Source organism: Melanerpes formicivorus, unplaced genomic scaffold (genome assembly GCF_026170545.1).
Source record: "Melanerpes formicivorus ecotype bairdi unplaced genomic scaffold, bMelFor1.0.p_v2 SCAF_41, whole genome shotgun sequence".
NCBI lineage: Eukaryota > Metazoa > Chordata > Aves > Piciformes > Picidae > Melanerpes > Melanerpes formicivorus.
Window position 1 is genome coordinate 415,043 of NW_027142393.1, and position 142,075 is coordinate 557,117.

The 142,075-nt window shown below is 48.6% G+C and overlaps 3 protein-coding genes across 7 annotated transcripts in view; 1 reads left to right on the plus strand and 2 right to left on the minus strand.

Moving 5' to 3' along the window:
- Positions 1-15,992: 15,992 nt before the first annotated feature.
- On the plus strand, positions 15,993-33,942 carry MMADHC (metabolism of cobalamin associated D). 2 transcript variants are annotated; one of them, XM_068158678.1, is made up of 8 exons: positions 16,007-16,022; positions 16,227-16,276; positions 20,979-21,123; positions 21,388-21,605; positions 22,526-22,631; positions 24,030-24,160; positions 27,384-27,470; positions 31,034-33,942. In XM_068158678.1, exons 2-8 carry the CDS (start codon positions 16,268-16,270, stop codon positions 31,226-31,228), a joined length of 891 nt encoding a protein of 296 aa, XP_068014779.1. In that variant the 5' UTR covers positions 16,007-16,022; positions 16,227-16,267; the 3' UTR covers positions 31,229-33,942. The 2 variants fall into 2 exon arrangements, with proteins under 2 accessions (XP_068014778.1, XP_068014779.1); XM_068158677.1 differs by having other exon boundaries at positions 15,993-16,276.
- Positions 33,943-42,428: 8,486 nt separating this feature from the next.
- LYPD6 (LY6/PLAUR domain containing 6) lies at positions 42,429-85,917 on the minus strand. Of its 2 annotated transcripts, none has more exons than XM_068158676.1 (5): positions 85,846-85,917; positions 50,383-50,542; positions 49,198-49,296; positions 45,041-45,171; positions 42,429-42,752 (listed from the first exon to the last, which is right to left on the minus strand). In XM_068158676.1, the coding sequence occupies exons 2-5, from the start codon at positions 50,498-50,500 to the stop codon at positions 42,570-42,572; spliced, it is 531 nt and encodes a 176-aa protein (XP_068014777.1). In that variant the 5' UTR covers positions 50,501-50,542; positions 85,846-85,917; the 3' UTR covers positions 42,429-42,569. The 2 variants fall into 2 exon arrangements, with proteins under 2 accessions (XP_068014777.1, XP_068014776.1); XM_068158675.1 differs by lacking the exon at positions 85,846-85,917 and adding an exon at positions 79,717-79,859.
- Positions 85,918-121,068: 35,151 nt separating this feature from the next.
- The window catches only part of LYPD6B (LY6/PLAUR domain containing 6B), an 84,590-nt gene continuing 63,583 nt past the window's right edge, over positions 121,069-142,075 (minus strand). For all 3 annotated transcript variants that reach the window (XM_068158679.1, XM_068158681.1, XM_068158680.1), the window contains 5 exons: positions 133,682-133,771; positions 130,906-131,059; positions 128,196-128,294; positions 126,689-126,819; positions 121,069-125,419 (listed from right to left, as the gene is read on the minus strand). In XM_068158679.1, coding sequence (XP_068014780.1) covers positions 125,255-125,419; positions 126,689-126,819; positions 128,196-128,294; positions 130,906-131,020 — 510 coding nt within the window. In that variant the 5' untranslated portion in view covers positions 131,021-131,059; positions 133,682-133,771 and the 3' untranslated portion in view covers positions 121,069-125,254. The remainder of the gene's footprint in view (positions 125,420-126,688; positions 126,820-128,195; positions 128,295-130,905; positions 131,060-133,681; positions 133,772-142,075) is intronic.

Consider the following 142,075-nt stretch of genomic DNA (forward strand, 5'->3'; position numbering starts at 1 on the left):
ATAGCTCAGATGGTTTTTCACCATAGTTGGTGATGAGCAGCTTTGGAACTGTTGGAGGGTGATGAATAAAGATGGGAGTTTGAGTATTCAGGTTCACAGAGACACTGTTGATGAGGCCTTTTGTAAGACACCCCAGCCAGTGATTTATGCTCACTGTCAAGTGGAAGCTAAAGATAGCATCTGGAAGACAGCAGAAGAAGTTGGGTCTGCTGTGTGGGGCTTCCATAAAACTATAGGTTGAAGCAAACAGTAAGCACTTTGCTTGTCTCAGAGTGCACCTACAGGGAACTTCTGCACTGTGGGCATCACAGAGCACTGGAGCAGGCTGCCCAGAGAGGTTGTGGAGTCTCCTTCTCTGAAGGCTTTCAAGCCCCACTTGGATGTGTTCCTGTGTGACCTGTGCGGGATTCTATGCTCCTGCTCTGGCAGGGGGGTTGGACTCAATGTTCTCCAGAGCTCCCTTCCAACCTCTAACATCCTGTGATCCTGTGAGGGTTGGAACAAAGATTAATTCAGCTCAATGGATGCTTCAGCCAAAGCTCTGGCTGTTGGAATTGTGGATTGACAGTAGCCTTAGCCTGATTGGGAAGTAGGTGGAGATGAAACTGAAGATTCAGCATGGAATCAGTAATCATAGAATCATAGAATTGTCAGGGTTGGAAGGGACCTCAAGGACCATCCAGTTCCAACCCCCCTGCCATGGGCAGGGACACCTCACACTACAGCAGGTTGCTCAGAGCCACTATGCTCTATGGAGCAGCAGATTGTGACTGGAGCATCTCTGTGAGGAGGAAAGGCTGAGAGCCCTGGGGCTGTTGAGACTGGAGAAGAGCAGCCCCAGAGGGGATCTGAGCAATGCTAGGCAAGAACTAAAATGACCTGTGTGGAACAAGAGGCTGGGGCCAGACTCTTGTCAGTGGTGCCCAGGGACAAGACAAGGGGCAACGGGCACAAAGTGGAAGCCAGGAGGTTGCATCTGAAGACAAAGAGAAACTTGTATGGTGTGAGGGTGCTGGAGGCCTGGAGCAGGCTGCCCGGAGAGGTTGTGGAGTCTCCTTGTGTGGAGAGCTTCCAACCCCACCTGGCCATTGTGCTGCTGGGCAAGCTGCTGTGGGTGCCCCTGGCATAGCAGGGGGGTTGGACTGGATGATCTCCAGAGGTTCCCTTCCAACCCCCAGCATGCTGGCATTCTGTGATCTGTAAATGATCCCTTCAAAAGCAGCACTGCAGCTTGCACCCACTAGCCCCATTTCTTCTGGGAAATATTTATCCAGGAGGAAAAGAGGATCAACTGATCAGTTACACCATGTTTTCTTTTTGTTGCTGCTTTTGGGTTGGGGTTTTTTTTCCCTCCCTTTCCAAGTCAGTACTTTTAAAGACACTGACAAATAAAAATGCAAGCCAAGCTGTGCTAAGCAAGCTCTCAGCTGTTCCTTGCAGGCTTAGGTTTGAAAGGCAGCATGTGAATCCACAGCATTTTATGGATTCAGCCTATGAGCAGGGCATTCCAACTAACTTCAGCCTCCCTTTGATCATCTTACATCTCTCATCTGTTCATATCATAACTTTTGAAAGAAGATGTCTGCTGTTTCCTTCTGAAGTTCATGTCAGAAAGCAAAGAGCCCTGGGTTTTTTTTCTCTCAGTCAGCTTGGGAAAGGAGAATGTTGACACATGCAAAACGGAGCTCCCAGTCATTTGTTTTAGTCATTGGAACATGAGGGGAGGAATTTGTCAGTGACAAGTTAGGAGGTTGTTGCTTGTGATGCCTAAGCTGGGAGAAGAGAGGATTAAAAGAAGATTTTAACACATCCAAGTGCTGGGTTCTACACATTGGCCACAACAACCCCAGGCAGTGCTACAGGCTGGGGGCAGAGCGGCTGGAGAGCAGCCAGGCAGAAAGGGACCTGGGGGTGCTGCTGGACAGCAGCTGAACATGAGCCAGCAGTGTGCCCAGGTGGCCAAGAAGGCCAGTGACATCCTGGCCTGCATCAGGAACAGTGTGGCCAGCAGGAGCAGGGAGGTCATTGTGCCCTGTGCTCAGCACTGGTTAGGCCACACCTTGAGTCCTGTGTCCAGTTTTGGGCTTCTCAGTTTAGGAAAGATGTTGAGTTGCTGGAAGGTGTCCAGAGAAGGGCAACAAAGCTGGGGAGGGGTCTGGAGCACAGCCCTGGGAGGAGAGGCTGAGGGAGCTGGGCTTGCTTAGCCTGGAGAAGAGGAGGCTCTGGAGAGACCTAATAGCAGCCTGCCAGTACCTGAAGGGGGCTACAAGAAGGATGGAGAGAGACTGTTTACAAAGGCCTGCAGTGATGAGGACGACAGGCAATGGCTTCAAACAGGAGCAGAGCAGATTTAGGTTGGGAATTGGGAACAAGGTCTTTACTATGAGGGTGGTGGAACACTGGAACATGTTGCCCAGGGAGGTGGTTGAGGCCCCATCCCTGGAGATATTCAAGGTGAGACTTGATGAGGCCGTGGGCAGCCTGATCTAGGTGAGGATATCCCTGCTGACTGTGGGGAGGTTGGACTGGGTGCCCTTTGGAGGTCCCTTCCAACCCAGACCATTCTGTGATTCTGTGATGCTGTGATTCTATGATTCTGTGATTCTATGACTCTGTGACTCTGTGATTCTGTGACTCTGTGACTATGATTCTATGACTATGATTCTATGACTGTGATTCTATGACTGTGATTCTATGACTGTGATTCTATGATTCTATGACTCTGATTCTATGACTCTATGATTCTGTGACTCTATGACCCTGCGATTCTATGGCTCTGTGATTCTATGACTGATTCTATGACTCTATGATTCTGTGACTCTATGACTCTGTGATTCTATGACTCTGTGATTCTATGACTCTGATTCTATAACTCTATGATTCTATGACTGTGAATCTATGACTCTATGATTCTATGACTGTGATTCTATGACTTGTGATTCTGTGACTGATTCTATGACTCTGATTCTATGACTATGATCCTGTGACTCAATGATTCTATGACTCTATGATTCTATGACTCTGATTCTGTGATTCTGTGACTCTGTGATTCTATGACTGTGATTCTATGTCTCTGTGATTGTATGTCTCTGTGGTTCTATGATTCTATGACTGTGATTCTGTGACTCTGTGATTCTGTGACTCTATGATTCTATGACTCTATGATTCTATGACTGTTTGATTCTATGTCTCTGTAATTCTATGACTCTTTGATTCTATGTTTCTATGACTCTGTGATGCTATGATTCTACAATCCTGTGATTCTCTGATTTGCTCCTAATAGGTGCTAGGTGTTCAAGAGGGGATTGGACGTGGCACTCGCTGCCATGGTCTAGGGGGCATGAGGTCTTGGGCGACAGGTTGGACTTGATGATCTTTGCGGTCTTTTCCAACCTTGTTGATTCTATGATTCTATTCTATTCTAATCCCCAGGACAAAGGAGGGCAGAACTGTAAGCATCACCATGACTGATTTCCTCAAGCTTCCAGCCAGGAGGTTTGGTGAAGCTCTGTAAACTGTCCCAGAAAGGGCCATCAGCTGCCCTAACCTACATGTCCTAAGAGAGCCTTTATCACAACCCCTTTATCACACCCACCCCACCCCTCCTCCAAGTGGGGAGGTTGGTGAGGGCTGCTTTAACACACAGCCAGGTGCTGCCTTCTTTCATTCCCTGCCAGCCAGGAACAGAGTCTCATAACTCATGGGCAACACACCATGCCATAAACCTTTTCATTTTTGGTGAGACATACTTCATAACCACGAGGGCTCAAATGTATGACCCCCCCATAAGTTTAAGAAACAATAAATGAGGAATCTAGAGGAGTAAGTGCCCTATTAGATGTGGCCCCCTGTCCAAGCAGGGATTTAGACTTCTCAGAGTGGCTAACACAACACTTGCCAGACGGGAAAAGAGCTCCCCAAATGGAAACACCCAATAAAAAGATGGATTTTGATACACTGCTGATGGGAACCTCTCTCCTTACCTGCTGCCTAGCACATCTGGCATGCAGACCCAGAGCCAAAGGTCTGGAAGACCACATTTCAGAGCAGATGCATGGCTGAGGAACGCCACAGCCAAGAGCCTGAACTCAGAGCACACCTGCTGAGTCTCTTCTCTTTCCTACTGTACTCAGCACTGGTTAGGTGACACCTTGAGTACTGTGTCCAGTTCTGGGGCCCTCTGTTATAGAAAAACTTTAAGAAGGACATTGAGACACTTGAACATGCCCAGAGAAGGGCAACAAAGCTGAGGAGGGGTCTGGAGCACAGCCCTGGGAGGAGAGGCTGAGGGAGCTGGGGTTGCTTAGCCTGGAGAAGAGGAGGCTCAGGGGAGACCTTCTTGCTCTCTACAACTCCCTGAAGGGAGGTTGTAGCCAGATGGGGCTTGGTCTCTTCCCCCAGGCAAGCAGCAACTGAACAAGAGGACACAGTCTCAAGCTGTGCCAGGGGAAGTTTAAGATGGAAGTGAGGAGAAAGTTCTTCACAGAGAGATTGGTCATTGGAATGTGCTGTCCATGGAGGTGGTGGAGTCCCTGTCCCTGGAGGTGTTCAAAAAAGGCTTGGATGTGGCACTTGGAGCCATGGTTTAATTGTCAGGAGGTGTTAGGTATTAGGTGATAGGTTGGACTTGATCTCTGAGGTCCTTTCCAACCTGGTTGATTCTGTGATCAAGGAGGAGAGATCCATCTCCTCCTTCTTTCATATCTCTCCATCCAAGACTTAGAGTCTTGGTCAATCTGAACAGCAACACTCAGATGTAGTCCTAATGAGCTGTGAGAGTGATCTGCCATCAGAATGTGCTGCCCAGGGGGGTAGTGGAGTCACTGTCCCCGGAGATCTTCAAGAAGAGACTGGATGAGGCACTTAGTGCCATGGTCTAGTTGATAGGATAGGACTGGATGCTACGTTGGACTGATGATCTTGGAGGTCTCTTCCAACTCGGTTGATTCTATGATTCTATGAATGCAAAACAGTCCCTGTTCAAGTCTAATGAGCAGGTTTAGACTGGATCTTAGGAAGAAGTTCTTCAGGAGGAGGGTGGTGCCATGCTGGAACAGTTTGCCCAGGGAGGTTGTGGATACCTCCTCCCTGGGGGTGTTCAAGGCCAGGTTGGATGAGGTCTTGAGCAGCTGAGTCTAGTTGAGAGGTGACCCTGCCCATGGCAAGGAGTTTGGAGTAGATGATCTCTAAGGTCCCTTCCAACCTAAGCCATGCTATGAATGTACAACAAATTCAGGCCACACTGAGGTTAGCCCAGACTACTTCTGGCCTCCAACCTTAGTGAGAGACTCAGCCCTGAATTTCTGATACCTGAAAGATGTGGATCAGCAATAATGGGAGCAGCAGGACTAGGTTAGTGTTGGTCCCCATGTACTTGGCACTGCCAATGTCACACCCAGAATCCTGGGTTCACTTTTGGGTCCTTCACTCCAAGAAGGACATTGAGGTGCTGGAGTGGGTTCAGAGAAGGGCAACAAAGCTGGTGTGGGTCTCACTCTCTACCATTCCCTGAAAGGAGGTTGGAGCCAGGTGGGGTTTGGCCTTTTCTCCTGAAGAGCAAGTGACAGGACAACAGGAGATGGCCTCAGGTTGCTCCAGGGGAGGTTTAGGTTGGACATGAGGAACAATTTGTTCCCCCCAAAAGGTTGTGCAGGACAGGGAGAGGCTTCCCAGGGAAATGGTGGAGACCCCATCCCTGGAGATACTGAAAAGCTGTGGAGATGTGGTGCTGATGAAGATGATTTAGTGGTGACCTGGCAGTGCTGGGTTAATGGTTGGGCTCGATAAGATCCTTTCCAACCAAAACAATTCTGTGACTCTGTGATTCTGAGTTCCCTATTTGCTCTCAAAACAAGGCAGATTCAGAGCAGGACCAACATCTCCCACCCATAAAGGTAAATATCTCCTGAAACAGGCACACTGCAGACATTCCTATTCCATTTCTAGGCAGCCTGACCACGCTGGCATCCCTGAGGGGCTGGTAGAGGCAAAAGCTGGAAAGAAAGGAGACAGGAATCCCCTCACTTCCCCCATGGGAGTGGGAAGGGCTGATGACAGGAGCAGCTCATGCTGCCACCTCAGGAAATAAATGCCTGTTTAATTCCTATCAGGCAAATTATAAAGCTTTTAAAGCTCAACCTCCCCCTCTTCAGCCCAATGCTAAAAGCTACAATGAGAATTGAGGTGAATTACTGTCAGCATTACAGCTTCAGATCATACAATCACAGAGCCCCAGCGTGCTGGGGGTTGGAAGGCACCTGTGGGGATCATCCACTCCAACCCCCCCTGCTACACCAGGGGTACCCACAGCAGCTTGCCCAGCAGCACAATGGCCAGGGGGGGTTGGAAGCTCTCCAGAGAAGGAGACCCCACAACCTCCCTGGGCAGCCTGCTCCAGGGTCCTGGCACCCCCACAGCAAAGAATTTTCTCCTCATCTTCAGATGGAACCTCCTGGGTTCCTCTTTGTGCCCACTGCCCCTAGACCTGTCCCTGGGCACCACTGACAAGAGTCTGGCCCCAGCCTCTTGCCCCCCACAGGTCCTTTAGCTCTTGCTGAGCATTGCTCAGATCCCCTCTGGGGCTGCTCTTCTCCAGGCTCCACAGCCCCAGATCTCTCAGCCTTTCCTCCTCTCAGAGATGCTCCAGGGCCCCTGTTGGACTCTCTCCAGTTGATCCTTGCCTCTCTTGAACTGGGAAGCCCAGAACTGGACATGATACTCCTCACTAGAGCAGAGTGGGAGGAGAAGAACATCACTTGACCTGATGGCCACATTCTTCTTAATGTACCCCAGGACACCATTGCCCTTCTTGGCCACAAGGGCACATTACTGGCTCATGGAGAACTTGCTGTCCACCAGCACCCCCATGTCCTTCTCCACAGAGCTGCTTTCCAGTAGGTCAACCCCTCACCTGTACTGGTGCAAGAGGTTATTCCTCCTTAGGTGCAGGAATCATAGAATCAACCAGGTTGGAAAAGACCTTTGAGATCATCAAGTCCAACCTATTACCTAATATCTAACACCTCCTGACAACTAAACCATGGCACCAAGTGCCACATCCAAGCCTTTTTTGTGAGCACCTCCAGGGATGGTGACTCCACCACCTCCCTGGGCAGCACATTCCAATGACCAATCTCTCTATGAAGAACTTCTTCCTAATATCCAGCCTAAACCTCCCCTGGCACAGCTTGAGACTGTGTCCTCTTGTTCTGGTGCTGCTTGCCTTGGAGAAGAGACCAACTCCCACCTGGCTACAGCCTCCCTTCAGGGAGTTGGAGAGAGCAAGAAGGTCTCCCCTGAGCCTCCTCTTCTCCAGGCTAAGCAACCCCAGCTCCCTCAGCCTCTCCTCACAGGGCTGTGCTCCAGACCCCTCCCCAGCTTTGTTGCCCTTCTCTGGACACCTTCCAGCAACTCAACATCTTTCCTAACCTGAGGAGCCCAGAACCTTTTCTTTGGTGAAAAGGTAAACTGGTAGTTTACAGAGGGAGGGGAAGTGATGCTGGTCAAGGATTTCCAGCAGAGCTCCCCACGCTCCAGCAGAGTCAGTCCCAGGCAGTCATTGAGGAAATGCTCATTTCCTCCCCTGCCCATTTGGATGTTCCTTCAAACAGGCAGGCGAGCTGGACGAGACACAGAGCAACTCCCCGAGATAAAGGAGGAAATCCCTTTCAGGTTCACAGAAAGAGATCCAGGAGGGGGATGTCTTCACCAAAGAGAAAAAGAAATCATGCTAGGACTTATCTCACTTTCTAAAAAGCCTCTTTCCCCAGTGGCAGCAAACAAATCTCTCCAGGCTTGTATCTGGAAATGCCAGAAGAAAGAGATTGTTCGTATAAACACACGCATTTCCAGGGGAAGTTTACTCTTCCTATAGCCAGAGGATGTTTACTTTTCTAGGACAAAAAAGAAAGAAAAAGAGCATGTTAAATCCTTTCTCCCCTTCCACTTCATCACCATTTCCCTGGCACTTAGGAGCAGACATTCCTCCTTTCAAACACAAGGTTTAGCAGGTCAGCCGAAGGAGGAGCCCGCGGTTGTATATGCAAGGAAAAATAAATAGGGGGAATGAAAGGAATAAACAGACTCTGAGGTAGAGCTCAGAAATGAGCTCCCCAGGCAGGGCAGTTGACATGGGCAGGCAATGTGAGGGCTGAAGACTGTCAACTCAAAGAGCACAAGGTTAGGGCTGAGCGCTCCGGGTCAGAGCCACAGCACTCCTAAGTGTGGCGGGGACCACAGGCTGAGATCCTCCTCCCTCCTTCTGCCATTACTCAGCAAGAACTTTTGAACCACAGGGAATCACAGAATTGGTATGGTTGGAAAAGGCCTCTCAGATCATCAAGCTGAACCATCAACCCACCACCACCATGGCCATTAAACCATATATGGAACACAAGCTTGGACATGCTTGGAACACAAGCCCTATGAGGAGAGACTGAGGGAGCTGGGGTTGCTTAGCCTGGAGAGGAGGAGACTCAGGGGTGACCTTATTGCTGTCTACAACTACCTGAAGGGAGGTTGTAGACAGGCAGAGGTTGGTCTCTTCTCCCAGGCAACCAGCACCAGAACAAGAGGACACAGTCTCAAGCTGCGTCAGGGGAGGTTTAGGCTGGAGGTTAGGAGGAAGTTCTACACAGAGAGAGTGATTGCCCATTGGAATGGGCCACCCAGGGAGGTGGTGGAGTCATCATCAATGGAGATGTTCAGGAGGAGACTTGATAGGGTGCTTGGTTGCATGGTTTAGTTGCTTAGGTGGTGTTGGATGATAGGTTGGACATGATGATTTTGAAGGTCTCTTCCAACCTGGTCTATTCTATTCCATTCTATTCTATTCTATTCTATTCTATTCTATTCTATTCTATTCTATTCTATGTCCCAACGAGCCATGGCCACAGGTTTCTTGAACACCTCCAGGGACGGTGACTCCACCACCCCCCGCCAGCCTGTTCCAATGCCTGACCATGCTTTGGAGTTTATTATGAACCACCTTCAAATCCAGCTGCTTTCCACTTGCCATTCAGTGAATTTTCTTTGTGCTTTGGTCCTGGGAATGGTTAAATTTAGGAGGAGCCAGATTAAGAGGTTTTAACACCTGCAGGGACAGTGACTCCACCACCTCCCCGGGCAGCCTGTTCCATTGCCTGACCACTCCTTCAGTAAAGAGATCTTTCCTACCATCCAGCGTGACCAGCATGCCATGAAAGTCAGCTGGCTTCTGGAGTGCTCAGTTACTGATTTGCTGGGAGCAAGTTTTAGAGATCAAGAATCAATGCCAATGATTTTTAACTCCAGTTTAACCAAGTCCTAATGAAGTTTAATGGATGCCATTAGGTAAATTGCAAGCCCCAGTGCTCTCCATCACGGTGCAGAAATGGAGATGCCTTAAAAGTGTGCTTTAAGGTTTCTTCTCTAAGTACAATGAGAATAGAGCACATCTCCTTATTTTTATGACCACTTAAGAGGCTTCTGCAGTGCTGAGATACAAACCTACAAACAAAAACCCACTGCCCTCCTAATCAGGTCCAATTCCACTGCCTTGAGATCGATCACACCTGGGTGATCTGGGCTATGCAAGCAGCAAAGAGACCCCTCAAAGATGAAAGTCTGGCTTTGGGGAACTCTAGTGGTTATGGAAGAGTTCCAAAAGCTTCTATTTGGCTTAAAAAACAGAATTGTCACTTTTCAGCTAATGGCTAAAGATGGAGACAAAGAGGTTTTGAGTAAGGTCTTGCTCCTGCAAGGTGAAGAGGACAGGAGGACAGCACTGGTGAGGCCACGCTTCAAATAGTGGGTTCAGTTTCGGGCCACTCACACCAAGAAGGGCACTGAGGTGTTGCAGCAGGTCCAGAAAAGGGCCACAGAGTTGCTGAAGGCTCTGCTTACCATGGAATGGAATGGAATGGAATGGAATGGAATGGAATGGAATAGAATAGAATAGAATAGAATAGAATAGAATAGAATAGAATAGAATAGAATAGAATAGAATAGAATAGAATAGAATAGAATAGACCAGATCAGGTTGGAAGAGACCTTCAAGATCATCGAGTCCAACCTATCATCCAACACCACCTAATCAACTAACCCATGGCACCAAACACCCTATCAAGTCTCTTCCTAAACACCTCCAGTGACGGTGACTCCACCACCTCCTTGGGCAGCCCATTCCAATGGGCAATCACTCTCTCTGTGTAAAACTTCCTCAAGTTAGGCTCCAAAGCAGCTTCTCAGAGGACTTGCAGACCAAGGAACCCAGCAAGCGTGGGGAAGGTGAAGCAGAACAACCAGGCTTAGCGGTTGGTTCCTAGGCAGAGAGTGGTGGTGAGCAGAAAAGCTCCCATTCACATCCCTTTTGCCCTGAGGCTGCTGAGACTCTTCCCCACGCTCCACCCTATTCAAACTGCCAAGAGGAAGCCACTGTCACCAAAGTAAAAAAAAGAGAGAGACTGATAAGCAAAAAGAGGAACAGGAAAAGCTGGTTGTGAGCTTGAGGTTTCATGGTTGTAGCAGCAGCAGGTTCTTGGTCAGAGACTCTTCCTCCCATCTTCATGGAAAGAAGTGTCCAGTTAACTTCAGAAGAGACTTTAAACTCCGGCAGCATCCTCTGTGTGTGTCCCTTCCTCTCCCCCAAAACTGAGAAAAGTAATCTCTGGGGAAAGACTTTAATCAAAGCCAGCTGCTAATTACTTTCCTGGCACCAGGGGAGGAGGAGGAGGTTGGCATCTGAAAGATCTGGAAGATGTTCATGATTAATATTTGATAAATCTGTAATTGGATCGCTTGATTTTTTCGCGGCCTCCCTTGAAGAGAGGTAGAAACCTTATTGAAATGAACCTCTGTGAATTCAGACACACACACACCCCCCTCCCTAACTTCAGGGGCTGATAACTCCTTGATTGATTCGAGGATGTTGAAGTGCTAACCCTGGAGAGAAGATAAATTGGGATTGCCTGAGGACAAGGCAGTAGAGACTGGGTGCAATCCAGAGTGCTTGCCTATTAGAGGAAATAAATCACACCCTGTAAAGAGTTAAAGTTGAATTTCTCTAGCCCTTCATTTTTATTTGTTTTTTAAATTCTCTTTTTTAAATTTTTTCCCTCCCTGAAGTTCAGAGATTAGCCATGAATATTTAATTTAAAAGCAAATGAGAGTTAAGTGTGCTGACATTGAATGAATAAAACAGTTGAGCAGCAACAGCGAGCGAGCGCTGGCACGCCACGAGAGGAAAAGCCAACCTGTGACTTTAGAGCTGTCTGATACACTGTATTGATTAGAACAGGATATAAGAATTCTCCCTTGATCCTAATAAAATCCAGCAGAAGTTCTATTAAATGCTATAGGGTTGAATATTATTGCTGTCAGCAACAAACCCAATTTTTTGGAGGGCTTTGATTTCCAGCTATTGAGTTCTGCATTGAAACCTTTAGAACTCGTTTATGCTAATATCCCAGCAGGAAAGAAAGGGGGGGGAGAGGGAGAGAAAAATAGTTAAACTGCTCAGAAATATCTGGTTTATACCTAAAGTAAATTAAAGGCCATGTGCACATCCACTGAGGGAGCTGAAGGCTCGATCTTTTCTTTTGCCAAGAGATTAAAGTTCTCTTCCCTCAACCACCGTCGCTGCTTTGAACAGACTGCAAAGAAACAGCAAAAAAGAAGGAGAAGAAATAAGAAAGAAGCTTAATCTGAGTATTCCAACGTGGCTCATGTGCATTCCCCCTCTGCTGCAGAAGCAAAGAGTAATACAGCTCTTTTATAAGAGCTTTAAAGAAGATTTGGGGTTGGGCACCTCTCCCCTGATAGTTTTTAATTCAGCATTTCATTAGTATGCACAGCACTTTCCACCTATGCAAGCAAGGGAGGGCTTTGCCTCAAAGAACTCCTGATCTAAATTAAATCACAATATTGAGAAAAGGAGGGGAGGGGGGAAAGAAGGGGGGGGAAAAAGGGGGGGATGGGGGGAGAGGGAGAAGAGAAGGGGGGGAAAGAGAAGGGAAATAAAAGAGGAGAAAAAAAAGAGAAGGAGAAAAAAAAGAGAAGGGGGAAAAAAAGAAAGGGTGGGGGGAAGGAGAAGGGGAAAAAATAAAAGAGAAGGGGGAAAAATAGAAGATAAGGGCAAAAATAAAAGAGAAGGGGGGAAAAATGAAAGAGAAGGGGGTAAAAAATTAAAGGGGAGGGGGGGAAGAGACAACCTGAAAACAATACTGAGTCTTAAGCTAGCTACAAAGCTTTCTCCCTGCCCCTTTCCAGCATTGCCAAGATTTATGAGAAGGCAAAAAAGCAGAGGGTGAGCGCCTGTGCTAGGCAAACAAAAAAAGGCTGAACTTGAAGACAATGATAAGGAGGTTGTTCAGCTAGTGGAAGGCTGGTTTGGACTAAGAATCAGAAAACTGGGGGAAACAGCTCTGTTAGAAGAGCTGGGAAAGCTGCAGCACGGAAGCTATGGATGTGGTGGATGTGGTATGTTGGCTAAAGGGGCTGATCTGGCCAAAATTTGTAGGATCATAGAATTGTTAGGGTTGGAAGGGACCTCAAGGGTCATCTAGTTCCAAGCCCCCTGCCATGGGCAGGGACACCTCACACTACAGCAGGTTGCTCACAGCCACATCCAGCCTGGCTGCAAAAACCTCCAGGCATGAGGCTTCCACCACCTCCCTGGGCAACCTGTGCCAGTCTCTCACCACCCTCATGGGGAAGAACTTCTTCCTAACATCCAATCTCAATCTACCCATTGCTAGTTTTGTTCCATTCTCCCCAGTCCTATCGCTCCCTGACACCCTCAAAAGTCCCTCCCCAGCTTTCTTGGAGCCCCCTTCAGATACTGGAAGGCCACAATGAGGTCTCCTCAGAGCCTTCTCTTCTCCAGACTGAACAGCCCCAACTCCCTCAGTCTGTCCTCAGAGCAGAGCAGCTCCAGCCCTCTGCTCATCCTCGTGGCCCTTCTCTGGACACCTTCCAGCCCCTCCAGATCCTTCCTGTGCTAGGGGCTCCAGAACTGGACACTACTCCAGGTGGGGTCTCAGCAGAGTGGAGCAGAGGGGGAGAATCAGCTCCATCCACCTGCTGGCTCTGCTTCTCTTGCTGCAGCTCAGGCTCTGGTTGGCTTTCTGGGCTGCAAGTGCTCACTGCTGGCTCATGTTTAGTTTCTCATCCAGCAGCACCCCTAGGTCCTTTTCTTCAGGGCTACTCTCAAGCCAGACCCTGCCCAGCCTATATCAGTGCCTGGCATTGCCCCGACCCAGCTGCAGGACCTTGCACTTGGTCTTGTTGAACCTCATGAGGGTGTATTTAAATTTAAAAAAAAGGGGGGGGAAAAAAGAAAATCTACAAAGGGACTTTTTTACACAGAATCACAGAATGTTAGGGGTTGGAAGGGACCTCAAAAGATTATCCAGTCAAATCCCCCTGCCAGAGTAGGATCGCCTAGAGTAGATCTCATGGGAATGCATCCAGGTGGGGTTGGGATATCTCCAGGGCTTGTAGTGATAGGACAAGAGGGAATGAATCTGAGCTGGAACAGGGGAGATTTAAACTGGAGATTAGGAAGAAATTCTTCCCAGTGAGGGTGGTGAGACACTGGAACAGGGAGGCTGTGGATGCCCCTTCCCTGCAGGTGTTTAAGACCAGGTTACATGAGGACTTCAGCAGCCTGGTCTGGTGGGAGGTGCCCTGCCCACGGCAGGAGGGGCTGGAACTAGATGATCTTGACGGTCCCTTCCAATCCAACCCATTCTATGAATCTACAAATCTATAAAAAAAAGGAGCTAAGATGCTGCTTTCTGCACCACACTTCAGGACAGAGCAGGAGACGTGTCATGTTCACACTCCACACATGCACAGGGACAGGGATTTGGAATCAGCCTTCCTGACTCAGTGTACATGTTCAATTCACATTCTGTGGGCAAGGATCCACCCAGCAGAACAGATGGAGTCAGCAGGGCTCCACACCAAAGACATCTTTTTATCACCCCTTTCTTTTGGGGCAACACAGGCTTGCCCACAAACACAGCCTGGAGAACCTTCAGTCACAGATGAGGGGAGTGGAGTAACAGTGTGGGGGGAGTGGAGTAAAACCATGAGGAGAGTGGAGTAAGAGTGTGGGGGGAGTGGAGCAACACCATGTATCAGGGGATCACCTCGTTTTCTTCTTGGGCTTAATTAGGACCCCCCAGATGTATCAGGGGATCACCTCCTTTTCTTTTTGGGCTTAATTGGGATCCCCCCAGATCAATCAGGGGATCAGCTCCTTTTCTTCTTGGGCTTAACTGGGACCCCCCCAGATGCATCAAGGGATCAGCTCCTTTTCTTCTTGAGCTTAATTGGGATCCCCCCAGATCTATCAGGGGATCACCTCCTTTTCTTTTGGGGCTTAATTGGGATCCCCCCAGATCTATCAGGGGATCAGCTCCTTTTCTTCTTTGGCTTAACTGGGACACCCCCAGATGCATCAAGGGATCAGCTCCTTTTCTTCTTGGGCTTAACTGGGATCCCCCCAGATGTATCAGAGGAGCTCCTTTTCTTCTTGGGCTTAACTGGGACACCCCCAGATGCATCAAGGGATCACCTCCTTTTCTTCTTGAGCTTAATTGGGATCCCCCCAGATCTATCAGGGGATCAGCTCCTTTTCTTCTTGGCCTTATCTGGGATCCCCCCAGATGCATCAAGGGGATCAGCTCCTTTTCTTCTTGGGCTTAACTGGGACCCCCCCAGATGTATCAGGGGATCAGCTCCTTTTCTTCTTGGGCTTAATTGGGATCCCCCCAGATGCATCAGGGGATCACCTCCTTTTCTTCTTGGACTTAACTGGGACACCCCCAGATCTATCAGGGGATCAGCTCCTTTTTTCTTGAGCTTAATTGGGATCCCCCCAGATGCATCAAGGGATCACCTCCTTTTCTTTTTGGACTTAACTGGGACACCCCCAGATGTATCAGGGGATCACCTCCTTTTCTTCTTGAGCTTAATTGGGATCCCCCCAGATGTATCAGGGGATCAGCTCCTTTTCTTCTTGGGCTTAACTGGGATCCCCCCAGATGTATCAGGGGATCAGCTCCTTTTCTTCTTGGGCTTAATTGGGATCCCCCCAGATGTATCAAGGGATCAGCTCCTTTTCTTCTTGGGCTTAATTGGGATCCCCCCAGATGTATCAGGGGATCACCTCCTTTTCTTCTTGAGCTTAACTGGGATCCCCCCAGATGTATCAGGGGATCACCTCCTTTTCTTCTTGGGCTTAGTTGGGAACCCCCCAGCTCCCAGTTCGGCCCAAGCAGACATGGTGGGAAAACGAAGCTTTGCCACAAAGGAAAAAAATATAAGCACGACCCAAATAACGAACAAGCAAACAAGAAGGAGAAGCCTCCGGTTCACGGAAGAAGAGTTTTGTTCCTACGCCGCAGAACAACTCTTTAAGAGCCCCCCCTGAAGCGCCAGGCAGTTGGCTGGCACCAAGCTCCCCATCCCCGTCGCCTTTCCAGCCTTTCGCTGGCCCAGAAAGCTCCCCCTCCATTTTCTCCAGTAACAACACCCTCTCTTTTTATTCGTTTTCGACTTTATTGTATTCGCCGGCCCCAGCAAGCCTCAGCCGAGGGGAGGGGGAAGGGGGTTACGGTGCAAGCGCAGCCCGGTTCTCATTCCGCGACTGACTCCTGCTGCACCCCGCGGGTACTGCACCAGGCGAACCGCTGCTGACAGCACGGCTCCGAGGAGCCCCCACAGGAGTCCTTCGGCGTGCTGAGGGAAAGAGAAAGCCCAGCTCCGGCCGCAGCGTTCCCCACACCTTCCCTATGGGGCCTCTCCACCGCCCCCCGCGGCTCCGGCTGCTCCCCTCCGGGCCTTCACCGCCCCGTCCCCAGCCCCGAGCAACTGATCACAGAACGACTCCCCCCGCCTGTCTCTGTCTGCACAGGCCACAGACTTAATCGAGGTGTCGGAGGATCGACTCGTTGGGCTTGGGGGCGGGGGCGGGAGCGCCGGGAGGGGGCCGGCGGCCGGCGCCATTTTGCAGGAAGAGGCGAGCGGCGCGGAGGGTTTGTTGCTCCCGGTGTTCCCGCGTCCGTCCCGTCCCCCGCGGCCGGCAGCTTCGTGTCCGGAGCGAGCGGGCAGCGCCGCGCTGCCTTTGCGGGACCGCTGTTGGGCAAGCCGGAGGCTGCTCGGCCCCGCCGGCCGGGGTGAGGGGCGGGAGGCGAGGCTGGGCAGTGCCTCGGAGGCCAGTGCGTTCCCTTCTCTTCCAGGACAGCCAGGCCTGTAGGCGAGAGGGAGCCCAGCGTCCGCAATGGCCAGTGTGAGTAACGCGGGTCTTGCCTCCCCAGTGCTGTGGGCGCCTTCCCCTCCTCTCGGCGGGACGGGGGTGGGTGCGGGGCCGGCCCTCGCCTCGGCCCGGGAGGGAGGCAGAGCACCGCTCGGGGTGGCGGGCGGTTGGTTTCCCCTTGCAAAGCTACCTCGAAATCCTCACGCTTATAAGGAAACGCTGACAAACATCCCAGTTCTACCCAGGTTCATCTCAGTTCGCCGTGTTACTGCCATGCCCTCCACCTCAAACCCATTTCTGTGGGTGGTCGTGGGAAGAGGATCGCAGTGAGGCTGCGGCAGGGTGCGCTGTGGTTTGGTGCTTAAGGTTTGGGTTAAACCCGCACTTTCAGCCGCTTGCTTCCCGACCAAGCGATCAGAACCACCCGTTATTGATTTTCCAAGTGTTGTCACGGAGTCAGGAGTCACTCACTGCCTTCTGCCAGTTGTGTAAAGCTGAGTCTATAAATATTTGCATAAGTCAGCGCAGCCAGCGCGCCTGTAATTAACACTAACGTCTCCAGCCTGAGTGATGCTAATTATAAGGGGAGGGAGGAAAAAAAGCCCACCCAAACAGTCTTTTTCTTGTTATTATGTCAGGTGTAATTGTTTGTTTCCTCTGCAGTATCATTAGTTTCAAGGGGAAAAGGCATGCAGGTGGAATCAGCAGCCTTTGGTTGTCACAGGGACCCTTTCAACCTGGAAATGGTTTGCAATGAGGCAGCTTAAGGCTTCAGCTGTAAACACTTGGTTTAAGGCCAGGGACAAGCAGAGTCCCTCAGGGATCAGTCCTGGGACCAGGCTTGTTCAACATCTTTGTGGGTGCCATGGACAGTGGCATTGAGTGCACCCTCAGCAAGTTTGCTGATGACACCAAGCTGTGTGGTGCAGCAGACAGCTGGAGGGAAGGGAGGCCATCCAGAGGGACCTGGACAGGCTGGAGAGGTGGGCACAAGCCAACCTCAGGAGCTTCAATAGGAGCAAGGGCAGGGTCCTGCAGCTGGGTCGAGGCAATCCCAGGCACAAATGCAGGCTGGGCAGGGACTGGCTGGAAAGCAGCCCTGAGGAGAGAGACTTGGGGGTGCTGGGGGAGGAGAAGCTGAACAGGAGCTCTCAGTGTGCACTTGCAGCCCAGAAAGCAAATCAGATCCTGGGCTGCATCAGGAGAAGTGTGGCCAGCAGGGCAAGGGAGGTGATCCTCCCCCTCTGCTCAGCTCTGGGGTGACCCCACCTGGAGTACTGCCTCCAGTTCTGGAGCCCCTATTCCAAGAGGGATGTGGAGGTGCTGGAAGGTGTCCAGAGAAGGGACATGAGGATGAGCAGAGGGCTGGAGCTGCTCTGCTGTGAGGACAGACTGAAGAAGTTGGGGCTGTTCAGTCTGGAGAAGAGAAGGCTCTGAGGTGACCTCATTGTGGCTTTCCAGTATCTGAAGGGGGCTGCAGGAAGGCTGGGGAGGGACTGCTCAGGATCTCAGGTAGTGATAGGACTAGGGGGAATGGAATGAAGCTGGAGGTGGGAAGATTCAGGCTGGAGGTGAGGAGGAAGTTCTTCCCCATGAGAGTGGTGAAGCCCCGGAATGGGTTGTGCAGGGAGGTGGTTGAGGCCCCATCCCTGGAGGTGTTTAAGCCCAGGCTGGCTGAGGCTCTGGGCAGGCTGATCTAGTGTGAGGTGTCCCTGCCCATGGCAGGGGGGTTGGAACTAGCTGATCCTTGTGGTCCCTTCCAACCCTGACTGATACTATAAATCAAAACAATCAAGCATCTGATGCCAGGAGAGACTTTGTGTGTAGGAAGCTGTTGCTTGCTGATGTAGATCCTGATCTGAGCAGAGTATTAAACAATTATTGGCACTTTCTCACTGAGTTTTTGAAGCAGCCCTGCTGCATACAGCTTTAGTGTGCCCTACACATAAGTAAACTTCTCCAGGCTCCATAAAACAGCGCTTCAGGAAAACAGTTACATTTTTGTGTGTGTGTCAGTTTCTCAACATTTCTTTCCCCTCACCTGGAAAGTAAAGTTTTATGACCCACAGGCTTTGCAGTGCCTGCTTTTCTGCAGCTGTAAGCAAAGTTCTTAGCAGCTTTGTGCCAGAGGGAAGCTTTTTTTCCCCCCCAATTGTTTCTTATTGAATTCCCCTTTCACACCATAGAATAGGATAAACCAGGTTGGAAGAGACCTTCCAGATCATCATGTCCAACCCATCCAACCCAGGGCAGAGGCACTGTCAGTCTGTTTTAAATAGCATAAAATCTAGATCAAGAGGTTGCACTTTAATCATGCGTCTTTAAAACAAGAGCCAGAGCAAAGCACCAACCCAACAAGAACACCTCAGTAGCAGCTGCTTGTGTTCCTCCTTTGGCTGCTTGCTGCCACTGGGCCTCACAGTGAGTCTTTGTGGCAGGGAGCCACTGGTTCTTTGGAACCCTGTTGCTGAGCTCCTTTGCCTGCTTGGGCAGAGGGCATTGCATCATTTTTCTGTTTGCTTGTGTGGCTGAATCAGTTTCTGTTAGAATCCTCTTCAGCAGTTGGGAGCTGACAGCAAGCTCCATGGTGTGAAGCAGACTTTCTGCTGTATGCCAAGACCACAGAGTTCATGAAGGTTTAGGATAGGATAGGATAGAATGAACCAGGTTGGAAAAGACCTTTGAGATCATCAAGTCCAACCTATCACCCAACACCATCTCATCAACTAAACCATGGCACCAAGTGCCTCAGCCAGGCTCTTCCTAAACACCTCCAGGGATGGTGACTCCACCACCTCCCTGGGCAGCACATTCCAATGGCCAATCTCTCTTACTATGAAGAACTTCCTAACCTCCAGCCTAAACCTCCCCTGGCACAGCTTGAGACTGTGTCCTCTTTTCTGTTGGTGATTGCCAACCCCCAGCTGGCTGCAAGCTCCCTGTTGGTGTTTTTTGGCTGCTGTGGTGATGATGTGTTTGCAGCTACACTTGTTTGTAAACATGGGAGTGTGCTGAGCTTGCAAATGTGAAAGACACTGGGCTGCACTAACTGTTCACATGTTTAATGTTTAAACATTTGTAGAAAGGAGCTGAAATGTCCCCACCTTGAGTTGTAGACCCTAACCTGCAGTGATTATTGTAGATTCAGTGAGTGGTTTGGCTTGGAAAGGACCTTCAAAGCTCATCTAGTCCAACCTCCCTGCAGTCAGCAGGCTCATCTGCAACCAGAGCAGGTTGGTCAGAGCCCCACACAGCCTGGCCTGCAGTGGCAGCAGGGATGGGATGTCTACCACAAATCTGGGACAGTATCTCATCAGCTTCAGTGTCAAGCATTCCTTCCTTCTCTCTAGGCTGAATCTCCCTCTTTCACTTCAAACCATCACCCCTTGTCCTCTCACAGCAGGCCCTGCTCAAAAGTCTGTCCCCAGCTTGCTGATCAGCCCTTGAAGCACTGCAAGGCCACCAGAAGGTCTCCCTGCAGCCTTCTCTTCTCCAGGCTGAACAAGCCCAACCCGCTCAGCCTGGCCCCCCAGCAGAGGGAGAGATTGAAGCAAACATCTTGGATCTCAGCATTTACTTAATGAACAGCATTTGGGGAGAATTTCTGATAATCAATCCTGTGATTGAGTTGTGCCAGTCATGGCCAAAAGGGCATGCATGGGACAATGGAAACAGTCCTCCTCCAGAACTTAGTTTGGGTTGGGGAGTTCCAGTGGTGCTATTGAATCTTTCTTTTTCCTCACAAGGAGACCTTCCAGTAAGTAAGTAACCAACCCCATGCAGTGCTACAGGCTGGGGTCAGAGTGGCTGAGAGCAGCCAGGCAGAGAGGGCCCTGGGGGTACTGGTTGATGGTAGGCTGAACAGGAGCCTGCAGTGTGCCCAGGCAGCCAAGAGGGCCAATGGCATCCTGGCCTGCATCAGGAACAGTGTGGCCAGCAGGAGCAGGGAGGTCATTCTGCCCCTGTACACTGCACTAGTTAGGCCACAGCTCAAGTCCTGTGTCCAGTTCTGGGCCTCTCAGTTTAGGAAGGAGGATGAGTTGCTGGAAGGTGTCCAGAGAAGGGCAACAAAGCTGGGGAGGGGGTTTGGAGCACAGCCCTGTGAGGAGAGGCTGAGGGAGCTGGGGTTGCTTAGCCTGGAGAAGAGGAGGCTCAGGGGAGACCTTCTTGCTCTCTACAACTCCCTGAAGGGAGGTTGTAGCCAGGTGGGGGTTGGTCTCTTCTCCCAGGCAACCAGCACCAGAACAAGAGGACACAGACTCAAGCTGTGCCAGGGGAAGTTTAGGCTGGTTGTTAGGAAGTAATTCTTCCCAGCAAGAGAGATTGGCCATTGGAATGTGCTGCCCAGGGAGGTGGTGGAGTCACCATCACTGGAGGTGTTTAGGAGGAGACTTGACAGGGTGCTTGGTGCCATGGGTTAGTTGATTAGGTGGTGTTGGATGATAGGTTGGACACGATGATATGGAAAGTCTCTTCCAACCTGGTCCTGTCCTATTCCTATTCCATTCTCTGTTTTTGTGGCTTTATTTACAGTCTGGCAAGTGAGACAGCACAGCACAGCAATAATGAACTCCCTTTGAATGGGGGGCTTTAGACTGACACCCTTAAGCATGATTGAAAATGTCCATTCATGAAGCTTGAAAGTTTCCCTTGTGACTCCACAAAGCTGCACTTCAACTAATAGTGGGTTGGGGTTTTTTGCTGTGTAATACTTACTTTGTTTTTCTCTTCTCAGGTGCTCTGTAACAGAGCAAGATTGGTCACCTACCTGCCAGGGTTTTATTCCTTAGTCAAAAGAGTTGTAAACCCCAAGGCTTTTTCTACAGCAGGTTCCTCTGGCTCAGATGAGCCTCATGTTGCTGCCACACCTCCTGATTTATGTAAGAAACAGCAAATTCCTTCTCTTTGAATCCCTGTGCTGTCCCAGCTTTGCCCCCCATGTACATGGGGGGAATCCTGAAGTGTGCTTTGTATGTCAGGGCCCTGACTTGAGCCCTGTGGCTGGTTGTGATCAGCTGCAGACACTTGCATGGGAGAGGGTTTGGATTTGGTTTGGTTTCTCCTTTCTTTTTGTTTGCTTTCCTGATTTTTCTTCCTGTCCCTTTTCAGATGTGATGACTAAAGCAAGGCCTTGACTTTTGCAGGTCCCAGGACTGTCTGGCCAGATGAAGTAATGGGCCCATTTGGTCCTCAGGACCAGAGATTCCAGCTGCCTGGCAATATTGGCTTTGACTGTCACCTCAATGGCACTGCCTCTCAGAAGCAGCCCCAAGTTTCCACCAGCCTGCCTGATATATTAGCAGAGCCTTCTGCAAGTGAGAGGCATGAATTTGTCATGGCACAATTCATGAATGAATTTCAGGTAAGAGCAGGTTTTGCTCTATGTGGAACTGGTATTTCTTGTCTGAAGTGAAACATAACTGACCTTTATTCCTCACTGACAGAAAAAGAAAGGTGTTCTTGTGCTTCTGGGTGGCTTTGAAAGGGGAATTTCAACTGGGGTGAGCAAGAGATTACACACAGCCTTAGCTGAAGTGTTTTTCCTTCCAGGAGGAAGAAATGGTATAGGGGTGGGGGTTTATTGACTTAGCCAAACAGCATTTTAGGAGAGACCTAATTATGTGGGAACAGAAAACCTGAGTTGCAAAACTTGGTTGTTTACCAAGTCTCACCAAATGGGATTGGGAGTTTGTTCAGTGTTTGGTTTAATGGATCTGGGCTTCTCAGTTCAAGAAGGACACTGAGACACTTGAATGTGTCCAGAGAAGGGCAACAAAGCTGGGGAGGGGTCTGGAGCACAGCCCTGTGGGGAGAGGCTGAGGGAGCTGGGGTTGCTTAGCCTGGAGAAGAGGAGGCTCAGGGGAGACCTTCTTGCTCTCTCCAACTCCCTGAAGGGAGGTTGTAGCCAGGTGGGGGTTGGTCTCTTCTCCCAGGCAACCAGCACCAGAACAAGAGGACACAGTCTCAGGCTGTGCCAGGGGAGGTTTAGGCTGGATGTTAGGGAGAAGTTCTTCCCAGCAAGAGAGATTGGCCATTGGGATGTGCTGCCCAGGGAGGTGGTGGAGTCCCCATCCCTGGAGGTGTTTAGGAAGAGCCTGGCTGAGGCACTTGGTGCCATGGTTTAGTTGATGAGATGGTGCTGGGTGATAGGTTGGACTTGATGATCTCTGAGGTCTTTTCCAACCTGGTTAATTCTATTCTATTCTATGATGGGCTTCTGTGGTGTCCACAGTTCTTCCTGTTGTGACTAATGAGCTTGTTTTCATTCTCCCTTTTCCTCAGGGTGCTGATGCTCCACAGAAGCAGCAAATAAATAACGCTGAAAGCTACTTTGAAAATGCAAAGGTAGAGTGTGCAGTGCAAGCTTGTCCTGAGCTGCTACAGAAAGGTACAGTTTCACTTCTGTTGACAGATAAGAACTGTATCTTTGAAATATGGAAAGGGCCTACAAGAAAGCTGGGAGGGGACTTTTACAAGGGCTGGTGGTGATAGGCTCAGAGGGAATGGATTGAAGCTGGGTGAGGGCAGATTTAGTCTGAAGATGAGGGAAAAATTCTTTACAGTCAGGGTGGTGAAACACTGGAACAGGTTGCTCAGGGAGGTTGTGGATGTCCCCTCCCTGGAGGTGTTCAAGGCCAGGTTGGATGAGGCCTTGAGCAACCTGGGCTGGTGGAAGGGGTCCCTGCCTGTGGCTGGGGGATTGGAACTGGACAATGCTTGAAGTCCTTTCCATCCCAAACCATTCTGTCAATCAATGCCACAGAATGTGTAGCAGAAAAAGGTCATGTGGAGTTAAGATTTTACAGAATGCAGAGTCTGAAATGAAAACTGAAACTCCAACACCACTGACATTTAGGATAGGATAGGATAGGATAGGATAGGATAGGATAGGATAGGATAGGATAGGATAGGATAGGATAGGATAGGATAGGATAGGATAGGATAGGATAGGATAGGATAGACCAGGGTGGAAAAGACCTTTGAGATCACTAAGTCCAACCTATCACCCAACACCATCTAATCAACTAAACCATGGCACCAAGTGCCTCAGCCAGGCTCTTCCTAAACACCTCCAGTGATGGTGACTCCACCACCTCCCTGGGCAATCTCCTTGCTGAGGAGAACTTCCTCCTGACCTCCAGCCTAAACCTCCCCTGGCACAGCTTGAGACTGTGTCCTCTTGTTCTGGTGCTGCTTGCCTGGGGGAAGACACCAACCCCCACCTGGCTACAACCTCCCTTCAGGTAGTTGTAGAGAGCAAGAAGGTCTCCCCTCAGCCTCTCCTCCTCCTGCCCTTCTCTGGACACCTTCCAGCAACTCAACATCTTTCCTAAACTGAGGGGCCCAGAACTGGACACAGAATACGAGGTGTGGCCTAACCAGTGCTGAGTACAGGCTGCTGACATGACAACAGAGCAAGAGGGCACAACAGAACAAGAGGACACAGTCTCAAGCTGTGCCAAGGGAGGTTTAGGCTGGATGTTAGGAAGAAATTCTTCCCAGCAAGAGAGATTGGCCATTGGAATGTGCTGCCCAGGGAGGTGGTGGAGTCACCATCCCTGGAGGTGTTTAGGAAGAGCCTGGCTGAGGCACTTGGTGCCATGGCTTAGTTGATTGGATGGTGTTGGGTGAGAGTTTGGAGGTGATGATCTCAAAGGTCTTTTCCAACCTGGCTAATTCTATTCTAGACCCTGAAACTCACAGTTCTGAAGCAGGGTCTCAAGGTGCAAAACCACCTGTGAAGTGTCAGGACAAGCCCTCACTTGCTCCTTTTTTCTCCCCTTAGACTTCCAGTCAATGTTTCCAGAGGTGAATGCCAACTGTTTAACAGTGCTAACTGTCACCCAGAAGACCAAGCATGACATGACTGTGTGGAGTCAGGAAGTGGAGGATGAGAGAGAAATGCTGTTAGAAAATGTAAGTGGCTAACCACCATCACCACCTTCTTGTTTCTGGGTGATGCTTTGCTAACTGAGCACATTTCCATCCATCTCTAGCTCTGTGTCAGCTTTTAGAGCCTTTTGAGGCTGATCTTGTCTTCTCTTACTGGACCCAAGTGTTTTTTGTCCAGCTTTTGGGAGTCCTCTGCACAAAAGTTAGGTTCTTCAGAGTGGGGTGAGTCAAAAGTGGGCTAAAAAATGCTCCAGTAAATGATGAGAGAGACTTGTTTGTTGTGGGGTTAAGATGAGAGAATAGTTGCTGCCCTTTTGTTTGCATTTAGTACAAAGGGTTTTGTAGGATTTCCTCACTTCACTGAGGAAGCTGAGATTGCAAAGGGAGGCTGTTGGTGAGTGCATCCTACCTGTAAAAAGTGCTTGCCCTGAGGGGTTTGTTCCTGTTGTGGTCAGGGCTGGGCTGGCCACCAGAGAAGTGCCAGAGCCTCTCCATGAGGCCTTCTGCCTTCCCTAAGGGGAGAGAAAGGGAAGAAGGGAGAGAGACTGATGGGTTGGGAAAGAAACTCAACCAGCTGGTGTGGACAGAACAATGCCAGGGAAGAGAGACAGAGACACAAAGCAACATGGAACCCAAGCCTTGATGGTAATGATGGCACCATTGGCACCACTGATGCTGGGAGCAGGCACTGGACAAGTCCCAGGCTGGACTCAGCAGCAGATGGGAAATGGATTCAGGAACAGAGGGATGGAGATAGAAGGCAGAAGGGACAGAGTCCTGCTGGGACACCAGCCAGGGAAGAAGAGGCTTGGCCCTGGGCAGCCCTCAGCTTGCTCCTGAAGATGCCATCCATGGGCTGCAATCCCTTGTTGGGCACTTGAGGGTCACCTGTCCTGGCCTCTCCTCCCCACAGCTGCCACCTCTGCCTTGCTGCCCCCCAAGGTGTGGCACAAGCTGTGGCAGTGCCCTTGGTGTGCAGAGGAGCAAGTCTCAGGCAGAGCCTTTCTGCAGGCAGCTCTTGGCAGGAACTCTCCCATCAGCTTCTGCCTGCTAGAAGCAGCCCCTGGCTGTGCCACCCTGCCCTGGACTTCATCAAGTGCCTCCCTGAGCAGAGCCTGAGCTGGCAAGTCCCAGCCCTGACCAGAAGTGGTTCTGTTACAGCTCAAAGCAGGGCAGTCTGGTTAATCCTTTTAGCCTGTGTGTGACATTTGCTGCATCTTGGAGCTTCTCTCTTCTCGCGCTGTTGCCACTAGAGGGCTCTGAAAATCACTTCATTGCACACTCTCCCTTCGTTTTGGTGTGCACTCCAGCAGGTGTCAGTGTCCTCCACTGCTGCCATTCTTCAGCACCTCAGAAGTCCATCCCTGCTGGAAAGGATTTGTTAGCTTATCTTTCCCCCCTGAAACTGTTCAGTACCCAGGCTGTGCTCTTTTCACCACTGGGTAGTGAGTGTCCTACCTGTGTTTGCAGCTGGCCTGGTGATGGCCTTTCCAGCCTGGAAGGGACATATGTGGCCTGTGTCAAGGCAGACAAAACAGGAAGGAGCAGTCTGATGGCTCAGCCCTAAAGATCACACACAAATTAACATCCCCTTCATTGCAGTGTGTTCTTCTCTTTGAATTAGTTCTGGTCTGTTGGGCTTTGCCATTGTAATCTGGTCTAATTACATGTTAATTGGCATCTTTCTTCCTTGTGCACCTCCCTGTCAAGTCTAATCCAGTCATTGCAGGGGTGTTAGGATGTTGGATGTAACCTCCTGGCCTAAAGGTTACGAACAGCAAGTTCACAAGCAAATGGTCTGTTTGTTTTGCTTCAGAAATGGTTGGGAGCAGCCTTCAAAACCTACTAATTTAATGTGAGAGGCTTGTGCTGAAGTAATGAGGGTTGTGTGCAGCCCAATCTCAATTTACAGTGCTGCATCTCAAGTGCTTGTTACAACAGTGGATCAAAGATTGACTGCCTCCAATGCAGCCTTCAGGTGGCTTGCTTTCCTTTCTGACTCCATTGACACTTGAAATGGAGTCAATCATAGAATCAATAAGGTTGGAAGTCATTCTGCCCTGTGCTCAGCACTGGTTAGGCCACACCTTGAGTCCTGTGTCCAGTTCTGGGCTTCTCAGTTTAGGAAAGATGTTGAGATGCTGGAAGGTGTCCAGAGAAGGGCAACAAAGCTGGGGAGGGGTCTGGAGCACAGCCCTGTGAGGAGAGGCTGAGGGAGCTGGGGTTGCTTAGCCTGGAGAAGAGGAGGCTCAGGGGAGACCTTCTTGCTCTCTCCAACTCCCTGAAGGGAGGTTGTAGCCAGGTGGGGATTGGTCTCTTCCCCCAGGCAATCAGCACCAGAACAAGAGGACACAGTTTCAAGCTGTGCCAGGGGAGGTCCAGGCTGGATGTTAGGAAGAAGTTCTATACAGAGAGAGTGATTGCCCATTGGAATGTGCTGCCCAGGGAGGTGGTGGAGTCCCCATCCCTGGAGGTGTTTAGGAAGAGCCTGGCTGAGGCACTTGGTGCCATGGTTGAGTTGATGAGATGGTGCTGGGTGATGGGTTGGACTCAGTGATCTCAGAGGTCTTTTCCAACCTGGTTCATTCTAGTCTAGTCTATTGTAATTTTATTCTGTGTCTGTCAGATAACTTCAACTCAACCCCAAAGGTGAAAGAAAAAAACCCCAACCCTTAACTTCTCCACTTAGCTGATGTGTAAAGTTTGCTTAAAAAGGCAAGAAACAAACAGTAAAGTCTTTGAAAGTGATCCTTCAGAGGAGGAAGGGGTTTGATGCTGTGTTGCAGGACAGGGAAATCAGTGGCACATTGCTCCATTGAAAATGCTCTCTTCAGGAGCATCAGCTGCTTGTCCTCCAGTGTTACCTGACACAGCACCTACAGCTTTGCCCATGGGAGAGCTTGAAATCATCCTTCATCCTGGCCACAAATTCACTGCCAGAGAGTTGCTGTCAAAGCTGAAGTGTTCCTGGACCTCTTCAGGCTGTTAATCCATTCCTGAGTGGCACAAGGAGCCCTTTTCAGCCTCACATGGTTGGAGTAGCCCTAATGTGTGCCAGGAATTCTGATCCTTCTCATCTCATTAATGTTTTTATTGCAAGCAGGCTGGTTTTGTTTCCTTTAGTGGTAGAGGCCAAAGGAAAGCTGTGCCTGTTCCTTGTCAGGATGTGCTCTCTGGTGTGTTTCTCTCTGTAACAAAAATCTCACTCAATATCCTTCTCTCCCCTTTTTTCCCCCCTCTCTTCAAGTTCATCAATGGTGCCAAGGAGATTTGCTATGCAATTTGTTCTGAAGGCTACTGGGCTGACTTCATTGATCCATCCTCAGGACTGGCAGTAAGTTGTGTGATGTGTGGAACATGCAGTGAGCACTGCTGTGTCCCAGCCAGCAGTGCTGTGTGCAAATAACACCAACCTGGAGGGAAGGGATCCATCCAGAGGCACTTGGGCAGGCTTCAGAGGTTGGCCAAAGCCAGCCTCATGAAGTTCAAGAGGGACACATGCAAGGTCCTACACCTGGGCTAGGGCAAGCTCAAGCACTAAGAAAGGCTGGGGGAGGAGACTGGAAGAGAAGGGCTTGGGGGGTGTCAGTTAATGACAAACTCCCCATGAGCCAGCAGTGGTCACTGGCAGCCCAGCAAGTAACTGTGTGCTGGGCTGCATCCAAAGCAGGGAGAGCAGCAGGACAGGGAGGGGATTCTGCCCCTCTGCTCTGCTGAGACCTCACTTGAGTCACTGAATCCAGTTCTGAGGCCCCCAGCACAAGGACATGGAGCTGCTGGAGAAGGCTCAGAGGAGGCCATGAAGATCATAAGGGAGCTGGAGAACCTCCCCTGTGGTGGCAGGCTGAGAGAGCTGGGGCTGTTCAGTGGCTCTGGGGTGACCTTAGAGCAGCCTTGGAGTGCCTGATGGGGGCTGCAAGAAAGCTGGAAAGGGACTTTTTACAAGGGTTTGTAGTGACAGGTTGAGAGGGCATGGATTTAAGCTTGAGGAGAGCAGATTTAGACTGGAGAGTAGGAAAAAACTCTTCACAGTGAGGGTGGTGAGACCCTGGGACAGGTTGCCCAGGGAGGTTGTGGATGCCCCCTCCCTGGAGGTGTTCAAGGCCATGTCCCAGTGGAGGCCAGGGACAAGCAGAGTCCCTCAGGGATCAGTCCTGGGACCAGGCTTGTTCAATATCTGTGTGGGTGCCATGGACAGTGGCATTGAGTGCACCCTCAGCAAGTTTGCTGATGACACCAAGCTGTGTGGTGCAGCAGACAGGCTGGAGGGAAGGGAGGCCATCCAGAGGGACCTGGACAGGCTGGAGAGGTGGGCACAAGCCAAACTCAGGAGGTTCAACAAGAGCAAGGGTAGGGTCCTGCAGCTGGGTCGAGGCAATCCCAGGCAGAAATCCAGGCTGGGCAGGGACTGGCTGGAAAGCAGCCCTGAGGAGAGCGACTTGGGGGTGCTGGTGGAGGAGAAGCTCAACAGGAGCTCTCAATGTGCACTTGCAGCCCAGAAAGCCAATCAGAGCCTGGGCTGCATCAGGAGAAGTGTGGCCAGCAGGGCAAGGGAGGTGATTCTCCCCCTCTGCTCAGCTCTGCTGAGACCCCACCTGGAGTACTGCCTCCAGTTCTGGAGCCCCTATGACAAGAGGGATGTGGAGGTGCTGGAAGGTGTCCAGAGAAGGGCCAGGAGGATGAGCAGAGGGCTGGAGCACCTCTCCTGTGAGGACAGCCTGAAGGAGTTGGGGCTGTTCAGTCTGGAGAAGAGAAGGCTCCAAGGTGACCTCATTGTGGCCTTCCAGGATCTGAAGGGGGCTACAGGAAGGTTGGGGAGGGACTGCTCAGGCTCTCAGCGGGAATGGAATGAAGCTGGAGGTGGGGAGATTCAGGCTGGAGGTGAGGAGGAAGTTCTTCCCCATGAGAGTGGTGAAGCCCTGGAATGGGTTGTCCAGGGAGGTGGTTGAGGCCCCATTCCTGGAGGTGTTTAAGCCCAGGCTGGCTGAGGCTCTGGCCAGGCTGATGTAGTGTGGGGTGTCCCTGGCCATGGCAGGGGGGTTGGAACTAGATGATCCTTGTGGTCCCTTCCAACCCTGACTGATACTATGGTACTAAGGCCAGGTTGGATGAGGCCTTGAGCAGCCTGCTGTAGTGGAAGGTGTCCCTGCCAATGCCAAGGGGGTTGAAACTAGGTGATCTTCAAGATCCCTTCCAACCCAACCCATTCTATGAGCCTTTTATGGGTTAAATCCATCCTTTTTCATGTGTTCCACAAGCTGTTGCTGTAGAGTAATTTTTAGACTGGCTGAGGGTCACCATTCTCCATACTGTGTCAGTTCTCACTGCAGCTGGCACTTGGAAGAGCATGACTGAACAGTGAAGTTAATTTTAGTTAATGGTAGAAGTTTTATCCCCCAAGAGCTCTTGGGCACTGCACAATAGGCTGGTTATACAACCCTGAGGTAACTTGGGAGTCCTGACACCATGGTAGAGGGTTTTAAGCACTCTCTTTACACCCATTAATGATATCTTTGTTGCCCAGGAAAAAATGTAGAGCTTGTTCCTATCAGACAGCTTTGGCATTCATTATTGGCTTGCTGCAGCTCCCTGGAGGAGCTGACAGTTTCTTAGCAAGACATCTGTGAAGCAGAAAGAGTCTTAAAACTCAGCAGAGGGAATTGAGAAGGCTTCTGTCAGACCATGAGCAGATTCTTGTCAGAGAGCTAGCTGTCAAAGTCACATCATGTTTGAACATTGTTTAGGTTGGACATGAGGAACAATTTCTTCTCCCAAAGGGTTGTCAAAGCCTGGCCCAGGCTGCCCAGGGCAGTGATGGAGTCCTCAGCCCTGGAAGGGTTTAAAAGCTCTGTAGATGTAGTGCTGAGGGACATGATTTAGTGGTGGCCTTGGCAGTGCTGATTTAATGGTTGGACTTGATGATCTTAAAGGTCCCTTCCAACCAAAACAGCCCCATGGTTCTGTAACCAGAGCTGCTCTGCTTTGTTTCCTGTATTGATTTCAGGAATAAAACTGCACATAAAATTTCCTCCAAGTGTAGCTGGAACACCTGAGCTTAGCTTTTGTTTTCCAAAGGGGTAACTCATAGAATCACAGAAGTCAGAAGGGGCCTTAAAGATCATCAGCTTCCAAACTCCTGCCATGAGGAGGGACATCTGCTAGACCAGGTTGCTCAAAGCCTCATCCAGCCTGGTCTTAAACACTTCACACAATCACAGAATTGTCAGGGTTGAAAGGGACCTCAAGGATCATCCAGTTCCAACCCCCCTGCCATGGCCAGGGACACCTCACACTACAGCAGGTTGCTCACAGCCACATCCAGCCTGGCTGCAAACACCTCCAGGCAGGAGGCTTCCACCACCTCCCTGGGCAACCTGTGCCAGTCTCTCACCACCCTCATGGGGAACAACTTCTTCCTTGCATCCAATCTCAATCTACCCATTGCTAGTTTGGTTCCATTCCCCCCAGTCCTATCCCTCCCTGACATCCTCAAAAGTCCCTCCCCAGCTTTCCTGTAGCCCCCTTCAGATACTGGAAGGCCATAATGAGGTCTCCTCAGAGCCTTCTCCAGACTGAGCAGGCCCAGTTCTCTCATAGGAGAGGAGCTCCAGCCTTCTGATCATCCTCTTGGCCCTTCTTTGAATGTGTTCCAGCACCTCCAGATCCTTCCTGTGCTAGGGGCTCCAGAACTGGACACAGTGCTCCAGGTGGTCTCATGAGAGGGGTGTAGAGAGGGAGAATCCCCTCCCTCCACCTGCTGGCCACGCTTGATGCAGCTCACGATACAATTGGCTTTCTGGGCTGCAAGTGCACACTGACAGCTGATAATGAGCTTCTCCTCCAGTCCTTTCTGATACTCCTTGCCATGAAGATGTCTCTTCCCTTTGCCCCTCATAGTTTTTTGGCCCTTACACCAACAACACCCTCTTCGAGACGGACGAGCGCTATCGCCACTTGGGCTTCTCCATCGACGACCTCGGCTGCTGCAAAGTGATCCGGCACAACATCTGGGGCACCCACGTGGTTGTGGGAAGCATCTTCACCAATGCTGACCCTGACAGCCCCATCATGAGAAAACTGAGGGGAAACTAGGAGCCACCCAGGGGCTTGGCACGTTCTTCTGACCTCTTAAGATCCTTCTGCTCGATGGTCCTCTCCGAGCGCTGTCAGGGAACGCCGCCCCCTTGAAGCAGATAATAAAAGTAGCTGGTATTTATTTTCATCTCTGTGAGTTATGTGTTCACCACATGTGACTTAGGATATTAACTGATGACAGGCAAACAGATATGCTTTTGATGTCCCACATGGATTTTTTGAGCTGGGAGTTTCTGCCTCCCTCTTGAAGGAGTTGAAAGCTACCTGCACGTAGCCGCCTGCGCTCCTTTGTCGTTCTAAGGGTACCTTCCAAGCCACACTTCTTACCCAGTTGGTCTCACAGTGTCTGACAAAGCTCTGCTCCTAGGACTGGAAAAAAACCTCTTGATTCTCATTTGCATCAGGATTTTGGGATTTTCATCAGGAGTTTGGATTTTTGTTTTCATCAGGCTTTTGGAGTTTCATTTTCATCAAGATTTTTGGGGGGGCATTCCCCTCAGGCTTTTTGGAGTGGCCTTCCCCTCAGCCTTTTTTTGGAGTTTCCTTCCCCTCAGGCTTTTTGGAGTGGCCTTCCCCTCAGCCTTTTTTTGGAGTTTCCTTCCCCTCAGGCTTTTTGGAGTGGCCTTCCCCTCAGCCTTTTTTTGGAGTTTCCTTCCCCTCAGGCTTTTTGGAGTGGCCTTCCCCTCAGCCTTTTTTTGGAGTTTCCTTCCCCTCAGGCTTTTTGGAGTGGCCTTCCCCTCAGCCTTTTTTTGGAGTTTCCTTCCCCTCAGGCTTTTTGGAGTGGCCTTCCCCTCAGCCTTTTTTTGGAGTTTCCTTCCCCTCAGGCTTTTTGGAGTGGCCTTCCCCTCAGCCTTTTTTTGGAGTTTCCTTCCCCTCAGCCGCTTTTTGGAGTTTCCTTCCCCTCAGGCTTTTTGGAGTTTCCTTCCCCTCAGGCTTTTTGGAGTTTCCTTCCCCTCAGGCTTTTTGGAGTTTCCTTCCCCTCAGGCTTTTTGGAGTTTCCTTCCCCTCAGGCTTTTTGGAGTTTCCTTCCCCTCAGGCTTTTTGGGCTTCATTCCCTTCAGGTTTTTTGGGGTTTCCTTCCCCTCAGGCTTTTTGGAGTTTTCTTCTCTTCAAGCTTTTGGGGTTGCCTTCCCCTCAGGCTTTTTGGGGGTTCCTTCTCCTCAGGCTTTTTGGGTTTCATGGTGTTTTGGACTTTCCTTTTCCTCAGGATTTTGGAGTTTCCTTTGCCTCAGGATTTTGCATTTTCACTCTCATCAGGACTTTTTTTTTTTCCCCTGGTTTCAGAGTTTTTGCCACAGATTGGACTGTGTAAGTGGGGGGGAAAAGTGTGGAATGAGCAATGAAATTGTCCTCCCAGGATACAGACCTGGATAAAACCTGTAGAAATGAATGCTGAATTCATTTGCTGTTCTGAAATGAGACCTGTGAGCTCTCAGTGGTCTCAAGTAACACTTCAGTGTTCAATTGACTGCTCCATCCAGAGACTCAGCCAGAAAGTCTGCAGTTGCTCTAGACTCGGTCATCTCTTCCTGTTGTTTTGTCTCCATGTTGCTTGGGGTTTCATTTCCTCAGTGGTAGCTAACTCTCTTTAATTAGTTTATCTATGTCAGTGCAATTTCAGGTTGCTTGTGTCACTTTCTTAGCTCATTGGCTACAGGGATAATAGGGCAATGCTTGGGTAGCATCATTGTTTTCCTGTACTTGGGTGCAATTTAGGCTTGCCTCTGTGGAACTGCAATGCCTGAGCAAAGAGTAATTATTATCAATTATTGCAATTAGGAAAGTATTTCACCAGGGAGGGCTCTGTAAACTAGTCAGGCTCTTCAGGCATCTCCAAACCAATCAGGTCAGCTGAAGTTCCTGAAGGAAGAAGAGGGAAGGGAAAAAAATAGATGGAAGGCACCTGGAATACCCAACCCAGCAGCTGCCTCACTGCAGAGAGTGAGTAATAAACCAGATTGTAATCTTATCACAGTCACTTATCAGGGGCCAGTTGGAAAGCTCCCCACTGCAGCAGCTGTGCCAGCTCATGCTCTGAATCCCAAAGTCTTGTCTCCAGCAAAATGCAGTGCAAGCATTGTCTGGGTAATGGCTGCAGCAGCAAATGTGCTGGGAGGTTCTGGCTTCCTGTCAGGTAGCTCAGGAGCTCACATATTGTGTCTCTTTCCCCCCCACCACCACCATTAACAATTAGGGATTTCAAACCTGCTCTAGGTTTGGGTACTGTTTGTGTTCCCAGCTCAGGGCCTAAGCCAGTTACCACCAAAGTTTATGTTGGCTTTAATGGGTTTAGAACCAGATCCTTTCCCAAGTGCCTGTACCTGTCCTTGCTGATGGTTGCTGCAAGCACACAACTTTGCTGGAGCCTGGATGTGGAAGCAAGGAAGACTTTCAGTGGAGAAGTGAGTGCTGCCTACTCTGAATTCACTCTCTGAGCCAGCACTTCAGAATTCAGAGGTTACCTCCCTCACCTGCCATCACTGTCATCACTGCTGGCTCTAGCCTGTGCACATCCCAAGGCTGAAGTGTGTGGCTGTTGAAGCAGGATTTGATCATCACTTTGTCATGGAATTTGTGCTGTATTTCCAGAGCCCAAGCTCTGCTGTTCAGGAAAGCTGTATCTGTTTCCAAACAAAACAAAAGTCTGTTGGTTTGGGTTTATTTTTTTCCTTTCTCATTCTCATCAAGAGGATTAAAAAACCTTGAGAAGCTGTGATGTGTCTTTTCTGTTTGCAGAACACAAGCTGGCTCACCTGAGAAAAGCAGGTTGGTGTGTTGTGGGGCAAGAGCAGACAGGGATGTGGGGAATTCTGTGGGATAAATACTAGAAAAAAACAAATCCTGGGGAAAGGTTTTTACATTTCAATTACTTTAAAGGCTCTTGGTGCTGTCCTTTCCTCAGGTGACCTGGCTGTTTGGCCTTCCTCTGCTTCAGTTGGACTAGAAGAGAATAGGACAAGAAGAGAGAATAGGAAGGGAAGAGGAGAAAATAGGAAGGGAAGAGAATAATGGAATAAAATAGGAATGGAGCAAGCCTTTGAGATCAAGTCCAACCTATCACCCAACACCATCTAATCATCTAAACCATGGCACCAAGTGCCTCAGCCAGGCTCTTCCTAAACACCTCCAGGGATGATGACTCCACCACCTCCCTGGGCAGCACATCCCAATGGCCAATCCCTCCTTCTATGAAGAACTTCTTCCTCACCTCCAGCCTAAGCCTCCACTGGCACAGCTTGAGGCTGTGTCCTCTTGTTCAGTTGCTGCTTGCCTGGGAGAAGAGACCAACCCCCACCTGGCTACAACCTCCCTTCAGGGAGTTGTAGACAGCAATGAGCTCTCCCCTGAGCCTCCTCTTCTCCAGGCTAAGCAACCGCAGCTCCCTCAGCCTCTCCTCACAGGGCTGTGCTCCAAACCCCTCCCCAGCCTCATTGCCCTCCTCTGGACACCTTCCAGCAACTCAACATCTTCCCTAAACTGAGGGGCCCAGAACTGGACACAGTGATCATATTTTACATTAAAAATGAAGAATCATATTTTAAGTTGAAAAATAAAGCAATGGGTCCAAGAGCTCTTAGAGCATGAACAGTGGAGAGCTCTCTTCTCCCAGCAGCAGCCACCTGGCTGTTAAAAAGCCCTTTACACAAGCCCCAGGGTCAGTGGTACCTCCTGGAGGAGAGGGCCTCTTTCCTTTGCCAGCTGAGCTGCAGGCTCCTTGCCCTTTCTTGCTAATTATGGTGTCATTCACAAGGGGTGCTCTGGTTCACCAACCCTCACCAAAGCCTACCTGTAACTTTAGACACATGCAGGCAGCTGAGCTGGAAAGGTGAGACCACAGGATGGGAACTACTTTGTCACTGTAACACATAAAGCATGGTCTGAACATGAGCCAGCACTGTGCCCTGGTGGCCAAGAAGGCCAATGGCATCCTGGCCTGCATCAGGAACAGTGTGGCCAGCAGGAGCAGGGAGGTCATTCTGCCCTGTGCTCAGCACTGCTTAGGCTACACCTTGAGTCCTGTGTCCAGTTCTGGGCTCCTCAGTTTAGGAAAGATGTTGAGTTGCTGGAAGGTGTCCAGAGAAGGGCAACAAAGCTGGGGGGGGGTCTGGAGCACAGCCCTGTGAGGAGAGGCTGAGGGAGCTGGGAGTGGTTAAGCCTGGAGGAGGCTCAGGGGAGACCTTCTTGCTCTCTGCAACTCCCTGAAGGGAGGTAGTAGCCAGGTGGGGGTTGGTCTCTTCTGCCAGGCAATCAGCACCAGAACAAGAGGACACAGTCTCAAGCTGTGCCAGGAGAGGTTCAGGCTGAATGTTAGGAAGAAGTTCTTCCCAGCAAGAGAGATTGGCCATTGGGATGTGCTGCCCGAGGAGGTGGTGGAGTCCCCATCCCTGGAGGTGTTTAGGAAGAGCCTGGCTGAGGCACTTGGTGCCATGGTTTAGTTGATGAGATGGTGTTGGGTGATAGGTTGGACTCGATGATCTCTGAGGTCTTTTCCAGCCTGGTTCATTCTGTGTTCTGTTAAACATTGCCATGCATGATGATCTCTGCTCCCTATTCCAAGGTCAGGTGGAGCCTTCTGTGCCCCTCAGTTTCCATGCTGCCTGGCAGTGCCACAGGGGAGCTCCTCCCTGCACGTGGAAGTTGCCCAGGAGCTACATGTCCATATGCATGCACACACAGAGCAGCTGCTTGGTGGCAACAATGACAGCTTCTATCAGCTGCAAGAATCAGTTCTGTGCTGGCTTTTTCATGGGATCCTGCTGTCATGGGCTTCCCTTTGTTTCCCAACGAAGTAACAGCATCTGGCAGTGCTTCATAGAATCACAGAATTGTCAGGGTTGGAAGGGACCTCAAGGATCAGCCAGTTCCAACCCCCCTGCCATGGGCAGGGACACCTCACACTACAGCAGGTTGCTCACAGCCACATCCAGCCTGGCTGCAAACACCTCCAGGCAGGAGGCTTCCACCACCTCCCTGGGCACCCTGTGCCAGTCTCTCACCACCCTCATGGGGAACAACTTCTTCCTCACATCCAATCTCAATCTACCCATTGCTAGTTTTGTTCCATTCCCCCCAGTCCTATCACTCCCTGACACCCTCAAAAGTCCCTCCCCAGCTTTGTATGGAGGAGATCAGGGCACAAAGCTGGGGAGGGGGCTGGAGCACAGCCCTGTGAGGAGAGGCTGAGGGAGCTGGGCTTGCTTAGCCTGGAGAAGAGGAGGCTCAGGGGACACTTTCTTGCTCTCTACAACTCCCTGAAGGGAGGTGGGGGTTGGTCTCTTCTCCCAGGCAAGCAGCACCAGAACAAGAGGACACAGTCTCAAGCTGTGCCAGGGGAGGTTTAGGAGAAGTTCTTCCCAGAGAGGGAGAGATTGGCCATTGGAATGTGCTGCCCAGGGAGGTGGTGGAGTCACCATCCCTGGAGGTGTTTAAGAAGAGCCTGGCTGAGGCACTTGGTGCCATGGTTTAGTTGATGAGATGGTGTTGGATGATAGGTTGGACTTGATGATCTCAAAGGTCTTTTCCAACCTGGTTAATTCTGTATTCTGTATTCTGATCTTTGCCAGGGGACACACAGAGCCTTGGTGGTATGGACCAGATGTCTGGTTTAGAGGTGCAAACTTGGTTCTACCCTGTCAGGGTTTTTCTGTGCCCTGTTGATGCACAGGGTTTAACCTTAAGGCATAGACTACTTTGATACACACTCTGATATCTTCATCAGTGATCTGGAGAAGGGGATCAAGGAGCCCTCAGGATGTTTGCAGATGGCAGAGTTGATCTGCTGGAGGGTAGGAAGGCTCTAGAGTGGGTTCTGGACCATTGGGCCAAGGGCAGTGGGATGAGGTTCAACAAGGCCATTTGCTGGGTCCTGCATGTGCTCACAACAGCCCCATGAACACTCCAGGCTTGGGGCACAGTGGCTGCAAACAGCCCACTAGAGAAAGACCTGGGGGTGTTGGTTGACAACTGGCTGAATGTGAGCCAACCTCTGGAGGGCTTTAGGTTGGAGATGAGGAACAATTTCTTTGCTGGAGGAGTGGTCAGGCATTGGAACAGGCTGCCCAGGCAGTCACCATCCCTGGAGGTGCTCAAGAAACCTGTGGCCATGGTACTTTGGGACATGGCTCAGTGGCCATGGTGGTGCTGGGGTGATGGTTATAGAATCAAGGATCATCTGATTCCAATCCCCTGCCAGGGGCAGAGGCACATTCCCCTAGATCAGGTTGCCCAGAGCCACATCCAGCCTGGCCTTTAAAACTTCCAGGGATAGGGCTTTGGGCAATCTGTTCCACTGTCTCCCCACCCTTAGGGTGAAGAACTTCTTCCTAACATCTAATCCAAGTCTCCCCTTCTATAGCTTGGATTTATTCCATCCCCCTACACCTGAGTCCTGTCACTGCTTGGATGTGATGACCTCAGAGGTCCTTTCCAACTCAAACCATTCAGTGACTCTATGAGTCTGTGATTCAGTGTGGAGATGCCCTCTGGACTCACCTCAGGTTCTGTGATCACCCCCTGGGAAAGGAAATCCTGACCTCACCTGGAGAAAAGCCAAAAGCTGATGGTGGAGCTTGGAGCTCACCACCCAAACCCTCAGTCCACCTCAAAACCCAGCAGCTGCCAACTGCTCGTGGCTTGTCTCATCCATGGGCTTTACACCAGCTTCCCTTCACCTTGGCAGTGGCAACTCTTGCTTTAATTCTTCTGGGCTGTGTTGGTTTTGTCTGGCAGGCAGGCTCAGGCTGCTCTTTCAGGAGCTGCACAAACACAAAGGTCTCTACCGGCTCAGGGTCTGACAGGGGAAGGCTAACAGGATTAGGAGACTGAAATTTCATGCAGCTGGGTGTTCTGCTTCACTGAGAAAGTAATCCCTCTGCTGCCAAAAAAAACCACCACCACCACAGCAGGTTGGGCTTTTGGGAGGGGATGGTGTCTAAAAAGAGACACAGGGATAGCCTGTAGATAAGAGGAGGCTCAGGGGAGACCTTATCATAGAACCATAGAATCAATAAGGTTGGAAAAGACCTCAGAGATCATCAAGACCAACCTGTCACCCAAGCCCCCATGACTGCTAAACCATGGCACCAAGTGCCACATCCAATCCCCTCTTGAACACCTCCAGGGATGGGGACTCCACCACCTCCCTGGGCAGCACATTCCAGTGGCCAATCTCTCTTGCTGGGAAGAACTTTCTCCTTACCTCCAGCCTAAACTCCCCCTGGCACAGCTTGAGACTGTGTCCTCTTCTTCTGGTGCTGCTTGCCTGGGAGAAGAGACCAACCCCCACCTGGCTACAACCTCCCTTCAGGGAGTTGTAGAGAGCAATGAGGTCTCCCCTGAGCCTCCTCTTCTCCAGGCTTAAACACTCCCAGCTCCCTCAGCCTCTCCTCACAGGGCTGTGCTCAAGGCCTCTCCCCAGCCTCATTGCCCTTCTCTGGACACATTCAAGAGTCTCAATGTCCTTCTTAAATTGAGGGGCCCAGAACTGGACACTAATTGCCCCAAACAACCAAACCCTACCCAAACCAAAACCCAGCAGAGTTTCATGGAGAAATCTCTTCTGTGTTTCCACAGAATCACAGACTTGTTTTAGTTGGAAAAGACCTTTTAAGCTCATCAAGTCCAACCCTTGACCCAGCACTGCCAGGTCCCCCCTAAACCATGGCCATCAGCATGGCTTTGAAACCCCTCCAGGGATGGGGACTCCACCACTACCCTGGGCACCCTGGGCCAGGCCTGAGAACCCTTTTGTCCTGCTTTCCAACCTAAACCTCCCCTGGGGCAACTTGAGGCTGTTTCCTCTTGTCCTATCCTTTGTTATGTAGGAGAAGGCAGCAATCCCTACCTTGCTCCCACCTTGTTTCAGGGAGTTGTAGACAGTGAGGTCTAAGCAACCCCCATTCCCCCAGCTGCCCTTCACCACCCCTCTTCCCTAGACCCTTCCTCAGCTTTGTTGCCCTTCTCTGCACCCCCTCCAGCCCCTCAATGTCCTTCTTGGAGTGAGGGTCCCAAAACTGACCCCAGAATTCAAGGCATGGCCTCCCCAGTGCTGAGTCCAGAGGGACAATCACTGCCCTGCTCCTGCTGGCCACACTATTCCTGACACAAAGCCAGGTGCCAAACCCATCATGAGGGGCTGGCTCCTCGCTGGTGATGGCAACAGTGTGTTGGTATCAGACCCCTCAGGCACCACCTGAATCCTTAACACATTTATTTATACAAATGTACAGCATTTACAGCACTTAAAACACTTGGGCACTGAAAAGCAACACCACATACAGAGAGCCTAAAAATAAATAGGGTGCAGCTCAGCATTTCTGTGTGCTTCATGAAGAAACCCCCCCAGCAGCTCCCTGGCCACACCAGCCTGGTGGCACAGGGACAATCCCAAGCCAGCTCCCTGCTTGATCTCCACCTCTTTCAAGCTCCATGGCCATAATCATCCTACCACAGCTGGAGGTAGCAGCTCAACTGGACAGGGTCCTTCTGAAGAGCACAGCTGGGACACTGCTGGAGAGAGGGAGCAGCAAAGCATGAGGACCAGAGCCTTCTCCAGCTGCAGCAATGTCATGGGCAGAGTGAAGCTGGTGGTGAGAACATCAGGAGGGGCTCCTGGTTGCAGAGCCCTGGTGAGGACATCAGGAGGGGCTCCTGGTTGCAGAGCCCTGGTGAGGACATCAGGAGGGGCTCCTGGTTGCAGAGCCCTGGTGAGGACATCAGGAGGGGCTCCTGGTTGCAGAGCCCTGGTGAGGACATCAGGAGGGGCTCCTGGTTGCAGAGCCCTGGTGAGGACATCAGGAGGGGCTCCTGGCTGCAGAGCCCTGGTGAGGACATCAGGAGGGGCTTCTGGCTGCAGAGCCCTGGTAAGGACATCAGGAGGGGCTCCTGGTTAGGACATCAGGAGGGGCTCCTGGTTGCAGAGCCCTGGTGAGGACATCAGGAGGGGCTCCTGGTTGCAGAGCCCTGGTGAGGACATCAGGAGGGGCTCCTGGTTGCAGAGCCCTGGTGAGGACATCAGGAGGGGCACATTTCCATATGTTTAATGATAATTTATCTATTACAGGATCAACCACTTACAAAACAACATTCCACCCCCCCACCTCACCACCCCTTTTTTTCTTTCTTTTAACCTGGCCCATAGCAGCCTTGAAGGACTCTTTGAAGTGCTTCAGATCCTACTCAACACACAACGAATAAATATTGCAGCCATTGTTTCCCAGCAAAAGCAGCAGCACAGGGGCCCCAAGGCAGAGCTGTGGCTGCTAGGAGGCCACACTCCAAAGAGAGCACAGAATACAGAATCAACCAGCTTGGAAAAGACCTTTGAGATCATCAGGTCCAACCTATCACCCAGCACCATCTAATCAACTAAACCATGGCACCAAGTGCCTCAGCCAGGCTCTTCCTAAACACCTCCAGGGATGGTGACTCCACCACCTCCCTGGGCAGCACATTCCAGTGGCCAATCTTTCTTGCTGGGAAGAATTTCTTCCTAACATTCAGCCTGAACCTCACCTGGCACAGCTTGAGACTGTGTCCTCTTGTTCTGGTGCTGGTTGCCTGGGAGAAGAGACCAACCCCCACCTGGCTACAACCTCCCTTCAGGGAGTTGTAGAGAGCAAGAAGGTCTCCCCTGAGCCTCCTCTTCTCCAGGCTAAGCAACCCCAGCTCCCTCAGCCTCTCCTCACAGAGCTGTGCCCCAAACCCCTCCCCAGCTTTGTTGCCCTTCTCTGGACACCTTCCAGCGACTCAACATCTCCACACCATGGCAAGGGATGCCTCTCAACTAGACTTGGCTGCTCCAGACCATCATCGATCTCCAAGTGGAGCAATGATCCACATCCAGAGAACCTTCTACCTTAGCATCTTCAATCTCTTCACAGAATTCTTCCTGTGCTCCAGACCCCTCCCCAGCTTTGTTGTCCTTCTCTGGACACATTCAAGCAAGGAAGTTCATTAATCACAGAATGCCAGGTTGGAAGAGACCCCTTGAAGGATCATCTGGTCAGAATTGGTTCAGGATGAATTGTCAAGCTGCAGGACTGGCTTTCCATCATATGAAAACATCTAAAGCCCATGAAACTGGGAACCAGTTAGGCACCAGCACCCACCAGCTCTCCAGACCCCTTCCTCCTCCCTGCTGAGACTCAGGGACTCCATGCCCACCATTAAATAAAGTACCAGAAGTTACTCAGGCTGAATTCTCAAGCTGTAGGGCTGGGTGCCATCCTGTGAGAACAGCTACAGCCCCAAAGCAGTGGGAATCAGGTGGCCTTGTAGGTACCAGCACCTCAACATGGACACCACCAGCTCTGTAGGTACCAGCACCTCAACATGGATACCACCAGCTCTATAGGTACCAGCACCTCAACATGGACACCAGCAGCTCTGTAGGTACCAGCACCTCAACATGGACGCCAGCAGCTCTGTAGGTACCAGCACCTCAACATGGACACCACCAGCTCTGTAGGTACCAGCATCTCAACATGGACACCACAACCTCTCCAGACCCCTTCCTCCTCCCAGCTAAGGGTCAGGGGCTCCATGCCCACCTCCTGCCCTCTTCTCACACTTCAGGAGCTAGAGTTGCTCTGGTTTGATTTAAACCACAGCAATGTGCTGCCCATCACAGTGTGCAGCATTGCATCACTGACTGCTGGTGGACAACCTCAGAGGAAGCATCTGGCCTGATCCAAACTGCTGCTGCTCCTTTGACCTCATCCTTTCCAGACACTGCTGTGCTCTCCAAGAGGGGCAGGAGGTGTGGGGAGACTGCCAAGGACATTCTGAGTCTCTGTTATTCACTGTGTGCTCTCAAAGCAGGTTAAGGAGGCACCTGGGTTAGTGCTCTGCCACGTTACAAGAAGGAAGGTTCAGGTGAGTAAGTGCTACTAGCAGCTGGCTGGGGCAGAGTACTTTTAAACAACATCTCTTCAGGGAGAAAAGACAGACATTGAAGAAAAAGGGATTCACTGCTCTCCCCTGTGGATTCTGGGAATGTTTTGCATGGGTTTCTTCAAAGAACAGAAGAGAAACATGTGGCTGCTTGACCCCTTTCAACCACCTTAGCTGCTCCCAGCCAGGGATTCATTGCCCTCAGCCATGGTTTCTGGGAAGGCTTCACATGAGTTTCTTCAGCAAACAGGAGACAAAATGTGTGATGGCTTTACCCCATTCCCCACCCCACCCTCCCCTTCAGCTAGGTCTACATCCAGGCTCCCTTGTTCATCACCAACACAAAATAAGGAGGGGAAACCCCAAGCTCTCCAAGACAGCTCCAAGGCGCAGGCTCCGTGGGGCGAGGTTGAAGATTCACGCAGATGGCCTCACCCAGATGGCCTCAGCTGTCCGTGACCCAGTGCTGTGACATCAACCCCAGCCAGAGACAGGCTGTGGTCAGCAGGATGGGATGTGAGAGTCTCTGTGTTTTGTTGAGGGGGGAGAGGGTTGTGAACACGGCGTCCGTTGTGTTCCGCGGCAGGGGCAGGTTGCAGATGGTCCCTTCGCAGCAAGAGGTGCAGATCTGAAAGAGAATGCCTGCTGAGCTTCAAAAAACCCCACCACTCTCACCCAGCAAAGATGGGCTCTGACCTTAAACACCAACCTCGCTCCATAAAGATGGGCTCTAACCTTAAACACCAATCCCACTCAATAAAGATGGGCTCTAACCTTAAACCCCAATCTCACTCCATAAAGATGGGTTCTAGCCTTCAATGAACACCAATCCCACTGAATAAAGATGGGTTCTAGCCTTAAACACCAATCTCACTCCATAAAGATGGGCTCTAAACTTAAACACCAATCTCACTCAACAAAGATGGGCTCTAACCTTAAACACCACTCTCACTCCATAAAGATGGGCTCTGACCTTAAACACCAACCTCGCTCCGTAAAGATGGGCTCTAACCTTAAACACCAATCCCACTCAATAAAGATGGGCTCTAACCTTAAACCCCAATCTCACTCCATAAAGATGGGTTCTAGCCTTAAACACCAATCTCACTCCACAAAGATGGGCTTTAACCTTAAACACCAAACCCACTGAACAAAGATGGGCTCTAACCTTAAACACCACTCTCACTCCATAAAGATGGGCTCTAACCTTAAACACCACTTTCACTCCATAAAGATGGGCTCTAAACTTAAACACCAATCCCACTCAATAAAGATGGGTTCTAGCCTTAAACACCAATCTCACTCCATAAAGATGGATTCTAAACACCAATCTCACTGAATAAAGATGTGTTCTAACCTTAAACACCAATCTCTCTGAATAAAGATGGGTTCTAGCCTTAAACACCACTCTCACTCAATAAAGATGGGCTCTAACCTTAAACACCAATCTCACTCAACAAAGATGGGCTCTAACCTTAAACACCAGTCCCACTCAATAAAGATGGGCTCTAACCTTAAACCCCAATCTCACTCCATAAAGATGGGTTCTAGCCTTAAACACCAATCTCACTCCACAAAGATGGGCTTTAACCTTAAACACCAAACCCACTGAACAAAGATGGGCTCTAACCTTAAACACCACTCTCACTCCATAAAGATGGGCTCTAACCTTAAACACCACTCTCACTCCATAAAGATGGGCTCTAAACTTAAACACCAATCCCATTCAATAAAGATGGGCTCTAACCTTGAACACCATTCTCACTCAATAAAGATGGGTTCTAGCCTTCAATGAACACCAATCCCTCTGCATAAAGATGAGTTCTAGCCTTAAACCCCAATCTCACTCCATAAAGATGAGTTCTAGCCTTAAACCCCAATCTCACTCCATAAAGATGGGTTCTAGCCTTCAAAGAAAAGAAATCTCTCTGAATAAAGATGAGTTCTAGCCTTAAACACCAATCTCACTGGATAGAAATGGGTTCTAGCCTTAAAAGAACACTAATCCCACTCAACAAAGATGTGTTCTAGCCTTAAACCCCAATCTCACTCCATAAAGATGGGTTCTAGCCTTAAACATCAATCTCTCTGAATAAAGGTGGGTTCTAGCCTTCAATGAACACCAATCTCACTCAGTAAGGATGGGTTCTAGCCTTCAATGAACACCAATCCCACTCAGTAAGGATGGGTTCTAGCCTTTAACACTAATCCCACTGAATAAAGATGAGTTCTAGCCTTAAACACCAATCCCACTCAACAAAGATGGGTTCTAGCCTTCAAAGAAAATAAATTTATCTGAATAAAGATGAGTTCTAGCCTTAAACACCACTCTCACTGAATAAAGATGGGTTCTAGCCTTCAATGAACACTAATCTCACTGAATAATGATGGGTTCTAACCTTACAATACCAATCTTACTCAGCCACTTTGACTCCAGCCTGTAGCACCGCATGGGGTTGCTGTGGCCAATGTGTAGAACCCAGCACTTGGATGTTTTCAATCTCATGCCCTTGGACTCTGTCCATCTGTCCAGCCTGGCAAGGTTCCTCTGCAGAACCCTCCTACCCTCTAACAGATCCACACGTACCCCCAGCTTGGTGTCATCTGCAAACTTACTGATGATGGACTCAGTACCCTCATCCAGATCATCAATAATGATATTACACAGGCTGGGACTCAGCACTGATCCCTGGGGGACACCACTAGTGACTGGCTGGTCAGTGGCACCATTCACCACCACCCTCTGGGCTCAGCCTCCAGCCAGTTCCTAACCCAGCACAGAGTGCCGCTGTCCAAGCCAGGGGCTGACATGATGCTGTCAGAATTCTGGTGGAGGGCAGAAGGATTCTGCTCACTTTCCAGCAGAGGAAAAAGGGGGTTTTGGGTTGGGTTTGGGGGATTTTTTCACCCCCATACCTTGTATTCCTCATGCTTCACATAGGTGCAGCCCGTGGACAGGCAGTCCTCTAACGGCACGCAGCGCTTGGTCACCGACACACTCTCCCCAGTAGCTTTCATCATGTGTTGGCTGAAGCAGTACCTTGTGTCTAGGAAGACAGAAAACACATTAAATAAATAAATAAATAAATAAATAAATAAATAAATACCTTGGTGTGTCAGATCTGAGCTTGGTGCCAGCCTAAAAGCAGCAAGGATCAGGGATTTAGCAAAGGCCAAGCCAGGCTGCCAGCAGAACGTGTTGTTCATGAGGCAATAAAGCCCTCCAGACCTCTGTCATATCTCTGGCCTGCTCTTAACTTCAGAGTGATAGCCCCAGCAAGTAGACTTCACTTATCACCAGAGGCTGGAGGCTCCTGGTGTGCTGGCTTCCTTCAAACTCCCTTCAAAAGGCCTGCAGATTGCAGCTTTCCCCGGGTTTTCCAGGTTCTCCTGCTGCAAAGGGGGAAGCTCACAGTTTTACTCCAAGGGGAGCACTCTGCATGATAGCTTTGAGCTTCTCCTAGGACCTTGCCTAGATGTGGGAGAGTTTCAGTACTTAAAGGAAGCCTTGGGACAGAGGTTTTAGCAGTGCCTGCTGTGAAAGGACAGGGGTTGATGGTCCAAACTAAAAGAGGGAGATTCAGATCTAAGAAAAGGAATATACTTGACACCCTGAGGGTGGTGAGACCCTCTCCCCTCTCCCATGTTGCCCAGAGAGGTGGCAAATGCCCCATGCCTTGCCCCTGGACCTTGCCTGGAAGTGGGAGAGTTTCTGGTGGCCTTTCAGTGCTTAAAGGAAGCCTTGGGGCAGAGGTTTTAGCAGTGTCTGCTGTGAAAGGACAGGAGTTGATGGTTCAAACTAAAAGAGGGAGATTCAGACTAAAAAGGAAGACACTTGCCATCCTGAGGGTGGTGAGACCCTCTCCCATGTTGCCCAGAGAGGTGGCAAATGCCCCATGCCTTGCCCCTGGACCTTGCCTGGAAGTGGGAGAGTTTCTGGTGGCCTTCCAGTGCTTAAAGGAAGCCTTGGGGCAGAGATTTTAGCAGTGTCTGCTGTGAAAGGACAAGGGGTGATGGTTCCAACTAAAAGAGGGAGATTCAGACTAAAGAAAAGGAAGACATTTGTCACCCTGAGGGTGGTGAGACCCTCTCCCAGGTTGCTCAGAGAGGTGGCAAATGCCCCATTGCCTGGGACCATCCCAGGTCAGGTCGTTTGGGGCTCTGAGCAACCTGCTCTAGCTGCAGCTCCTGGCTTTGCTTCCTCTTCGACAGAGCCTCAAAGCCCTCTTGCCCAGCTCCCTGCTGTGCTGAAACACAGTGAGTGCTGACTCAGCAGTTACACCTCTGTGGCCACTCTTGCACTGGGTGGGTCTCTGGTCTCACCCCCAGCAGTGAGAGGCTGGGAGGAGCGGTGTCATGGGCAGAGCTGTGCTCCAGCCCCAAGGGATGTGGTGGCTGGGGCAGCTTGGGCATTGAGGTGCTGTGCCTTGGAGGGCAAGATTATCAGATCCCTCCAGGTTAGAGGAGATAAGAAGTCCTCTGGGCTGAAGAGTAATGGCAGACTTGGATTTCCAGCTCCTTCTCACAGCTGAAAGCCCACAAAGTAAACATCACAGAATGCACAGTGGGTGTTGGTGCAAGCAGGCAGGAGGGCTGGAGGCCATAACTAGCAGCTCTGGTCTGGGTGAACACAGCTGATGAGTTACAGACAGAACCATGGAATCACAGACACTAGAAGGCCACAACAGAGACTCCTCAGAGCCTTCTCTTCTCCAGACTGAACAACCCCAACTCTCTCAGTCTGTCCTCAGAGCAGAGCAGCTCCAGCCCTCTGCTCATCCTCATGGCCCTTCTCTGGACACCTTCCAGCACCTCCAGATCCTTTCTGTGCTAGGGGCTCCAGAACTGGGCATAGTGCTCCAGGTGGGGTCTCAGCAGAGTGGAGCAGAGGGGGAGAATCACCTCCCTGGCCCTGCTGGCTCTGCTTCTCTTGCTGCAGCCCAGGCTCTGGTTGGCTTTCTGGGCTGCAAGTGCTCACTGCTGGCTCATGTTGAGTTTCTCATCCACCAGCACCCCCAAGCCCTTTTCTTCTGCACCAAAGCATGGTCATTCCCTTCCCTAAACAGCTACTAGGTACAAGCTTTGGTCTCCAGACTTGGAGACCTGGGAGGTCTGATGTGCCACAGATTCTCCATAAGCCAGCAGTGTGCCCTTGTGGCCAAAAATGTTCTCCTGAGTGTGCATGAAGAAGACTGTGGGCAGCATGCTGAGGAAGGCTCTCCTCCCCTTCTACTCTGCCCTTGAGAGGGCACATCTGGCATGCTGGGTCCAGTTCCAGGCTTCCCCGTTCAAGAGGGACAGAGAACTGCTGGAGAGAGTCCAGTGGAGGCTATGAAGATGCTGAGGGTCCTGGAGCATCTCTGTGAGGAGGAAAAGCTGAGAACCCTGGGGGTGTGGAGCCTGGAGAAGAGCAGCCCCAAAGGGGATCTGAGCAATGCTCAGCAAGAGCTAAAGAACTTGTGGAGGGAAAGAAAGAATAGAATAGAATAGAATAGAATAGAATAGAATAGAATAGAATAGAATAGAATAGAATAGAATAGAATAGAATAGAACAGAACAGAACAGAACAGAACAGAACACCTTCCAGCATCTCAACATCTTTCCTAAACTGAGGAGCCCAGAACTGGACACAGGACTCAAGGTGTGGCCTAACCAGTGCAGTGTACAGGGGCAGAATGACCTCCCTGCTCCTGCTGGCCACACTGTTCTTGATGCAGGCCAGGATGCCATTGGCCTTTTTAGCCACCTGGGCACACTGCTGGCTCCTGTTCAGCCTACTATCAGCCAGTACCCCCAGGTCCCTTTCTGCCTGGCTGCTCTCCAGCCACTCTGCCCCCAGCCTGCAGCACTGCCTGGGGTTGTTGTGGCCAATGTGTAGAACCCTGCACAGAGGCTGGAGCCAGGCTCTTCTCAGCGGTGCCCAGTGACAGGACAAGGGGCAATAGGCACAAACTGGAACCCAGGAGGTTGCATCTGAAGGTGAGGAGAAACTTGTTTGGCGTGAGGGTGCTGGAGCCCTGGAGCAGGGTCAGTCATTTCTGGTGGTTGTTACCAAGAGCAGCCCCTGGACTCACACTTCCCTCTTGGCACAGTGATGTAGTGGCAGCCATCCCCTCCTGTCAAAACAAGGACTGTCCATGACTGTTGGTCTCATCTGATGCCACCAGCCTGATCCCTTTGACTGTTGTTGACGTACTGCTGATTTCAGTTCAAAGCAAAGCAATTCTGGGACAGATGAAAAGCTCTCCCACAGGCTTCAAACCCAGCTGCTGTGTCCCCACAGGGCAGGTCCCTGTCTTCCTCCTTCCAAAATAAATATTTTTGGCTGAGGATGCTTGTCCCACAACAGAGCTCCTGCGTGGATGCTGAACAGAGCTGCACCGTGGGAGTGGTGAGCCCTGGCAGCATCCTTCTGCCTGCTTTGCTTCAGGAGCAGTGTGGCCAGCAGGAGCAGGGAGGTCATTCTGCCCTGTGCTCAGCACTGGTTAGGCCACACCTTGAGTCCTGTGCCCAGCTCTGGGCCCCTCAGTTTAGGAAGGACATTGAGATGCTGGAAGATGCCCCAAGAAGGGCTGTTGGATTCTGCCCATCTATCCAGCCTGTCAAGGTCCCTCTGCAGAGCTCTTCAGGCTCCAGTGGGAATTCTGAGCCCAAAATACAACAAAAATATATTAAATACCTCAATGGCAGCTGAAAAGAGGCAGCCTGGGCTCGTGCCACAGGGGAGGGCAAGTGAACAAAGCAACTGGTCCTGCCTCAGCAGTAAGGGAAACACAACCCTTAAATCCATGTCAGCCTGATTTAATTTCCAGCTGAGCCAGAGGAGGATGGGGAGGAGATGAAAGACCTAAACTTCATCCATCCAGAGAGACAGAAAAGCTTAAAGGATTACTCCTATCACTTACACATCTCTCTTGGCCAGGAGGCTTACAAGGGGGAGAGCAGCAACCACCAGCATCCCGAGGAGGCTGCCTGGGAATGATGGGAGCTCAGTGCCGTCCCATGGGGAGGGCAGGGAGGGGTCCTTGGTGAGGTGGGGGTCAGGTTAAACACTAAAGCTTGCAGCTGGTTACCTCTTGGGCAATAGACATCCGGCGCCCATCGGTTGCACTCGTAGTTATCCGCTGCCTTCTCGCAGGTGAAGCACTTGAACCCGTGAGGATACGGCGTGGCTGCAAAGGAAGAGGCAGGCTGCAGGTGAGGCAAGGCAGATAATCCTGTCCTGCCCTGCCTTTGGGAGGCACACAGAGGCTTTTGTTCCCCTCAGGCACGGCTTGCCACGAGGATACCTGTCGGCTTTGGCAGGTTGGTCCTGAGGCGTAAAAAACCTCCTCTCGGCAGCAGCGGGAGCAGGGAAGGGGAAGGGGTTGTGCCCTTCTCTCGGCATACCCTGAGTGTGCTGGGCTCAGGGTTGAGGCCCCTCACTACAAGAAGGACTGGAGAGGCGACAGAGGAGGGCAACAAAGCTGGGGAAGGGTCTAGGGAGACAGCCTTGTGAGGAGCAGCTGAGGGCAGTGGGGGGTGGTTAGTGTGGAGAAAAGGAGGCTGAGGGGAGACCTCACTGCTCTGAAAGGAAGTGGAGTGAGGTGGGGATTGGCATCTTCTCCCTAGTATCAGGTGATAGGATGAGAGGAAATGGCTTGAAACTGTGCCAGGGGAGGTTTAGTTCAGAGATTAGGAACAACTTCTTTGCTGACAGAGTGGTCAGGCACTGGAACAGGCTGCCCAGGGAGGTGGTGGAGTCACCACCCCTGAAGGTGATCCAGAAACCTGTGGCCGTGGCACTTGGGGACATGGTTTGATGGCCATGGTGGTGTTGGGTTGACAGCTGGACTCCAGGATCTTACAGCTCTTTTCCAACCAGAGCAGTTATCTAATTCAGTGTGGGGCATGAACAGATGGACCTCAGAGCCTTCTCTTCTCCAGACTGAAATCTCCAGCCCCAAATCCCTCAGTCTGTCCTCATAGCGGAGCAGCTCCAGCCCTCTGCTCATCCTTGTGGCCCTTCTCTGGACACCTTCCAGCACCTCCAGATCCTTCCTGTGCTAGGGGCTCCAGAACTGGACACAGTGCTCCAGGTGGGGTCTCACCAACATCCTATTTTCACACCCACTTGGTGTGGTGAGTTCCTGAGTTTACCTTTGCTCAGCTCCCACCTCCCCCTGCTGCTCCTGCTGGCGTCACACAGGTCTCTCCCTCATCCTTACCCCCACGCCACGGCCGCCCCTGGCTTTGCAGCCTGTGTGGAGGTGGCTTACTGGAAGGGTGGAGGTAGACAATGTCCTTCACACTGAAGTCCCTGGGCTGCACGGCTGGCAGGCAGCTGGTCAGCAGGCTCAGCAGCAGCACTGGTGCCAGCGTGGGCTGCGAGGCCATCACCGGGCCAGGACCTCCTCATGCGGCGGCCGAAGAACTCACCTGGGTGAGAGCAGAGAACAAGGGAGAGCAGAGTGAACCCTGAGGAGCTTGGCCACCAGCAGCCCAACAGGATCACAGGATGCTAGGGGTCAGAAGGGACCTCTGGAGATCACAGTGTCACAGTACATTTGTTGCCATTTGTTTCGAATGGTGAGAAATCCTCTGGATTTTGCAGCCTCTGCTCAGCTGCACCCTGGCATAGGACAAGGGGCAATGGAGAGAAAGAGAAGGGCAACAAAGCCCTGTGAGGAGAGGCTGAGGGAGCTGGGGTTGCTTAGCCTGGAGAAGAGGAGGCTCAGGGCAGACCTTGCTCTCTGCAAGTCCCTGAAGGGAGGTTGTAGCCAGGTGGGGGTTGGTCTCTTCTCCCAGGCAACCAGCACCACAACAAGAGGACACAGTCTCAAGTTGTGCCAGGGGAAGTTCAGGGTGGAGGTGAGGAAGAAATTCTTCCCAGCAAGAGAGATTGGCCATTGGGATGTGCTGCCCAGGGAGGTGGTGGAGTCACCATCCCTGGAGGTGTTTAGGAAGAGCCTGGCTGAGGCACTTGGTGCCATGGTTTAGTTGATGAGATGGTGTTGGGTGATAGGTTGGACTTGATGATCTCAAAGGTCTTTTCCAACCTAGTTCATTCTATTCTATTCTACTCTACTCTACTCTACTCTACTCTACTCTACTCTACTCTACTCTACTCTACTCTACTCTACTCTACACAACTCTACGCTACTCTGTGCTACTCTACTCTACTCTGTTCTGTTCTGTTCTACCTATGAAGACCATCAAGTGGCTATCACATTTCCCTCACCCCTTGGTGAGGCTGTTGACAAATGATGCAGCATATTTGTCCCACATGAAGGGCATGAAAGTTAAGCAGAAACAAAACTACCCACTGTGGTACCACTCATGTACCCATCCCCAAACCAGTAGCTTCCAAGAGTATCCCAATCCTTCACCCTGCAGGAGCAGACCACACTAACACAGGGTGAATTACAATGCTTGCATTACTGTACCCCAGTTCCTTAAAAATGGAAATGTGTCTTAAAACCCAAGCAGGACAGGAAAGCACCAAGAGCTGCAACACCTCCCCTACAAGGACAGGCTGAGGGAGCTGGGGTGGTTCAGTCTGCAGAAGAGAAGGCTCCCAGGTGACCTCATTGCAGCCTTCCAGTATCTGAAGGGGGCCTACAGGAAGGCTGGGAAGGGACTGCTCAGGATCTCAGGCAGTGATAGGACTAGGGGGAATGGAATGAAGCTGGAGGTGGGGAGATTGAGGCTGGAGGTGAGGAGGAAGTTCTTCCCCATGAGAGTGGTGAAGCCCTGGAATGGGTTGTCCAGGGAGGTGGTTGAGGCCCCATCCCTGGAGGTGTTTAAGCCCAGGCTGGATGAGGCTCTGGCCAGGCTGATCTAGTGTGGGGTGTCCCTGGCCATGGCAGGGGGGTTGGAACTAGATGATCCTTGTGGTCCCTTCCAACCCTGACTGATACTATGACACTAAGGCTTTGGAGAGACCTAACAGTGACCTTCCAGTACCTGAAAGGGGCTACAAGAAGGCTGCAGAGGGACTGTTTCCAAAGGCCTGGAGTGATAGGATGAGAGGCAATGGTTTGAAATTAGAGAAGAGGAAATTTAGACTGGATGCTAGAGACAAGTTCTTTACCATGAGGGTGGTGGAACACTGGAACAGGTTGCTCAGGGAGGTGGTTGAGGGCCCATCCCTGGAGATATTTAAGGTGAGACTCAACAAGGCTCTGGGCAGCCTGATCTAGTGGAGGATGTCCCTGCTGACTGCAAGGGGGGTTGGACTGGATGACCTTTGGAGGTCCCTTCCAACACAGACCACTCTATGACACACAGCTGAACCAGGCAGGAGCCACTGGTTTCCCCTGGCTGCTGGCATCCATCCAGAGCACACAAGGATGGAGGTTTTGTTTTCCACCCAAACTGACCAAGAGATCTGCAATCCCCAGGTATTTCCTCAGTGACTTTGAAAGTGTGGGTGTTATTATTTAATAAATCAAATTTCATGGCTTTCGTTGTGTTTTGGGGTGGGGTTGGGTTGGGTTTGGTTTGGTTTGGTTTGATTTGCAGGAAAGATGTTCCAGGGGTGGGGGATGTAACCTTCCACCTCTGGTTCCAAATGTTTTGCTTGCATCACAGTGGCCACCAGCAGATTGTCCTTATCCTTGGCTCTTATCTGAAAACAGCCTGTTGCAAAATCCATGCAAATAATGAGGGGAAACAGATAACACAAAGCACATTGAAGTTGTTGCTTTAACCTTAGGAAGGGGGAAATGCACAATTTCCATTGGGTTGGCTGCAGAGATATCTCTCAGCCAGGGGCTGATAGATCAGATTAGAAAGAGAAAGGAAATAAAGAAAAGCTCTCCCAACCATGTAGAAGGTGAAAGAAATGGGAGCTCTGTGGGCCCTGGAGGCTTGGATCAGGAATAGTGTGGCCAGCAGGAGCAGGGAAGTCATTCTGCCCTATACTCAGCGCTGGTTAAGCCACACCTTGAGTCCTGTGTCCAGTTCTGGGCTCCTCAGTTTAGGAAAGATGTTGAGTTGCTGGAAGGTGTCCAGAGAAGGGCAACAAAGCTGGGGAGGGGTCTGGAGCACAGCCCTGTGAGGAGAGGCTGAGGGAGCTGGGGTTTCTTAGCCTGGAGAAGAGGAGGCTCAGGGGAGACCTTCTTGCTCTCTACAACTACCTGAAGGGAGGTTGTAGCCAGGTGGCCTGTGTGGCCGTAGCACTCTGGGACATGGTTTAATGGCCATGGTGGTGTTGGGTTGATGGTTGGACTTGACCTTTGAGGTCTTTCCCAACCAAAACAATTCACTGATTCTCTGAAAAGATGTGCAGAAATATTCTTGGAATGGAACAGAATGGAATAGAATAGAATTAACCAGGTTGGAAAAGACCTTTGAGATCATCCAGTCCAACCTATCACCCAACACCATCTCATCAACTAAACCATGGCACCAAGTGTCTCATCCAGGCTCTTCCTAAACACCTCCAGTGATGGTGACTCCACCACCTCCCTGGGCAGCACATTCCAATGGCCAATCTCTCTTGCTGGGAAGAACTTCTTCCTAACATCCAGCCTAAACCTCCCCTGGCACAGCTTGAGACTGTGTCCTCTTCTTCTGGTGCTGCTTGCCTGGGAGAAGAGACAACCCCCACCTGGCTACAACCTCTTTCCACCTGTTACTACTGCTGGATTGGCTACTACAGTGCTAAACCTCTGCTTGCAGACCAGACACATGCTCCAGCACATGAGGACACATTTCTTTCCCCTTCTGAGTTAATTTGCCTCCCCTCCAGATGCCGCAGGCAGCAGAGTGTGTGCAGCGAGCTAATAGGAAATGGCGTAGCCAGGCCCGGGCTGGACACAGGATTGGGGTTAGGGGAAATCGTCACATGGTATTTAGATCATGCAGCCTGCTTAGAAAAAGTCCTGGGCAGTGACACAGAAGTCCTAGTTAACTCAATCTTTCCAGCTTCACCAGCACCTTTCAGCTGGAAGGACATCCCCATTCCCTCGCTGCAGCAGGATGACTTCCTTCCTGCCCTTTGCCCTGACACTGCGCTATGGAAATTAACCATTCACGTCCCCACACAGCAGCCCACTTGCCCATTTGTCAGGTCTCATTAGGGTGGTGACATATCCCCCTCTCTGTCACCAGTGCTGGGGACAATGGAAGGTCCCTGTCCTCCGAGGAAGTCCTCGAGCAGAGGCCCCGATGGATGTTAGGCCTCCGGTTGCTGTTGGAGGCAATGGTTAGCTGGGAGGAGGTATTTGTCCCTTCTGGCCCTCTCACAAGCTCAGCAGATACCTGCTGGCTGGCTGGGACTGCAGGCCAGGAACTGGGCTGCTGCCAGCTGCAAGGTTACTGCACACACTGCAACATTTCAGGACACACAAAAAAAATAGTAAAGTAATAAAATTAAGTGAAGTAAAGTGAAATAAAGTAAAACAAATTAAAGTAAAATTAAATAAAGTAAAATAAAGTAACACAAAAAAAGAGAATAACACAAAAAAAGAGAAGAGAGGAGAAGAGAGGAGAAGAGAGGAGAAGAGAGGAGAAGAGAGAAGAGAGGAGAAGAGAGGAGAAGAGAGGAGAAGAGAGGAGAAGAGAGGAGAAGAGAGGAGAAGAGAGGAGAAGAGAGGAGAAGAGAGGAGAAGAGAGGAGAAGAGAGGAGAAGAGAGGAGAAGAGAGAAGAGAGGAGAAGAGAGGAGAAGAGAGGAGAAGAGAGGAGAAGAGAGGAGAAGAGAGGAGAAGAGAGGAGAAGAGAGGAGAAGAGAGGAGAAGAGAGGAGAAGAGAGGAGAAGAGAGGAGAAGAGAGGAGAAGAGAGGAGAAGAAGAGAGGAGAAGAGAAGAAGAGAAGAGAAGAAGAGAGGAGAAGAAGAGAGGAGAAGAAGAGAGGAGAAGAAGAGAGGAGAAGAAGAGAGAAGAAGAGAGGAGGAGAAGAGAGGAGAAGAGAGGAGAAGAGAGGAGAAGAGAGGAGAAGAGAGGAGAAGAGAGGAGAAGAGAGGAGAAGAGAGGAGAAGAGAAGAGAAGAGAAGAGAAGAGAAGAGAAGAGAAGAGAAGAGAAGAGAAGAGAAGAGAAGAGAAGAGAAGAGAAGAGAAGAGAAGAGAAGAGAAGAGAAGAGAAGAGAAGAGAAGAGAAGAGAAGAGAAGAGAAGAGAAGAGAAGAGAAGAGAAGAGAGGAGAAGAAGAGAGAAGAAGAGAGGAGAAGAAGAGAGAAGAAGAGAGGAGAAGAAGAGAGGAGAAGAAGAGAGGAGAAGAAGAGAGGAGAAGAAGAGAGGAGAAGAAGAGAGGAGAAGAGGGAAAAGAAAAGAAGGTCAGACACCAAATCTTCCCATAGAAACAGGTGGCCAAAGCCAGGCATGAAGGGAGTCCTGGTTTGTGGCCATTTCTGCAGTTGTCCTCTTTGTGTTCATATCACAGAATTCACCAGGTTGGAAGAGACCTCCAAAATCAAGTCCAACTGTGCTGTGGTGTTCCATGCCACTCCACCTCCCACCCACAGGAGGTGAATCAGAGAATCACTGAATTGTTTCGGTTGGAAAAGACCTCCATAGATCATCAACTCCAACTGGCAGATCACAGACCCACAGAATCAATTATTGAGGCTGGAACAGACCTCTGAGACCATCAAGTCCAGCCTATGGCCTAATACCACCACATCAACCAGACCACATCACTAAGTGCCACATCCAATCTTCCAGTTCTCCACCACCTTCAACATAAAGAAGTTCCTCCTCATGTTTAGAAGGAACTTTCTATGGTCAAGTTTGTGCCATCTACCTCTTGTTCCATCCACTGAAAACAGACTGATTCCATCCTGCTGACACCTGCCCTTTAAGCAATGAGTTGATCCCACCTTTTTGTTCCTACCAGAGGCATCAGAAAAGGCTTGAACAGAGTAGTCACAGAGTTGTTTTGGTTACAAAAGACCTCTAAGATCACCAAGTCCAATCATCGACCCAACCCCATCATGGCCACTAAACCGTGTCCCAAAGTGCCATGGCCACGCATTTCTTGAACACCTCCAGGGATGGTGACTCCACCACCTCCCTGGGCAGCCTGTTCCAGTGCCTGACCACTCTTTCAGCAAAGAAATTGCTCCTCATCTCCAACTTCTCCTGGTGCAACTTGGGGCCATTTCCTGTCATTCTATCATCTGATACAAAGGAGAAGAGACCAAACCCCACCTCCCTCCAACCTCCTTTCAGGGAGCTGTAAGAGCGCAATGAGGTCTCGCCTCAGCCTCCTCTTTCTCCAGGCTGTTGCTTCCAATGCCTGACCACCCTTTGGAATTCATCTGAGCCACTTTGGAATCCGGCTCCTTTCCACTTGCCATTCAGGGACTCTTCTTTGTGCTTTGGCCCTGGGAATGGCTAAATTTGGGTTACCCTCCTGCCAGCGTGGGATGTAGTGAAGCACACACACACAACGCCTGCCCGAGGAACCTCTGGCCCAGCGGCTCCGCTGCCTCTCCTCAATGACCGCACCGGAGAGTAATTAAACAAGCAAACACAATTAGTGCCCAAATTAGTGCCAGAGATGTGGACGATCTAATCGCCTTGCTGCTAATTACAAAGCCTGTCGTTCATTGAGCTAAAAGCCCACATCCCAGGGAAGGGAAAAGAGGGGAAGGAGGGGGGGGAACCACACACAATATGTTTCCCCCCCTCGCGCCGCCTTCCCCTCGGATGCCGTTTAATCCTTCGCAAGACGCAATTTAGGAGCCTCACTTTGCTTCTGGTTGCGACCTGAGCTGCTTAGATTCTTTTTGGTTCATTCTTTTTTCCAGTCTGATGAGTTCAAGTGTAACTTCCCTTAGGTTCTGCCCCCACATCTCTCGGCTTTTAATGAGCCGTAGCAAAACGTCGCTTCCCTTCGTGCTTCCCCAGAGGACGCTTTGGCTTCGGATAAACACAGAGGAGAGAGCAAGCAGGTGTATTTCACTTGAGTCTTGTGGCTGCTTAGCCTTTGGTGTAAATGACAGGGGAGGTGGGGAAAAAAATCAGCTTAAAAAAGCAGGCAAGCTGTGAGGTTTGAAAGAGAAAATGCAACTTATGCAAGTTAGTTGTTGAAGTCGAACTACTAGATGCAAGGTAGATTAAAATTAGACATCAAACAGGTTAGAATGGGATGCAAAAGAGCAGGCAAGCCCTGAGGTCTGGATGACGAAATGCAGTTTATGTCAATGAATTGTCAAATTGGATATCACTTAGATATAAGGTGGTAGATTCGAATTAGACATAAACCAGGTTAAAAACTGACCTAATAAAAAAACCAAAGCAGGCAAGCCCTGAGGTTTGGATGAGAAAATGCAACTTATGGACATCAACTGCCAAATTAGATAGAATTTAGACATAAAATAGATTAAAATGAGATCACTTTAAAAGAGATTTAAGTTAGATCTATAGGAGAGTCGAATTAGATCTAAAATAGCTTTAAAGTAGATCCAAAACAGAGTTTTAATTAGGTTTAAAACAGATGTAAATTGGATTTTAAAGATATTTAAATTAGATTGAAAACTGATTTAAATTAGATCTAAACCAGATTTGAACTAGATCTAAAGTAGATTTAAATTAGTTCTAAAATAGATTTGAATTAAATCTAGAATAGATTGAAGTTATGTCTAAGACAGGTGGAAGTTATATCTAAGACAGGTGGAAGCTATGTCTAAGATAGGTGGAAGCTATGTCTAAAATAGATTTTAACTAGATCTGAAATAGATTCAAACTAGATCTGAAATAGATTGAAGTTAGAGCTAAGACAGATTTGAATCAGATTTAAAATAGATTGAAGCTAGACCTAAAATGGTTTTAAAACAGATCTAAACTAGATTTAAATTAGATCTAAAAGAGATTGAGGTTAGAGCTAAGACAGACTGAAGCTAGACCTAAAATAGATTTAAAACAGATGGAAAATAGATTTAAATTAGATCTAAAAGAGATTGAGGTTAGAGCTAAGACAGACTGAAGTTAGATCTAAAAGAGATTGAAGTTAGATGTGAAATAGATTTGAATCAGATCTAAAATAGATTGAAGTTAGATCTAAAATAGATTTAAATTAGATCTAAACCAGACTGAAGCTAGACCTAAGATAGATTTAAAACAGATCTAAAATAGATTTGAATTAGACCTAAAAACGTATTGAAGTTATGTCAAAAAAGGGATTGAAGTTAGATGTGAAATAGATGTGAATCAGATCTAAAATAGATTGAAGTTAGATCTAAGAGGTTTGAACTGGATGATCCTCGTGGTCCCTTCCAACCCTGACTGATACTGTGATACTGTGAATTAGATCTAAAATAGATTGAAGTTAGATCTAAAGTAGATTGAAGTTAGATCTAAGAGAGGTTTGAATTAGACCTAAAAGAAATTTGAACTAGATCTAAAAATAGATTTAAATGAGATGTAAACCAGATTGAAATGAGATCCTAAATAGATTCAAATTAGATATAAAAGTAGATTTAAATGCGATCTAAAAATAGGCTCAAATCAGATCTAAGATAGATTGAAAGTTGATCTAAAGTAGATTTAAATCAGCTATGTTGGAGAGAATCCATTCTCATTTCAAAATCCAGTCCCCCATTTTTTTTTTGCCTGGCATGCAACAGAGGCAGCAAGCCTCAACAGGATGATAGTAAAAAAAAAAAACCTCAGGATTTGGGTCAGTTTGGGAAGTTTGGAAGCCCCTCCCACATCCCACAGCACATGGGCTGACCTCAATGTGCGGGGAGCCCCCAGACAGCCCGGCTCCATGCAGACAGAGGATAAGGAAACCAGGCGTGAGCACAGAAATCCTGGGATTTTCCTGCTAATAAGAAGCACAAAAACAGGCGCTGAGTTCCAACGGCCGAGCCCCGCTGCAAACGGCCAGGGGGTGGGGGGTGAGGGGGAGTGCAAATTCAGCCTCCAGAGAGGCTGTGCAGTCTCCTTCTCTGCAGAGATTCCAACCCCACCTGGCCACTGTGATCCTGGGCAAGCTGCTGTGGGTGCCCCTGCTTTATTTAGCAGGGCTTTGGACTGGATGATCTCCAGAGGTTCCTTCCAATCCCCACCATGCTGGGATTCTGGGATTATCTCCTAAATAAACATTTAGGTTCACTAGGGTAACTGAAAGGGCTTCTCTCTCCAAGGCAGGAATGCTGTTTGTGTGGACCACATGTTGCATGCAGCTCCTTTTTAGACTAGATTAGATTAGACTAGACTAGAACAGAATAGAATAGAAGAGGAGTAACCAGGTTGGAAAAGACCTTTGAGACCATCGAGCCCAACCTATCACCCAACACCATCTAAGCAAGTCAACCATGGCACCAAGTGCCTCAGCCAGGCTCTTCCTAAACACCTCCAGGGATGGTGACCCACCACCTCCCCAGGCAGCACATTCCAATGGCCAATCTCTCTGTCTGGAAAGAACTTCTTCCTAACATCCAGCCTAAACCTCCTCCGGCACAGCTTGAGACTGTTCTCTGTGTGCTCCTTATGAAAGTCTTGTAGAGAAAGGAGAAGCAAAGCTTCATGTAGTTGGTCCAGAGGTGCCCAGGGAAGGGGAAGGGATGCTGTGACTGCTGGTCTAACGTTGGTGGCTATACCATGCATCACTGCTGGCAGCAGGCAGAGTGGTGGTGATCTCCAAGACAGAAGGAGATTGGATACTGGGAGCAGTTTCTTTGCTGCAAGAGTGGTCAAGCATTGGAAGAGGCTGCCCAGGGAGGTGGTGGAGTCACCATCCCTGGAGGCGTTCAAGAAACCTGTGGCAATGGCACTTTGGGATGTGGCTTGATGGCCATGGTGGTGTTGGGTTGAAGGTTGAACTCAATGCTCTTAAAGGTCTCTTACAACCAAAACGATTCTTATGATTCTATGATTTTATGAAAACAAGGTCCTGAGCCTCTGCACTGAATTAGTTTTGGGTGAGGCTTGGGGCGGCAACAGCAATTGGGCTCATCCTGGACCTTTTTTCCTACTTATTATTTAACTTAATAAGGGCTTAAAACACAGGGAAGCACTGATGATCTGGCTGGGCATTGCAACTGCTGGGGAAAAAACCTGCAGCATGTTATCAAATAAAATGTAGCCAAAGGGTAGAAGATGCCAAGGATTCATCAGCAGAATGGTTTGGGTTGGAAGGAACCATAGAGATCATCCAGTTCCAACCACCCTGCCAAGGGCAGGGTCACCTGCTGCTAGCCCAGGCTGCCCAAGGCTTCATCTTAGATGACCTTGAACACCTCCAGGGAAGGAGCAGCCACAACCTCCCTGGGCAACCTGTTTGAGTGTCTCCCCATCCTCACTGTCAAGGCTTTTACCTTATCTCCAGTCTAGATCTCCCCTCAAAACACGAGAACTTGTATGATGTTTATGAGGAAAAAGCTGGAAAGTGATCAAATCTGCAACCAAGACATGAAACTCTTCAAGAAAAGAGGGGGTTTTTAGCCTAGGTACCAGGCTAGCAGATGTAGATGGCCACACAGAGTATCTCTACCACTCTCTCTCTCTCATCTCTCTCTTGCTCTTTCTCTCTCTCTTCTTTCTCTCTCTCTTCTTTCTCTATCTCTGTAATCTCTATCTGTATCTCTATAATCTCTACCTCTGTATATCTCTTTCTCTCTATCATCTCTACCTCTATGTATCTCTTTCTATAATCTCTATGTATCTCTCTGTCTTGCTCTATCGCTCTCTATCATCTCTATATCTCTCTTTCTCTCTCTCTCTCTATATATATATATATATCTACCTCTATCATATCTATCTCTATGGTCTCTAGCTCTATCATCCCTATCCCTATCTCTCTCTATCCCTATTCCTCTCTCTCCATCTCTATCCCTATCCCTATCCCTCTCTCTCTCTCTCTCCTTATCTCTATCTCTCTCTCTACCTCTCCATCTCTATCCCTATGTCTATAATCTATCTACCTATGAACATATATTGTCTATATAATGCATAATAATTTATAGATATAGCTATCTAGAGATACAGATATATAGAGATAATAGATATAGAGGTGAGAGAGAGAGAGAAACACCAGCTTTAAAGAGTGAGATTATTCCATTGCACTTTTAAAGCTACATTTTCACTAAGTCTAGAAAATCTGACCCAGGGAAGGTCAGCAGCACAAATTCCATATCTAAAAGAAAGGATTTCTAAGCTTCAGACCAGTCTTGGCTAAACTTACAGCACAGATTATTTGTGCTACAGCCACGAGCATTTCAAGTTGTCAAAATATACACTAAAAAATGGATGTAGAAAACAAATATAAAAAAACAAAGAAAAAAGTAAAGAAAACTAAAGAAAAATAAATTTAAAAAATAAATGGGAAAAAGATAAATAGAATGCATTTCTTAAAAAGAAATAGAAAAATAAAGAAAAGGGAAAAAATAAAGAAAAAAGAAAAATTAATTAAAAATAAATAAAAATAAGAAAAAAATAAAAATTAATTAAAAATAAATAAAAAATAAATTATAAAATAAAAATAAAGAAAAAAGAAAGAAAAAGAAAGAAAAAAGAAAAAGAAAGGAAAAAGAAAGAAAAAATAAAAATAAAGCCAAAATAAAGAAAAAATACATGAAAAGTAAAGAAAAATAAATTAAGAAATAAAGAAAATTAAATAAATAATAAAAAGAAATTAAAAATAAATAAAAAAGAAAAAAGAAAATAAAAATAAAAATAAATAAATGTATTTTAAAAAGAAATGAAAAAGAAATGAAAAAGAAAAAATAAAATTAAAAATTTAAAAAATTAAAAAGAAATTAAAAAGAAAAAAGAAAAACAATTAAAATATATTTAAAAAATAAATTAAAAAGAAATTAAAAAGAAAAAAGAAAATTAAGATAAATTAAAATGTATTTAAAAAATAAATGAAAAATAAAGAAAAATAAAGAAGAAAGAATAAAAAAGAAAAACAAATGAATAAAAATTAAAAATAAGGAAAAAAGAAAGAAAATTTAAAGTAAAGAAAAAGAAATAAATACATAATAAAAGGAAATTAAAAATAAATTTTAAAATAAGGAAAAAAAAAGCTAAAGAAAAAGAAAGAAAGAAAAAGAAAAATAAAAATACAAAAAATAAATTAAAAATTATAAAAGAAAGGAAAAATAAAGGAAGAATAAATGAAAAATAAATTTAAAAAAAAAGAAAAATAAATGAAAAAAAGGAAAAATAAATGAAAAAAGAAAAACAAATGAAAAATAAATGAAAAAAGGAAAAATGAATGAAAAATACATGAAAAAAAGGAAAATAAATGAAAAATAAATAAAAAAAAGGAAAAATAAATGAAAAGTAAACGGAAAAAAAATGTAAAATAGCTGAAAAAATAAATGAAAAAATAAAGACAAATAAGCAAAATAATAAAGAAAAGGAAATTTACAAATAAATGAATAAAATAAAGAAAAATATTAAAATAAAATAAAGAAAAATCCATTAAAAAGAAGTAAAAAATAACTAAAAATAATGACAAAAACAAAGAAGGGCTTTGGGGAGGATTTGTTGGGGGGCAAAAAAACATCGGTCTCCAACCAAACCCACCCCTTTGGACCGGGCAGGATTATGGCTCTGGCTGTGAGAGGAGACTGTTAACACAGCATAATTGGGGGAGAGACCAAAGCACAGAGGCAACGCACCAAACCCTCCTGATTACTAAAATATGTTCTACTCAATTAACCAAGCATGCTCAGGCCAAGTTGAAACAACAGCTTGGTGACATCTCAAAAATCTAATTGGTGAAGGGAAAGAAAAAAAACCCACCAAGAGGGGGGCAGATGAAAAGTTGCTTTTTTGGGTTGGGTTTGTTTTGGTCGCCCTTTTCCTGCATGCCTACAGTCAGCTTTTTTTTTTTTTTGTAGCAAAAAGGGAAGAAAAAACACACCCACAAAATTATTGACAAGGGGAAACTTTGGGGGATTAAAAGGGCTGCAGAAGAGGTTTAAAGGGTGAGGCCCAAAGGCTTGCCCATCGTGCAACAAACTGTGCTTTAATAAACCCATACATCAATCTGCGACATTGTGTCCTCGGCCCGCTGATGCCTTCCCCCCTCGGCTCTCCAGAGCGATTCGTGACAGTTCCTCTGGGACATCACCCCACACATTTGACATGCTAGATTAGGCACCCAGTCACAGCCCGCTCGCCAGCCACCCCAGACCCAGCTCTGGTGAGGCACAGAGACCTGCCCCTGAAAACACAGCCTCGAGGAAATGAGCTTTTGGGGGCACGACGATCGGACTCCAAACTGCAGGGTTTTATTTGTTGCCTTGGCAGAAGGCAGCTTTGTGGCCAACACAAAACTCAGTGTAAGCAGGATTCCTACTGCTGGTCCTCGTGATGGGGGAGGTATTAATTACTATTTTGCTCTGCCTATTCATGCTCTGTGCCATGTTCCCCCCCCCTCATAAACCAACCCCCATTTAACAGATTCATGTGGTAGTTAATGAACACCAGGAGCTATTGTTCCAGCCCTGGATCCGCACAGATCAGGCTGCAGAAGGGCTCCGTTCCCCTGGCAGTTCACCCCGGAGTTCATGCCAATTTCGTTTCCCAACCCACATATGAACTCCCCTTGGCACAAGGCACCAAAAATTACCAGCAAGCCACAAAGGGAGTGGACACATTCGAGGACAGCGCTGCTGAGTGTGCTCATTTTCAAAGAGCTCATCTTCCAAGCAGGCTGCAGAAGACGCCACACCAACGCCCACAGCTGTCCCTCGAGGAAAGAGCTTGGGAATGGGCTGAGCATTCCCAGCTAGATGCTTTCAGCACCTACATAAAGTTCCCTGGCCAACAAGCCTCTCCTCTCACAGCAATCCTTGAGATAAGCATCACCTTCTCATTCCTCTCTTGACAGACAACAGTAGCTGGTGGTTGCGTGTGCCCACATCTAACCTGAGTCACAGGAGGCGTCCAAAACCTGCTTTGTGCATCCCAAACCTGCTTTGTGCATCCAAATAAACAAGAGCTTTTAGTTGCACTTGTGTTCTGATTTATTCTGCCTCCAAAAGGCTTTGTAGGAACCCTCTATTTGCAGAATGTCCTTAATTAGTGGTATTAAAAGAGCAAAATCACTCTGATTTCATCTTTTCTATTGTCTGATGCTGAAATTCAAAGGTTTTTCTCCTTCCAGCTTTAAAAACCCCAAGATCTTTCTGTTGCACTTGTGTTATGATTTATTCTGCCTCCAAAAGGCTTTGTAGGAACTCTCTCTATGCAGAAACGTCCCTAATTGGGGATATTAAAATAGCAAAATCGATCTGATTTCATCTTTTCTATTGTGTGATGCTGAAATGCAAAGGTTTTACTCCTTCAAGCTTCACACAAAGTCCTTCCCCTGCCATCCCTGGGATTTTTAATTCACATTTAATTTGCTCCAAACCCTCAGCAAAGCAAAATATCATTAAAGGCATGGAGAAGGAGCCCAAATTAGGACTGACCAATTAAGTCTTCTTTCAGCTGTCTGGTTAATCCCTTGCAGCAAACAAACACAACCATCATTAATTCTTTCTGATTTTTCAAGAGTTTCTTCCAGGAAAAAAAAACAACAACCAACAACCCAAGCCCAGCACAACCCCAACCAAACCTCCCCACACACCACCTCTCACTCCATTCTCTGCTTTAGCAGGCTTTCAAGTGTTATTGGAATTTAATAAGCAATGAATTGTTCAGCACTTGTCCTCCCTGGAAAGAGAAAGAAGCCATTTAATTCCTTTGTCTAACTCGCAGTGAAAACCAGAGGCAGTTCAAAGCAAATCAATTCCCTCAGCGTGATGGGAAGCTATGAAATGCCATCTTCATTTTAGCCACCACCCTAGGGAGCCTTTCAAGCTGCCAGCATCGCACAGATGGGTTTCAGGGGATGTTTCTGAGATGGAGACCTTGCCAGCAGGTCCAGGGAGGTGATTCTCCCCCTCTGCTCCACCCTGGTGAGACCCCACCTGGAGTTACTGCATCTAGTTCTGGAGCCCCTAGCACAGGAAGGATCTGGAGGTGCTGGAAGGTGTCCAGAGAAGGGCCACGAGGATGATCAGAGGGCTGGAGCTGCTCTCCTATGGAGACAGATTGAGGGAGTTGGGGTTCATAGAATCATAGAATCAACCAGGTTGGAAGAGACCTCCAAGACCATCCAGTCCAACCTATCACCCAGCCCTATCCAATCAACTAGACCATGGCACTGAGTGTCTCATCCAGTCTCTTCTTGAAGATCCCCAGTGATGGTGACTCCACCACTTCCCTGGGCAGCACATTCCAATGGCCAATCTCTCTTGCTGGGAAGAACTTCTTCCTAACATCCAGCCTGAACTGCCCCTGGCACAGCTTGAGACTGTGTCCTCTTGTTGTGATGCTGGTTGCCTGGGAGAAGAGACCAATACCCACCTGGCTACAACCTCCCTTCAGGTAGTTGTAGACAGCAATGAGGTCTCTCCTAAGCCTCCTCTTCCCCAAGCTAAACACCTCCAGCTCCTTCAGCCTCTCCTCATGGGGCTTGTGTTCCAGACCCCTCACCATTTTTATCACCCTTCTCTGGGGTGCTCAGTCTGGAGAAGAGAAGACTCCAAGCAGACCTTATTGTGGCCTTCCAGTATCTGAAGGGGACTGGTGGATAGCTCCACAGGCCACCTGTAAGTGGATAAGGACCTCATAGAATCACAAAATTGTCAGGGTTGGAAAAGACCTCAAGGATCATCCAGTTCCAACCCCCTGCCATGGCCAGGGACACCTCACACTACAGCAGGTTGCTCACAGCCACATCCAGCCTGGCCTTAAAAACCTCCAGGGATGAGGCTTCCACCACCTCCCTGGGCAACCTGTGTAAGTCTCTCACCACCCTCATGGGGAACAACTTCTTTCTAACCTCCAATCTGAATCTACTCACTTCCAGTTTTGTTCCTTTCTCCCTAGACCTGTCATTACCTGATTTGCTCTATCAGACCTCTCAGCTCCTGGAGATCAAGCTTCCCTGCAGACTCCTCTGCCCCATCATTTATCTCTTCATCTGCCCTGCCTGTTGCTAGATCCAAATGCCTCATCACCTTGGCATCAGAAAGTCCACTTTCCCAAGGCAGAGAGTGTTTGGGGAGTATCATCAGTAATTCCAGTGTCTGCCAGTTAGGAGATGTTATCTCCAGCATAGCTGCAGAATACCTCAAAATCATGCTCCAACTCATCTTGCCTTAGACACTCACCTAGAGACCATGCTATAAACAGAGGGAGTTCTCCAAAAGGGGCCCCCTGGATGGAAGCAGTTGCTCCATTTCCACACATGAATCATCTGGCATTCCACAGGCCACGACGTATAGCGTTCATTATGTCACTGCTGACATTTTCCCTGCTGGAAGAGCCATGATTTACTGGGGTTCATTAGACCTCATCTCCACTTTCAATCCTGTCCCCAGCTTGTTGAGGAATCCACCTCTGAGCAGCACAAATGTTGATCTGACTTGAAAACATCCTGCTCTTCAGCTGCTAACTTCTCCAAAATGACCCTTGCTGACAATTTCTTCCAGGGCCAATAGGAAGCAGATATCAGAGACCCCAAAATTCTCAGGGTTGGAAGGGACCTCAAGGATCAGCCAGTTCCAACCCTCCTGCCATGGCCAGGGACACCTCACACCACAGCAGGTTGCTCACAGCCACATCCAGCCTGGCTGCAAACACCTCCAGGGATGAGGCTTCCACCACCTCCCTGGGCAACCTGTGCCAGGCTCTCACCACCCTCATGGGGAACAACTTCTTCCTCACATCCAATCTCAATCTACCCATTGCTAGTTTTGTTCCATTCCCCCCAGTCCTATCACTCCCTGACACCCTCAAAAGTCCCTCCCCAGCTTTGTTGGAGCCCCCTTCAGATCCTGGAAGGCCACAATGAGCTCTCCTGGGAGCCTTCTCTTCTCCAGACTGAATAGCCCAATTCCCTCAGCCTGTCCTCATAGCAGAGCAGCTCCAGCCCTCTGCTCATCCTCGTGGCCCTTCTCTGGACACTTTCCACTATCAATAATGAGCCTTCAGAGGATGACTCTTCCTCCAGCCACGGGAGACAATAGACTTCTACAAAGCCACTCCACAACCATAGCCACAACATTTTTCTACCACAATAACTCCAAAGGAATCTTTCAGATTCCTGGTAGAAGGACACAGGATGAAAAATGTGTTGTGATCTCAGTGATCACACCCTTGACATTGCTCTCAGTGGAAGTCTGCAGGGTTTGCTCCTCTATCTAAGTGTCAAGCCTTGCAAACTCCAAAAACATCTGGGAATCTATCTGTTCTGTTTCCCTCTGGTATTCTGTAGCTCAGAATGGCATTTGGGTCAGCAGGAAACCTACCACTCAGCCCAGCTCACAGCTCCACAGGCCCATTGTGAGCCTGCCTGATGAGCTGAGCATTGAAGCACAGAATGGTGTGAGCTGGAAGAAAACTTTGGAGGTCATCTAACTCAACCTCCTGGCAGTCAGCAGGGACATCCCCAACTGGAGGAGGCTGCTCAGAGCCCCAAACAACCTGACCTGCAACGGTTCCAGGAATGGGGCATCTTCCACCTCTCTGGGTAACCTGGGCCAGGGTCTCACCACCCTCAATGTAACAAATCTCTTCCTTCTCTATAATCTAAATTGCCTTCTTTTAGTTCAAACCATCACTCCTTGTCCTGGCACAGCAGGCCCTGCTCAAAAGTCAGTCCCTAGCTTTCTGATCAGCCCTTAAAGTACTGATCAGTACTTAAAGTACTCAAAGGCCCCCAGAAGGTCACCGTGGAACCTTCTCTTCTCCAGGCTGAACAAGCCCAACTCTCTCAGCCTGGCCTCACAGCAGAGGGGTTCATGGGTGACATCCTCCTGCAGACCCTGAGCAAGGACCAGCACCAGCATGGCTGTACTCCCATGAAGACCCAGGCCTGGCACCTCCTACACCCACCTCAGCTCACAATTGTAGCCAGAGCTCCAAGCACTACAATTATGAGCAGACAATACACATGGTTTGCTCACACCCTACTCATCCCAACAGACAACACACTTGGGGTGCTTACACCCCACTCACCCAAACACTGGAGCCACAGCAGTGCCATTGGGTCTGGCACCATAAATCATCACATTTTCCCCCACCAGCAGCCAGGTCCCTCATCTGCAGCATAGGCAAAACCCTTTCACAACCAACAAGCACTCTTAAAAAGATACCTTTCTGCTGAGAAGAGACAGGTAACCCAAGAAAGCTTGGGCTGAGTGAGATGCAGCAGGATAAGGAGAGCAGTAACCAAGCCTCCCAGACCCAGGGAACAGTATCTCTCTGGCTCCTTATAAAGCTGTAGAGCAGCATGAGGAGCACGAGGAATTCATTAGCAACCAGTTTTCCACCTCTGATCGGGTGTCTGATCTTCCTGCTACAGCTTTCTTTACAAGGAAGACAGGCAGCAGAGCTGGCTGCTCCAGAAGGAGCTGACACCTCTTGCTCTACAGAGGAAAAGCAACAAATTGCTAAAGTGTCAGGGAAATAAAGAGAAGCAGTCATGGAGAGAAGTGATAAGAGATTGCTCTTGTAGTGGCTCTCTGGGCACATCCGTGACTTGTACTAGCAAACAAAAAAGAGAAGAAGAGATCTCCCTTTGGGGGTCATCCAGTCCTGCAACCCTACAGATATACCAACATGTTTCACAGAACCACACAGAATGGGAGGGGTTGGAGGGGACCTCTGGAGATCACTCAGTCCAACCCCCCTGATAAAGCAGGGGCACCCACAGCAGCTTCCAGGATCACCATGGCCAGGTGGGGTTGGAAGCTCTCCAGAGAAGGAGACTCCACAACCTCTCTGGGCAGCCTGCTCCAGGGCTCCAGCACCCTCACACCAAACAACTTTCTCCTCATCTTCAGATGGAACCTCCTGGATTCCAGTTTGTACCCAGTGCCCCTTGTCCTGTCCCTGGGCACCACTGACAAGAGTCTGGCCCCAGCCTCTTGCCCCCCACAGCTCCTTTAGCTCTTGCTGAGCATTGCTCAGATCCCCTCTGGGGCTGCTCTTCTCCAGGCTCCACAGCCCCAGGGCTCTCAGCCTTTCCTCCTCACGGAGATGCTCCAGGACCCTCCCTGTCTTTGCAGCCTCCACTGGACTCTCTCCAGCAGTTCCCTGTCTCTCTTGAACTGAGGAGCCCAGAACTGAACTCAGTACTCAAGATGTGGCTTCCCTGGGGCAGAGAGGAGTCAGGGGGAGAACCTGCCTTGGTCTGCTGGCCACACTCTTCTTCATGCACCCCAAAAAATTCATCTTCTGCAAGTGGAAGGGAAGAAATAAAGTTCCACACAACCTTCTCTCATCAGGACAGATAGTTCAGTTTCTGCTGCACTCTCAGGGGGGGTTGGTTTCTCTGAAGCTCCAAGCCCTGCTGCTGTGCCAGAGATATGATGTCATGTAACTAAACCTCTGTTTCCCTGCCAGTTTGAGCAGTGATGTTAAATGGAGCCAAAATAAGCTTCCTGTGCTAAACTGGAAACAAAAGAGCACTTTTACAAGGCTAGCCTGGGGGTTAATAGATATATATACATCTAGCTCCAGCCCCAGTTACCATCTCTTCACACCATGCATGCAACAGAAAATACTCTATGGGCTCCTACATCATGTGGCTATATTTAAGTCAGTGCAGACAGACAGACAGGCAGAGGCTTCAAAACAGCAGAAGGCAACAAACCACCCACTCAGCTCTGCCCAGTGTTCCTCCCCAGCTGCTCATTCCCCAGTTGGGGAGTAAAGATGAATACAGAATACAGAACACAGAATGAACCAGGCTGGAAAAGATCATCAAGTCCAGCCTATCACCCGACACCATCTCATCAACTAAACCATGGCACCAAGTGCCTCAGCCAGGCTCTTCCTAAACATCTCCAGGGATGGGGACTCCACCACCTCCCTGGGCAGCACATCCCAATGGCCAATCTCTCTTGCTGGGAAGAACTTCTTCCTAACATCCAGCCTAAACCTCCCCTGACTCAGCTTGAGACTGTGTCCTCTTGTTGTGGTGCTGCTTGCCTGGCAGAAGAGACCAACCCCCACCTGGCAACAGCCTCCCTTTAGGAAGCTGTAGAGAGCAATAAAGTCTCCCCTGAGCCTCCTCCTCTTCTCATAACACTTCTTGTGGATGGAAAGCAGCCTACAACCTGCTGCATACACAAGGGTCTGGAATCAATACCAGAGGCTGTAAGTGTCTCTACAGCCAAGCTGGGGTTATCATGTTGGTCCTACCTTTGGCAACCTTGATCATAGAATCATAGAATCAACCAGGTTGGAAATGACCTCAGAGATCATCAAGTCCAACCTGTCACCCAACACCTCCTGACAACTAAACCATGGCTCCAAGTGCCACATCCAATCCTTTCTTGAACACCCCCAGGGATGGTGACTCCACCACCTCCCTGGGCAGCATATTCCAATTACTCTTTGGTACTCTTGATATCAGAGAGAGACATTCATGTTTATTTTGACTGCCAAGCCAGGCAAAGCCCCTCACATCTCAAGAATTCAAAGGGGGATAAAGTGACAGATTGTGGGAGGTTTTGGGCTGTGTCTTGAAAATTTTCCCTGGATCTGGTTGTAGCCAGGTGGGGGTTGGTCTCTTCTCCCAGGCACCCAGCACCAGAACAAGAGGACACAGTCTCAAGCTGTGCCAGGGGAGGTTCAGCTTGGATGCTAGGAAGAAATTCTTCCCAGCAAGAGAGATTGGCCATTGGAATGTGGTGCCCAGGGAGGAGGTGGAGTCACCATCCCTGGAGGGGTTTAGGAAGAGCCTGGCTGAGGCACTTGGTGCCATGGTTGAGTTGATGAGATGGCTTTGGGTGATAGTTTGGACTTGATGATCAGAAAGGTCTTTTCCACCCTGGTTAATTCTATATGCTGTATCTTGAGCAGAAAGTGATAGGATGTGAATAAATCACCATTGGATGTGAAAAGGAAAATAATGGTAAATTCTACACAATCCCCTTGGACAGCTGGCAATTTTATGCTGGGGGGAGGGGGAATTTTCAACCCACCACACAGACACAGGGTGCGACACACCTTGCACAGCAATGCCTTGGTGCACCGTCCAGAGCGCCATAACCTGTGCTAATCACCTTGAGCTCATTAATTTACAAAGCTTTGGCCCACCTCTAGAGGCTGGCAGATGATCAAGCTCTTAGTTGATGTGATTCAAAGTAATCCACTAAAAGGCATTTAAGAGCCAGCTAGGAAATCAGTATTTCTCTGTTATCAGAAGTGCTAAAAAGTTTGAAGGGCACCAGACTCCTCAGGTGAAGTAAACAACATCCAGCTCCACAGGTGAGGATGTCCCACCTGCCACACCACCACCAACCAGTCCATGCTCTGGGGCACCCAGCAGGAATTTCTATAGCTTTTCACTGCAGACAGGCAAAAAAGCTACCTGGTGCAGCCTATGTTACTGCTTCCTTCGCACTTTATCATCCTCCTCCTTCCGAGCCCACCTCCTGCACAGTTTCCTAGGGAAAGGAGGATTTTGCCATCATTGAGGAACACCATCACTCCCCTTCCCAATCCCTCCTTTATCCAAAGCATCACTCAGACCCATCAGTGGCATTCAGGCAGACTGGACATGAAGGTAGAAGCTGGGAGGTTGGTGAAAACACACTGGAAACAGCCTTCAAAAGAGCCTTCACTGCAGCTTGGGTTAGTGCCTCATTAGACACAAAAAATGCAACCCAAAAGAACATAAAGGGTGGGAGGGAAAAAAAGACAAGACAAAAAAAAAACCCAAACAACCAAACCAGAAGCAGAAAAAGAAACAGCCAGCTTTGAGATGCCCCAATCATGGAGGGAAAAAGAAATGAATGATGAACCACAGACCAAAGTGAGCCCCAAAGTCTACTCGGTCTACTTAGAGGAAGGCTCATTGCTGGCTCGTTTGCCATCAAACTAGGTCATACTCAGAGGTGTTTATTGCATCAGCTCCAGGAATCTGGATGCTTGTTGCCTGAACACCAAACTAATTAACACCCAAATGTTACTCCCAGGTAGAAATAACTCAGTGCCTCTGAGGATCTGCCTTTGTTGAGCAGGGAAACGTTGGCTGCTTTAACCAACGCTCTTGGCTGCCTCTACCGCAAGCTGCTCAATAAGGAGGTACCACAGGAAAAAAATGCTCATAGTGCTTGAACCTCAGATGAGGAACTGTTTAAAACCTCTTTTATCTTGGAAATAAAAAGGTAAGAAAGTCATGAAAATAGTCATTAGAACATTTTCAAACCACAAACTCCCTCTACTATATGTTAACATAGAGTTTGGAGCTAAACTCTTGCTGGAAAACAACTTGATAGCAATGAAACTTTCATGCTTACAGAGCTGCTCACTTGACACTGATTAAAAACCCCCACAATTTAAGTGTTCTATCAAGATGAGAATATCAGTCAAACAATGATTTTCAATCCTGGGAGACCAACTAACAGATAAATTTGAACCATATCGATACAGAGGCACGCACCCTCACTCAGCAGAGCCAGGAGGCAAAATGAAGAGGAAAAGAACTCTTAGGCTGGGAGGAATTAAACTCCTTTGGCTAAATATTTAAGGCTGAAAATGCTTTTTACTTTGGCTTGTCTTCCTCATCAGCATCCCCCCACACACCCCCCCAAAACAAGGAGCTCAATAAATACATTAAAATTACATTAAAATCACTTAAATTCCATTAGATTTTCACTCCTTCCCCAGGCTGCCTCTTGTCGCTGACTCCCTTGGAAACTCTGAAGCCTCACGCTTCTTATCCACCAGATGAACTTGTCTGGAAGCCACATAAACCTACCCAAAGTCCCAGCAGTTCTCCCAAGGCTCAGGTTCAACACTCAGAGTCAGCTCTGCACTAGACAGGACACGTCCTACCCTATGCTCAGCAGCTCCTCCTGTGCTGCTCCGCACGGTGACCAAAGAACAGTGGCCAGCACCCTCAGCAGCCCCTCTGATCCTGCTGATGACAAGCCTGGCTGGGGGCTGGAAGCTCCTTAAGACAATGACCACATCTCAAGAGATATTAACTCTTAATATCTGCAGACTGGCATCTGCTTCCTCAGCAGTTCAGCCTCAAATGCTTGTCTGGGACAGGTGCTCTAGCAACCAGGAGGGATTGCTATGACACCCAGCCCTGGACTGGGCTAGCTTTAGACTCCAGTGCTCTAAAACCCAGCCCTGGACTGGGCTAGCTTTAGACTCCAGTGCTCTAAAGCCAGGAGGGATTGCTATGAAACCCAGCCCTGGACTGGGCCAGGATTAGACTCAAGTGCTCTAAAACCCGGCCCTGGACTGGGCTAGCTTTAGACTCCAGTGCTCTAAAACCCAGCCCTGGACTGGGCCAGCTTTAGACTCCAGTGCTCTAAACCAGGAGGAATTGCTATGAAACCCATCCCTGGACTGGGCTAGCTTTAGACTCCAGTGCTCTAAAACCAGGAGGGATGGCTATGAAACCCAGCCCTGGACTGGGCCAGCTTTAGACTCCAGTGCTCTAAAACCCAGCCCTTGACTGGGCCAGCTTTAGACTCCAGTGCTCTAAAACCCAGCCCTGGACTGGGCCAGCTTTAGACTCCAGTGCTCTAAAGCCAGGAGGGATTGCTATGAAACCCATCCCTGGACTGGGCTAGCTTTAGACTCCAGTGCTCTAAAACCAGGAGGGATGGCTAGGAAACCCAGCCCTGGACTGGGCCAGCTTTAGACTCCAGTGCTCTAAAACCCAGCCCTGGACTAGGCCAGCTTTAGACTCCAGTGCTCTAAAACCCGGCCCTGGACTGGGCTAGCTTTAGACTTCAGTGCTCTAAACCAGGGGGAATTGCTATGAAACCCATCCCTGGACTGGGCTAGCTTTAGACTCCAGTGCTCTAAACCAGGAGGGATGGCTATGAAACCCAGCCCTTGACTGGGACAGCTTTAGACTCCAGTGCTCTAAAACCCAGCCCTTGATAGGGCCAGCTTTAGACTCCAGTGCTCTAAAACCAGGAGTGATGGCTATGAAACCCAGCCCTGGACTGGGCCAGCTTTAGATTCCAGTGCTCTAAAACCTGGCCCTGAACTGGGCCAGCTTTAGACTCCAGTGCTCTGAAACCCAGCCCTGGACTGGGCTAGCTTTAGACTCTTGTTATATGAACACAAGGAAAACAATCCATTTCCCTTTACTAAATATTTAAGGCTAGGGAAAGTCTGCAAATGCTTTTGACATCACTTCTTCATCACAGTCCACAAACCCATCAGAGAGCTCAACAGATGAACTCAAATGAAAATATAAACCAAAATGAATAAAAGAACACATATTTGTATTGCAAACCTGAGCCCAAATCAACTTGCAGACACCCATCACAACCGCCAAACTGATTGCCCTGCCCAGACACACTTGACCAAGCAACTCAACCAAAAGGAGCTTGGCTGTAGTTGAAAGAAACCTTCTCAAAACAAACGTGACCTCCACATTTTCATCCCTGACAACATGCAGGGGAGACAGAGTTCAGCATACAAAACACATCACCAGGGGGGGAAAGAGACAGAGGGAAAGGTCCCAGTTTGTTTGGGATGCTTGAAATTGAACTGCTTGCTCCTTGGGCTTTGGGTAAATTCAGATTGGATGTCAGGAAGTTTTACCCTTTTTATAAGGGTGTATAGTGGTAAGACAAGGGGTGATGGCTCTAAACTTACAGTGGAGGTTTGTATTAGACATTATGAAGAAATTCTTCACTGTGGTGGTGGTGAGACAGGGAAACAGGTTGCCAAGAGAAGCTGTGGATGTCCCAAGCCTGGAAATCACAGAATCAACCAGGTTCTAAAAGACCTCAGAGATCATCAAACCCAGCCTATTACCTAATACCTAACACCTCCTGACATCTAAACCATGGCTCCAAGTGCCACATCCAATCCTTTTTTGAGCACCTAATGTACAAAGCCAGGCTGGATGGGGCTCTGTGCAACCTGGTCTAGTTGAAGATGATCCTGCCTGTGGCAGGGGGCTTGGAGCTAGGTGATCTTTAAGGTCCCTTCCAACCCAAACCCTTCTATGAAAGCTGGGGAGGGACTTTTTAGGGGGTCAGGTAATGATAGGACTGGGGGGAATGGAACCAAACTGGAAATGGGTAGATTGAGATTGGATGTTAGGAAGAAGTTGTTCCCCATGAGGGTGGTGAGAGGCTGGCACAGGTTTCCCAGGGAGGTGGTAGAAGCCTCATCCATGGAGGTGTTTGCAGCCAGGCTGGATGTGGCTGTGAGCAACCTGCTGCAGTGTGAGGTGTCCCTGGCCATGGCAGGGGGGTTGGAACTGGCTGCTCCTTGAGGTCCCTTCCAACCCTAACAACTCTATGATTCTCTGATTCAGAGTGACAGATGCCCAGAGAGAGACATGCTAAGATGCTAACATTTTTATCAAGGACTTCCATTATTCTGCAGACAAGAGCTATTGTCTCCACTCACAGCAGAGCTATTTTGGGAAGCTGATTCTACACATAAGCTCCCAAATATTCTCTTATTCAAGAAAAACATCTGAAAAAGAACCTAAATGAATCCACTTTGCCCACTCTACAACACGCACACAGGTCAAGAGGAAACAGCAAATCTGCACGAGGCTGGAGCTGGCAAGCAGAAATCCATTGGTTTAAGGGAAGAATATATTGGTTTGATTGTCCTTCTCCTTCCTACCATCCCTATTTTCAGGTGGCTGAAAGCTTGACAGCACACCTTCACCTTATCTTCCAAAGCACAACTTGGAGACTTATGTCACATACTCCCCAAAATCCATTCTGCAGCTGATTAAACTCCAGGACTGAGCTTGTCAGGCCCCTCAAAAACACACAAACAAGCAAGCAAAGGACACTAACACCTGGTTTGTGTGACAGCAATGCAAATATTGTGGCCTAAAAGGACAACATGCTGCAATTCCTCCCCCCCTCCATCTGGACTTGAGTATGAGTGGTGAGAAATGGAATGGAATGGAATGGAATGGAATGGAATGGAATGGAATGGAATGGAATGGAATGGAATGGAATGGAATGGAATTAACCAGGTTGGAAGAGACCTTTGAGATCATCAAGTCCAACCTATCATCTAGCACCATCTAATCAACTAAACCATGGCACCAAGTGCCCCATCAAGTCTCTTCCTAAACACCTCCAGGGATGGTGACTCCACCACCTCCCTGGGCAGCACATCCCAATGGCCAATCTCTCTTGCTATGAAGAACTTCTTCCTAAACTCCAGCCTAAACCTCCCCTGGCACAGCTTGAGACTGTGTCCTCTTGTTCTGGTGCTGAAGGATAGATTTAAGAAGTGACTGGGAATAAGAGAGAGACCAGAGAACAAATAGAGAGGTAAATAGAGAGGTCAGGGGTGGTGGCAGTAATTGGTGTCATTTCCTGTGAAAAGCTTTTTTTTTGGGGAGGAGGGGAGGAAATTAATTGCCCTTGGACACTTAATAGCCATATCTAACAAGCTCAACATTAAAGGAAGCCACAAGTATGCAGCCTTCAACATTTTTAGGACTATAAAATATGAGGGGAAAGACCCTGTCTGAGCAACTTCCCAGTTTCCCATACCCATAGCAGCTAAATGTGCTCTGCAGCCTGCTAACTATGCTCCCTGAGCAGCAAAATCTGGTGTACAGCCTGATCAATATGGTATATAAACCTGCTGTATGTGGTATAAAACCTGCTGTATGTGGTGTATAACCTACTGTATGTGGTATATGACCTGCTGTATGTGATATATGACCTGCTAAATATTATATAGACACAGATAAAGGTTATCTATCTCCTGCCAAATGTGGTATATGACCTTCTAAATACTGCATATAAACAGATAAAGGTTATCTATAACCTGCAAAATATTATCTATAAGCAGCTAAATGTGCTACTTAACTTGTTATTTCCTGCTCAGTATGGTATATAACCTGCTAAATATTATATAGAAACAGATAGAGGGTATATATAGTGTCTCAATATTGTCTATCAGCAGTTAAATGTGCTATTTAACTTGCTGAATATGGTATGTAACTTGCTAAATATTATATAGAAACAGATAAAGGTGATCTATTTTGTGCTAAATCTGGTACATACCCTGCTAAATATTACATAGAGACAGTTAAAGGTGATGTATTACCTGCCAAATGTGGTGTATAACCTGCTATATATTGTATATAAGCAACTAAACATGCCTCATAGCTTGCCAAATCTGGTATACAGCCTCCCAAATATTATCTATCAGCAGCTAAATGTGCTATGTAACTTGCTGAACATGGTCTATTACCTGCTAAATATTATATATAAACACATAAAGGTCATATATTACCTGCTAAATGTGGTGTATCACTTGCTAAATATTGTGTATGAACAGCTAAATATGCCTCATAACTTGCTCAATCTGGTATACAGCCTGCTAAATATTATAGATAAGCAGCTAAATGTGCTATATAGCTGGCTAGATCTGGTACCTAACCTGCTAAGTATCACATGCAAGCAGCTAAATGTGCTACATAACTTGCTGGATATGGTATATAACCTGCTAAGTATCACATACAAGCAGCTAAAAGTGCTACATAACTTGCTGGATATGGTATATAACCTGCTAAGTATCACATACAAGCAGCTAAATGTGCTATATAACTTAGTGGATATGGTATATAACCTGCTAAGTATCACATACAAGCAGCTAAATGTGCTATATAACTTACTGGCTATGGTATATAGCCTGCTAAATATCACATACAAGCAGCTAAAAGTGCTACATAACTTACTGGATGTGGTATATAACCTGCTAAATATTTCCAAAGTGCACCATTTTGTCTGTTCCTCTGTTGACACGTTTTCCTTCTTGGCTTCCTTCAGTGTGGGAACATCCCCTGTCAATCCCAACCCCCAGTAAATTCGTCACCTGCCTAGCTGCTGAAACATTTACATGAAGGTTTGGCTGGCTAAATACCTTCAGCACACAAAGGAATCGTCAGTCAGCTACCTACAAGTCATAATTTGTCTGTGCAACAGCTAATGAGATGAAAGCAGCTACAGACAGAAGCAGGAGGCTGATGGATGCGCTGTAATTGCAGGCAGAATTTGATGACAGTAATTGATGTCGTCCCACCAAAGGCAAGGCAGCTGTAGAGGAAGAGGATGGAAAGGCCAGATAAAGCTGCCAGGATTTCAATGGGATGCGTGAGGAGTCCTATATCAGCACATTAAAAGGTAAGAGGGAGCAGGAAAAAAGTTATAATGATCATTGAGTCTTGTTCCTCCCATCCCTTCCTTGTGTATTTAGCAGGTTGTACAGCATACTTAGCTGCTTATATAGGATATTTAGGAGGCTATGTGGCACCTTTGGGTAATTGTATAGATTATTTAGCAGGTTAGAGACCATATTTAGCTGCTTATATATAGTTTTTAACTACTTACATTGCTGCTTGCATATCATATTGAACTGCTTACCTTGCATGGTTGGCTGCTTATATATCATTTAACTGTTTCTGTTGCCTGTTTGGCTGTTTATATCTCATATTGAACTGCTTATATTGCGTGGTTAGCTGTTTACATCTCATATTTAACTGTTTAAATTGCATGTTTAGCTGCTTATATATCATATTGAACTGCTTACATTGCATGGTTAGCTGCTTATATATCATTTAACTGTTTCTTTTGCCTGTTTAGCTGTTTACATCTCATATTTCACTGCTTATATTGCATGGTTAGCTGCTTATAGATCATATTTAACTGCTTATATTGCCTGGTTAGCTGCTTATATATCCTATTGAACTGCTTATATCGTGTGTTTAGATGCTTATATATCATATTTAGCAGGTTATGGACCACATTTAGAAGACTACACAGCATATTTACCTGCTTAGAGAGACTATTCAACAGGTTATATAGCACATTTAGCTCCATATATCATATTTAGGTGCTTAGATAGCATATTTAGCTGCTTAGAGAGAATATTCAGCAGGTTATACAGCACATTTAGCACCATATATCACATTTAGCTGCTTATATAGCATATTTATCTGATTAAATGGCACACTTATCTGATTATATAGCACATTTAGCAGGTTATATAGCATATTTAGCTGCTCATATAGCACATTCAGCTGTTCATACATCATATTTAGCTGGTTATATCCATATTTAGCAGGTTTCATAGCATATTTAGCTGCTTAGAGGGAATATTCAGCAGGTTATATAGCATATTTAGTTGCTTATATAGCATATATAAGTTTAGGAATGGAATGGAATGGGATGGGTTAGGATAGGATAGGATAGGATAGGATAGGATAGGATAGGATAGGATAGGATAGGATAGGATAGGATAGGATAGGATAGGATAGGATAGGATAGGATAGGAGTGGAGTAGAATAGAATAGGAGTAGAATAGAGTAGAATAGACCAGGTTGGAAAAGACCAAGCATATTTAGTAGGTTCTATAGCATATCTAGTAGGTTCTATAGCACATTTATGTGCCATTAATGTCACATTTAGCAGGTTCTGTATCATACTTAGCAGGTTAGACAGCATACTCTGCAACTTACAGCACATCTAGCCATTTCTATAGCATATTTAGCTGTATAGTAGCATTTCTATGGCATATTTAGCTGTGTATAAATCCAAGCAAGGCAGTCACACTCAAGCCACACTCAGACAGACACACCAGTGGAGGAGCAGGCAGGATCATTCATATCCTCACCTTCATTGCATCCCAGTCTCGAATCCAGAGTTTCTCCAGGAGGGAAATTTTCCCTTGTCTCACAGCAAAGTCCTGGCACGAAGCACAGCTCCTGCTGCACGCATCTGCAGCAGCCCTTCTGAGAGGGACCCAGTCCTCGTGCCCTGCCTTGGCACCGCTCTCTGCGCCGAACAAATAGCAATATTGTGGATTCAGCCCCGATCCGCACCCCGCGGCGCTGGGCAGGGGTCTGAGCTGAGGGGGAGGTCACGTAGACACCAAGCTGTGCAAGGTGCAAATGGCAGGACCATTCAGAGAGAACTTTCCTCCCCCCCACCTCCTTCTTGGCACGGGCCAACTGATAAATCAGGCTTCTATTCACTGTACAGACAACAATAACGTTTAAGAACTCTCTATAAGGCCAATGATGACTCAATTCAACCTACACACATCCAGCCTCTACCCTGAAACCCTCAAAATGTCCACAGTACCTTTAGAAAGAACTCTATCAGAGACACTAAAGTCCTGTGGAGGCACAACAGAGCAGAGAGTGGCACTCATGGAGAACGATGATTATTGCGGCGAACATATGGCGCCGGAGGGATAAGGACGATGCTGAGTAGGTCACACCACACAACAAAGAACCCAGGAAATTCACCAAGGAGGGGAAAAAATGGGCACCTAAGGTCTACTGCAGCTATTGTAACACTTGGCACCAAGGAAAATGGTGAATTATTTGCCCTCTAGGAGAAAGTTTTGCACCAAGCAGTTTGGCTGTTCCAACTAACCCATCCAAAAATCGTGCCACCCAAAATAATTAAGCTAGAAGATGAAATAAGCATAGAGTGCAGTTGTGCTCATGTCTTTCTCCACCAATTATATCCCAAGAACAGAAAAATCTCTTCAGAGTGCCAAAGAAGCACCAGCAACTGTACCTTGCCACCTACTTTGGGCTATCCTCACTCAGTAAATTGTCTCCTTAAGGAAGGAAGGCAGCTATCAGCAACCAAGATAGGCCATGAGTTACCCAAGCACGGTGGCAGGATTCAAGTAAGAGTTTGTTCTCAAGGTAAAGAAACTCAGAATTAAAATTAGAGTTCATTCTCAAGGTACACAAACTCAAATCTGTCTTTCAGGTCTTTCCTGAACCCACCATCAGCCCCACCAATATCTCGCTCAACCTCTTCTGAGGTGTTCACCATCACCAAAGCTTGGCTGGTGCCTGGCTTGCCCCCCATGAGTTGTTCTGCCTGTTCCATCGCATCACGTTAACAGGCACCACATGGGGGGCAGGAGAAAAGTAGGGGGCCACATCTTGCCCTGGTCAGGTTCTTCATGTGGCTAAATAACACCTCGAAGGACACACAACAATCCTTGCAGCCCCTCTTTAAACCACCAACCAGCCCAGTTTCTAGCAGCAGCGGGAAGCCTGGGCAAACCAAGGGGTTCAGACTTGGGGGTTCCACTGGAAAGCTCCAAACTACTCGAGAGTAAGACCTGAAAAAAATAGTTCATTCTATTTCTACTCTACATTGTAGCTTGTACTGTACCTTTTTCCACCAGTGAGTCAGAGGAAATCAGGCTCAAGATCAGAGAGGCGAAGGCCAGATAATTAAGCAAGAGGCTCGCTGATGCATAAATAAAGTTTTAGGTTTACAGTGAACAAAGTCTTCTACTGTAATGCAACCAGGGTGACTTTTCAACTGTATTTATGTCAGCACCAGCCTCAAAAAGATCCAGTGGGAACTCAAAGGGTCGGATTCCCTCCCCGCTGGCACCTCCCAGGGCTGTACGGGAGGCAGTAGGGTTAGACCCGAGGACCAGCCTGATTAAAAGCCTGCCCTGGGTGTTTGCATAACTAATCAGTTGAGTGTTGGGGAATCATTTTATCTGCTTTAGCTCATTAGTCCTGCTCGCCATTGTGGTGATCACCCACCCGTGAGCGCCTCGCCCGGGGCGCTTCAGTTGTACCTTGCGCCCCAGCGAAGCGGACGTGGATCTAGTGGTGAAACCTCCTCCTGACACCTTGCCTCTACCAAAAGGTGTGGAGCCTGGCAGGCTCATCCCTTGGAATGTCTACATTTTCATCCCAGCTCTCCTTCCTGAAGTGCTCGTTTCAGAGCTCCGTTTCGTCCACCAAGCAAACCCAAGGCAGCAGCTCTGAAATCCTCAGGGAGCTGGAGCAGGACGCCTGACCTCCCGACACCACCATCCAGCAGGAGCTCCCAGCTCCCATCCATGCAGATAGAATTTTATCATCTCTGTGCAGACAAACGACAAAAAAAAGGGCTTTCCACAGCGCTGCAAGCAAAAATGCTCCACAAAGATCATCCCAAAGGTACGTTAATGGGCACACTGGGGGCATCTCCACCCAGCTCACACTGAGATCTCTGCTATTTGCCGTTCCTCTCACCAGAACGAGCTCGCTGAGGTGATAGAACCTCGTGTTTATTTTCTTTTGAGAGTACATTTATTGTGCCAGATCACAGCTGGAACCTCACAACCCACGATAACCATCAGCTCTGTGCTCTGGCCTGGCTTTACGTGAATCTCATCAAACCACAGCCCTCAAAGCTGATGCTGTAAAACTCAACAAGTTGACAGCGAAAAAAAAGATAAACCATCCTGACAATGCACACAATGGATGCTCCTGTGGCTAGTCCCACAACTGGGGCAGGTTTTTGTGCTTGGAAATATCCCTTCCTAGCTACAAGTTTCCAAAGCAGAAAAGAAAACGTTGGAATGTAGTGTTTTCCATCACACAGATGAGCACACACATTACATTGCTTGTCTCTTGTATCAGCAGGTGATGCAGTTTAGTTGTTTCCATCACACAGATGCAATGAAAATACTAGTTAGTGTGTTTATTGCATCAACAAGTGATAGATTTTAGTTGTTTCCATCACACAGATGCAAGGAAAATATTATTCAGTTTGTTTATTGCATCAGCAAGTGATGGACTTTAGTGGTTTCCATCACACAGATGCATGGAAATATTTTATAGCTTGTTTATTGCATCAGCAAGTGATGGACTTTAGTGGTTTCCATCAGACAGATGCAAGGAAAATATTATTCAGTTTGTTTATTGCATCAGCAACTGATGGACTTTAGTGGTTTCCATCACACAGATGCAGGAAAATATTGTTTAGTTTGTTTATTGCATCAGCAAGTGATGCAGTTTAATGCTTTCCAGCACACAGATGCAATGAAAATATTACTCAGTTTGTTTATTGCATCAGTAAGTGAAGGACTTCAGTGGTTCCATCACACAAATGCAATGAAAATGCTATTCAGTTTGTTTATTGCATCAACAAGTGATAGATTTTAGTGGTTTCCATCACACAGATGCATGGAAATATTCTTTAGCTTGTTATTGCATCAGCAAGTGATGGGCTTTAGTGGTTTCCATCACACAGATGCATGGAAATATTATTTAGTTCATTTATTGCATCAGCAAGTGATGGACTTAAGTGGTTGCCATCACCCAGATGCATGAAAACATTCTTTAGCTTGCCTATTTTATCAGCTATTTGATGCCATGCAGTGTTTTCTATCACACCAGCTACACAATGATGCAATTATAAGGAAGAAGCTGTTAATAATCCCTCCAAACAAAGTGTATTTTAGAAGGGGGAGGGGAAGAGAAAAAGCAAGCACATGAACTAGCTACAGCTGGCAACACAGCTATATTTGTCAGGGAAATAATTAATCTTTTACATAGCAATAGTATTTTAAGTAACAAGATGTGTCAGAGGCTCTTTTGTACTGGTGATGGACTGGTTTGGGGGTTGTTTGGGGTTTTTTTGCAGCCTCACAACATAGATAACTATTGTTGTTGTTGCTATTATATTATTATTATCATTATCATTATCATTATTATCATTATATTTTATAGATAATATTTATTTACTCTTCCTCAGAAAACAGTTTGTCAAGAGCTAAGTTTTCATCAGCAGGCTCTCAAAAGGAAATCAAACCCCAAGTCTTTTGCAGGGTAAAGGGGACTCCAGACCCTCGTGGAGGGGATGCTGTCACCCCAAAATGGGGGGAGCAGGAGCAGGGGGGCTCACTGCAACACACACACAGAGACACCCAACAGGCATTCCATCCTCTCACACCCTTACTGGAGCAATTAATTTATATACTGAGCTTAAATCATCTGCCTGAGATTCGAATGCACCGAAAACGTTGAGGTTCAGCGTTGACTTTGCTCAACTCCCCAAGCACGTGGCACACAAAGTGACCTTTAAAACTAAGAAAATCACTTTGTTTTGTTCCCCTGATGTAACAGAGGAAAAAAGATGAGAAAGAAGAGGGCTTTGTATGATACATATATAAAAACATGTGCCCAGCACTAGTAATTGTTTTTACTGTAAGGAGGTGTAGAGAGATTCTGTGTGATACAGAGAGATGTAAAAAGATTCTGTGTGATAGAGAGAGATGTAAAAAGATTGATACAGAGAGATGTAAAAGATTCTGTGTGATACAGAGAGACCTGTAGCTATCCATCTAATTATTTTTAGGGGTTCTTTTTTTGGCTGTAATAAATGTTAGACAGCTTCTTGCCCACTCTTTTGATAACTATAGCTCCTCTCTTTTTTTTCTGTACTAGAGAAAAAGACTTTAAAAAGGAGATTTGTCTAACATAAATAGAAAGATAACCATCTACCTATTGTTCTATTTGTTGGGGGTGGTTTTTTTGTTGCTATAGTAGATAAAAAGACTAAACCTAAGAGGTTTTGTATACAAGAGAGATGCACCTAACATTTATTCTCCTGTGCTAGACAAAAAAAAAAGACTAAGATCAAGAGATTTTGTATAAAAGAGAGATGCACTTATTTATTTTCCTGTGCTAGACAGAAAGACTAAAACCAAGAGATTTTGTATAAAAGAGAGATGCACCTCACATTTATTCTCCTGTGTTAGACAAAAAGACTAAAAAGAAGGTATTTTGTATAAAATAGAGATGCACCTAACACTTATTTTCCTGTGCTGGACAAAAAGACTAAAAAGAAGGTATTTTATATAAGAATATAACGAGAGACATGTAGCTAACACTTTCTTTTCCTGCAGTAAGAGGAGAGAAAGAAGAGTGGTTGGCACTTTATATACACATACACACATTTATATATATATATATACATGATCCTAATATTTATTTGGTTATTCCTATAGCAGAGAAAAATGTTAGAGAGAAGAGATGTTTGCATACAATATATAGACAGCCATGCAACTATCACTTGTATTTCTTTCCCCTGGAAGAGAAAGGTGGAATGAAGAGATTTTTTTGTGTAAAATACAGAGATACATTTACCTAGGGCTTTATATTTTTTTTTCCCTGTCATAAAAAAAAAAAAAGGTGGAAGGAAGATAATTTGTGTTTAAAAAAATACATTAGAACAAGAAAAAGACAGAGAGAGATTTACCTATTGCCTTATTTTTTTTTTCCTGTAATAAACAGGTGGAAAGAAGATAACTTCTATTTTAATATATATATATATAGAGAGAGAGATTTACTTATTACCTTTTTTTTCTGTAATAAAAATATAGAAAGAAAAGATTTTGCCTAAAAATACATATATGCACCTATTGATTTTTTTTCTTTTAATGGAGTAAAAAGGAAGGAAAAAATATTTGGGGTAAAATATTTATATATAAAGAAATATATATATATATATATATATATAGAGAGAGAGAGAGAGGCAGGTACCTCTAATTTTTTCTGCTGTAACAAATATATATATATACATATATATATATATACACATATATATATACATAGAGACACACATATATATATATATATGAAAGAAGAAATTTTGTACAAAGTAGAGAGACATGTACCTATCACTTTTTTTTGGCTGTAATAGCTAAAAATAGTTAGAAAGGAGATTATTATATATATGATTTGTATATTTTAAATATATATTATTTTATACATTTATCTTTTTATATAGAATTTTATTTATGCATCTATATTTATATCCATAATTGTATATATTTATAATTATGTATATTTAAAATAGATGTTATATATTTATATGTATGTATATATACCTATATACATGTATATGTATGTATATATACCTATATACATATATATGTATGTATATATACATATATATATGATTTGTATACTTAGAAATGTACCTTTGCAGCCCGTGTTTGCCAGCTGGCCCTTCAGGGAGTCTCCATCGCCGCCCCCGGGACACCCCGCGGCCGTCCCCCCGGTGCCGGAGTCTTCCCCGGCTGGGACGCGGGGCCGGCCGGCCGCTCCCTGGCTTCTACCGACCTCCAGCTCGCATCGCCCGGAGGCTGAAGGCTCCGGGTGCCTCCCTGGCGGGGCCAGCGGCAGCCACGCTGCTGGCTCATGGACCGCGAGTGCCCGCTGCAGCTTTTCCTCTGCTTGGGAAAGAGGAAGATTAGATCTTGGCTGGGAGGTGCTGAGCTCTAGTTTTCTTCCCCTGCTTCATTAGGAATTGGACGTGCGGCTTGCTCCGAGTGTCCGTATCCAACAGCGAGGTGGTTCTTCAAACGCTCTTGCGCAAGTCGTCTTTGTGGCAGGAAAGAATGAATAAATAAATAAATAAATAAATCCTCCAGGGGCAAGAAATTCAAAAGCAGGAGGGAATTGGAAGCTCCAGGGAGAGCAGCTAAAAAGGGGCGAGCGGGGGTGAGGTGGGGGGAAGAGAGAAGGAATCACATCTCACCCTGCAGAGAGCAAACCACTCCAAGATGAAATATCACCGCTGCGGGGTTACCTTGTTCCCAAGCAGCTTTTCTGCTCCGGGAGGAGGGGGGAGAGCTGCCGCCACTCTTGCAGGGGTCAGCGGTGAGTGTTTCTCTAACTCTCTGGGAGTGTCTTTGCAGCCATGAATCACGGCAGGGTGAAGGGAACGCTTTCCCCAAGCGCAGCTCCACGCGGGGAGGCTGCAGGTTTGCTTGGGTTTGGGTGGTTTTTTTTTCATCTCCTGCCAATTTCAGGCGGGGTGGTTGTGGTTTTATTTTTTTGGGGTTGCTGCTGTTGTTGTTATCACGGAAAAGAAGGCAATTACGTCTGGCTGTCTCGCTGGATACAGCTCTGCCTCCCAGCAGGGTGAGCACAAACACCTACGTGCGCTTCGAGAAGCACGGCATCGTGGTTTTAGCTCACGTTAAGTGGCTTTTAGATAACAAGCAATGCCCTGCCCCTGAGCACCCAAAGATCACATTCAGGTTGGAAGAGAGCCTCAGGATCACCAAGTCCAACCCAGAACCCCACTCTACAAAGTTCACCCCTAAAGCATATTGGGATGAGCTGAAGTATTGAAGAACCAGAGAATGGATTGGGTTGGAAGGCACTTTAAAGATCACAGGCCCTGTGAGGAGAGGCTGAGAGTGCTGGGGTTGTTTAGCCTGAAGAAGAGGAGGCTCAGGGGAGACCTTATCGATGTGAGGAAGAAGTTCTTCCCCATGAGGGTGGTGAGGCACTGGCACAGGTTGCCCAGGGAGGTGGTGAAAGCCTCATCCCTGGAGGTTTTGAAGGTAAGGCTGGATGTGGCTGTGAGCAACCTGTTGTAGTGTGAGGTGTCCCTGGCCATGGCAGGGGGTTGGAACTGGCTGATCCTTGAGGTCCCTTCCAACCCTGACAATGCTGTGATTCTTATTGCTCTCTACAACTACCTGGTTGCAGCCAGGTGGGGGTTGGTCTGTTTTCCCAGGCAACCTGTGACAGAACAAGAGGACACAGTCTCAAGCTGTGCAGGGGGAAGTTTAGACTGGATCTTAGAAAGAAGTTCTCCCCAGCAAGAGAGATTGGCAATTGGAATGTGCTGCCCAGGGAGGTGGTGGAGTCACCATCACTGGAGATGTTTAAGAGCCTGGATGAGGCACTCAGTGCCATGGTCAAGTTGATTAGTAAGGGTTGGGTGATCAGTTGGACTTGATGATGTGGAAGGTCTCTTCCAACCTGTTTGATTCTGTGATCATCCAGGTCCAACCCTCTGCCATAGGCAGGGACACCTCCTGCTACAGGAGGCTGCTCATGGCAAGGAGTGACTCTGGAGATATGGCCAGGGAGAGCTGTGACTTGCAGCCCTGCACATGCTGGTGTAAAGTTCACCACCACAGCTGAATTCGTGGCAGTCCATTAATTAGTCATGCAGAAAGGATTCCAAGCAGACGAAGCAACAGTGCATCGACATGAAAAAAGCATTACTACTAAATCAGCATTGGCTGCCAGTTGAAAGCTGCTCCTGAAAGCCAGGAATGCTCCTGCTGATGGGAGAAGCTACACAACCTGCTCCAGGCTCCCAACCCCATACACAAATCAGGGGCTGGGGCTCTGGTGGGATCACCAGACTTTCCTGCTCCATTCCGGTTCTGGGCTGAGCTTCCCAATTCAAGAGGGACAGGGAACTACTGGAAAGAGCCCAGCAGAGGCTATGAAGTTACTGAGGGGATTGGAACATCTCTGTGAGGAGGAAAGGCTGAGAGCCCTGGGGCTGTGGAGCCTGGAGAAGAGCAGCCCCAGAGGGGATCTGAGCAATGCTCAGCAAGAGCTAAAGGACCTGTGGGGGGCAAGAGGCTGGGGCCAGACTCTTGTCAGTGGTGCCCAGGGACAGGACAAGGGTCAATGGGCACAAACTGAAACCCAGAAGGTTTCACCTGAAGATAAGGAGAAAGTTGTTAGGTGTGAGGGTGCTGGAGGCCTGGAGCAGGCTGCCCAGAGAGGTTGTGGAGTCTCCTTTTCTGGAGAGCTTCCAAACCTGCCTGACCATTGTCATCCTGGGCAAGCTGCTGTGGGTGACTCTGGGGTTCCCTGTTCCCTCTTGCTGTGTTTAGGAGAATATCATCTACAAAACACCAGCTCCCACACACACAGTTCTTCACCATGGCCAAAGGTATTTTTGAGCCCTGTCACCTGCACATTACTTGTACATAATTCAGTTCTTTTAGGAGCTGCTGTGTTGACAGAACCATTGCTCACCCACTGGAGAAGCTGCCAGCTCGGACCCAATCCTCGAATTAATTGCTTGTTATTATTTTTATGTGTTTATATTACTGCTTATTATTTGCCTGCTTGGAGAGGTCTATCTTTTAGCATCTTCAAGAGGTCCCTGAAACTCTCATGTTAAATTAAATAACTCTGAGGGTTATAGAACATCCATTTTATAGATGCCTTACAGGTTTGCAGGAAAACTACTGTGCATCAGGGCACTGACTTGGGGGCCACATCAATAAGAGATCAAGGACAGACCTCCTTGGAGCATCATATCCCACAGGTCAGGTGGAACAGAATGGAATAGAATGGAATAGAATAGAATAGAATGATCCAGGTTGGAAAAGACCATTGAGATCATCAAGTCCAACCTATCACCCAGCACCATCTAATCAACTCAACCATGGCACCAAGCACCCCATCAAGTCTCTTCCTAAACACCTCCAGTGATGGTGACTCCACCACCTCCCTGGGCAGCACATTCCAATGCCCAATCTCTCTTTCTATTAAGAACTTCTTCCTAAGATCCAGCCTAAACCTCCCCTGGCAGTGCTTGAGACTGTGTCCTCTTGTTCTGGTGTTGAAGGACAGCTTTAAGAAGAGACTGGAAATAAGAGAGAGACCAGAGAATAAATAGAGAGGTCCAGGACGGCCATTAAGGGACCAAAGACCAAGCTGTTGCGTGGGCAGGGTGAGATCTTCCTTGCCATGCTGCAGGACCAGAGCTGCTGGGTGTTTCTGGTTGAAGAGATGCTCAGGTAGGTGATTTGAAAGGCAGATGCCAACTCCAGGGTGTTAAGTCCTTAGTCAGGTCTGGGTGTGGAGGGAGAGAGCTTGGTGCTGAGCTGGCAGCACTTAGAGGGAGAGGACATAAACCAGAAAGCCCATGGGAGGAGGAAGCAATGGTAGCCCCTGCTAGACCCAGGGCATTGCTGGGACAAAGGATGGGCATCTTTGCTGGGTCCACAGACTGGTTTCTCAGATTGCATCAGGGGGTGGATGTAAAACTGGCTGTGGAACAACAGATACTCAGTGGTCCTCTATGGACTGAGGTAGCTTTAGTCCAAAAGCAAATGGGAAGAGGAAAAAACCTCCTTTTCAAGGGAGCTAATGAGAAAACAAAGTGTGGGAGGAAAAAGTGTAGCAGAAACTGAGAAGTGCTAACAGAGGGTGGTGAGAGACTGGCACAGGTTGCCCAGGGAGGTGGTAGAAGCCTCATCCCTGGAGGTTTTGAAGACCAGGATGGATGTGGCTCTGAGCAACCTGCTCCAGTGTGAGGTGTCCCTGGCCATGGCAGGGGGGTTGGAACTGGATGATCCTTGAGGCCCCTTCCAGCCCTAACAATTCTATGATTCTATACCTTGGGATGGAGCTCTTGGCTCAGCTCAAAGATCATCCTTCAGAGCAAAGAAAAAATAAGCCTAGCCTGATAGTAATGATTTAATAACACTTAAGTAATTGTTTTTGTATTTATTCCCCTGAAGACCATGAATAGGAGCAGACTCCTCTGCCTGGAGCTCTCGTTGCTCATGAATCAATCCTAACAATCCAGGCAAGCAGCTTGCTGAGGAGAAGACAAAAGCAGCAGCAGGGCTCCGAGAAGGCATTGTCATGAAGATGAAAGGTTGAAGAGGACAGGCAAGAAACCCTGCAGCAGCAGCAGGATTATAAGGGCTGTAACTATCATGGAGGTTACAAAAGCATTGTGTTGCTGGAGGCAGATTGTGACTGATTGAAAAGGGGGTTGTATGAATCACCTTCTTCCAGCTCACTCCATCAAGGTAAACCTACCTGTCTGTATGTGTGTGTGGAACTGTCGAGTCATAGAGTGGTTTGGGTTGGAAGAGAGCCTTTAAAGCTTATCTAGTCCAAGCCCCCTGAAGTCAGCAGGGGAATTCCTGACTAGATCAGAGCGCTCAGAGCCCCATCAAGCCTGGCATTGAGTGTCTACAGGGATGGGGCTTCAAGAACTTCCCTGGGCAACCTGTTTCAGTGCTCCATCAGCTTCATAGTAAAGAATTTCTCACTAATGTCCAAAAGAACTTCTGGTATCCAAAAGACCTTTTTCCTAATGTCCAAAAGGACTTGCTCCCAATGTCCAAAAGGACTTGCTCCCAGTGTCCAAAAGGACTTGCTCCCAATATCCAAAAAGACTTCTGATATCCAAAAGAATTTCTTCCCATTGTCCAAAAGAACTTCTAACATCCAAAAGGACTTCTAATGTCCAAAAGGACTTCTAATGTCCAAAAGGACTTGCTCCCAATGTCCAAAAGGACTTGCTCCCAATGTCCCAAAGGACTTCTAATGTCCCAAAGGAATTCTAATGCCCAAAAGGACTTACTCCCAATGTCCCAAAGGACTTCTACTGTCCAAAAGGACTTGCTCCCAATGTCCCAAAGGACTTCTAATGTCCAAAAGGACTTCTAATGTCCAAAAGGACTTGCTCCCAATGTCCCAAAGGAATCCTAATGTCCAAAAGGACTTCTAATGTCCCAAAGGACTTGCTCCCAATGTCCCAAAGGACTTCTAATGTCCAAAAGGACTTCTAATGTCCAAAAGGACTTGCTCCCAATGTCCCAAAGGAATCCTAATGTCCAAAAGGACTTCTAATGTCCCAAAGGACTTGCTCCCAATGTCCCAAAGGACTTCTAATGTCCCAAAGGACTTGCTCCCAATGTCCAAAAGGACTCCTAATGTCCAAAAGGACTTGCTCCCAATGTCCAAAAGGACTTCTAATGTCCAAAAGGACTTCTAATGTCCAAAAGGACTTGCTCCCAATGTCCCAAAGGAATCCTAATGTCCAAAAGGACTTCTAATGTCCCAAAGGACTTGCTCCCAATGTCCCAAAGGACTTCTACTGTCCAAAATGACTTGCTCCCAATGTCCCAAAGGACTTCTAATGTCCAAAAGGACTTCTAATGTCCAAAAGGACTTGCTCCCAATGTCCCAAAGGAATCCTAATGTCCAAAAGGACTTCTAATGTCCCAAAGGACTTGCTCCCAATGTCCCAAAGGACTTCTAATGTCCAAAAGGACTTGCTCCCAATGTCCAAAAGGACTTCTAATGTCCAAAAGGACTTCTGATATCCAAAAGAACTTCTTCCCATAGTCCAAAAGAATTTCTAATGTCCAAAAGAACCTCTAATGTCCATAAGAACTTGCTCCCAATGTCCAAAAGGACTCCTAATGTCCAAAAGGACTTCTGATATCCAAAAGAACTTCTTCCCATTGTGCAAAAGAACTTCTAATGTCCAAAAGAACTTCTAATGTCCAAAAGAACTTGCTCCCAATGTCCAAAAGGACTCCTAATGTCCAAAAGGACTTGCTCCCAATGTCCAAAAGGACTCCTAATGTCCAAAAGGACTTGCTCCCAATGTCCAAAAGGACTTCTAATGTCCAAAAGAACTTGCTCCTAGTGTCCAAAAGGACACCTGATAGCCAAAAGGACTTGCTCCTAATGTCCAACAGAACTTGCTCCTAATGTCCAAACGAACCTCTGGTATGCAAAAGGACTTCTTCCTAACATCCAAAAGACTTACCAGTGTCCAAAAGAAGTTCTAATACCCAGAAGAACTTCTTCCTCGTGTCCAACAGAGCTATTTCAAGCAGCCTGGAAGCTTTGCCTATAAACCCATCATTCAAACACCTCATAAAAATTACCCAAGTTATGAAACAAATCATAAAACATTTTAAGAGCCTCACACAGGCACCTGGGGATTAAAGATCTAATTGATGCTAACCACCCAAAAGCCAGGTAACACGTTGTGCAAGACATTTCTTTCTTCTGAGGAGGAGCGTTGCTCACCACAGGCAAGCACCACGTGCATCATAGAATCCCAGCATTGGTAGGGTTGGAAGGGACCTCAAGGAGCAGCCAGTTCCAAACCCCCTGCCATGGACAGGGACACCTCACACTACAGCAGGTTGCTCACAGCCACATCCAGCCTGGCTGCAAACACCTCCAGGCAGGAGGCTTCCACCACCTCCCTGGGCAACCTGTGCCAGGCTCTCACCACCCTCATGGGGAACAACTTCTTCCTAACAGCCAATCTCAATCTACCCATTGCTAGTTTTGTTTTGTTCCCCCCAGTCCTATCACTCCCTGACACCCTAAAGAGTCCCTCCCCAGCTTTCTTGGAGCCCTCTTCAGATACTGGAAGGCCACAATGAGGTCTCCTCGGAGCCTTCTCTTCTCCAGACTGAACAGCCCCAACTCCCTCAGTCTGTCCTCACAGCAGAGCAGCTCCAGCCCTCTGCTCATCCTCATGGCCCTTCTCTGGACACCTTCCAGCACCTCCAGATCCTTCCTGTGCTAGGGGCTCCAGAACTGGACACAGTGCTCCAGGTGGGGTCTCAGTAGAGTGGAGCAGAGGGGGAGAATCACCTCCCTTGCCCTGCTGGCTATGCTGCTCTTGATGCAGCCCAGGCTCTGGTTGGCTTTCTGGGCTGCAAGTGCTCACTTCTGGCTCCTGTTGAGCTTCTCATCCACCAGCACCCCCAAGTCCTTTCCTTCAGGGCTGCTCTCAAGCCAGTTCCTGCCCAGCCTACATCTATCTGCTGAGACTCAGAGCTCCAAGAAGCTGGATTCAAGGTAGCTGCAATTAACCACAACAGCCCCAGTCAGCAGTGTGGTGCTAGTGCCTCATGCCAAGTTAAACTGGGGAAGCCTGAAGCATCAAAGGCTGGCTATTAATAGTTGTAATTAATTCATTCATTTAGAAGATGACCTGGAAGAAATAACAATCATAGGGCCCAAAAAATATAGCACAACCAGCAACATTTGTTCTGGTGATAACAAGTCCTGGGTTTGCTGAATGAAGGTTACAGAACCATGGGGCTGTTTTGGTTGGAAGGGACCTTTAAGATCATCAAGTCCAACCATTAAATCAGCACTGCCAAGGCCACCACTAAACCATGCCCCTCAGCACCACATCTACAAAGCTTTTAAACCCTTCCAGGGGTGAGGACTCCATCACTGCCCTGGGCAGCCTGGGCCAACCCCTGACAACCCTTTGGGGGAAGAAATTGTTCCTCATGTCCAACCTAAACAATGTTCAAACATGATGTGACTTTGACAGCTAGTCTCTGACATGAATCTGCTCATGCTCTGACAGAAGCCTTCTCAATTCCCTCTGCTGAGTTTGAAGACTCTTTCTAAGGTCTGACATCTGCTCCTGGTGGGGAGGGGGATTGGGGGCTTCCAGTGTTGTGACTCTGCCTTTGTGCACAACATTTTAAAGCAAAAAACCAATAGCTTTAAGTCTTCACATCTCTTCAGACACTTCCTAACTGGCCAGGCACGAAGCCCCCAGCACCACCAAATGCGGTCCTTCGCTGCAGGCCAGGCTTCCTGGGCCAAGGCTGAATGCATTTTCTTCCTCCTCTGGCTTGTGATGGTTTGTTGAATGATCATTTCATGGTTGAGGGACATGAAAGGCGTTTCTTCAGCTGCAAGCCGCTTGCACAAGCAGCAGTGTGCATCTGGGGCTTCTAGCACGGCCGGATTGGATTCCTCACATTCCCCAGCAGGCTGGGAGAGGAGCTAAACTGGGACTGTTATCACTGCAATCTGTGTGTCCATTATGACCCAGCCTAGGCACAAGGCTGGACTTCTTGGCATCTGTGTCTCAGAACAGTAGCTCCCCTGTTAAGTGTGCCTTAGAATAGAGTCAGAGACTAAACTGCTTAATAGAAACACATTCTTCCCCATGAGGGTGGTGAGACACTGGCACAGGTTGCTCAGGGAGGGTGTGGATGCCCCCATCCTGCAAGTGTTCAAGGCCAGGCTGGATGATGCCTTGAGCAACCTGGTCTAGTTGGGGTTGTTCAATTTGGATAAGAGAAGGCTCTGAGGAGACCTCATTGTGGCCTTCCAGGATCTGAAGGGGGCTGCAAGAAAGCTGGGGAGGGACTTTTGAGGGTGTCAGGGAGTGATAGGAGTGGGGGGAATGGAAGAAAACTAGCAATGGGTAGATTGAGATTGGATGTGAGGAAGAAGTTGTTCCCCATGAGGGTGGTGAGAGACTGGCACAGGTTGCCCAGGGAGGTGGTGGAAGCCTCATCCCTGGAGGTCTTTAAGGGCAGGCTGGATGTGGCTGTGAGCAGCCTGCTGTAATGTGAGGTGTCCCTGGCCATGGCAGGGGGGTTGGAACTGGATGATCTTCAAGATCCCTTCCAACCCAAACTATTCTATGAACCTATGAATCCATGGATCTGTGAATCACAGCATCATTGTGGTTGAAAGAGACCTTTAAGATCATGGAGTCCAACCCTTAACCCAGCACTGGTAGGTCACCACCTCAGATTCAGCCTGCCCATTGTACCCAGCAAGAACAACACCTCAGCAAACAACTTACAGCATGCTTCTCCTTCACTGCCAGGCCCTGGCAGGAGATATCTCTACAGCAGGAAGGGAATTCCAGAGGTGGAAATCAACTGCTGAAGCTATAGCTGGGAGTCCTTCTGCCAGATGAAGGATTAGGGGGCAAGAAGTGCACTTCTGGATCATCAGCAGCTATAAAAAGGACAGAAATGTGGGGAACAAAAAAGGATTAAAGGAAACAAGAAGGGAGAGTTAGTGGAATAAAAGGACAGTTAATATTTTCAACCCCCACATTATCTTTGTTGTAAGGAGGAGGGAGAAAAGTGACAGGCATGAAAGAGACCCTAATTGCCCATTATTAATTGCTAGTAACACCAGGAGTTTATTTACTAGGGTGAAAACTAATAAGGAGCCTAATGAGAGGTTTGGTTTGAGGCACTGCAGCTTTCCATTACAGTCTGGTGGAAAATTGGAAAGGAACCTGATAGCTGTGTCCTGCATTAACTCTTTCTCTTGGATCTGGGTGAAAATGCAAACATACAGCCCTGGAGCCTAAACACAAGAACATGGACCTGATGGAGAGCAACCAGAGAAGGCCACAGAAATGATCAGAGGGCAGGAATACTTCTCCTCTGAGGACAGGAGGAGAGAGTTGGGGCTGTTCAGCCTGGAGAAGAGAAGGCTCCAGGGAGACCTTAGAGCTGCATTTCAGTATTTGAAGGGGACCTACAGGAAGGCTGTGGAGGGACTGTTTACAAGGGTTTGCAGTCACAGAATCATAGAATGGTTAGGGACCCCAAGGCTCAGCCAGTTCCAGACCCCTCACCAGTTTTATCACCCTTCTCTGGGTTGCTCAGTCTGGAGAAGAGAAGACTCCAAGGAGACCTTATTGTGGCCTTCCAGTATCTGAAGGGGACTGGTGGATAGCTCCACAGGCCACCTGTAAGTGGATAAGGACCTCACAGAATTGTCAGGGTTGGAAGGGACCTCAAGGATCAGCCAGTCCCAACCCCCTGCCATGGCCAGGGACACCTCACACCACAGCAGGTTGCTCACAGCCACATCCAGCCTGGCTGCAAACACCTCCATGCATGAGGCTTCCACCACCTCCCTGGGCAACCTGTGCCAGTCTCTCACCACCCTCATGGGGAACAACTTCTTCCTCACATCCAATCTCAATCTACCCATTGCTAGTTTCAATGACAGGCAAGGAGCAATGGTGTGAAAGTGGAACAGGGTGGATATAAGTTGGACATCAGGAAGAAGTTCTTTGCTATGAGAGCGGTGAAAGACTGGAACATGTTGCCCAGAGAGGTGATGGAAGACCCAGCCCTGAAGACATTCAAACTTGAAGGGGCCCTGAACAACCTGACTGCAGTGGGGTTGGACAAGATCATAGAATCAACCAGGCTGGAAGAGACCTCCAAGATCATCCAGTCCAACCTATCACCCAGCCCTATCCAATCTACTAGACCATGGCACTAAGTGCCTCATCCAGGCTCTTCCTAAAGATCTCCAGTGCTGGTGACTCCACCACCTCCCTGGGCAGCACATTCCAATGGCCAACCTCTCTTTCTATGAAGAACTTCTTTCTAACATCCAGCCTAAATGGCAGGGGGGATGGAACTAGATGGTCCTTGTGTTCCCTTCCAACCCTGACTGACACTATGATACTAAACCTCCCCTGGCACAGCTTGAGACTGTGTCCTCTTGTTCTGGTGTTGGTTGCCTTGGAGAAGAGACCAACCTCCACCTGGCTACAACCTCCCTTCAGGGAGTTGTAGGCAGCAAGAAGGCCTCCCCTGAGCCTCCTCTTCTCCAGGCTAAGCAACCCCAGCTCCCTCAGCCTCTCCTCACAGGGCTGTGCTCCAGACCCCTCAGCAGTTTCACCACCCTCCTCTGGACACAATGTCCTTCAAGAGTCCCTTTCAGCCTGATGCAATCTGGGATCCTATGCCTGCATCCAGCCATACTGGCCAGGAGAGCTCCCAATGATTTTGTTTGACACCTGTGTTCCCTCCAGCAGAAGATTTCTTCCCATTTTACTTCTATTTTCATGCCTAACATTGCATCATTCAACATTAAAATTCATGTGTCTCCAAGAGGATAACAGCTTCTATGCCTGCTGTGCCTTTGATCCTGCTCTGCCAAAGGATGGCACAAAGTGTGATTAATTAAACCTCCTGAGAGTCCTGGGGTCAGTGGTGGGAAGCAGCAGCCCCACTTCACCTTCCCCAGCACGGTGCAAGGAAACATGAATTCCTTCAGCAGCCTGCTAAGTGAAGATAAACTTTATCTCCAGCTCAGGAGATAGGGAGAAGATAGGAAGCAAAACTGCAGTTACCTGCTGGGGTTGGGGGAGGAAATGAAATTCATCACCTTTGCTTGGCTGGTATCAAAGAAACTCCAGAGCACAGAAACAGCACTGCAGAGGGAGATGGAGAGTTGGAAAACCTCTCATGGATACTTGGGAGAAACAGACAACATTGTTCGAGTTTGCTGACAACACCAAGCTGTGTGGGGCAGCAGACAGGCTGGAAGGAAGGGAGGCCATCCAGAGGGACCTGGACAGGCTGGAGAGGTGGGCACAAGCCAACCTCATGAGGTTCAACAAGACCAAGTGCAAGGTCCTGCAGCTGGGTCAGGGCAAGCCCAGGCACCAGCATAGGCTGGGCAGGGACTGGCTTGAGAGCAGCCCTGAAGAAAAAGACATGGGGGTGCTGGGGGATGAGAAGCTCAACATGAGCCAGCAGTGAGCACTTGCAGCCCAGAAAGCCAACCAGAGCCTGGACTGCAGCAAGAGAAGCAGAGCCAGCAGGGCAAGGGAGGTGATTCTCCCCCTCTGCTCCACTCTGCTGAGACCCCACCTGGAGCACTGGGTCCAGTTCTGGAGCCCCTAGCACAGGAAGGATCTGGAGGTGCTGGAAGGTGTCCAGAGAAGGGCCATGAGGATGAGCAGAGGGCTGGAGCTGCTCTGCTGTGAGGACAGACTGAGGGAGTTGGGGCTGTTCAGTCTAGAGAAGAGAAGGCTCTGAGGAGACCTCATTGTGGCCTTCCAATATCTGAAGGGGGCTCCAAGAAAGCTGGGGAGGGACTTTTGAGGGTGTCAGGGAGTGATAGGACTGGGGAGAATGGAACAAAACTAGAACTGGGTAGATTGAGATTGGATGTTAGGAAGAAGTTGTTCCCCATGAGGGTGGTGAGAGCCTGGCACAGGTTGCCCAGGGAGGTGGTGGAAGCCTCATCCCTGGAGGTGTTTGCAGCCAGGCTGGATGTGGCTGTGAGCAACCTGCTGTAGTGTGAGGTGTCCCTGGCCATGGCAGGGGGGTTGGGACTGGCTGAGCCTTGAGGTCCCTTCCAACCCTGACAATTCTGTGATTCTGTGGTTCTATGAACATTGTAGTTACATTCCATTTGGTTTGGGCTGTGTTGGAAGGAGCCTTAAACATCTTCTAGTTCCAATCCCCACACTGAGGGCAGGGACACCTCCTGCTAGTTCAGGTTGCTCAAGGCCCAGTTCAACCTGGCCATGAACACCTCCAGGGAGGGGGCATCCACAGCCTCCCTGGGCAACCTGTTGCAGTGTCTCCCCACCCTCCCTGGCTATCTAGTTGGATCCTCAGTTTAATTACAAGGGAAATACCTGTACTGAAGTTCTCAGCTCTCCAACATGACTAGGTGGAGCACAACCAAGATAAAGATTAAAAGAAACAAGGAGTGGGGGGAGGGGAAGAAAGAAAGAAAAGAAAAAAAAGGGGGAAAGGGGAAAAAAATTAGGATTTGAAAGCAAATACCAAACCTGACAAGTTTCATATTCTTCCCTCAGGGAGAAAGTCTTTAAGCAGGTGCAGAGATAAGCAGCAGAAGGCACAAGGGAGCGGTGCAAACATGACAGGGAAGCAAGAGCAAAAAGCTCTGCACATGCAATTAAACCTCCTGCCTGTGGAGCTGGGAGAAGAAAGCAGCTCTAGGCCATGCAGGTTGAAGTCCAGCCTCTTCCTTTGGTTGTCTGTCTGTCTTCCTAATAAAAATGCCATTAATTGTTTCACTGACTCCCAGCTCAGATCAAGCTGTGGAAGGAGGATGTGGGGTGTGTTAACAGGAGTGTGGGCAGCAGGACAAGGAAGGTCCTTCTTCCCCTCTGCATTGTCCTGATGAGACCACAGCTGGGCTATTGTGTCCAGTTCTGGGCTCCCCCCAGTTCAAGAGGGACAAGGATATACCAGAGAGTGTCCAAGGGAGCCTACAAGGATGAGGAAGGGACTGGAACATCTGTCTGGTGAGGAAAGGCTGAGAGACCTGGGGCTGCTGAGCCTGGAGAAGAGAAAACTGAGAGGAGATCTTATGAATGGCTATAAATATCTGAAGGGTGGAGACCAAGAGGATGGGGCCACTCTCTTTTCCATAGTGTCCTGTGATAGGACAAGGGGCAATGGATACCAACTGGAACACAAGAAGCTCCACCTCACCATGAGGAGAAACTTCTTTGGTGTGAGGTTGCTGGAGCCCTGGAGCAGGCTGCCCAGAGAGGTTGTGGAGCCTACTCCTAAAATCCTCCTAAAGGATTTTGCAGGGTTTTAGGAATGGGAGAAGTCTGCTTAAAACTGCCTCCTGTGCCATCATCACATACATGACTTTTTAGTTTGGAGACAGTTCCAGCCTTACTGGCACCATGTGAGCTGCACAATGCCCCCAAGCAAAGAGCCCTTGGTCAGATTGCAGCTAGGCACTCAAGCACCTGATCCAATGTCCACTGGAGCTGAGTTAATCACAGCATCATACAATGGTTTGGGATAGAAGGGACCATTAAGGACCATCTAGTCCAACCCCCTATGCAGTCAGCAGGGACATCTCCAACTGTATCATGTTGCTCAGATGCAACTCTCCCACCAGCTTCAGCCCTGACGTAGGTTGGGAGGAACCTTTAAAGCTCATTTAGTCCAACTCCCCTATGCTGTCAGCAGGGACATCTGCAACTGGATCGACTCAGATGCAGCTCTCCCAACTTCAGCCCTGATGTGGTATCAGGGATACTTGGTAGAAACAGGCATGGCCCCATGACAACCTTTTGAGGTTCAACAAGACCAAGTGCAGAATCCTGCAGCTGGGTCAGGGCAATCCCAGGCAGCAGCATAGGCTGGGCAGGGACTGGCTTGAGAGCAGCCCTGAAGAAAAGGACTTGGGGGTGCTGGGGGATGGGAAGCTGAAGAGGAGCCAGCAGTGAGCACTTGCAGCCCAGAAAGCCAACCAGAACCTGGGCTGCAGCAAGAGAAGCAGAGCCAGCAGGGTGAGGGAGGTGATTCTCCCCCTCTGCTCCACTCTGCTGAGACCCCACCTGGAGCACTGTGTCCAGTTCTGGAGCCCCTAGCACAGGAAGGATCTGGAGCTGCTGGAAGGTGTCCAGAGAAGGGCCATGAGGGTGAGCAGAGGGCTGGAGCTGCTCTGCTATGAGGGAGTTGGGGCTGTCCAGTCTGGAGAAGAGAAGGCTCTGAGGAGACCTCATTGTGGTCTTCCAGTGTCTGAAAGGGCTCAAAGAAAGCTGGGGAGGGACTTCTGAGGGTGTCAGGGAGTGATAGGACTGGGGGGAATGGAACAAAACTAGAAATGGGTAGATTGAGATTGGCTGTGAGGAAGAAGTTGTTCCCCATGAGGGTGGTGAGAGCCTGGCACAGGTTGCCCAGGGAGGTGGTGGAAGCCTCTTGCCTGGAGGTTTTTGCAGCCAGGCTGGATGTGGCTGTGAGCAACCTGCTGTAGTGTGAGGTGTCCCTGGCCATGGCTGATCCTTGAGGTCCCTTCCAACCCTATCAGCTCTATGATTCTATTGATTCTATGATGCCTGTTTAGAATATACAGGATGAGGAAAAAAACCAAATAAATAGTGTGGGGTGTCCCTGCCCATGGCAGGGGGGTTGGAACTAGATGCTCCTTGTGGTTCCTTCCAACCCTGACTGATACTATGATAAACTAGAAGAAGCTTTGAGCTTAAGAAAATAGGAAAATAAACAAAAGAAGGGGGAAAAGGCACTGGGAAAGAGTTTGCATGTCTTTATGCTTAAGATGTTACTGGTCCAAAATAACAGCTGTGCTCTTCCTCCATTCCTGACAGAAGAGAGGGAATCACTTGCTGATTCTATTCCCTTGCTTTGAAAGCCTACAGCATATTTATGATTTCCTTTTTGGGGGGGGGGGGGGGGGAAGAAGAAAAAAAAAATCCCAAACCCTGCACTTTGTTCTTCCTACAATATCATTCCCATCAAGTGCAGCATGCCAAAGGAAGCTGCTGTTTGGGTAGAAGCCAAGAGGATGGAGACAATGTGGTATACTCCAAGCACAGACTATTTCTGGCCTCCTAGAAGAGAAAATCCTTTTGTCATTATGTTTTTTGATGGCCTGTGCTGGGTGCAAGTTAATGAGCAAGTTTGAGGGCCTGAAAAGGTCTCATTATGATATGCCCCTCCAAGACTGCATCTTTGTTTGCTTCATTTTCTTTGTCAGCTGCTCCCAAGCTGGCTGAAAAGAAGCTTTATGAGAGAGGATGAGATAAACTCGGGAGAATTTGAATGCCAAGATGGCCAGGCCAGATTTTGATCCAGTTATTTAGCACTTGCAATGGGGTGGAATGAATGAGCCTACAAGTTACTGAGAGAGGGATTGCCAAGCTATGAAGTCCCAGCTATACTTTCCTTGTGCTACAAAGAGTGGTCTGAGGTGGAATGGGCCATAGAGATCATCCAGTTCCAATGAATGAGCCTACAAGCTACTGAGAAGAAGGACTGCCAAGCTATGAACCCCCAGTTATACTTTCCTTGTGCTACAAAGAGTGGTCTGAGCTAGAATGGATCTCAGAGATCATCCAGTTAGAATGAATGAGCCTACAAGTTACTGAGAAGAGGGATTGCCAAGCTATGAACTCCCAGCTATACTTTCCTTGTGCTACAAAGAGTGGTCTGAGCTAGAATGGATCTCAGAGATCATCCAGTTAGAATGAATGAGCCTACAAGTTACTGAGAAGAGGGATTGCCAAGATATGAAGTCCCAGCTATATTTTCCTTGTGCTACAAAGAGTGGTCTGAGTTGGAATGGATCTCAGAGATCATCTAGTTCCAATGAATGAGCCTACAAGTTACTGAGAAGAAGGACTGCCAAGATATGAAGTCCCAGTTATACTTTCCTTGTGCTACAAAGAGTGGTCTGAGCTAGAATGGATCTCAGAGATCATCCAGTTCCAATGAATGAGCCTACAAGTTACTGAGAGAGGGATTGCCAAGCTATGAACTCCCAGAAGGATTTTCCTTGTGCTACAAAGAGTGGTCTGAGGTGGAATGGGCCTTAGAGACCGTCCAGTTCCTATGAATGAGCCTACAAGTTACTCAGAAGAGGGACTGCCAAGCTATGAAGTCCCAGAAGGATTTTCTTTGCGCTACAAAGAGTGCTCTGAGTGGGAATGGACTTCAGAGATCATCTAGTTCACAGCATGACACGATATTAGGTGTTGGAAGGGACCTCTGGAAATCATCAAGTCCAACCCCCCTGCCAGAGCAGGAGCATAGAATCCACCACAGGTCACACAGGAACACATCCAGATGGGGCTGGAAAGCCTCCAGAGAAGGAGAGTCCACAACCTCTCTGCACAGCCTGCTCCAGTGCTCTGTGACCCTCACAGTGAAGAAGTTCCTCCTCATGTTGAGGTGGAACCTCCTGTGCTGGAGTTTATACCCACTGCTCGTTGTCCTATCCCAGGGCACAAATGAGCAGAGGCTGTCCTTTCCTTCCTGACACCCAGCCCTCAGATATTGAGGGACATTGATTAGATCCCTTCTCAGTCTTCTCTCCAGAGAAGGGCAACAAAGCTGGGGAGGGGTTTGGAGCACAGCCCTGTGAGGAGAGGCTGAGGGAGCTGGGGTTGCTTAGCCTGGAGAAGAGGAGGCTCAGGGGAGACCTTCTTGCTCTCTACAACTCCCTGAAGGGAGGTTGTAGCCAGGTGGGGGTTGGTCTCTTCTCCCAGGCAACCAGCACCAGAACAAGAGGACGCAGTCTCAAGCTGTGCCAGGGGAGGTTTAGGCTGGATGTTGGGAAGAAATTCTTCCCAGCAAGAGAGATTGGCCATTGGGATGTGCTGCCCAGGGAGGTGGTGGAGTCACCATCCCTGGAGGTGTTTAGGAAGAGCCTGGCTGAGGCACTTGGTGCCATGGTTTAGTTGATGAGATGGTGTTGGGTGATAGGTTGGACTCAATGATCTTTGAGGTCTTTTTCAACCTGGTTAATTCTATTCTAGTCTTTTCCAGACTAATCAGCCCCAGGGCTCTCAGCATCTCCTCACAGGGCAGTGCTCCACTCCCTTCAGCATCCTGGTAGCTCTCTGTTGGACTCTCTCCAGCAGATCCCTGTCCCTCTTGAACTGGGGGGCCCAGAACTGGATGCAATATTCCAGGTAAGGGATTTATCTATTTACATTCTACACCTTTCTGTTCCAGATCTGTGGAAAATTTTCTAGGCACAGCCTAAAACTAGCACAGCCCAGGGGTATTTTCTTGCACCTCTTCTGCAGGAGTGAGGCAGCACATCTTTGCCTATGCATGACTCCTGCAGGAATCCCATTTGTTCTTGTGCCAACTTGTCCTTTCAACAGAGCAACTCAGGCCTGCTTCTCCTGATTGCTCTCAACCTGTAGGACTTGCCCTCTGCCCTTCCCCTCAGCCTCCAAGCTACTTACACAGCAGGAGAACATGTTCCTGGAGATGGAAGAGTTGCTGGAACTGAGGTACTCAAGGTTGGGGAGTGTCTTGAAGTGATCCTAAATCATTCATCTGCAACAGGGAGAAGCTGAGTTACCCACAGTGAACCTCACCAGCATGGTCACCCCCCAGGCCCCTTGCTCACCCCCATCTCTTCACTCAGCCCTCAGGGACGCATGAGCAGCATGCCCTGTGAGTGCCTTCTTTCCAACACTGAGCCATAATGCTGAGAGCCATAATTCCCCTCTGGAAGTTCTTTCCCTTCTGGGGTGATGATTTAACTAAAAGAGGGAGATTTAGACTAGAGAGAAGTTTTTCCACTGAGGGTGACAAGACCCTGGCCCAGGTTGCCCAGCGAGAGATGGGGGATGCACCCTCCCTGGAACCATTCCAGGACAGGTTGTTAGTGGCTCTAGTTGCAGATCATAGATTCATAGAATTGTAAGGCTTGGAAGGGACCTCAAGGATCAGCCAGTTCCAACCCCCCTGACATGGGCAGGGACACCTCACACTACAGCAGGTTGCTCACAGCCACCTCCAGCCTGGCTGCAAACACCTCCAGCCATGAGGCTTCCACCACCTCCCTGGGCAACCTGTGCCAGGCTCTCACCACCCTCATGGGGAACAACTTCTAATTAGATGTCCCTGTCTAATAGATGACCCTGCTGATTGCAGGGAGGTTGGTCTAGATGAGCTGTAGAGGTCCTTTCCAACCCAAAGTATTCTGTGATTTAACTAAGCTGGAGGCAAAGGTTCTGATGCTAACTTACATGCAGAAATAAAAATGTCAGGGTTCAGCTCCTTGTTGGAAGCACTTCTGAATACTGACTGCAGAGCTCAGGTCCCATTAGAGACTTGGATTCAGTGATTTTTCACACAGAGTCATAGAATGGCTTCAGTTGGAAGGGACCTTAATGACTACCAAGTTCCAACTCACCCTCTCATGGGCAGGGACACCTCCCACTAGAGCAGGTAGCTCAAAGCCTCATCCAGCCTGGTCTTAAACACTTCCAAGGATGAGGTGGCCACAACTTCTCTGGGCAAGCCATTCCAGGGTCTCACCATCCTCAGCAGCCAGTCTTAACAGCAGCCAGCTGGAGGTAGAGATAACCTGAAGCATCCTCACCTTACTGATTCCATGATTCTATCCTCTGGCTTTGGGCACACAAGTGGGTCCATGGAGGAGGGCTGGAAGAGGTCCAGAGTGGAGAAAAGAATTACCATTACCTGGGAAGTCAGAAGATGCTGAGGATCCAGAGCTAAAAAACAAACAGGGCTTGTGGCACACAAAGCTTCCACATCAAAAGGTCAATGTCAAATAAAGTCCATTACTGCTAAGAAAAGAACTGCAGGAACTACCCCAGCACCATCTCCACCAAAGGCAAAGAGGTAAGAAACCCCACACCAAGGCTTTGAAAGGTGAGAGAGTTCGAGCAGAGCAGAGCAGAACAGAGCAGAGCAGAGCAGAGCAGAACAGAGCAGAGCAGAACAGAGCAGAGCAGAGCAGAGCAGAGCAGAACAGAGCAGAGCAGAACAGAGCAGAGCAGAGCAGAACAGAGCAGAACAGAACAGAGCAGAACAGAGCAGAATAGAATAGAGCAGAACAGAACAGGTAGGAAAAGACCTTTGAGATCATCAAATTCATTCTCTTAGTTGTGCCAAACCTCAGGTACTGCAGAACTCAACAGCTTCTCAGCTTGGCCCTGCTGGCCCACCCACTGTCACCAAGAAGATGCCCTCTATGAGTCTATGATTCTCAGCTCTCTTTGGACCAGCCAGACATCACTGCTTGGCTGGAGAGTAAATCTGATGGGGAGTGACTGAGGAGCTGGGGCTGCTCAGTTTGGCAAAGAGGAGGCTGAAGGGAAACCTCATTGCTCTCTACAACTACCTGAAAGGAGGTTGTGGTGAAGCTGCTGCTGGTCTCTTCTCACAGGTAATTAGTGACAGAACAAGAGGGAATGGCCTCAAGCTGCCACTGGGTAGGTTTAGACTGGACAGTAGGAAACATTTTTTCATGGCAAGAGTGGTCAGGGATTGGAATGTGCTGCCCAGGGAGGTGGTGGAGTCCCCAAGCCTGGATGTGTTTCAAGGTGGTTTGGCTGTGGTGCTTGGGGCTATGGTTTAGGGGTGACCCTTGCAGAGCAGGGTTCTGGGTTGGACTTGGTGATCCTGAGGGGCTTTCCCAACCTGAATGTTTCTGTGATTGTGCTCTCTAGAAGGAGACCTGCTGAAGTGGAGTTGTACTCCAGAAAGGCACAGATCAGAATCATAGAATCATTAAGGCTGGAAAAGACCTCTGAGAGCATCCAGTCCCATCACCAACCCAACACCACCATGTCCACTAAACCATGTGCCAAAGTGCCACATCTACACATTTTCTTAACCCCTCCAGGGCTGGTGACTCCACCACCTCCATGGGAAGCATGTTCCAATGTCTGACCCCTCTTGCAGTAAGAGAAAGATCCCTCTGCACAGGGCTCTCCAGGGCATTCCCCATTGTCTTCAACCTTACACACTCATGCTTCCTCCTGACTGCCCCTTTCTCCTACTGCTTTCTCACCCCTCTTCTGCTCCCCAGAGCCTCTCATCCTGAGGGCACTCACATCCTCCCACCTCATCACTTTGGGAGTGGGAGAAGAACAGAGAGAGGGAGGCTTAAGCATCAGAGAAGGAAAAGTGTCCAAGAGAGCAACAAGAAAGATCAGAGCTCTAAACTCATGACCTGCAGAGGAAGGTCTAATGAGTGGGAGCTACTCAACCTCCTGCTTCTTGACAGAATGAAAAGGCAAGTTCATTAAAGATGGCCAAGGCACCACCTACTCAGCCTGTCCAGGACAGAAAGAACACATCTGCTACAGTAAAAACCTCTGAAGCTCCAGAAAGGAACAAAACCTTCACAGTCAGGGTGCTGAAGCATGGGAAGAGCTTTCCCTGCCCCTCAGGGGAGGTCTTACAGTACAACTTGGAAGGAGCACAGGGAGCCTTTGTATCTAGGCAGACTTCCTGAGGTCCTGGGTATCAGTTGCACCTCCCAGCAGGTGTTGCCTACCCCTTGGACACCGGCACAGCACTGGAACACCCTCTGCAAACAGCACCTCTCTGCACACCGTGAGGGTAGGAGAGCTCTGCAGAGGGACCCTGACAGGCTGGACAGATGGGCAGAGATTGAACACATCCAAGTGCTGGGTTCTACACATTGGGCACAGCAACGCCAGGCAGTGCTACAGGCTGGGGTCAGAGTGGCTGGAGAGCAGCCAGGCAGAGAGGGACCTGGGGGTGCTGGTTGATGGCAGGCTGAACATGAGCCAGCAGTGTGTCCAGGTGGCCAAGAAGGGCAAGGGCATCCTGAGGAGCAGGGAAGTCATTCTGCCCTGTACTCAGCACTGGTTAGGCCACACCTTGAGTCCTGTGTCCAATTCTGGGCTCCTCAGTTTAGGAAAGATGTTGAGATGCTGGAAGGTGTCCAGAGAAGGGCAACAAAGCTGGGGAGGGGTCTGGAGCACAGCCCTGTGAGGAGAGGCTGAGGGAGCTGGGGTTGCTTAGCCTGGAGAAGAGGAGGCTCAGGGGAGACCTCATTGCTCTCTACAACTACCTGAAGGGAGGCTGTAGCCACGTGGGGGTTGGTCTCTTCTCCCAGGCAACCTGTGACAGAACAAGAGGACACAGTCCAAAGCTGTGCCAGGGGAGGTTTAGGCTGGATGTTAGGAAAAAGTTCTTCCCAGAGAGATTGGCCATTGGAATGTGCTGCCCAGGGAGGCGGTGGAGTCCCCATCACTGGAGGTGTTTAGGAAGAGCCTGGCTGAGGCACTTGGTGCCATGGTTGAGTTGATGAGATGGTGTTGGGTGATAGGTTGGACTTGATGATCTCTGAGGTCTTTTCCCACCTGGTTCATTCTACCATCTGCTCCTCCATCTCTCACTGCTCAAAGAGGGAGAAACTTGATGCTGCTCATCTGTCCCTGCCCCTTTCCAGAGGCGTGGGCCACTCCAGAGAGTCCTAACTTGTTTTTCCATCTCATTAATGAATAATTTATCTTGTTAATCTGAAAAGCTGGAAAGAGATAAATGTCTTTAAGATTAATAGCAGAAACCTGAGGGGGGGAGGTGGGGTGGGGGGAAGGGGAAAGGGGTGTAGAGGGGCTGGAGGGGAACATGGAACAAAATTCCTTCAAGCCAAGAGAGTATGTTGCTAATGCAAGATGATTAATGACCAGGATGATGTTAGAGTAATGGAGAAAAAGGTTTCACAGCCAATCCTTTTCTCCTAGACTTGCAAATTCACAGAGATGATTCCCCACCACCAGCCCTCCAGACTTCAACAGGAGCAAAGCACAAATCCCACCAGGCAAGGAGAGGCTGTCCTGGAACCAAACACATCGCTGCTCATGTCATCTGGGCCTCATTGCTGGTGGTGCCAAGGCCTTGTGCTTGCACATGCAGAGCACAGATCCTTTCTAGCGCTCTGCTGCTGCCTCAAGTTGATTTATAGCCGAAGATGCTGATGAGCGCTGAAAAGACTGAGGTCCAAAAAACTATCTGCTGCAGAAGATTAGTGCCAATGAGCTGTCAGAAGGGATTTTTTCTTCTTCCCTTGATGTTATAAATTATGACCAAAACCTCACTGCTGTAAGGAGAGAGCCTGTGCAAACCTGGTCTGAACGAGACGTGAACATCAGCTCCTGTGGCAAGGTGCTGTATGGGGAGGATCAGAGGCTTGTTTGGGTTGGAAAAGACCTTTAAGATCATCAAGCTCAACCATTAACCTAGCATCACCAAGTCTGCTGCTAAGCCACATCCCTCAGCACCACATCTCCATGGCTTTCAAATCCCTCCAGGCGTGATTTAACCACCTCCCTGAGCAGATGTTCAGGCCCTTCCCTTCCTCCAGCTGACTTTCCTTCCTCCAGATGATTGAGCTCCAAACCTGCACATGGAAGGGAAATTGTTGTCCCCAGGGAAGATCATCTCATCTCCTCATCTGACCTCCTCATCATCTCATCTCATCATCAGTTTCTTTCCCCTCCCTCACTTTGGTTTGGGTCCCAGCCTCCATGCAAAGGTTCTGGATTCCACCACCAAGAGCATCAAGCCCTTGAACTGAGGAGCCCAGAACTGGACACAGGACTCAAGGTGTGGCCTAACCAGTGCTGAGCACAGGGCAGAATGACCTCCCTGCTCCTGCTGGCCACACTGCTCCTGATGCAGGCCAGGATGCCATTGGCCTTCTTGGCCACCTGGGCACACTGCTGGCTCATGTTCAGCCTACTGTCAACCTGACATGTTCTAGATTGTCCTGTCTGTAAACCAGGCAATCACTCACACCCAGACAGGCATTTTGGAGGGCAATGCTTGTGAACCCCAGACTCTCAGGAAGAGAAGATATTTCCTCTTCCATCTACATGGAACTGTGATGTTAGCAGCTTAGCTGCACGTGAAGAGGAGCAATACACAAGACAGCAAAGCTGAAGCCATCAGGTGTGTGCACATAGGCCTGGGCAGGTATCTACTGTGTGAAGAGCATGGGAAAACTATGCATGAAAAGCAAGCAGAGTCTGAAGGCAATATGAGCAAACAGCAGGCAGGACCAAACCAAACAGAACATGCTGAATGCTGTTGGAGATGGCTCCAAGCCACACAGAGATGGAGAATTTTAGCCCCAGAAAGGCAGATGTGAAGGATAAACTGCTGAGCAAAACAGAATCCCTGAATCACAGGGAGGGGATGGAAGAGACCTCTGAGATCATCCAGTCCAATCCCCCAGCTAAAGCAGGAGCACCCCCAGCAGCTTGCCCAGGATCACAATGGCCAGCTGGGTTTGGAAGCTCTCCAGAGAAGGAGACTCCACAACCCCTCTGGACAGCCTGCTCCAGGCCTCCAGCACCTTCAGAGGGAAGAAGTTTTTCTCTATTTCTTTCAAAGAGATTTTTTTTCCTACAGGACCAGCTCTAAGAATCCTTCTGCCAAACCTACCTTCAGGCTGCCTAAGCTGACTTTGGCCACCTCTGTCCCTCTCCTCTATATGATTCTTTCTTTGAGGAAGGATTCCTTGGTTTGATGATGTTGCCATCATCTGTTGCAAGTTGGAAACCAGAGATAGGTTGTTTCACACATTCAGAGGTCAGTCTGAATCACAGACTGGCTTGAGTTGGAAGGGGCCTTATAGATCATCTAGTTACAGCCTTCCTCCCATGGGCAAGAACATCTCCCCTTACACCAAGTTGCTCAAAACCTCATCCAGCCTGGTCTTAAAATACTTCTAGTGATGAAGCATCCACTGCTCCTCTGGGCAACCCATTCCAGTGTCTCACACCACCCTCATAATAAAGAACTCCTTCCTAATTTCCACTCTAAATCTACCCTGCTCTAGTTTGAAACCATTGCCTCTTGCTCCATGGAGGGGCACAGAGGTGCTGTCCTAGCACTCAGGCTTCATCCAGTGCACAACAGTCACTTTTAGCTTGGACACCTCAGAGAATAAGATCATAGAAACATAGAGTCAACCAGGTTGGAAAAGACCTCAGAGATCATCAGGTCCAACCTATGACCTAATACCTAACACCCCCTGACAACTAAACCATGGCTCCAAGTGCCACATCCAAGCCTGTTTTGGACACCTCCAGGGATGGTGACTCCACCACCTCCCTGGGCAGCACATCCCAATGGCCAATTCTTCTTTCTGAGAAGAACTTTCTCCTCACCTCCAGCCTAAACATCTAAGTCAGTAAAGGAATAGAAATAAAATAAAGACCAGAAAAGAGGCAAATCTGCAAAGGGTTGGCAGCAGTGCCCAGCTTGGATCAGTTCAGCAGAGCCAATCCTTTGGCCCAGCACATTGTTGGATGCATGAAACAGTTCCTCTCTCTGATTTTTTTTTCTCCAGGGCTCCAGCACCCTCACACCAAAGGATTTTCTCCTCAGCTTCATGTGGAACCCCCTGGGTTCCAGTTCGTGGCTCCTTGTCCTGTCACTGGACATCACTGGCAAGAGTCTGGCACCACACCTCCATGGCTTTGAAACTCTTCCAGGGTTGGGTACTCCACCACTGCCCTGGGCAGCCTGTTTCAGGGCTTGACAGCCCCTTTAGGGGAAGAAATTCTTACTCCTGTCCAACCTAAACCTTCCCTGCTGCAACTTGAGGCTGTTTCCTCTTGTTCAGATATATCTGGACAAGGACAGGAATGACACAGTGCACAACCACAGAGCTCTCCAGCTCTCCTACTATGGCCCAGCCCCAAAATGTGAATGGACTTCAGCTGGGCTGTTCACAAGCTCACATCTACATTGATACTTCACAGAATCATCACAGAATCAACCAAGTTGGAAAAGACCTCAGAGATCATCAAGTCCAACCTATCACTGAATACCTAACACCTCCTGACAACTAAACCATGGCTCCAAGTGCCACATCCAAGCCTGTTTTGGACACCTCCAGGGATGGTGACTCCACCACCTCCCTGGGCAGCACATCCCAATGGCCAATTCCTCTGGCTGGGAAGAACTTTCTCCTCACCTCCAGCCTAAACATCTCAGTCAGTAAAGGAATCAAAATAAAATAAAGACCAAAAAAAAGAGGCAAATCTGCCAAGGGTTGGCAGCAGTGCCCAGCTTGGATCAGTTCAGCAGAACCAAACCTTTGGATCAGTTCAGCAGAACCAATCCTTTGGTCCAGCACATTGTTGGATGCATGAAACAGTTCCTCTCTCTGATTTTGGGTACTCCCAGCACTCAACAACTCCTCTATCAGCCAGCAGCAGACCTTGCTGCTCTGCCTGGGCTCTGAAAAAATGCTGATTCCACCCCCCCACCCCCCCACCCCCAGCATACACACACACACACACACACACTTCCCCCATTACCTTTTGCTGTCTAAAGGTGGAAGCCAGCACAGCTCTGATTTGCTCCGAGGCAGCCTCGTTAATGGCTCAAGCTCAATCTTTGAAGAGCAGCATGAATGCCGCCATTGTTGCACACATATCAGTGCCCAATGCTAGGGTTACACTGCTTTTTTTTGGGAACTGAGCAGCCTTTGGATCTCCCCTTTCCCCCCCTCCTAAGGAGGATGAGGGCTGGTGTTTTTTCCAAGGCAGGAGAGCACAGCCAGCAGCACGCTGCAGAATTCACCTTGCATCGCTGCGGCTCCGGATGCACAGCCAAGTGGAGGGGTTTGGAGAGGCTGGCAGGCACAAAACACCTCCCTCTCCTCCACAGGAGCAAACCAGCCCAGCTTGCCATGCCCATTATCTCCTTGCATTGATCAAGTGGAAGCTAACAATGGGAATAGTGAAGGAACCCAGCAAGGAAACACAGAGCCATTGAGCGGCGGTGGCCTATCGAGGATTCGATCGATCTTAATGTCTCATGCCCACATTCTTCCTCTCTTAGATTTCAAGGGATATGGGGAAGAGTTGGGCAAATTTTATGTAATTGCTGTGCACTTAGGAGCTTCAGAGGAGACTGCACTTTGCAGAGAGGCACTTTAGGAGGGATGGCCCCAAAGTATGGGGTGCCACCTGTCACCTGCGCTCACCTTATCAACCCATCAGGGCAATCTCCGTGCTTCCATTTCTGTCATGCAGCATTGTTGGACCTTCAGCTATAATAGCTGGAAAAGGAGGAGGGGAAGGGAAGGGAAGGAGGAGGGGAAGGGAAGGGAAGGAGGAGGGGAAGGGAAGGGAAGGAGGAGGGGAAGGGAAGGGAAGGAGGAGGGGAAGGGAAGGGAAGGAGGAGGGGAAGGGAAGGGAAGGAGGAGGGGAAGGGAAGGGAAGGAGGAGGGGAAGGGAAGGGAAGGAGGAGGGGAAGGGAAGGGAAGGAGGAGGGGAAGGGAAGGGAAGGAGGAGGGGAAGGGAAGGGAAGGAGGAGGGGAAGGGAAGGGAAGGAGGAGGGGAAGGGAAGGAGGAGGGGAAGGGAAGGGAAGGAGGAGGGGAAGGGAAGGGAAGGAGGAGGGGAAGGGAAGGAGGAGAGGAAGGGAAGGGAAGGAGGAGGGGAAGGGAAGGGAAGGAGGAGGGGAAGGGAAGGGAAGGAGGAGGGGAAGGGAAGGGAAGGAGGAGGGGAAGGGAAGGGAAGGAGGAGGGGAAGGGAAGGGAAGGAGGAGGGGAAGGGAAGGGAAGGAGGAGGGGAAGGGAAGGGAAGGAGGAGGGGAAGGGAAGGGAAGGAGGAGGGGAAGGGAAGGGAAGGAGGAGGGGAAGGGAAGGGAAGGAGGAGGGGAAGGGAAGGGAAGGAGGAGGGGAAGGGAAGGGAAGGAGGAGGGGAAGGGAAGGGAAGGAGGAGGGGAAGGGAAGGAGGAGGGGAAGGGAAGGGAAGGAGGAGGGGAAGGGAAGGGAAGGAGGAGGGGAAGGGAAGGAGGAGGGGAAGGGAAGGGAAGGAGGAGGGGAAGGGAAGGGAAGGAGGAGGGGAAGGGAAGGGAAGGAGGAGGGGAAGGGTAGGAAGGGAAGGAGGAGGGAAAGGGTAGGAAGGGAAGGAGGAGGGAAAGGGTAGGAAGGGAAGGAGGAGGGAAAGGGTAGGAAGGGAAGGAGGAGAGGAAGGGTAGGAAGGGAAGGAGGAGAGGAAGGAAAGGGAAGGAGGGAAAGAAGAGTTCACAGATTGATCCTTACCAGCACACTTTCCTGGATCTTTAGGTCTAAGTCTCACCCAGTTCAGCGACATCTGCAAACTTAGTGAGGGTGCAACTCTATTCCCTCATCCAGATCATTGAGAGAGATACTAAAGAGAACTGGCTCCAATGCTGAGCCCTGCAAGAGTGGTCAGGCATTGGAACAGGCTGCCCAGGGAGGCAGTGGAGTCACCATGCCTGGAAGTGCTCCAGAAATGTGTGGCCATGGCACTTTGGGACATGGTTTTAATGGCCATGGTGGTGTTGGGTTGAAGCAACTCAATGATCTTCGAGGTCTTTTCCAACCAAAACAAATGCATGATTCATGCTGGCTGATGGCAATCAGCTCATCAGAGGGAGGAGAACAAGCAGCAAGCAAAGCTGCTTTTCACCTTGGACAAATCCCTCGCTCTTGGTTTGCACATGTTCATGCTAGTTCCCCTGTTTGAATTAAGCCAGGATTAGTCTGACATGCTTAAAACACTCCCCCCCAAAAATAAATCTGCTCCTTAATGCATTTCTGGCAGCTGCCACAACAAAACCACAGGGATTTGTCAGCAATAGGAATGAGTATGAACTTTCTTCTCTGTGGAGAATACTTTCCAGCGTGTTTACAGCTTGTGGACAAAGCTGGAAGCTTGGCTTTGGTATTCTTGGCCAAGTGTTCAAAGGTAATGTCAAATCCCTTAGGAATAAAATCGTGGTGTGGAAAAATACATGGCACTTTGGGACATGGTTTAATGGCCATGGTGGTCTTAGGTTGATGGTTGGGCTGGATGGTCACAGAATTGTCAGGGTGGGAAGGGACCTCAAGGATCAGCCAGTCCCAACCCCCCTGCCATGGCCAGGGACACCTCACACTACAGCAGGTTGCTCACAGCCACATCCAGCCTGGCTGCAAACACCTACAGGGATGAGGCTTCCACCACCTCCCTGGGCAACCTGTGCCAGTCTCTCACCACCCTCATGGGGAACAACTTCTTCCTCACATCCAATCTCAATCTACCCTCCTCTAGCTTGGATCCATTCCCCCCAGTCCCATCCCTCCCTGACACCCTCAAAAGTCCCTCCCCAGCCTTCTTGTAGCCCCCTTCAGATACTGGAAGGCCAAAATAAGGTTTCCTCAGAGCCTTCTCTTCTCCAGACTGACTCCAGACTCCCTCAGCCTGTCCTCATAGCAGAGCAGCTCCAGCCCTCCAGACACCTTCCAGCACCTCCAGCTCCTTCCTGTGCTAGGGGCTCCAGAACTAGACACAGTGCTCCAGGTGGGGTCTCACCAGAGCAGAGGGGGAGAATCACTTCTCTGGACATGCTGGCTCTGCTTCTCTTGCTGCAGCCCAGGATGCAGTTGGCTCTCTGGGCTGCAAGTGCACACTGCTGGCTCATAGGATCTTGGCTTCTATGATTCTATGGATTTAAATAGCTGCCAAGAGGCAAGTTCAACATCTGACCCTGAGCAGCATATCTTTTATTGGACGTAAGAAGAGTGTTAGGCATCACCTCCCTTCTCTGGTTTGAAGAGGACACTTTGTCACTTTAGTGTCCCAAAACCTCAGTTTTTAACCCCAGGAGTAGCTTTGCCTGAGCTACTGCAACTTCAGCAACCAAGATTGCTCTCTCATCCTTCTCCACACAGAAGGCTTCCCTAAGTCAAATTCCACAGATTCACAGAATTGCTCTGTTTGGAAAAGAACTCTAAGAGCATAGAGTCCAACCATCAACCCAACACCACCAGGGCCATTAAACCATGGCCCAAAGTGCCATGACCACAGACTTCTGGAACACCTCCAGTGATGATGACTCCACCACCTCCCTGGGCAGCACATCCCAATGGCCAATCTCTCTTGCTGGGAAGAATTACTTCCTAACATCCAGCCTAAACCTCCCCTGGCACAGCTTAAGACTGTGTCCTCTTGTTCTGGTGCTGGGTGCCTGGGAGAAGAGGCCAACCCCCACCTGGCTACAACCTCCCTTCAGGGAGCTGTAGACAGCAATGAGGTCACCCCTGAGTCTCCTCTTCTCCAGGCTAAGCAACCCCAACTCCTTCAGCCTCTCCTCACAGGGCTGTGCTCCAGACCCCTCACACATTCAAGAGTCTCAATGTCCTTCTTAGACTGAGGGACCCAGAACTGGACACAGGACTCAAGGGGTGGCCAAACCAGTGCTGAGTACAGGGCACAATGACCTCCCTGCTCCTGCTGGCCACAAGGTTCCTAATGCAGGCCAGGATGCCATTGGACTTCTTGGCCACCTGGGCACACTGCTGGCTCTTGTTCAGCCTACTATCAACCACTACCTCCAGGTCCCTCTCTGCCTGGCTGCTCTCAGCCACTCTGACCCCAGCCTGTAGCTCTGCATGGGGTTGTTGTGGCCAATGTGTAGAACCTGGCACTTAGATGTGTTGAATCTCACGCCCTTGGACTCTGCCCAGCTGCCCAGCCTGGCAAGGTCCCTCTGCAGAGCTCTCCTCCCCTCTAAAAATGATTTTCTGATATGCAGCTTGGAGACAGAGATGGATTACAATGCTGATTACTACTTCAAATGAGACCACACAGAGATGTGTTCTACGGAGGTGCTTCCTGGTAAAGACAGCAAGGCATGAGAATCAAACTTCTCTTTTTTCCTCTACACAGGGATTTTCCTGCCCAGCTCTCATCTAGAGCTTATTTCCTGAAGGTTTGTGCTTTTGTCAGATGGATCCTTTCTGTGTCTGTGTGTGTGTCACTTTGTAGCTGACAGGGAAACCTGAGCATTTCTAGCCTAAGGCCCCCACGGAAATTCTTCCCTCCTCATTAAATGCTTACCTCCAGCTTCTAGAAAGGGAGGAAAAAAAACCCAACCCAACCAGAATAAAGTCCACATGTCCCATGCTCCTTGTTGTCAGAATGGGTCGTGTTGTAGAGGTGATGGAAATTGTGCCCACAGAGCCTGGAGGTGCTATCCCATAAATATTTGCTCAGGGAACTGAATAGAATAGGAATGTAGAATGGAATAGGAATAGGAATAAGAATAGGATAAAATAGGAATAGGATAGAATAGGAATAGGATAGAATAGGATTGTAGAACAGAATAGAAAGAGAAAAAGGAATAAGAATAGGAATAGGAAAAGGATAGGATAGGATAGGGATAGGGATAGGAATAGGAATAGGATAGAATAAACCAGGTTGGAAGAGAACTCAGAGATCAGTAAGTCCAACCTGTCACCCAACACCATCTAATTAATTAAACCATGGCACCAAGCACCCCATTCAGTCTCTTCCTAAACACCTCCAGGGATGGTGACTCCACCACCTCCCTGGGCAGCACATTCCAATGGCCAATCTCTCTTGCTGGGAAGAAATAGGAATAGGGGATGGAATGGAATGGAATGGAATGGAATGGAATGGAATGGAATGGAATGGAATGGAATGGAATGGAATGGAATGGAATGGAATTAACCAGGTTGGAAAAGACCTTTGAGATCATCAAGTCCAACCTATCACCCAGCACCACCTAATCAACTAAACCATGGCACCAAGTGCCTCAGCCAGGCTCTTCTTAAACCACCCCTGGAGACATTCAAAGTCAGGCTTGTTGGGGTTCAGGGCAACCTGATCTAGTTTGGGATGTCGCTGCTGACTGCAGGGGGGGTTGACTAGATGACCTCTAAACCATTCTGTGATTTCTGTTGGGTTTCAATTGAATTTAAAGCAGAGAGAGGCCACAGGTTTGTCACAAGGACAAAAAAAGGAAAGGAAGAAAATCTCCATGCCTATAAATGAGGTACAGGAGTGAAGAGCAATGACTCTGCCTCTCTATGGCAGTTCTGGACCCACATATCTGAGGGAGCTGAAGTTGCTTAGCCTGGACAAAGAGGAGGCTCAGGGGAGACCTTCTTGCTGTCTACAACTATCTGAAGAGAGGCTGCAGCCAGGTGGGGGTTGGTCTCTTTTTCCAGGCAACCAGCACCAGAACAAGAGGACACAGTCTCAAGCTGCACCAGGGGAGGTTCATGCTGGATGTTAGGAAGCAGTTCTTCCCAGCAAGAGAGATTGGCCCTTGGGATGTGCTGCCCAGGGAGGTGGTGCAGTCACCATCCCTGGAAGTGTTTAAAAAGAGCCTGGCTGAGGCACTTGGTGCCGTGGTTTAGTTGATGAGATGGTGTTTTGTGATAGATTGGACTTGATGATCTTGAAGGTCTTTTCCAACCTGGTTAATTCTATTCTATTCTACATTCTCATCCTAGAATGCACAAGAGCACAGGAGTCTACCACAGAAACACAAGTCCACAGGGACCACCTCAAGACATGAGTCCATGGGGGCCACATCAACATTTTGTGCCTTTGGTTTCTGGGGTCTGACCAGTGATGAATTTAGCTAACCTAAACACATTAGAAACCTTCCATCTCCACTATGATTGAAAAAAAATCAATGCAGCATGTTAGCTTCTGAATCCATCCAGCTCTTTAATCCACCAGACTGTTCATCACCAAGAGCCATTGCTTTCTCTGCTCTCTCCCAAAATCCATTCCCTCCTCTGGTTTGGGGTTGTTGTTTTTTTTTTTGGAAGACAATATAACAAACCAATTCCCACTGCAATTCAGCTCACTATTAGTATCTCCCAAATGATCTCCCTGGGCTGGATTCCTACCAGAGAGATTTACAAGACTTAATGGCAGCAAGGGTGGGAGGTCAGCTAAGGAAGCTCTGAAATTACTTGCCTTAGGACAGGGAATTCCACAGCAGTTGCAGCAAAGCAGAGGCACAATGACTGCTTTAAATGTGCTGGTGACAGATGGGAGAGAGCTCTCTTACCTGTGCAGTGCCTATGTCCTTGTATTCTCCTCTTGATAGAACTTCCAGGGTGCCAGGGAGTGATAGGACTGGGGGAAATGGAACAAAACTGGAAGTGGGTAGATTGACATTGGATGTGAGGAAGAAGTTGTTCCCCAGGAGGGTGGTGAGAGACTGGCACAGGTTGCCCAGGGAGGTGGTGGAAGCCTCATGCCTGGAGCCAGGCTGGATGTGGCTGTGAGCAACCTGCTGTAGTGTGAGGTGTCCCTGGCCATGGCAGGGGGGCTGGAACTGGATGCTCCTTGAGGTCCCTTCCAACCCTGACAATTCTATGATTCTATGATCCAGGTGCCTCAAGAAGCACCTCAAGAAGCATCACTAAGTGCATTCCCCAACACCATCTAATCAGCTAAACCATGGCACCAAGTGCCTCAGCCAGGCTCTTTTTAAACACTTCCAGGGATGGTGACTCCACCACCTCCCTGGGCAGCACATTCCAATGGCCAATTTCCTTCTGGGAAGAATTTCTTCCTAACCTCCAGCCTAAACCTCCCCTGGCACAGCTTGAGACTGTGCCCTCTTGTTCTGGTGCTGGTTGCCTGGGAAAAGAGACCGACCCCCACCTGGCTACAACCTCCCTTCAGGTAGTTGTAGAGAGCAAGAAGGTCTCCCCGGAGCCTCCTCTTCTCCAGGCTAAGCAACCCCAGCTCCCTCAGTCTCTCCTTACAGACCCCTCCCCAGCCTTGTTGCCCTTCTCTGGACATGTTCAAGTGTCTCAATATCCTTCTTAGACTGAGGAGCCCAGAACTGGACACAGGACTCAAGGTGTGGCTTAACCAGTGCTGAGCACAGGGCAGAATGACCTCCCTGCTCCTGCTGACCACACTGCTCTGATGCAGGCCAGGATGCCATTGGCCTTCTTGGCCACCTGGGCACACTGCTGGCTCATATTCAGCCAGCTGTTCACCAGTACCCCCAGGTCCCTTTCTGCCTGGCCTTTCTGCCCCTCAGCACCACATCTGTCTGCCTTTGAAACAGGGATGAGGATTCTGCCACATCCCCGGGGAGACTGTTCCAGTGATTGAGAAGCCTTGCAGTGGAGAGGTTTCTTCTAAAACCCAACCTAAATCTCCCTGGAACAGGCTGCCCAGGGCAGTGGCAGAGTCCCCATCCCTGGAGGGGTTGGAAAGCTGTGTAGATGTGGTGCTGAGGGACATGCTTTGGGGGTGGACTCGTCAGTGCTAAGTCAGGCATGGCGCTGGCAACGGCACAAAGTCCTGGCCGGTCCTCAGCTGCCTTTTGTGTTAATTGAAATAAAACATTCAACATTGGAAAGGAGACAAAACCTCAGCTGCTGAAAATCCTGAGCAGCAGGGAGATGCACAGAAGTGATTTAGAGCCTTCAGCCACTAGTAACTACCAGTGTGTGTGTGTGTGTGTAGCTACTATTAGTGGATGTGAAGAAAAGCGGAGTGGCTGCGTGTCAAGACCAAGTCTGGGGTTTCTTGACAGGCCTTATGTGTGCAAATGGAACAGTTATTTATAGCTGCAAGAACAGAAGGAGGCTGGCTCTGGGAATGATTCACCAGCAGCAAAGGGAACAAATGGTGAGTGGGAGGTCAGGCAGCTGAAGCCCCGAGCGCTGCCGATCCCTGGCAGCCAGGGCAGCAGCTCCACCACCTTTAGATCCATTTGAAAGAGAGAAGCTTTTAAACTCAGATTAGTCAAAGCCTTCTCTGAGTGAGCAGAAGCAAGGTGGAGATGGAGGATTGCTCTCACTGATGGATGAGATCCACTTGCAGTGCAGTGATGCTGAAAACAAAACCTCCTTCCCAGGCTGTCCTTTCCCTCTACTCTGCCCTAGCCAGGCCACATCTGCAGTGCTGGGTCCAATTCTGGGCTCCCCAGCTCAAGTGAGACAGGGAACTGCTGGAGAGAGTTCAGTGGAGGTCACAGAGATGCTGAGGGGCCTGGAGCATCTCTGTGAGGAGGAAAGGCTGAGAGCCCTTGGGCTGCTGAGCCTGGAGAAGAGCAGCCCGAGAGGGGATCTGAGCAATGCTCAGCAAGAGATAAAGGACCTGTGGTGAGCAAGAGGATGTGGCCAGACTCTTCTCAGTGGTGTCCAGCAACAGGACAAGGGGCACTGGGCCCAAATTGGAATTCAGAAGGTTCCATCTGAGCATGGGAAAAAAACCTTCTTTGGTGTGAGGGTGCTGGAGCCCTGGAGCAGGCTGCCCAGGTTGTGGAGTCTCTTTCTCTGGAGAGATTCCAAAGCCACCTGGACCTGATGCTGGGCAAGCTGCTGTGGGTGCCCCTGCTTTAGCAGGGAGGTTGGACTGGATGATCTCCAGAGGTCCCTTCCATCCCCCATCATGCTGGGATGCTGGGATTCTGTAACTGCTGCCTTGCAGCACACTCGTCCAGCCTAGCCTCTGCATGAGAATCCATTGGGAAGGGGCACCTCTCTTACCTGGATCGAGCAGAGATGAAGAGTTTCTCACTGAGCTCTTTCACACCATTGCAAGAGTTCTCACACAGCCCAGGGAAGAGCCATGCTTCACCCCATGAAAAACTGGGTGTCCCTGGAAACAATTAGATCAGCTGGGAAAGTCAACACCCCCAGTCCCTTCCCCCCCTGCTTGCTCCAGGGCTGCTCAGTGCTCTCCTCTCCAGGCTTGCTGACCCCTGGATCTTTGGTGGGCTGCCCATCCCTCCTCCCTTGCTGTGCTTGGGATGCCTCCCAGCAATCCATCAGCATGCACCAGGAGTCAAAGAGCAGCAGTTTCAGCTCCACAAATTCCCCAGGGCCAAGACCAGGGCTTGCTGTTTTAAGCAGCAAAAGGATCTTGATCTCCTCCTTGACCACAAACACTTCCCACCAGCCAGCAGGGAAATACTTCTTCTAATTAAAAGTGCCATTTCTGGAGGAGAAGAAAGCACCACACCAAGCACCACTGAATGATTGGAGCTGGTTGTCTGTATTTTAGCTTTTCAAAATCAATCTTCTCGAGGCTGTCCAGTGCAATGTGTAAAAAAACCCCAACAAACAACAAGGAAATCATCATTACATAGAGAGCTTAAGAACATTTCTCTTTCTTCAGCCACACAAAGTGATTTGCTTGCCACTCCTCCTGAATCCTTGTCAGGTTCTAAGAGCAAAAGATGGGCAAGGGTTTGCCTGAGGGCAAAGCATAGGGAAGCACAGAATGGTAGGGGTTGGAAGGGACCTCCAGAGATCAGTGAGTCCAACCCCCCCCCCTCAGCCAAAGCAGGATCACCTAGGGCAGGCCTCACAGGAACACATCCAGATGGACCCAGTGAAGGAGACTCCACAACCTCTCAGGGCAGCCTGCTCCAGGGCTCTGGCACCCTCATCATACAGGAGTGCCTCCTCATGTTGAGGTGGGCAGCTTGTACCTGTTGTTGCTCCTTGTCCTGTCACTGGGCACCAATGAAAAGAGCCTGGAACCTTCATCCTGACACCCACCCCTCAGATATTTATAGGTATTGATCAGATCCCCTCTCAGCCTTCTCTTCTCCAGACTAAACAGCCCCAGGGCTCTCAGTCTTGGTGCCATCTGCAAATTTACTGGGGATTGACTCAATCCCCTCATCCAGATCATCAGTAAAGATATTGAACAGGATGGGGCCCAGCACTGATCCCTGGGGGACAGCACTAGTGCCTGGCTGCCAGCTGGCTGTGGCACCATTCACCACCACTCTCTGGGCTCAGCCTCCAGCCAGTTCCTAACCCAGCACGTGGGCTCTTTTAACTCCCTCAGTGAGTACTTCAGGTACCTGGAGAGAAATACATAGCTGCTACTTGAATCTATTTAACACCACACAAACACCCTGCCATAAATTACTGCCGAGTGCCTACGCAGGGCAGCGTTAGTCATGCCCCAGATATGCCCTCTGGTGACTTTCAGCCCTCTTTTTCTCTACCAATCAGCACACTCAAGCTTTTAATGTGAAGGCTACCATTCCAGAATTGGCCTAAAATAAAGAGGTGAGCAGAGGTGGGGAGGTTTTGCCATCCCCACAAAGCACCACAAGGTAAATTGGATGTTCACTCCTCCATTTTCTTCTCTCTCTGTGCAGCATGAACAGTTTCTGCATCCCTCTATCTATTCATTTCTGTTACTTTGGTTGGGTTTTCGGGTGGGTTGTTTTGTTTTGCTAGAGTCAAAGAGCCCTAAACTCTGCAGTAACAAAGGGACTGATGCATGAAGATGATTACAACTCATCCTTAATGTCCTCCACTACTGGAATTCTCTTAGGGTAAATAAACAGCAAGGTTTTGGCAACAGCAGAGCCTTCCACACACCCAAGGTTGCTGGTTACAAACAGAACTAAAGGTCAGAACTAATCTCAAGCATGCTATTTTCTCCCTTCAGTGGAATCCTTCACTTTTGGCCTGCACATTGGCCACAACAACCCCAGGCAGTGCTACAGGCTGGGATCAGAGTGGCTGGAGCACAGCCAGGCAGAGAGGGACCTGGGGGTGCTGGTCGATGGTAGGCTGAACATGAGCCTGCAGTGTGCCCAGGCAGCCAGGAGGGCCAATGGCATCCTGGCCTGCATCAGGAACAGTGTGGCCAGCAGGAGCAGGGAGGTCATTCTGCCCTGTGCTCAGCACTGGTTAGGCCACACCTTGAGTCCTGTGTCCAGTTCTGGGCTCCTCAGTTTAGGAAGGAGGTTGACTTGCTGGAGCGAGTCCAGAGAAGGGCAACAAAGCTGGGGAGGGGTTTGGAACACAGCCCTGTGAGGAGAGGCTGAGGGAGCTGGGGTTGCTTAGCCTGGAGAAGAGGAGACTCAGGGGTGACCTTCTTGCTCTCTACAACTACCTGAAGGGAGGTTGTAGACAGGCAGAGGTTGGTCTCTTCTCCCAGGCAACCAGTACCAGAACAAGAGGACACAGTCTCAGGCTGTGCCAGGGGAGGTTTAGGCTGGAGGTCAGGAGGAAGTTTTACACAGAGAGAGTGATTGCCCATTGGAATGGGCTGCTCGAGGAGGTGGTGGAGTCACCATCACTGGAGGTGTTCAGGAGGAGACTTGATGGGGTGCTTGGTACCATGGGTTAGTTGGTTTGGTGGTGTTGGTTGATAGGTTGGACACGATGATCTTGAAGGTCTCTTCCAACCTGGTCTATTCCATTCCATTCCATTCCATTCCATTCCATTCCATTCCATTCCATTCCATTCCATTCTTTTTGCTTCCCAGCAATCCTGGACCAAACGACAGCATTGCAAAACGCAGCAGGGTGGAAGAGACCCTTGAAGGGCTCTCAACCCTCATCCAAGCCCTCCCCTGCAGTGAGCAGGGACATTAAGTCGGGGGGGGAAATAAAAAGTCATTTCAGTTCAACCAAGACAGAGACAACCCCTCCCAAATGGTCTTCTGGCAGTAGCAAAGAACCTGTAGGCCATTTCCTCTGAGGGAGCTTGCCAAGGTCCTCCTCCCAAACCCTCTGGAATGGTATTTGCAGCATAAACCAATCTCAGCACTTAGAGGATGGTTAATTATTTACATTAAACTCTTAGGGCACCTTAAGACCTTCCTCAGACTGCAATAACTGTTGCCAGAAACTCAACTGTAGGAGCACTCAGTGCTTAGAGCTAAAATGAGGACAAATTGGTGATGGAGGACAACCTGCTTGCACTTTACCCAGGAATTCCTTGCAACAGAGAGCAAACCTGCAACGATTTACCACCATGAAATAAAGGTTCAAGTACCCACAGAATCCCAGAATCTGACTGGGGTTGGAAGGGACCTCTGGAGATAATCCAGTCCAACCTCCCTGCTGAGGCAGCTTGCCCAGGATGGCATCCAGATGGGTTTGGAATAGCTCCAGAAGAGAAGACTTCACAGCTTCTCTGGGCAACCTGCTCCAGTGCCTCAACACCCTCACATGGGGAAGAATTTCTTCCTCGTGTCCAATCTAAATCCAGCTTCTTCCAGTTTGAAGCCACTGCCCCTCATCCTGTCACTCCATGCCTCTGTCAAAAGTCCCTCTCCTGGAGCTCCCCTTCAGATACTGGCAGGCTGCTCTAAAGTTTCCCTGGAGCTTTCTCTTCTCCAGGCTGAACAGCCTCAACTCTTTCAGCTTGGCCTCATAGGAGAGGTGCTCCAACCCTGTCCTAGGTCCAACAGTGACACCCAAGTGATGCTCACTTACAAGTTGAGGGTCCAGGTCCCATCAAGGACAACAATATTTCTGGGAGAAACCTCTATAAATCAAGAGAGAGCACAGCAGACTTCTCTCCTCATTCATCCTATCTGTCCATATGTTTATGATGATATATAGCTGCTTGACCATAGCTGCAATTTCCAAGCCATGGCATTAGCACCACTTGGAACAACATCACAGAGTCAAAGATTCCACTGAGGTGAGACTCCATTGCAAGAGAAACTCATGCCTTGGGGAGCAGAAAGGGATTCTGGCTGAGGTGCTCAAACAGCTCAGCATTTTTAGCCAAGAACTTCTGCACCATTTCACACTTCTAACATCTGAGTGTGAGACAGCTGACAGCAAAGGAAGACAGCAGGGATTGTATTTTGCATTACTTCCAGTAGAAATGCTAAGGGCAGGGGGGGAGGGGGGAATAAAAATACCATCTCATATATGTTCTCTCTGAAAACCTTACATGTTCTCTATGAAAACCAGAACTAAAGATATATTTAAATACACCTGTGCATCCAGACAAGAAACTTTAGTGTGAGCTATGAACAGTTTAAAACACAGTTCCCACTGAGAGACCTGGTGGCAGCACTGTCCACTGAAAGCCGCTTGCGATCTCACTGGGCAGGTGATTGTCTGCAGACACTCTGCTCAGCAAGCATGCCAAGCAGAGGTGCACTGTGAAATAGTGGTCATTCAGAGCAGATTGAGTTCTAACTTGAGTTCACCCCACTGCCCAGCAAACCAGTGGGTTGTTGTGGGGTGCTTTTGGTCGGGCACTGCAGCCCACATGAAGCATCTTCACTCAGACACCCAAGCGCTTCCTGACGTGCGCTTCCCTTCCCGCTCTCCCCTTCCTTCCATCTCCTCTCATTCAGCAGGATCGGTGATTTCTCCCTGCACACACTGAAACCATCTTCTGACAGCTTCTGCCAGTCCACACAGGAAGGGGGATGCTCCCCAAGGAGGGTGCTGCATCATGACCACGCAATCATCAGGACTGGCAGGAGCACGGCAACGCTGGCTGTCCGCCTGCTGCCATCCGACGTCCTCCGGGCGTGCAGCACGGCGAAGACGGCGTTGGTGTGATTGGTTGGGATCTCCACGTTGCAGATCATGCCCTCACAGCAAGAGATACATTCCTGGGGACAAAAAGGAGAGCAGTGGACAGCAGGTAAGTGAGCAGTGGCTTATAGACATACCACAGAATCATGGAATTGTTAGGGTTGGAAGGGACCTCGAGGGTCATCCGGTTCCAGCCCCCCTGCCATGGCCAGGGACACCTCACACTACAGCAGGTTGCTCACAGCCACATCCAGCCTGGCCTTAAAAACCTCCAGGGATACAGAATATAGAATTGACCAGGTTGGAAAAGACCTCAGAGATCATCACCTCCAACCTATCACCCAACACCATCTGATCAACAAAACCATGGCACCAAGTGCCTCAGCCAGGCTCTTCCTAAACACCTCCAGGGATGGTGACTCCACCACCTCCCTGGGCAGCACATTCCAATGGCCAATCTCTCTTGCTGGGAAGAACTTTCTCCTCACCTCCAGCCTGAACCTCCCCTGGCACAGCCTGAGACTGTGTCCTCTTGTTCTGGTGCTGGGTGCCTGGGAGAAGAGACCAACCCCCACCTGGCTACAACCTCCCTTCAGGGAGTTGGAGAGAGCAAGAAGGTCTCCCCTGAGCCTCCTCCTCTCCAGGCTAAGCAACCCCAGCTCCCTCAGCCTCTCCTCACAGGGCTGTGCTCCAGACCCCTCCCCAGCTTTCTTGCCCTTCTCTGGACACCTTCCAGCATCTCAACATCTTTCCTAAACTGAGGGGTCCAGAACTGGACACAGGACTCAAGGTGTGGCCTAACCAGTGCTAAGTACAGGGCAGAATGACCTCCCTGCTCCTGCTGGCCACACTGTTCCTGATGCAGGCCAGGATGCCATTGGCCTTCTTGGCCCCCTGGGCACACTGCAGGCTCATATTCAGCCTACTGTCAACCACTACCCCCAGGTCCCTTTCTTCCTGGCTGCTCTCCAGCCACTCTGTCCCCAGCCTGTAGCGGGGATGGGGCATTTCATCCTTAGATTGCAGTTTTGCTTGCCAATCCAGCTTCATTTGCTTTCCCCCTGAGCTGGGCTGGCAATTTGATGCTGTGGGGGTGGATCTCATAGTTTCATTCAGGGTTGGAAGGGACCACAAGGATCATCTAGTTCCAACCCCCCTGCCATAGCCAGGGACACCCCACACTAGATCAGGCTGCCCAGAGCCTCATCCAGCCTGGGCTTAAACACCTCCAGGGACAGGGCCCCAACCACCTCCCTGGACAACCCATTCCAGGGCTTCACCACTCTCACGGTGAAGAACTTCCTCCTCACATCTAGCCCACATCTCAGCCCCCCCCAAGTGCTCACCGTGTGGTCGCTTTCTCGGTGCCGGTGGCAGCCTACAAAGTGGCATTCTTCTCCTGTAGCACATTTTTTGGTGACTGATGTGCTCTGCCCATTGTCTCTGAAGAGATGAACTGTCAGACAGTACTGAGTACCTACAAAAAGAAGGTTAAGATATTCATCTGCATCCAGTGCATCTCTTTTTGCAGGTTGCACAAACCTCACACCATTTACAGAACCACAGAATCAACCAGGCTGGAAGAGGCCTCCGAGACCATCAAGTCCAACCCTAACTAATCCACCAGACCATGGCACTAAGTGCCTCATCCAGGCTTTTCTTAAACACCTGCAAAATACTTCCCCACAAATCAAGGCATGGCTTGAGTTGGAAGGGACCTTAAAGATGATCCAGTTCCAGCCCCCCATGCCATGGACAGGGACAACTCCAACTAGACCAAGTTGCTCAAGGCCTCATAAAGTTTGACCTTGAATGCCTTCAGGGATGGGGCCTCCACCACTTCTCTGGGCAACATGCCCCAGTGTCTCACCACCCTCATAGTAAAGATGTCCTAATGTCCAACCTAAATCTACCCTCCTCTAGTTTCACATCATTGTTCCTTGTCCTATCATCACAGCCCCTTTCCAAATGACATATTTGAGCTATATAAAGCCCTTGTTCAACCTGATCAATGCACCAGGGATGAGGCTTCCACCACCTCCCTGGGCAACCTGTTCCAGTGCTTCACCACCCTCATGGGGAAGAACTTATTCTTAACATCCAGTCTGAATCTATACAGAAGAGAGAGGGGGGAGAAAGAGAGAAGGAAAGAGAGAAGGAAAGAGAGAAGGAAAGAGAGAAGGAAAGAGAGAAGGAAAGAGAGAAGGAAAGAGAGAAGGAAAGAGAGAAGGAAAGAGAGAAGGAAAGAGAGAAGGAAAGAGAGAAGGAAAGAGAGAAGGAAAGAGAGAAGGAAAGAGAGAAGGAAAGAGAGAAGGAAAGAGAGAAGGAAAGAGAGAAGGAAAGAGAGAAGGAAAGAGAGAAGGAAAGAGAGAAGGAAAGAGAGAAGGAAAGAGAGAAGGAAAGAGAGAAGGAAAGAGAGAAGGAAAGAGAGAAGGAAAGAGAGAAGGAAAGAGAGAAGGAAAGAGAGAAGGAAAGAGAGAAGGAAAGAGAGAAGGAAAGAGAGAAGGAAAGAGAGAAGGAAAGAGAGAAGGAAAGAGAGAAGGAAAGAGAGAAGGAAAGAGAGAAGGAAAGAGAGAAGGAAAGAGAGAAGGAAAGAGAGAAGGAAAGAGAGAAGGAAAGAGAGAAGGAAAGAAGGAGAGAAAAAGAACTTTTCACTGTTGCTTTTCACTCTGAAATGGTCAAAGTATTCAGCTCAGCAGAAATGGTATGACTCAGTATTACTAACACCACAGCTGAGAGCACCACTGTGTAGGCATGTTAATCCTCTCCAGCTAGACTCCCCACCAGATGGGTGAGTCAGGGAGAGGCACTTCTAATCATCAGAAGGAATCTCCTCAGGACAGCCACACTTACTTTCAGGACACCATCTATCTTCAGCCCATCTGTTACAGTTGTAGTTGTCCACTGCATTGTCACAAGTGAAGCACTTGAAGCTGTTTGGGAATGGAGTGGCTTTAGAAGGATAGGGGGGGATAAAAAAAACCACAGCATGTTAGCAAGGATTAGGAAACAGCACAAAAATACATTCAGTGGAATGCTGTCAGTGTTTGTACACACAGATATACAAATAGATATTACCTACATTTACATGCTCTCCCTGGCACACCACTGCTAAGGCAAATAGAACCTAGGAAACGAGTTCTGCAGAAGGCTTTGACATTTTAAACTGGTTTTGCCACAGCTGAACTTTAAAAGATCCCCTGGATTTACCCTCTCACCAGCCAAAACACCATTTAGGCAGTGCTGGGAAACACAGGGAAGAGAGAAAGCCTCAGAGACATAGGCACTGCGTGTACATTTGTACAGACAAACACACACAACCCACATTCAAATGGCTTTGGATTCCTTTCATGGAAAAACTACACCTCCATTACCAGCTTCAGATCTTCATCTTGAAGAAGTTGGAGCCCTTGGACAAAGGGACCAGGAGGAGGATCTTCAAATCTTCCACTAGATGCATAGCTAAGTGATTTTCAGATGCATAATTCCCTAGCTGCACATTTATTCCTGTTAAATGGAGCTGTCCTGGCTTATTTGAATGATCTGATCCAGACAAGTAAAATCTACTCAAGGAGGGGATAGAACACTTCTGATGCTAGGTAAGAAAAACTGTACCTCTACAACCAGCTTTAGATCTTCATCTTGAAGGCTGAAGAAGTTGGAGCCCTTGGGCAAAGGGACCAGGAGGAGCATTTCCAAACCTTATTTCCACTAGATACACAGCTGAGTGATGTTAAGATGCACAATTCCCTAGCTGCACATCTATTCCTATTAAATGGAGCTGGATTTCCACTATAGACATGGCTAAGTGATTTTTAAGATGCATAATTCCCTAGCTGCACATTTATTCCTGTTAAATGGAGCTGTCCTGGCTTATTTGAATGATCCAGACAAGGAAAATCTACTCAAGGAAGGGATAGAACACTTCTGATGCTACGTAAGTAAAACTGCACCTCCACAATCAGCTTCAGATCTTCATCTTGAAGGCTGAAGAAGTTGGAGCCCTTGGGCAAAGGGACCAGGAGGAGCATTTTCAAACCTTATTTCCACTAGATACACAGCTGAGTGATGTTAAGATGCACAATTCCCTAGCTGCACATCTATTCCTATTAAATGGAGCTGGATTTCCACTATAGACGTGGCTAAGTGATTTTTAAGATGCATCATTCCCAAGCTGCACATTTATTCCTGTTAAATGGAGCTGTCCTGGCTTACTTTGAATGATCCAGACAAGGAAAATCTACTCAAGGAAGGGATAGAACAGTTCTGATGCTAGGTAAGAAAAACTACACCTCCACAACCAGCTTCAGATCTTCATCTTGAAGTCTAAAGAAGTTTCAGCCCTTTGACAAAGGGACCAGGAGGATTTCCAAACCTTATTTCCACTAGATACACAGCTGAGTGATAATTCCCAAGCTGCACATCTATTCCTCTTAAATGGAGCTGTCCTGGCTTACTTTGAATGATCCAGACAAGGAAAATCTACTCAAGGAAAGGATAGAACAATTCTGATGCTAGGTAAGAAAATCTACACCTCCAAAACCCAGCTTCAGATCTTCACCTCGAAGGCTGAAGAAGTTGGAGCCCTTGGGCAAAGGGACCAGGAGGAGCATTTCCAAACCTTATTTCCACTAGATACACAGCTGAGTGATAATTCCCTAGCTGCACATCTATTCCTATTAAATGGAGCTGTCCTGACAGTTTCAAAGATCCAGACAAGAAAAATCTACTCAAGGAGGGATAGAACACTTGTGATGCTAGATAAGAAAAACTACACCTCCACAACCAGCTTCAGATCTTCATCTTGAAGGCTGAAGAAGTTGGAGCCCTTGGACAAAGGGACCAGGAGGAGGATCTTCAAATCTTACTTCCCCTATATACATAGCTAAGTGATTTTTAAGGTGCCTAATGCCCTGGCTGCACATCTATTCCTGTTAAATGGAGCTGTCCTGACTATTTTAATGATCCAGGCCAGGAAAATCTACTCAAGGAAGGGACAGAACACTTCTGATGCCAGATAAGAGACAAATATATATATATGATGTTATTAGTGACAACTGGCTTCACAGGTCTCCCAAGGTTTTTAATTACCTTCAGCCTGAATGAATTGCATGCAGCACACCTATTCTTGGCCTTACAAAAAACCTCCACAAGATAAAAAAGACCCAAAAAAACCCCTCCCAACCCTCCCAAACATTTGTCCTGCATTATTTATGAGGAATCCACTGCAATATTTGCACTGCAGGGAGGCATTTCAGAGAAGGAGAGGGAAAAAAAAAAGCCTAATGGAAGCACTTAAAAGGTGAAAAGCCCTTCTGCACACTTTAATCTAGCAATGTGTGCAGCTGCTTAGGGATATTTGGGTTCTGTTCAGTCAGTTTGGGACAGAAAAGAAGGAAGGAAGGAAACTGCTGTGGGCTGCAAAGCAAAAGCTGCTTTGGGAACTCTCTATTCTTTGCATTTGAAGAAGGCAAAGACCTAAAAAGCCCCAAAGGACTGGAAGGAAATGGCAATGAGGTGAACTGCTAAGCTCTAGTGGCATGTAGCACAAGGGTCTACTTACGGTCTGGTGGAGGTCTCACGTTGTGGAAGTTGATGTTCTCAGCTGAAACCCAAGGTCCTGGAAGGATGAAGACAGGGAGAAAGGCTCCAGCCAGCATGTGCCAGAGTAACAACATGCTGAGTACTGCTGTGCATGAAAAGCCAAACCCTTAGGCCTAGGACAGAAAGGAAACAGATTGTTTAGGGGGAATCATAAAGAACTGGGTGTGTAGAACCATCAGTTTCCACTAAGCTACTTCTGAAGCCTTGGAAAGAAAATCACTTGGGAGATGTACGCCGTGGGGCTGCCAAATGCAAGCAAGCATGAAGTGATGAGCAATGCAAAGCTGAGCAGTTACTGCCTTCTGCTGGCCAGAATCCTGCACAAAGCTCTGAAATTTCCACCCCCAAAACAGTTCAGTATTATTTCTTCAGTCTTATTTGTCCTTATAGATAGAATCTTATAGATTCCTTGTAAACAGTCCTTAAAATCAAGGCCAGAACTGAGCTGCTTTAAATTCTACCTAGACTCATAGAGGCATCCAGGTTAGAAAAGACCCTTGAGATCATCAGGTCTTGAAACAGATAGGATGACAACAGCATTGAGGAAAGAAAAATGCAGACAAATGTTGGGTTTAACACCAAAGGCTAAAGCCCAAGACCAGTTCCTTATCTGGGAGAGATCTCTATCAGCTTCAGATAAGTTGCACCATGTGAATTCTCATAGTATCAGTCAGGGTTGGAAGGGACCACAAGAATCATCTAGTTCCAACCCCCCTGCCATGGGCAGGGACACCCCACACTACATCAGGCTGGCCAGAGCCTCATCCAGCCTGGGCTTAAACACCTCCAGGGACGGGGCCCCAACCACCTCCCTGGACAACCCATTCCAGGGCTTCACCACTCTCATGGGGAAGAACTTCCTCCTCACCTTCAGCCTGAATCTCCCCACCTCCAGCTTCATTCCATTCCCCCTAGTCCTATCACTACCTGAGATCCTGAGGAGTCCCTCCCCAGCTTTCTTGGAGCCCCCTTCAGATCCTGGAAGGCCACAATGAGGTCACCTTGGAGCCTTCTCTTCTCCAGACTGACGAGAATTGTAAGTGTGGCACAGCATTAAAGATCAGGACTGCAAATCAGGCTTCATAAAATCACAGACTGGTTTGGGTTGGAAGAGACAATAAAGATCATCTAGTTTCAACTCCCTTGCCATGGGCAGGGTCACCTCCTGTGAGAGCAGGATGCCCAAGGCCCCATCCAACCTGCCTTCGAACACTTCCAGGCTCGGAGCCTCCACAACTTCTCTGGGCAACCTGTTTCAGTGCCACACCACCCTCACAGGGGAGATTTTCTTCCTAATAACTAATCTAAATCCAGTTTCTTCCAGTTTGAACCCATTATTCCTCATCCTGGCACTCCATGCCTTTGTCAAAAGTCCCTCCAGATCTCCTGTAGCCCCCATCAGATACTGGAAGGCTGCTCTAAGGTATTCCCAGAGCCTTCACTTCTCCATGCTGAATAACCCCAAGTGTCTCAGCCTGCCCTCATAGCAGAGGAGAGGCTGAGGGAGCTGAGGTTGCTTAGCCTGGAGAAGAGGAGGCTCAGGGGAGACCTCATTGCTGTCTACAACTCCCTGAAGGGAGGTTGTAGACAGGTGGGGGTTGGTCTCTTCTCCCAGGCAAGCAGCACCAGAACAAGAGGACACAGTCTCAAGCTGTGCCAGGGGAGGTTTAGGCTGGATGTTAGGAAGGAATTCTTCCCAGCAAGAGAGATTGGCCATTGGAATGTGCTGCCCAGGGAGGTGGTGGAGTCACCATCCCTGGAGGTGTTTAGGAAGAGCCTGGCTGAGGCGCTTGGTGCCATGGTTCAGTTGATGAGATGGTGCTGGGTGATAGGTTGGACTTGATGATCTCTGAGGTCTTTTCCAACCTGGTTAATTCTGTATTCAGAAGTGCTGCAGCCCTCAGATCATGCAATTATAAAATGCTCTGGGGTGGAAGGGACCTCCAAAGGTCATCCAGTCCAACCCCCTCTGCAGTAAGCAGGAGCATCCTCAACTAGATCAGGCTGCCCAGAGCCCTGTTGAACCTCACCTTGAATATCTCATCTTCAAGAACCTCCTCTGACAACTCATTCCTTTCTAAAGTGCACACCCAGGAAATGCTAAGGAGGATGCCTGGAGATGGCACACACATTTTGGAGAACTGCAAAGCAGGACATTCAGAGAGATGAGACATGTTTAGGGCATGCTTTAAGGCTGATTTAGGGCTCTCTAGGCAGGACTTTGCAGAGAAGAGCAGAATTTTGGTCACAAAGAGATACAAACACAGAGGTGAGGATGGCAAACTGCAGTGCTCCAGGAGACCTAACTCAGATGTTACAAAGGAGAATCAGCTCCAGGGGCACTCAGCCCATGCAAATTCCCAGCTGGAGAAACAAGCTGGAGTGGAGACTCCTGCCAAACCAGAGATGTTGCTTGGAGCTGCCAAGGGCATTCATTCAGGAATCTCTCTGCATACCCCTGTGCAGATGGGGTATGCACTCAGGATCATGGCAGAGAAGTTAAAGGATTTCCCTTTTCCCCCCCCTGCTTTTATGTTTTGGTGTGTTGTGTTTTGTTGTTTGGGGTTTTTCCCCCAGCTGACACAGAGTGGAACTGATTGAAAGATGGTTTTACCAACAAACCAAGCAGCAGAAAGCTCAACTTCATGCACTGGGAGTTCAGGTTGGATTTGGTTTTTAAATCATGGCTTCATGAATATACTTCAGAAGATACTGAGGAAAAACTCACAGCTTACCTCAACCTGCAGGGCACCTCCAAAGCTACTGTCTGTGGATGGTCCTTCTGAACACAGGCCAGAATCCAGAGAAGGATTAGGAACAGGAACCTATGGAAAACAAACAGCAACCAATCATCATCATTCTGTCCTGAAGGAACTAATCGGTTTAAATGCTGGATGGCCTCAGTTTATGTTGAAAATGAAGAGAGCAACTCAGAAGTATGGTGAGGTTTAGGACAAAATGCCCAAAGAAGCACCAGAACTACACAGTGTGGCTCTGCCTTGCTGAGTGCTACCTCACTGAGTGCTACCCAAAGGTCATGAAAGACAAATGCAAGCCAAAATACCCAAAGAAGCACCAGAACTACACAGTATGGCTCTGCCTTGCTGAGTGCTGCCTTGTTGAGTGCTACCCAAAGGTTACAAAAGACAAATGCAAGCCAAAATACCCAAAGAAGCACCAGAGCTACACAGTGTGGCTCTGCCTTGCTGAGTGCTACCTTGTTGAGTGCTACCCAAAAGCCATAAAAGATAAATGCAAGCCAAAAAGTGAAGCAATCAGACTCCTCACTCCTTCCAGGAGGATGAGTTTACTTCTCTTGCAAGGGAAAAACACCATCCAGGCAACGACCTGGGTGGGACCAGACTATTACCAGAGGAGCACACATTTCACACTCTAGAGATATCCAACCTTTCAACACATGCTATGACCGAAATAGAAGGTGCTAATCAGCAGCAAGGTAACCTGAAAGAGCAAAGACAATCATCAGCCTCCAGATGAAAGGTTATGAGCAAGCCCTGAAGCAATCAGGTCCCCCCACAGTTCATTCCTTCCTTGAAATAGAAGCACACAAATGTTGCTCAAACCCCTCTAACACCACTGCAAAGTTCAGGATAGGAAAAGTATCTTCCAAGATGGATCAGCAGGATGGGGCACTGCTCAGGATAGAAGAATGGGAACAAGTGAGAGTGCTGCTACCACAATTCATGGATCATTCAACATAGTAGCTGATTTTATTTCTCCTTCTTCTAGCATTCTGAAAATAGACTGGCCCTGTCCCCCTGACAACCATTTACTCTGCCCTGGAGAGGCCACGTCTGGAATACTGTGCCCAATTCTGTGCCCCTCAGCTCAAGGAGGACCTCAGGGAACCGCTTGAAAGAGTCCAGCACAGAGCCACAAAGATGCTGAATGCAGTAGAACATCTCCCTTCTGAGGACAGACTGAGGGAGCTGGGGTTCTTTAGCTTGGATAAGTGGAGACTGAGGAGTGACCTCATTCATGTTTATGAAGATGTGAAGGGTAATCAGCAGGATGGAGCCAGGCTCTGCTCAGTGATTTCCAATGACAGGACATGGGGCAATGGGCACAAGCTGGAGCAGAGGAGGCTTCACAGGAACAGAAGGGAAAACTTTTTCACTGTGAGGGTGCCAGAACCCTGGAGCAGGCTGCCCAGAGAGGTTGTGGAGTCTCCTTCTCTGGAGACATTCAAAACCTGCCTGGATGTGTTCCTGTGTGACCTGCTCTAGATAATCCTGCTTTGGCAGGGGGTTGGCCTGGATGATCTTTTGAGGTCATCTCAACCCCTAACATTCTGTGATCCACCCTTTAAGTATTGATAAGCATTGAGAAGATTCCCCCTTAGACTTCTCCAGGCTAAAAAGTCCCAAGTCCCTCAGCCTTTTTTCATCAGAGAGATGTTCCAGTCTCCTAATCATCTTTGCAGACCTTTGCTGGACCCCCTCCAGCAGTTCCCTGTCCTTCTTGAATGGGAATCCACCTTTCACCACTCCAGTCAGGCAGCATCATGCCCTTAATGCACACAGGTTGTTTGGGCATTGTTGGTAAGAGCATGAGAGGTATTATTTTTGTGCCTTTAGTGCCATGATGGTTGAAACCCAGCTCCATTTACCCCCTTTCAGCAGCACAAGCAAGTTACTTTTAAATTGGCAAGTTAGTTTTAATCAAGTCTGGGCAGCTCAGTATCACTTCAAGAAAGGTCTGGAGATAATACTTTGGGATATGGTTTAAAGGCCACAGTGGTCTTAGGTTGATGGTTGGACTTGATGATCTTGGAGGTCTTTTCCAACCCCAACAATTCTATGATTAAATTCTTCCAGTGTTAAACTGTAGGAAGATAGGATAATAATAATAATAATAATAATAATAAACAACCAGGTTGGAAGAGACCTTCAAGGTCATCGTGTCCAACCCATCAACCAATCCAACCCACCTAAACAACTAACCCATGGCACCAAGCACCCCAGCAAGTCTCCTCCTGAACACCTCCAATGATGGTGACTCCACCACCTCCTTGGGCAGCCCATTCCAATGGGCAATCACTCTCTCTGTGTAGAACTTCTTCCTGACATCCAACTTAAACCTCCCCTGGCACAGCCTGAGACTGTGTCCTCTTGTTCTGGTGCTGGTTGCCTGGCAGAAGAGACCAACCTCTGCCTGTCTACAACTTCCCTTCAGGTAGTTGTAGAGAGCAATAAGATCACCCCTGAGTCTCCTCTTCTCCAGGCTAAGCAGCCCCAGCTCCCTCAGCCTCTCCTCACAGGGCTGTGTTCCAAACCCCTCACCAGCTTTGTTGCCCTTCTCTGTATCCATTCCAGCAAGTCAACCTCCGTCCTAAACTGAGGGGCCTGATACTTGTGGTGGGTTGAAATTCCACCCCCCACCCCCAACACTAACTTTGCCAGCCCAGCCCAGTTGGAAGCAAATGAAATACTGAGTAATTTCAGTGCACACCAAGCTGCAAAAAAATTATCTCCTTGCCATATATATATTTTTTCTTCTCTCCTGCAGTTCCTCCAAGGTGGAGGAAAATTTGCTTTTATGGGGAGCCTGGGCTGTAACCTGATCTGATGCACGTGGATAGCAAATAAAAAGCACAACTACACTCGTGCCAGCTTTCCACATATTCAAGCCCTCTCCTGCTTCCCCCCAGCCTCTCCCCCCACCACCTACCAACCCCCCTCCAAGTTCCTCTTGCTTCCCCCAGAGCAGCTCATGCCAAATGGAAAGTTTTGGGAGGACATAAATAGAAAACAGCCTGCACAGCAAACTGACCTCACAATTTGCTGTAGTCAAAGGTGTCCTTGTTTGCTAACCAGGCCAATAAATAATGGATGTGGTTTGACCTACTCTTGGTTACACAGCTGCACCAGAAGCCAGACTCAAAGAAAAGAGGAAAATATTGACCAAAAAAAACCTCCAACCCCAACCCCAAGATGGTTTTCTTATCTTGACTTACATCTTTTAAATGCTTGTTTTTTCTTCCTTCCCAGTCTCTTATCTTGGTGGTGCTTTCACAGAATGCTATCAGATTTCATACAGCACTATCTGCTGGCATGAGTAAACATTTCCTAATTGGGCATAATGAACTCTCATTAATGAAGGCAAAAAAACCTGTCACAATACAGAGGATTGATTTATATAAACAAGAGCAAAACTGGAGATGTAGTTTTGCTGGGGTGAGGCAAGAAGGCCCAAGGGGCAAAGACTGTTCATGGACCCTCTGTGAAGAACCTGCAACTAAAGCACGAGGAAGAAAACAGCTGAAATAATAACTACATTTCAGAAGGCTTGAAGGCTTCTCTAGAAGGATCTGGAGGTGCTGGAAGGTGTCCAGAGAAGGGCCACGAGGATGAGCAGAGGGCTGGAGCTGCTCTGCTCTGAGGACAGACTGAGGGAGTTGGGGCTGTTCAGTCTGGAGAAGAGAAGGCTCCCAGGTGACCTCATTGTGGCCTTCCAGTATCTGAAGGGGGCTCCAAGAAAGCTGGGGAGGGACTTTTGAGGGTGTCAGGTAGTGATAGGACTAGGGGGAATGGAATGAAGCTGGAGGTGGGGAGATTCAGGCTGGAGGTGAGGAGGAAGTTCTTCCCCATGAGAGTGGTGAAGCCCTGGAATGGGTTGTCCAGGGAGGTGGTTGGGGCACTGTCCCTGGAGGTGTTTAAGCCCAGGCTGGATGAGGCTCTGGGCAGCCTGATCTAGTGTGGGGTGTCCCTGCCCATGGCAGGGGGGTTGGAACTAGCTGATCCTTGTGGTCCCTTCCAACCCTGACTGATACTATGATACTATGAAGTGGGCTACAAGAAAGCTGAGGAAGGACTTTTGAGGGTGTCAGGGAGTGATAGGACTGGGGGGAATGGAACAAAAATAGCAGTAGGTAGATTGAGATTGGATGTTAGGAAGAAGTTGTTCCCCATGAGGGTGATGAGAGACTGGCACAGGTTGCCCAGGGAGGTGGTGGAAGCCTCATCCCTGGAGGTGTTTGCAGCCAGGCTGGGTGTGGCTGTGAGCAACCTGCTGTAGTGTGAGGTGTCCCTGCCCATGGCAGGGGGGTTGGAGCTGGATGATCCTTGGGGTCCCTTCCAACCCTGACAACTCTATGATTCTCTTGCAGGGTGTCACAGGGGAGTAGGAAGCAGCCTGCTTGCTGGCTGATTTTCATAAAATTCAAGCCTGTCTACATTGTTTTTCCTGGCAGGGCTCTGCGGAGGATTAGCAGATTCAACATCAGATATGGAATGCAAATGACACTTCCTCCTGTCACTGGGTAAGCAATTTTCAGGTGCTATTAGATAATTGCAAATCCTTCTGTTAAGCTTGTTAAACACCACTTGAGGACATAAGAGTCAGAAATACCTAGGCAGAAAGGTATGTGTGTTAAGGGCTGGAAACAAACTTAAACCCAACACCTGACATCACCGGCTTGGTGTTCCCTACGACAAAGCAGAAAGGCCCAAACTGACACTTCAGCTTATCTCAAAGGGACAAAAATAGCTCCCTGGTGTGGCAAGGTTTAGGCTGTGCCTAGGAAAATCTCCCCACAGATTGAGGAAGAAAGTGGTAGAATGTAAATAAATCCCCACTGGATGTGCAAAGGGGAAATGATGATACGGTCTGAATGATCCCAGTGGCCTGCAAGCCACCACAGAGGCAGTTGTGTAAACCAACTCTCTTTTCTACTTCCTTCACCCTAGCAGATAATAGCTGCTGCTTCTGCTAAGCTTGCTGAACTTGGCTGTGTTCCTTTGTTGTGGCTAAGTACTAAGCAGCTACTCTTTGCTCTTCTTTCTCTTCTCCCATGTACAGGGAGGAAGAGGAGGACGCTGTTGGTAACCCCCTGGTTTTGTCCAGGGGGCGGTTCTTGTATTGTTTGCAAATTGTAGATACCTGTAAACATTGTCTGTTTTGTACATATACATTGCATTTCCACATGTCTAGATTGGAGTTTTGCTTGTAAAGGCAGCTTCATTTGCTTTCCAGCTGAGCTGGTCTGGCAATTTTTTGTTGTGCGGAATTTCAACCCACTACACATGGCTTCCCAATTTCTGTGGCAAATACTGCCATTCCCATCTGGTTTCCCCCTGGAGACCAGTTCACTTGATCTGTAAGCCACCATCCAAACTCAGGAGTGAGTGGGTGGGTGGAAAGAATGAGAAAAAGAATCCCAACAAACCAACACACCACCACCCCTCCAAACCCCCCAACCAAGCCACAACAACAACCACCACCAAACAAAACAAACAAAAACCCCCCAAGAAAAGCCCCAAACCAAACCCAACACCAAACCCCAAATTCAAAACCCAAATCCAAACTCCAGAACCCAGCACAGAATGAAAACCCAACATAGAACTCAGAACCAAACCCAAAACCCAGAAGCCCAAACCAAACCCAAACAAAAACCCCAAACCAAACCCCCAAAACCAAACCCCAAACCCAAGCAAACCAAACCCCAAACTCAAAACCCAAATCCAAACTCCAGAACCCAACACAGAACCCAAACCCAACATAGAACTCAGAACCAAACCCAAAACCAAACAAAAACCCCAAACAACCCCCCCAAACCCAAACTCCCAACCCAAACCCAAGCAAACCAAACCCCAAAACTAAACCCAACACCAAACCCCAAATTCAAACTCCAGAACCCAACACAGAACCCAAACCCAACACAGAACTCAGAACCAAACCCAAACCCCCAAACCAAACCCCAAATTCAAAACCTAAATCCAAACTCCAGAACCCAACACAGAACCCAAACCCGACACAGAACTCAGAAGCACACCCCAAAACCAAAACCCAGAAGCCCAAACCAAACCCAGACAAAAACCCCAAACCAAACCCCCAAACCCAAGGAAACCAAACCCCAAAACCAAAACCCAGAAGCCCAAACCAAACCCAAACCAAACCCCCCAAACCAACCCCCAAACCCAAGGGAACCAAACCCCAAACTCAAAACCCAAATCCAAACTCCACAACCCAACACAGAACCCAAACCCAACACAGAACTCAGAACCAAACCCAAAACCCAGAACCCCAAACCAAACCCAAACAAAACCCCCAAACCAAACCCCCAAAACCAAACCCCAAACCCAAGGAAACCAAACCCCAAATCCAAGCAAACCAAACCCAACATCAAACCCCAAACTCAAAACCCAAATCCAAACTCCAGAACCCAACTCAGAACCCAAACCCAACACAGAACTCAGAACCAAACCCAAAACCCAGAACCCCAAACCAAACCCCAAAACCATGCAAACCAAACCCCAAACCCAAACCCCAAACCCAAGCAAACCAAACCCCAGCAAACCAAACCCAATACCAAACCCCAAACTCAAACCCCAAATCCAAACTCCAGAACCCAACATAGAACTCAGAACCAAACCCAAAACCCAGAACCCCAAACCAAACCCAATTAAAAACCCCAAACCAAACCACCCCCAAACCAAACCCCAACCCCAACCTCCAACCTCCAAACCCCAAACCCCCAACATTTTCTTCAGGAAAAACAGAGCAAATTGAAAGCAAAAAGGGGAATAAGGATTAAAAAGCAGAAGAAAACAAGACAAAATGCCATCTGAAATCTGCAAGTCAGACTCATTTGCTGTGCAAGCTCTACATTTCCTTACCTACCAAGCTGAGTTGTTGTTATTATCAGCACACACTAAGACAGGAAACCAGGTTTTTACACCCTGCTGATAGACATCTACAAGCAGGAGCACTGACAGAATAATATCAACATTGTTTTCCAACACAACCCATTTCTTTATCTTCACCCACATGCCTGCAACTAAATCTGGCCTTAATTACAAGAAATTATGGGGCCCTTTATCTAAGATCTAATAAAACACATAGAGATCTGGTAATGAGAGCATCGTTTAGCTTGGGGTATGATGTTGGCAGGAGGGAGAGCTGTGATGCAAAGCAGTTGTGAGATGTGGAGGTGTCTGGCTGCACAAGATGTACAACAATGCTTCTGAAAGGCACCAGTACAGGTTAGGGGCTGCCCTGCTGGAAAGCAGCTCCATGGAGAAAGACCTTGGAGTCCTTACTAGACAGCAGGTTCTGCATGGGACAGCGATGTGCCCTTGTGGCTAAGAGAACCAATGGTGTCCTGGGGTGTGGCAAGAAAAGTGCGGCCAGCAGGGCTGGGGAGGCTTTTCTCCCCCTCTACTCTGCCCTGATGAGATACTGCATCCAATTTTGGGCTCTCCAGTTCAAGAAAGAAGAGACCTGCTGGAGAGAATCCAACAGAGAGCCACGAGGATGATCAGGGGAGTTGAGCATCTCCCCTATGAAGAAAGACTGAGAGCCCTGGGGCTGTTTAGCCTTGACAAGAGAAGGCTGAGAGGGAATCAGATCAATGTGTATCAACATCTGAGGGGTGGGTGTCAAGTAGAGGGGGCCAAGCTCTTTTCAGTGGTGTGCAGTAATAAGACAAGAAACAACGGGTTCAAGCTTGAACATAGAAGATTTCACCTCAGCATGAGGAGAAACTCCTTTACAGTGAGGGTGACAGAGCCCTGGAGCAGGCTGCCCGGAGAGGCTGTGGAGTCTCCTTCTCTGAAGACTTCCAAAACCCACCTGGATGCATTCCTGAGCAGACTGCCCTGAGTGATCCTGCTCAGGCAGGGGGGTTGGACTTGATCCCTGCAGGTCCCTTCCAACCTCTAATGTCCTGTGATACTGTGAAAGCATTAGTGTGTGATTAATGTGATAAAGCTGAGCAGCACCAGTGGAGCATCTGCAAGGATAAAACATGCTTGGTTTTAAGCTTGTACAAAAGAAAGAAGAGAAGGGGAGGAAAAAAAGACCCCTGGCATGAAAATTGCATTACCTGAAGTTAGATCTCAGCCCTTTTATAGCCAAAGCTGCTCAGCAAGAATTCCTCCTGAGCACTGACATTTACTTCCAAACTCAGAATCCTCCATCATCTCTGGAAAGTAATTTCTGCTGTCTAAAAATTCATTAGTGAGGGAGAAATCTCCTCTTTCCTGCTACAAGTAGATGATTTCCTCAAAGAGCTGCACTTTGTCAAGGCTATGGACAACCAGAAGTTTCACACTTCACCTTGGAACAGCTTCTATACATCACACATGCCAGCTTGAAATCTCCCTCCC

Bases quoted from the DNA above. Each gene is read 5' to 3' on its own strand.
- MMADHC (XM_068158677.1), top strand. The intron at 21,606-22,525 runs GTAAGAGCAGGT...CCTTTTCCTCAG, and splicing joins AATTCATGAATGAATTTCAG to GGTGCTGATGCTCCACAGAA. The intron at 24,161-27,383 runs GTAAGTGGCTAA...CCTCTCTTCAAG, and splicing joins GAGAAATGCTGTTAGAAAAT to TTCATCAATGGTGCCAAGGA.
- LYPD6 (XM_068158676.1), bottom strand. From the start codon at position 50,500: ATGGCCTCGCAGCCCACGCTGGCACCAGTGCTGCTGCTGAGCCTGCTG. The intron at 49,297-50,382 runs GTAAGCCACCTC...CTTCCTTTGCAG, and splicing joins TGTCTACCTCCACCCTTCCA to CCACGCCGTATCCTCACGGG. The intron at 42,753-45,040 runs GTATGGGGGTGA...ATTCTCTTTCAG, and splicing joins TGAAGCATGAGGAATACAAG to ATCTGCACCTCTTGCTGCGA.